The sequence below is a fragment of the Chanos chanos genome, chromosome 15, assembly GCF_902362185.1.
Source record: "Chanos chanos chromosome 15, fChaCha1.1, whole genome shotgun sequence".
NCBI lineage: Eukaryota > Metazoa > Chordata > Actinopteri > Gonorynchiformes > Chanidae > Chanos > Chanos chanos.
Window position 1 is genome coordinate 14,190,297 of NC_044509.1, and position 144,179 is coordinate 14,334,475.

The 144,179-nt window shown below is 37.5% G+C and overlaps 2 protein-coding genes across 5 annotated transcripts in view; one reads left to right on the plus strand and one right to left on the minus strand.

Moving 5' to 3' along the window:
• Positions 1 to 39,499: 39,499 nt before the first annotated feature.
• Positions 39,500 to 95,477, plus strand: opcml (opioid binding protein/cell adhesion molecule-like). Its single transcript, XM_030792239.1, has 7 exons — positions 39,500 to 39,657; positions 65,422 to 65,657; positions 73,595 to 73,720; positions 92,466 to 92,600; positions 92,731 to 92,851; positions 93,824 to 93,975; positions 95,377 to 95,477. Exons 1-7 carry the CDS (start codon positions 39,500 to 39,502, stop codon positions 95,475 to 95,477), a joined length of 1,029 nt encoding a protein of 342 aa, XP_030648099.1.
• A 17,772-nt stretch (positions 95,478 to 113,249) lies between these two features.
• The window catches only part of ntm (neurotrimin), a 59,058-nt gene continuing 28,128 nt past the window's right edge, over positions 113,250 to 144,179 (minus strand). For 2 of the 4 annotated variants that reach the window (XM_030792705.1, XM_030792704.1), the window contains 8 exons: positions 137,376 to 137,608; positions 124,821 to 124,946; positions 118,416 to 118,547; positions 117,573 to 117,693; positions 116,617 to 116,768; positions 116,219 to 116,254; positions 113,710 to 113,787; positions 113,250 to 113,350 (listed from right to left, as the gene is read on the minus strand). In XM_030792705.1, the coding sequence (XP_030648565.1) occupies positions 113,250 to 113,350; positions 113,710 to 113,787; positions 116,219 to 116,254; positions 116,617 to 116,768; positions 117,573 to 117,693; positions 118,416 to 118,547; positions 124,821 to 124,946; positions 137,376 to 137,608 (979 nt within the window). The remainder of the gene's footprint in view (positions 113,351 to 113,709; positions 113,788 to 116,218; positions 116,255 to 116,616; positions 116,769 to 117,572; positions 117,694 to 118,415; positions 118,548 to 124,820; positions 124,947 to 137,375; positions 137,609 to 144,179) is intronic. The other 2 variants (XM_030792707.1, XM_030792706.1) reach the window with 2 other exon arrangements.

Consider the following 144,179-nt stretch of genomic DNA (forward strand, 5'->3'; position numbering starts at 1 on the left):
TCTGCTGTATTCTTAGGCACTAGTGCCTTCTCGATTGCCTCAGTTTTTTCCTTAAGAGGATGTCACCTGTCTGCATCAATCATGTGACCCAAGTAACACTCTTCATTCTGAAAAAAATGCACATTTTTCTTTGCTTACTCTTATTCCATAGTCTTTCAACCTTTGAAACACTTTTTCCATATTTCGTAAGTGTTCAGTCATGTCTGTTCCTGTTATGAGTATATCAAGACAGCATGCAATGCCCTCTAATCCCTGTAGAATTTGACCTGTTGTGCACTGAAAAATGGCAGGCGCGTTGGTTACTCCATATGGCAAATGGTTTGTTTTATACACCCCCGTAGGCGTGTTAATTGTCAGATACGACTTGCTATGTTCATCGAGCTGCTGATAGACTTAACGCAAGCGTAACATGTTTACCACCTGCTAGTTTTGAAAACAAGTCTTGCGTTTTGGGTTGTGGATACCGACCCACATCGAACCACGGATTGACATTTACTTTATAATCACTGCAAATGCGCACTGATCCATCCTGCTTTGGTATACACACTATAGGTGCGGCCCACTCACTATGCTGAACTGGCGAAATTACCCCTTGCTGCTGTAGTTCCTTCAATTCCCTATCTACGGCTTCTTACAACGCATAAGGTATGGGAGGAGCCTTACAAAATTTTGGTGTTGCTTCCGGAGATACATACAATTTAGCTTTCACTCCCTTAATGTACCCCAAATCTGTGCTGAACACTTCCTGGTACTCAAAACATAATTTCTCGACAGGATAGTCTATCCTGTTTACCTTTGACGAATCTAGTTTGATCCTTTGGATCCAGTTATGACCCATTAGAGCCTGGCCTTTACCTCAGGAAATGTTAGCTGTGGCTGTTGCTTTCCACATTCAACACTGACATCCATTTTGTCCATGAACTCTATTGGCTGGTCTGTGTACATCTTCAACAATGTTACATGGTTTTAGTTTTAGCTTGCTAAACTTTGAATGATACAGACTCTCAGAAATCACTGACATAGCAGCACCAGTATCCACCTCCATGCAAATTTTAACCCCATTACACCTAACCATCACACGATAGGGTTTTACATACTCACTGTCCACTTTTACTGAATAAAGTCCCCCATCAGTCTTATCCTCCACTGCACTTTTCAGCGAGGACATGGTTCCTTCAAATGACTGTCCATTAAGTTAAATTCTTTGCTGCTTCTTGAGTGCACACCCCGCTGCTGCCCTGCTGTTGACTCTCCAGTTGCACACTGGAACTCTTTAAATTGACAATCGCTTGCCAAATGTCTTTTTCCTTTGCATCGATGACATTCCGCTGAGCTGGGGTTTCTGTTCTCGGATCCTCTGGCATCAGTGCGTTGAGGTTGCCGTCTTTGGGCCCCCGGCTGTGTTGCTCTCTGCAGACCCACTTGGTCGGCTCGTAACTGCAGCGGTTGCTGGAACCTCTGCATGCTGGCCACAGTGCACTTGTTGGTGACTTCAAGCATTTTCGCCCAAATCAAAATTCCCTCACAGGCTTTGCTAGTAACATGAACTGGTCCCGTAATTGTTCTTCTAGTGTCACGCCAAAGCTGCACGTAGCGGCTTACCCTTTCAATGCAGCAATGTACCCTGCAAGCATTTCACCTGGTAGCTGCTTACGGTTTCGAAATGTGTATCTTTTGGCCAGCGCATTCTTTCTGGGGGAGTAAGTCTCTCAGAGCTTTTAACAAGTCTCCAAAGCCTGCCTTGCCTGGCTTAACAGGCGCTATCAAGTCTTTTAATAAAGCAAAGGTCTTTGGTCTAACCACGTACAAAAAAAACGGATTGTTTTTCCTTTTCAGTGCCATTTGCCTCTAAAAATTGTTGAAGCCGCTCCTCATAGGTTTCGAAATCTTCCACCATTTCGTTGAAAACTAGGCCTCTTTCACTGCTATACAACGCCATTTTAGCTTTTGGTCGTTAGCGTGCTAGCTAGTGACTTGCTTTTGTTAACAATGGGAGCTACCAACAGGTGCAAAGAAAAAAAAAAAAAGAGATCCCATCCTTGTCGCCAGTTGTGTATTCTTTTTATATAAGAAACCCACAAAAAATAAAAGTTCTTCTCCTTTTATTTAGCATTTTTAACAAGCATGTATAGCCAACTTTGCCAACAGTGGCACTTACCTCTCTGGCTGTTCGCCTTCAATGGCACACTGTACACACACATCCTTGGTCTTTATAAACTTCCCATTAACCAATAAGGTGTTGCAAGAGAAAAAAGAAAAATGTCAGTCAGTTTAATTCCAATGACAATGCATCATAGTGCTAAACTGTGCAACTATACACAAACATTAAAGCAGCTAAAATCATGGAAGTGTAGATGCAGAGACACATTGTGTGAGTCTTTTAAGGAGACGCCAAATTCTAATATTTATAGCGAGTGCTCTGCTGTGATCTAGCCAAAAAGCAAAATGGCTTCAGTCCCCAGGGTCCTGACAGGGTAATACGTTATTATGTAATAAGACAGCACTGATGGATCAGTAGAGGCAAATGATTCTTGAGCAAAAATTCTTATTGCAGAACAGATGGCTGTGTTGTGAGAGCGATGCAACAGGGGAGCATTGTTGTTCACTCGACAGCCTGCAGACAGCAGGATGGATCTGGCTCTGAAACTAAGGGAGCAATTCTTATTCTCCTTCTTTGACTCCTGAATGCCTTCCTCAAGCCTCAGAGAAGGTGTTGATACTAAATTTTTTATTATTTATTTATTTTTTTTACCATCAGTGGTAGCAGGGGAACAGATTGAGGTGTGCCAAACCACCGACCAAAATCTGTGTTCAGTTGCATTATAATGGAAGAATCGTTGGACTGTGACATCTCAGATTTAATAAGTAAATCAAAACGTTCCTAACATTGTCTAATAGATACTCATGTGTTTGAAGTATCAATTGTAGCACACAGTTTGATATCGCCACTTGACAGGTACCAACAAAGGAAGACTTTGTCTCTCACCCCCCTCCCCCTTTTTTTCATTTATAGGTGATTTATACAGCAAAGATTTTTTTGTAGGCCACATTCTTTGAAACCGTTTTTTCTTTTTAAAATCTCCGACAAGTTCTTGTCCTTGGGAACTAATTATATTTGATGTGTGTTCATGTGTGGATATGTCTTTGCAATCCAATTATCAGAGAGAGGACATGCTTGAAGAGGAAAATTTCAGATACAACTGATGATTTATAATGAATGATGTCATAAATAACATTTCGATTTGATTTTCTTGTGGTATCATCGCATCGATATCGGAGTCATGGTCAGGAAGCCGACACAAATTAGAACGAAAAAAAAGTCTCTCTTGCAAAAACAGTTAACACTAAAATATTTAGAGGGATATGCCAAGCCAATCAAAGTATGACCTTCAACAAAATTATTAAAACCTTGCACTTCTGTGAATAATTTTGTGATTGTATAGCACCGACTGTATATTTCATGTTTGCTGTAAGGGGAGTTTTTTTTTTTTTTTTTTTTACTGTTGACATTCATATTTTTGGTGTTCTTGTTTGTTTACTCCCCCCCCCCCCTTCAGTTCATGGTCATGTTTAAAAGGGGAAATGGACACATTCCAGAGGGAAGCAAAGAGCTTGAGAAGAACGTTAATGGTGTCTTCACTCCCAGTGCTGACCTATGTAGAATGTCTCCCAGACGTTAGAGAGGCTAAAATATGATAGGCACTGCATTTTCAACAGGAGGTCAAAGCATTCACACAGGCTTGTCATTATTATAATCTCTATGCTGGTATCAGACTTTTAGTCATCACTCTAGCTGTTATTGAGACCTGAAGCTGCACATAGAGTAAATGTAAGGGTCAGTGGTGAAAAGAATATAGGTGGAACATTGTCAGAGCTAATCCATAATCACATTGTTCAGCCTGTTTGTGAAAATCTGTCCTTTTACTCCCCCCCCCCCCCCCGCCAACAACCTCAGAAATGCCAGAATGTTGTTTATAAAATGGTAAATACTTCAAAACTTCACAACACACACATTATGTATTGAATAAGACAAAACAAAGAAAAAACAAAAAAGAAAACAAAAAACCAACAAAAAAAATGGCATAATGTCATCAAAATATCCTGGCTTTTGAGAGCCAGAAAATGTCAGATTTTAGTTGAAGAACCCCTGGCTGCATTCCCATGATGGAAACTGGGATCACAGGTGGTGTGGCGCAGTCAGCTTAAGTGACTGGAACAACCACACAGACATAGCTGAAGCCGCCGTCACGAACAAATTCCTCTCTGAACTGACATTCCATTTCTTTGAGGGATGTTAAAAGCCACTCTAAGCAGGACTGTTGAACTGTTAAGGAATATAAATGAATGTACAGCTGAGCAGCACGGTGCAGTGCAGTAAGGCACAGCTCATGTATCACCAACACTCTAAGGATGCACAAGCTGAGCAAACTTTTAATTTAAGACGTTCTTCAAGATCAAATAACGGGAACGGGCCAGATTCAGTACACAGATAACAGACTTATGTAGGAGAGGCTAAAATCAGAAACGAGTAAACGGTCTAGGGTCGAATGTAAGAGAGCCACCCGATAAATTTAAACAAACAAGGCTCGGTGACTGGAGGAGCTGAGACACTTTGCAAAAACTGACAGAATATAAGCAGTATAAATACTAAAGGCTAAATGAGTCAATGAACAAGGAACAGATTGCATCTGTTCCTTGTTCAATGCTAACACTTTTTCTTGGGTTTCATGGGTGATCTTGGGGTGTAAATTATAAATGTGATAGATTAAACATTGCTAGATTATTTGAGAGTATCTGCTAAACTGGCCTCAGTGATGTACGGTATTCGTTTGTTCTTTACTCTGGCCTGCCTGCCTCTAGTACCAATAGTCTTCAGCTGGTCCCGAATGTTGCTGCTAGAATTCTGACCAGAACGAAGAAGTTTGATCACATTAGCCCTGTCCTGGCTTCCCTTCATTGGTTCCCAATTCATGCAAGGGCAGATTTTATGGTCCTCCTATTAACATATAAAATTTTACATGGGCTTGCGCCTTCCTACCTGTCTGACTTAATTACACCCTATAACCCACCTCGCACCCTGCACTCTCAAGATTCTGGATTATTAGTCATTCCAAGAGTTAAAAAGAAGCCCGCTGGCAACCGAGCCTTTTCCTACCGCTCTCCCTTCCTCTGGAATGGTTTACCTAAAGAGGTTAGAGAGGCAAAGTCTCTCAATACCTTTAAAACAAAACTAAAGACTTATCTATTTTCTCGAATTTATGTGTGATATAATTTTGATTTGACTTTGTTATAGACATGTAAAGCCCTTTGAGACTATAAATAGTGATATTGGGCTCTAAATAAATATTATTATTATTATATTATTATATTATTATTATTATTAAAAGACTTTGTTAATTGTAAACTACACTGAAAAGGATGAAAACAGACAACCCCTCACAGTTGCCATCACAAACATATTTGTTGTAACTTCACAAAATAATTTTTTTTAATCACTAGAAGGATATCACCAATACAAAAGAAGATAGAAATTTAAATAATGTTGCCTTCATCAAATCTGCTTTTATCCTCTGCAGATCTGAGCACCAAAATAATAGGAGAATAGCTGAAATTCTCAATATCATATTGGTATAGCAATCAGCTGCAGCATGAAATCAATGGCCACCCAGAACATTACATCTTACCTGTCCATCTGATTTCCAGACTTACAGAGCACAGTGTACATTCAATACATCAATGCGCTGTAAGCACTGTAATCATACCACATGGAGTGCAAGAGAAGGACCACGTAGAAACACTGATGTCATAAGAGGCTTGTTTGACATTAGAATCTCATGCCTGATTCCTATGTTTAAACAAAACCAGCAGGTTCTATCTGCCCTCCCTTCTCTGTGATACTTGTCCAGACATAGTGTTACTGTGGAGACAGGATATCCTGCAGGTCAATTCATGAAAGGCTAATTTTCTGGCAATTGCTTCAACGGTGATTTTAGACAGAAATCAGCTGATCATTGAATGCACACTGAGATGTCTCTATTAAACCTACAGAGCAGACATACTTGCTGCTCTCTGTGATGTGCATGGGTAAATAAATATAGCAACAAGTCTTTACAGCTCATGTTACTTACACATGGCCTACTTCATTTGAAAAGCTTTTGGGATCTCTGGTGATTAACCTTACTTTCCTTCTAAAACTATGCCAGACAACAGGGAAGGTGCGACGTTTTTTTTTTACGTCACTCCTAATCAGTTCTTTTTTCTTAAGCCTATTATTTGAAATGAAAACCATTTAGCGAGTCCAGCTATCTCTCTTTATTAGGAAAGTTAAAAGCATGTAATCAGCCAATCTTAAGACCTCCAGCCATACAGTACTTTATTGTAGATTATAGCCAAAAAAAAGGTAAAGCATAATTGCTAACACACTCACACGTTTATATAAGCATCATTAAAAGAATACAATACAGGGGAGATTATGAACAGATAAGTCAAAGACAATTAAACATGTAGCTCTGACTGAAGCCAGATAAAATAACTAGACTTAAGTCTTTCGACAATGCGCAGAGGAATGTTAACAAAGTCTGACAAGCATCTAGAATACTTGTGTAAAGGCTGAAATGCACACATTGACCTAGCGCCTCCTGACTGTCCGGCACTCAATAAAATAAGCCATGAATTGCCATTGATTTCAGAACACAAGAACTGTCTGTAAATGTGTACCCATTCAACCAGCCCACACTTAGCAAGTTCCATCTCTCTTGTAGACTGCAAAACCTTAACGTTTTGTTGTTTTTGATATCCTGGTTGTTGTTTTTTTCCACTACATTTTACAACGTATGATGGTGATGTAAACTTTTGATTAAAAGTACAAAAGGTAATTTTAGAAATAATGAATAATTGGAGGGGCAGCATGGTGGTGCAGTGGGTAGTGCTGCCGCCTAACAGCAAGAAGGTCTTGGGTTTGATTCCCAGCTGGGAAGCCAGGGTCCTTTCTGTGTGGGGTCTAATTTAAAATGTAGTTTATCAAAGACTGCTGGTAACTTTGACAAATGCAGAATAACCACATCCAAATGGAGGATGAAAAACAAGCTCAAATAAGCATATTGCAAACTAAGTGATGTTACAATGCTCTACTGGAACATGATCATTTTTTTTAAAACAACAACATCATCGTTATTCTATGCCAAGCCAAACGGCCACTGTGGAGCACTGCCGCTAACTCTAGAACCATGCAGAGCTGCGTTTTCCTGTGCAATGTCAAAAGGTCATACATGGAACAAAAACAGTACCATAACGACTCATTGCTTCATCTTTTCTGTCTCCAGGAGAGAGCCAACCCCGAGAACCCGAATCAAGACTTCTATAAGGCATTACAGAAATTTGCAACTCAAACCTTGCAACTACCAAAACTTTTGATTGAACTTGCAATGTGTAAGCTAAGTGACATGGAATTCTGCTTATTGCTCCTGGAGTGGCTGCCTTCACTAGGTATCATTGTAGTTTAATATCATGGCAGTATCAGGTCTGTTTAGATGCTGATTACGATGAAAATTTGGATGAATCTGCAACTGCAGTGAACTTCAAAAAGAATGTGTTGACTGATCTTTAAAAATTTAAGCAACTAATTAGAGACACTAATTCCAAACAGATGTCTTGTAATGTTTTGTTTCAGTGAAAGCTTTTTCATTTTTACCAAGAGAAACTATGTTCAGAAAAATAAACAGTGCCTAATAATATGAGGTTAACTAGGAATAAATAGTAACACTTCATTTGAATGGTGAGACGTGCGGGTGCATGTAATGGCTACGTAAGCATTTCATCTGGCATAGAGCTGTTCTGATTTCACAGGCCCCCTCGGCCACAGTGCAAATCTAACCTAGTCATGAATTAAATTTCTCCATTAATGGGTGTCCTCCATTGAATTTTCTTTGGTCTTGTATTAGGCTTAATTTGTATTCAGAATGCTAGACCACAGATGTTCATTCCAGCTGATGTCAGCGTCATGAACTGCTAATACATTGTGTCAAGTGGCATAGTGGTAAACCTGACAAACTGTCATGCGGCTGAGTCAGGCCGTTCTAGCAGGAAATACCACAGCATTTTGTATTAGCTTCAGTAGTCACATAAAATAGACTAGGAATGGTAAATACTGAAAATTGTGAACGTTTTCCATGTGGTGAAAGTTAGAATATTGTAGTTGTATTGTAATCAAAGACATGACACTAGAGTTTACTTTTGGTTGTTGGATAAAGAAAAATCTTTAAATGTTTATGTATCCCTGTCATTGCACAACTATTGACAAAATTACATACACATGGATAAATGTGAATATAAATGCCTAAGGATATTCACATCTAAAAGAAATTAGTGATGTTAAGGAATTATTTACCTGCTTTTGCACAGTGTTCTAAGCTCCAAACTATGTGTGTTACAGTCGCATTTTTTTTCCTTGTAAAAGGCCAAACCATATTGTAAAGATATGGTTTAAGTGCTGTTGACAATTTGGCATTGAAAGTGACATACAGGTATGATCTACCAGAGCAATACAAGCTACCTTGCTTCGGTGTGAACCAATGGGCTGTTAAAAAAATTAGGGGGACATTGCTTTGAATCATTTGATACTTGTACTGCTTATACAATAAGTTTTGAAAAGCTGATATAAATGTTATGAAATTATGGATTAAAATCAAAATAAATATCGAATAAGTGAAGCTAATCATTAACCTTAAGCAAATTATGTAAAGCTTGTTTATGTAGAGCTATAAACAGAATTCTGAATATAATGTGAATATGCAGTACAACAAAATACTTCATTTTCCACCTGCTCAAAGTTGTCTATATGCAATAGATTTTTTCTTTCAGAAATCTCCATGTCTTTGCCATGTGCAGAAGTACAAAGGTATTGGGAAGTCTCCAGAAACATCAAGTAGAACAGCTGCCCTCAGTTTCAATTAAAGTTTACAAGCGTATTTTACAAAGCATTCTGTAAACAAATTGGCCTTTCCCTGAGTAAAATGACAAAATCAAAGTGCGTCTTCAAATAACACTGAACATATTGAAAATGCACCTTTTCAGCCAAGTTCTGGTTGTGTCCATCTGTACATTATAAAGGAAGACTAGTCCATTCTTCAGAATTCCTTGAGCTCCATGGTGTCTAGAAGAATGTGTGCAAAGGGCACTCCATGTTATAAAAGAACACGAGAATCACGATGTGGGCAGTGTGCAAAATCTCCTCAAGCCAGTGGCCCTTGTTCTGGCCTGTAATGCATCAAGAAATTCCTCTCACTGGATGACACGCATTTGCAGTCCTACTGTTCCTATCTCTCAACTGAAAGAAAACCTCAGAATCCTTGCTGAGGCCAATTCCAAGCAAAAATACATGAAAAGCAGAAAAATATCTACCTAGTCATTACTTTAGAATAAAATAGAGCAGATGATCAGTTGATTGCTTGTTAGCTTACACTAGATTGATAATAAAATCCACAGCATGATACATGTGGGCAGCTATATGCGCTACAAGTACAGATGACACTGTATGATTACATTATGTTTAAATTTGTGAGGTCAGGATGAAAAACCTTCAGAATACGTTTTCACAAACTTTGATATAAATGAACAGATGTATATCAGTTATAGATTGGGACCTGATGAAAGGACTGCAATTTCACATATAACGACTGCAAGCCAGCACATGTCAAATTCATCCATGAAATTCTGGTACCCTCTAACAGTCAAAACAATGGGCTTATTAAGTTAGCCTCTGTTTTAGGCTAACTTAAAGAAATCAGTACAACACAACAACATTTCATAACTGTTTAAAACTTATTTAACCGATCAAATAAAATGAAATTATAAGCCAGATTTGATTGATAACTTGAGCTTCTTTGTTCCCTTCTCACTCATGAGACAGAACATCCTCATGTCTAGAGTTAGAGAAATATCTTCAGCCCTCGGCATGGGAGTTGTTCTTGTTTGGCTTCTACAGAGGTCCCAACTAAATTGCTATTTCTTTCTGAATGTTGGAATGGTCTCAATCTTGCTCTGAAACTATGCTGTCAAATGAGAACATTATTAAATTCTTAGTGTCACACTGTTTCACCAAAGGGAACCAATACTATTTTCAGATAAAAGAATATTCTTACAAACTTAAATCATCCACTGCTTGCCTAATCAAACTACAGTAAGATTTGAAAAGATTTTATTTGAATTCTTTATAGTAAAAGGCGTACATGGGTGTGCATAAGGCTATTAAAGATATCCACCAGGATGTTTTGCCAGTAGAATGTTTTAAAACTGGGTGCTGAAATTGGTCTCGGTTGCAGCTTAAGAGAAAAAAGTTTAAAGGAATTTATTAATGCTGTTAGCTTTGTTCCTAACAAAGGAAAACAATGTGGTCAGCTCTTTGAGCAGAACTTACTGCAGCTGTTGGCAACAGACAATGATTAGCGTGTGGATCTGAATGCAGAGAGCAATCAGCTGTAATTGGCAAACCGAAACATACACTAAGCACTGTCTTGTGGCGAGGAAGTAATTTTACACACTTGAGGGTGAATAAATTGTAACCCCTGGTAATTTCATTTTCAATGAAACTAAACATTCAATCAGTCCAAAATAATGTGTGACGAACAGCTGTGCTTCCAGTGGCTGGAACTAAATCATAGAACTAAATTTTATGTTTGTTACCCACAAATTGAGATAATAAAAACATGGCTTGCAGCTGAGTTTTCGCTAACATTTTAGCAATCAAAGATTCAGTCTCTTTGACATGACGATCAACATGTGTTGCAAACAACTCTAGGCTAATTAGTCTGTCAAACTATTACTGATTTTAAAGATTACACTGTCACACTTGATGGATTACCTCATAGAACCTACATATCCTCCAGTTTGTGTTGCTGCTGATCATAGTTAAGCATTTTTACCACATGTTGGAGTGATCTTCTCATTGTATATAATTTAGAGAGCCCCTCCTTCCCAGTTTCTTTTATTGTCTTATGTTCAGTGGGTTTTGATGTAAATTGTGTTATATCTTCCACATGTCGTTGTGAAAAGATAGTTGATATAACTGGCCACAATAAAGGCCACAGTTTGAAAGATTCTTTCTAAGTTTAAAATGTGTCCAAGTCCTTGAAGAGGACCACAATACTTCAACAAGATATTCTGCCAATAATGGCCTGCAATCCTTGTCTGCAAAGTTTAGCCATGACTTTGCAGTTTTCGCATACGTGTCTCGTACTAAACTTTTCCTCATCTTCTCATTTAATCAGCATTCTGTCCCATTTCCCACGAGCTTATTTTCAGTTGCACTCAAATGTATCAAGTAAATATATTCAAGAGGTATTGAATGGTAACACACTTTCATGCTTATCTGATTTCATACAGCTCCTCGCTGCCATATGGCTTTGACATTAGTTGCACTGGATTGGTACATGTTTGTGCATATATTACGTTGATGCATCAAGCACCTAAGATGAAACTCAATACTCTTCTGTCAAACTAATGCGTGCATTTAGTGAAGGCAATGCACATTCTCTGTGAGCTATGGAAATGGTCCTGCATTAGGAAGTGGTGCTGAATTTATCTTCAAGGGCCGATGAACCACAGGTGCAGACTGTTGGGTGACTCGTCATCGTAAGATTTTGAGGAGTAGGAGTAGCAAAGAAAATAGGCTCCCAGGTCAGAGTTGGTCCCTTTGAACAGCTGAAGGTGTGTGATTTAGGCCCATTGAGTCTCTGAATTTTGGTTTTTATGGTCAAATGAATCTTCCTTTCATCTGTTTTTGCTCTCAGGTATTTCTTTAGCTGTTACCACTCACCTGTACCATACACTATCTGATATTTTCTGTGAATCACACAACTTGTTAGGATGAATCATCAGATGTTCTGAATTAATCATTTGTCCCATGTTATTTAATGTCCTACACTGAATAAGATGAATGCTTAAATTTTACATAAGTGCATTAACATTTCATTTAGAATTTAGAACAATATAAATATAATTTAGAATATCTGAATATTTTTGCCCATATGGTGTAAAACACTTCATAGTTCCTCAGTTGTTGACAATCATCTGGCTGCCCCATTCTATTAACCTAATGCACTGTTGGTCTCAGATCTTCATTAAGTATCACTCAGGATCTCAGACACTCCATCCTCTAATGAATTTCACGTATGTTGTTTTTGTGCTTACGCAGCGGTTACTTTAATTTGTTCCCATAAATTAATTACAGTCTCTTAAATTGGCTACTTAGTAGTTAGGCTAATACTCTGGACTTTGTTGTAATGGTTCCATTTAAGTACTAATGGTGTCTATAAACTAATGTCATTTTGTCATACTAAATCAAGTTGCTGAAAGCTTTGTTTCTCTTAGCTTGGCTTAAACTCTCTTCCACTTTTTATCAGATTAATCCAGCAGGAGATGTTGGAAATGATCTCTTATTGGTTGAAGTGTTGTCGTGACCTGGCTGTTTTTAATGTGTTCATCTTCCATATTCTAAAATATCACCTCATTGTCTGAATTGCTTTGTTTTCATTGAATTATCACAGCACATAAATCTCATATTAGTGTCAAATTCAGAGTCATTGGAAAACAATACACAAACTGGTTGTATGCTAAACCCCTGTAAGCAGTTATGAGTGTGTGAGAATTTAATTGGATAGGTTGAGTCATTCTGAAAGGCAAATGTAAAGTCAACTCTACCAGGGCAAGTTGCCAAGTAGCCCAACTGCAAGCCAAGAGCTTGTTCACAGCTATTTAGACTGACAAATACTTCTATTAAATATTTCTATTTCTGATGAGCCAGTCTCATTTATGGTGCTCATACACTCAAGCACTGCATATAGAGAGGTTAAAGCAGTGTCATGAACATAGAATATGAACTACGTGATGAACATTTTTAAATTGTTTCAGATTTGGAAAAATCTATGGAATTATTTTGGCCATTTGAAGACGAAACTCCAGGCAAAATACATTTGAAATCACTGTTAGGAGGACACTTATTGTTGAGCATGTATATTTTAACATCAGTCTTATACAAAATTGGATTAAGTGTAAGTGGTGACAGTGACTGGGGGGGTGGGGTTGGGAGGGGGGTGCTTTGGCCCTTCCAGTTTGATTATCGATCTGTCATTGCAGAGCGACCTCTGCTTTATTGCAAGGCATATGGAACAGTTAATCATATCTGCATTCATTTAAAGCAGACAGAAAATCAATTATAAGCTCTTTGAGAGAAACCTTGTCATTCGATTTGAATCCTCTGAGGAGGATGAGTGACTAAATGGTAAGGCTATGTGGTACTGGGCTTTGATATTTTGGTGGATGGTACAAAATATGTTTTCATCTCAAAAGTGTATTTGTGGTATGACGGTCTAGATATGTAGACAATCTTCCTTGTCCAATACTGACACCTTCTGGCACATGATGACTGCCAGATTGATTGCAGAAGTACAGATGTGTTGTACAAATCTGACCCATAATGCAAACTCCCCCAGTACCTTTCAGTCTTTTTTTAATCTTGATTGTTCTACTTCCTCCTGGAAACGAAAGATAACTTATTCTGGTCAATATTTGTCTTCTTCTTCAGGATTAACTTCTGCCACACAGATATGCCAGCATCACACTGTTTACTTTGGTTCAACAACCTATCTTTATCAATATGTCTATTTTTATCTTTTTCTATTTGATGTTCAATTTGGCATATCGGTAAAGATGTGGTCAGTGCATCTTCTATCAATAATCAGAACTACACATTTGCAATTGCTGAGAGGCTCATGCTTCTTTGACCTTGCTCTAAAGGCAGTGATTGAATAATTTTATCAGGTGCTTTAGTTTCCTTAAAAGATATGCAAATCAGATGCTGTTAAGACCTTATTATAACCTGATTGTTTTTCATCTATTAGTTAGTGTTTTAGAATACTGAAGCACTCTTAGTAATGTCCAGCGATAAGCCTACCACTACAATTCAGCTTTGTTTACAATAGCTTGATTCAATATCAGCAGAAGCCGGTCAGCAATGAATGCACTGTTTTGACCTTAACATGTACACACACACACACACACACACACACACACACTACTCACTCTCACAAAAACATATTTACCTGTTCCTTCCAGCCTAAGCCTAGACATTTGTCACTGTAAAAGCATTTAATGTGTTAGTGCTTTTCTCCCTCAGAGATACAGATAAGGAGAGGAACAACAAGGTGGAATGATGGAGGCTCTGCAATGATTCACTGTTTTCATTACATCCACTGAATCAAATTATGTTTGGAACATTATAAATTACAGGTATATCTCAAGTTATTTAAAATAGTATTTCAGGATGCGGGATGAATTGGGGAATTTGAACATCAAGCTGTCAACAGAGAAAAGATATTACCCACGCCTCAAGGCAGGTAGACCGTCATAAATTTGTCTGTGATGTGCCCTCAGCTCTGGTCAACCCTTTATTTACACATAAGAGATATGAAATCTGGTTAAACATTTGTTAGATGTAATTTAATATTCATTCATTGTTTGTAAACTGCTGTGAAGTGTTATGGAATTCCACAAGTGGAATTCATATATTAAATATTGATGAAATATATATTGCAGATCATTACATTTTTAATTTCTTGTTTTGCAAAGGCCAAATGACATTGCATATCTTACACAGTGACTTTTATGTTTATTTCTTATTTTTTCTATCTGGGAGTGTCTGGAAGTGCTTTTAGGGAATGTGGATGTTGACGTTTGTTATATCGCAAAATAGTATTGCTCAAAGTATTGGTTGGGAGGTGTTTTATTTACTGGTTTTCAACAGAGCAATTCATTCTTTCCTAGCCCCAAAAGTGCACCAGCTGAGGTTGCCTGTCTGTGTTGGTATTTTGATTTCTGTTTCCCATTTCCAGTTTATCACGGTTTGATAAGGTCACCTCACGCTGTCACCCACAGTAACAAACTCCATTTACTTTCTGCTGCAATGCTATTATCAATATGAGGTGTTGTCCAACAGACAGTACACCTACAGAGAGAAGCACATCATTTACGGCACAGTAATCAAAATCTCCCTGTTATGTGTCACCAACTTATTTCCTCTTTCTCTAGAGATGGTCCATTTTGGGCATCCTCCCTTGAGATCTTTAATCCTCGTATCTTCTTATTTTTGCCTGCAGATGGATTTAAAGAAAAAAAAAAGGAAGAAAATATAGGCTTAGATCCTCGACTGAAATAAGACAGAAAACGCACAACGTGCTGTGAAATCCACAGAACTGATATGCCACTTCTCAACAGTTCAACGATGATTTCAGTAATTCATAAAAAATAAGAAAAAAAAATACATTTGTTTGATTTCCCCCCCCCCCCCCAGTATTGTTCGAATGACACGCATGTTTAAAAGAAAGCGGCTCAGAAATGTAACGTCAAACCATCACAGAGAAATATAATGTCAAACCACCATCTATATGCAGCAACACACGAGTCATGGAGTTTTTTGTGTGTGAAGGGATACTGTGCATTGAAGTGTGCATGCGAGCTAAGTAAATATTGCTCGCTCAGCTGCACACAGTAATATCGTTAAACTGATCTGTGATCATTCCGAGTACTCGTTATAGATTTCAGAGCAGTCCCCCTTCCTTGGTATTTGGACGTATTCAAGCATAACTAGCATTTAGTAGAGCACTAAAGAACCAGAGCCTACTGGGAGCCATTAAACTCGTGGGTGTCTGACCCGATTAAGGTAGCAACTGGGAAATTCTGTGGAGACCACAAACTGCAAGAGAAACACATCCTCTTTCTCTGATTGGAATAGTGGGCTGTTTAAATTTCACACACATCACTCTCAGCCTCTTTCATCTCCCTACGATGACAGTGTGGAAAGTAAACTGAGCCGCGGCTGGAGCCCATGGCTAATTTGATGCACAAAACGCGTCTTATAGGTCACGTCATCTAGGTTTCCATTAAACGTTTCTCTAAGCTGTCAGATGATCGAGAAATACTTGCTGGCTTCATTGTACACTTGCGTAGAGAAGGGGAATTTGGAAGTGTTGCCAAAAATGTTACTGCCAGTATCTAGGCAGTGGCCGCAGTCATGAAACTGACACTTCAGAATGAATCGTCGACCATAAAATGAAAGAAAAGGAAAAAAGAAAAAAAGAAAATGATTGCTAGTTGGAAAGAACGATCTTCATCACATGGCACACTGTGTTTTTATTATGGTACTACTATTGTTGTAAGCTTGTTGCTCTGAATTATAGCCTTAGTCACTGTTCTGGATGGTGACATCTGTTATTGATTTAGGTTTTGTCTGGTTGTCTGGTTTCAGTACATTTGCAAGAGACCTTGGGAGCAGGTGTACGCACGCATAATACTCAGGTATTTGTGACTGACACCAGTAGATTCAAAGGGTGCACAGATGTGTAACTGTATCCACGTTACCCTGCTGGTCGATTCGTACACGCTAGTCAGGAACCCACAGAGTGACATCGCAGCCTAATGCAGTTTGTGCATGATCCACTGGGGGGCAAAGATGCACTGTCAGCTCAGATTTCAAGAAATGACAATGACCTATTTTCACAGCCATGTACAATGACACATGGATTGGTTTCTTTGAAAATACATAGTGCATCGCTTGGTATACCGTACACATACACATATATTTCTCTGTATCCTGCATTTGTACCTGTGTAGCTGTGTAATAACCTGAAACCTCAGGATATTTTAAGGGGAGTCATAAGCCAAGGGAAGAAGCAGATTTCATTATGACTCCCATCAGACCACACAGTGCCGGGAGGTAACACAGGAGTTGGCTCCAGTGGCTTTGAGAGCATTGTTCACTTGGCTGCTGACCTCATGCAAACTGCTGTGTCAAGACACTCTCGCCTCACCCTAAAAATGGAGGGCATTACTTGCTAAGTGCTAATACCCTCAGCCAACACTCATAACCCATTTGCGTGCACTTAACTGGATTTAAACTGAGACGATATTAGGCCATAAATAATCTACCTCAACTACCCTCTCCAACTTCAAAGAGATGCGCCCCTCAGATTAGCATTCGCTCTCACTTGAGGGAAATCTATTAATAGAAGCAGCATAGAAGCTAACTGTTCCTTTTTTTTTTTTTTTTTTGTGAAAGAGATTATTTATTTTTTAAAGTCTGTTTATTCCCAAGGGCAGAAAGGACAGTTTCTCTATGGTTTTACAGGTCATTATTCTCCCTGCTAATTGTTTGTATCTCCTTTCAAATCTTGATGGATTTCGTTTACCTCGAAGTGGGGAATATTGCAACGTGCTCCCGCACTGTCCAGGGAATAGAGAGTGTGGACTCTGCAGAGGCAGACTGCAGTCGGGGAGAGGAAAGGATGTTAGCATTAACTGGGGCAAGTGGAGACCACCCGGAGGCTGTCTGGATTAGAACGAAGGAAATTGAAGTCACCCGGGGCGTGGTGGAAATTAGCTAGGGGTTGGTAGAAGAGATGGCGCAAAGGTTACAATGGGACAGGGATTGCTCAGACTGAACCTGATAAAAACCTATGGGCCAACTATTGAATAGATCCTGTTTGACATGGCCTCTTCTATTTTACATAGTACTCTACCCAACAAGGCTACTTCACTGTCCTCTGACAAAGCTTACTTGTCATTTGTGATCAAACTAGCACAAAACCAGGCTACCTAAATACAATAAACATAGATACAAAAATACAGTGAGCATGTACTTAAAGAAAATGGAATCAACTAAAGAAAACAAGGAAAATGAACACATTCAGGAAGTCTTTAAATAAACACCGCACAGAATGTCTGATATTTAATACGCCTCATTGTAGGTCATATCCTAACGTAAACAGCTATGTCATTTTGTTGACTGTATCAGTAAACATGCTCCTCTAACACTAAAAGCACATATTAAAGTCACAATACTTTGGCATATCTTATAATGTATACCAAGGGTTCTGTCTACTTTTTAAGGGTAGATGTAAATGAGACCGGTACAGACGGTTTAAGATGTGTGGTTTCATAATTTCTGTAAATCCAAAAAAACAAAAAAAAAAACTTTTTTCCCTCTATGACAACTATCAGCAGTTGGCCTTCTGAATGTAAAAGATTTTAGAGCATGTAAAATACTTTTTGTGTAAAATATTTATTACAAAATCCGTGATATGAACAGCAATGTTAAAATATACAAATCCTTTACTTTAAAGCTACGATATTCCAGTGAATGCAGTAGGATTGGGAGACTACTGCTGAGAAGAGAGAAGTTTGGAATCTTTTTTTTTTTCTGTCTTTATCTGCTCTGCATACAGTAGTTTGAACTCTGAGGGCTTCCTGAAGTGTTTGGAGCAAATTAAGAGAGAAGTGAAGATCACACATGCCTCATGGTACTGCACTGGCTGTGTAGAAAATTCTGGAACTGAGACATTCTCTCTGAAGTGAAGGCAGCCTGGTCTAGCAGCCAACAGAGCTGGATGTTAGCAAAACAGTAAAGCTTAGGCATCTGTTGTGTTTCGAACACTGCGGGTTCACTTTTCTTTCACCCTATGTTCTTCTTCTGTATGGCATTTTAACATATAAATGAACTGAATGTGTTTCAAATTCATTTTTCATTATGTCACTCAATTTGCTTTTGTATTCTCTTTCAAGTTTTGAAAGCGCTCCATCTTGAATTCAGCCTCTGGCAACGCAAGACTAGAAAATTATTTCCTCCAATTATAGCCACACGAATCTGTCTAGAGTCTACATTTTGAAAACTCACCTGCATTGTCAATCATACCATAAGTATGGATATACAGAAAATTGAGGGTTTTCATGGCTACCGTTGTCAGGGGGGAATACTGGCAGTAGCGAGTTAATACTTTAGCTTCCAAATGTGGTACGTTGTCTAGCAGTGACATTATACTGAAATCACATGACTATATGACCTTAAGACACTGAGGGCAGAATTCAATACTAATTTTAATGTTAAGTCGCTATTCAATATCAATGCCAATTACTTGATAAGTCCCTGTGTCTTAATGTCAGTGTGACATGAAAGGGGGGGTAGGGAGGGACTGAAGAGGTATCTTGATTTATCCTAGGCCTGTCTCTTGCATACTTCATGTGGAAGGTATTAGCGCTTTCTCCCAAGAGTGACATGTTTATTTAGTCTTCTGAACAGATGTAAATAATAACTCCCTCCTGTGCTGTGCCTTGCAGGTGTGCTGTGCTCTGCTGTACATGAGGGAGCATACCAAATGAAGATATGTATTTGTGTTTGTGTGTCTGTATCCAGTAAATAATGTTATTCAGCAAAACTCCTTGTTTCAAGAGCACTGGAAACAAAGAAAATTAAAATGAAAAACAAACAAACTAACTAACAAACAAAAAATATATAATGCATAAAACGCTGTCCATGCATACAAGCACTTATTTTTTCTAGCTAGCATTGTGCAGTTCTCCAGCTCTAAGTTATACTGTTCTAAATCGTTATCCCCCACAAAACTGAACTGAATTTGAGATATTGCTTTACGTGGAGAAACAAACAAACAGCCATTAGGTTACATATGTTGAAACTTGAGCATCTATATCTGCATGCATTGTGGCTATATGGATATTGGGTATATTAACAGGGTACAATGGAAGGGCCTGTGTGTTGCTTGGACTTCTCCTACATTTTTGCTGTATGTGTTCACATAATCACCATCATTTCTGTGTGCACTGGACTGTGGATTTACACTGTCAGTGGGCTCCTTCTCATACAGTATAAATAGCATCTGTTGTTATAATGAGACCATTCCCCATGATATAACATCATTTATTTTCATTTTATTTTCATAAATGTAGTCATTAGCATTATATATAATGTCCTTTATGGTAAATTTGGATGAGGAAATGCCTAATTTACTGACGCCTAATTAATAACCCTTGGAATGATTTACTGTCTAAACCTACAGTAGAGTACAACGGTTGCTTGATAAGCTCTTTTTAGCAGCCGCTGCAGGCAAGAACAGACACGAAGAAAACATTTCTCACATAATCCTCTAATGCATTATCAAATATTCAGTCATTTATAGATATGTGAAGTCATAGTATGTATTTCTTGCTTCAGCGCAAAACACGCACAATGTCAACAAAGACATCTAAGACACGTCTGTTTTATCCACAATGCAGGTAAACTCTTGGTAATGTAAGTAACATCAGTGGCAGACTCTACAAAGTTTAATATCTTATGCATTATCACAGTATCATTCCTCTACATAGCTTCTACACAAATTGAAAGCTAAAATATTTTTCATTGCAGTAGTCTCCCTCAACTGTTCCTCTTTAAGCTCAGACTCCTTGAAATGACTTGAGCAGAGGCATATTCGCCTGAGAAGTCATGGAACATGACAAGCTGTTTATAATCCCCTGAGGGATCAAAAAGGTAAGGTTCTGGAATGATCTCACGTAATGAAAGTGAGCAGGTGACATGAAACACCTACATGCTCTCAGCCGCACACCTGATTAATATTCAGATTTCTGACACCAACGATTCAGATGTCAATCACTCCCTGCCGGGCAATTAGGAGGCGGTAGGCAGATCCTGCTGCAGTGAAAATCTAATGGGAGGGGACAAGCCATAGAGGAGCTGAATTGTCAGACACAGTAGCTGCTACAGCGCATATGGACAATGCATAGCCTGTGTCGTCACACCTGTGGGACGAGAGTGCCATTGTTGTAGATCAAAGCCACTGGGAAATCTAGCTCTGAAATTATTTTCTATGTGAATAAGCACAAAGCTTGTTCTGATTGGATTTGGAAGAGTTTACGTTTTTTTTTTTGTTTTTTGTTTTTTGGTGTGTTTTACTGCTGCTGTGGAGGACAGGTTTGTTTGTTTGTTTGCTTGCTTGCTTGTTTGTTTTGTTGGCTTTGTTTTTGGAGTGCCAAATGGAATTCGTCACTGCTAAGTCTTAGAAATCACAGTCATCGAATGCCTGCATGTAATGCAGTAATATGACACAAAGGCATGAAGATGCCTTAAGTATTAAGCCTATCAAGCTCAACAAACTGTATGTTTTCATCTCTTTCAAATTTGCCAACAAAAAGGTCCCTTGACTATCTGGAAAGTAGTTTCAAAGGATAGTTAAAATTGTCAATATTAATAAGTTGAAAAAGCATATTCTTAAAGAGTGAGAAATTATGTTAAAAACACTCTTACCAATATTGGTGAAGTGGTTTTTATTTGTTCATTTATAATCATCAGCACGCTGCTGATTTCATTTAATACGCTGTTGGAGGAATGGCTGAAAATACACAGTGGGTTTCCAGGGCCAGTGTTGAAGACACACAGTTTTGCTTGCATGAACACAGCATGCTAATCAGTGGAACAGACCACCATCCAAATTCTTATGTTTTCAAATTGAGTATTCTTGGGTTTAAAAACTGCTGAAGCAGAACACACAAGCACACACCATACTTAAACAATACTGGATTCAAACAAAATTGGACCTTCATTTCGACCTGCAAGCAGAGTTTCCCTACCAGCAATTTGAAAACACATAAACAGCCGGGAAGACTGTGTCTCGTGGGCGGTGTAGAGTTTGTTCTGTATCAATTCATGTTCTTTACAGATTGCAGCTGTTCCAGAAATAACTAAGTTTCTTTTCAGCATGCAATGGTAAAAATAGCAACAACAAAGACAACTCCGCACCAAAGATTTGTTTTGCAATAATGCTCTTACACAAGCTCCAAGTGATGATGAAAAGCTCATTTTCAGAGATTACTCAGTGAATTTGTGCTCTAAGTTGATAAAAGGTGAAAGTACTAGGTGTCTAGTCTGGATGAGTAATGTGCATGCTATCTTTGTGAATAAATATAAGGTTCAAGGGCATCTGACTAGTCCAACCTCTGCGTGCGGTGGATACTTCCAAGAGGGAGAGTTGGAATGTATCTGACCTGACATTAACAACAAAAAAAACAAAAAACGTTACAGCTCTGATGAGAAACACATACATTTGTACGTTTTATAAAGTAAACAGACCGGTTAAGAAAATGGTTTTCAAAGTGATGGTTGCCCCAACTGAAATGCTTAATGTCATTAAATGCATCATAAAGCGGTCGGTGCGAAATGATGGCATTTTAAATGGCGGGAGCATGTCTGGCTATTTGGTTCATAAATCACTGTAAAACTCAGCCCTTGGTCTAAACCATTTATGCCATTTATGAGGGACTTACTTCTCCTCAGGCCCTCTATGCAGCGACGTGCACTCAGAGAAGCTGTTTCAACTGTCTCTTTGCCCTTTTTTATTGTCAAGCAATTAAGTCTCTTAAAAAAAAAAAAAAAAGAAAAAAGAAAAGACGAGAGAAAAAAGCCATGGAGGTCTGTACTTGAGAGAGGAGAGTCTATGGCTTTCAGTGGCGGTGGGGAAAAGGGAAACAGACAGTGTTTGTGACATAATCGCCGAAGAGCATGACTTATCTCACGCACACGGTCGTGTTCTTGATGAGGCTTCTGCTGCGATCTGCCAGGGAGCCTGAAAGAGGCTTACGCCACATACTGAGCCCAGGATGTGTCATTTCAGCACATGGATACCTTCACCCTACACCCCCCCCCCCCCCCCCCCCAAAGCTTCGTGAAAAAACCAAAATACCAATAAACTGCTTCTTGCTGCTGTCAGAATCTTAATAAACTGATGAGTCATCTTTTGGGTGAAGCATTCTGTTATGCAAATGAAGGACAGCTGAGCATTGTTAAAGCTCTATGCCATGTGCAGAGATCACATGGATGAACAAATGTGACCGCCGTTCGTGTGCTGAAACTCCCTTCAGAGTGCCGTAAGGACGCTTAGGCGATGTGTCTCTCTCAATAGGAGTGTGATACAAATATGATCTCGCTACAGAGGCAAGTCAATGTGGTATCTAATGTGATTTCTGAGGTCAGCTGATACGGTTTCATTTCCTTCTATTTCACTAGACCTTTCTGTATTACCTCAACATCTACTTTAAATTTCAGTAGATTTCAGGAGTCCTCAACATACTGGACATATTATCATAATTAGTGACTTCTTTGTCTGTTTTAATATTTGCCTATAGTATGTGTTAGTCTGGACTTGCATTTGCATCTGTTAATATGCTTGAGAGGACACAGCCTCTTGTCTGCAGTACTGCAGCGTTTGTCTGCAGCTCTTTCACACGAACAAGTCGTTTGAATGTACCAATATGTAGTCCTTAAGGTCAAGTTCTGTTTGAAAAAAAGGTTCCTGTATTTTCTGTAATTCTAGTCCTGAGCTCTGCTTTCACACTTACCTTGGAATGTAATATCTAGTTTGTGCATTGAGAGAGCTACCACCTCAAAACAAAGACCTGGAATACTTTGAGCTGCCTATCTGTTTGTTTGGGGTTTTTTTTTAATGATGTTATTGGGCAGTTTTATGCAGTAAGTGCTGTGTATTAAATATAGTGTGTTTACTAGGCATGAATCTGTACAACCCCGACAAAGAGATTATTTACAGTTCGCTAAACAGAAACTAATGCTTGGCATGTCCAACCTGGTCAACTAGCGACGAGCTGTTCCAACTAAGCATTTGAAGCCATGACTGTAGTCAGGATCTGCAAAGACTGGTTTAAGTTTTTAAACACAATTTTACATGCTACGTGATGCAGCGGCCTATTTGAAAACTTTTGCATTTTAAATTGTGTGAGCTAGTTAAGTTGTTGACACGGCCAAGTCTCAGAAAAGGTGACTCCCGTTTGCCTGAATGTTATTCCACATTCAGTCCAGACGGACTACCTTTTCCAACCATCCGAGCCGTTGTGGTGTTTTAGCATCTAGTCGCATATCGGTTATATGCTCATATTACTGGAAGCAGAATGTTCCTTTAAATCCTATAAATGGCTTTTAACATGATGGCACGTGGACAGTCATTTCCCTGGTAAAACATAATTCAAAGCCCTTTGATACAGATGCAGTAATTGAAGATTAATCATGAGCTGTCATTAAGAATTGAACACAGGTGGGGAGAGAAGAGCCGGTAATTAGCTCTATTCTGGTTTACTTTATCGCATGCGAGCTGCACTTTTCCGTTGTTATCTTTGATTTCTCATGTCTCTTGGCATTACTTATCAAAACATGATTCACATTATAAGATGAACAGTTTTGTCATAAGAGAATTTTCGCCAGAGTCTCTGTGATACATATGTCACAATGGTAGCCGTCACAATTTAATCCATGACTGACAGGATATATTATCAAAATCCCTAATATTATCTTGATTCAAAACATGTCATCCATCTGACTGCTGATGTCAAAATCACCAAGAGCTCTGTCTTGACAGTGAATAGTCTTTACCCTCCCACAATAATACAAATGAACTATTGTGTCTATTAACTGCTTAATATGAAATGGTAAAAATACAGCAGTTCCAACAAACAAGTTTCCAAAGACTTAATTGTAACATTCTTAAATTTGAGAGAAAAAAAGGAAGAAAAGGAGAAAAAAAAAACCCATACGTGCACCACTCATCCATTATAAAACTGCCTTGTGCTCAGCATAAATGTCAATAACAGCAGATGCCCCGCAATTCCTCTGTGGAAATAAATGAGAGAATAAAACGGCATGAAACAGGGTTAAATGACAGTATTCATCCATTGAATATATATATGTGTATGTATATGTATATGTATATGTATATGTATGTATGTACACATGTATGTATGCTTGGTGGGGGTGTTTTGTTTTGCAGTGTGGGACACAGTAAAAATAGCTTTAGAAATTTTGTGATGATCAGTTCCATACTAAGAATAATATGTTTCCAAGTATTGTTGGTAAACAGCCCATGTTAAGGGCTTTGGAAGTCACTGACTTATTTTACCAATATGCCTGCATACCTGCAGTGATAGTGTAAGCATTCTGAATTGGTTTGACAAATGATGACTGAAACAGCAGTGTTCATTTTGGCAGGTCATTTTGATTTAGTCTTACATTAAATCCTTTAAGTAAAATACATATTCGTTTTTGTCATATTTTAGTCATTTGATCATTAGTAGTTTTGGTCTAGTTTTGGTCAGTGAAAACCATCCATGTTTTATTCAAATTTTGATGGTATTGTGATGGAGGTCTGTGGTATTTTTCCCACTGATTTTGCACCCGCATTATTTTCAGTGCGTTTTTATTTTCAGGTGTTTTATAGCTAAAATGAGTCTGCAAATCCATTCTTTCTTCTTGTTTTTTTGTTCCGAGAGTAGCCATGATTTGAGTTGCCAAGTTCAATTTCCAGAGGAGGGGGGATATTGGCTGGGCAACACTACCTGTATGTATCAACCAATGAGAAGCATGCAATGCATGGCTGTGCATATCGTGCAAACTGAGTGCATGCACGTAATTGGATGAAAAGTATAGGCCTATGGTAGCGAAAAAGGTCATATATTTCATCGTAGTTTTTTATTCTCAAAGGTGCATTTTTATTTAGCTATCATCCCGTTTTCATCAGGGAAAAAAGTTCGTTGATGAACATTTTTCGTCATAGTTTTCGTCGACGAAATTAACACTGTGAAACAGATTCCACTGGGAACAGATGTTATTGTGTGTATGTGTGAGTGTGTGTGTGTTTGGACCAATTTCTTGCAAAAAAAAGAAAACAGAATGTCAGACTCATCAAATATAGAGGACATTTCAAAGAGCAACCCACTACTTCCACCGTTATCATAATCACTATACTACAGCATATCAATGCTCCAAACCATTTTGGAAAATGGGCTTACAACTGATGCTTGCATCAGCTCCCTTATCAGTTTAGTATCTTTTCCATCCTGGGCATTCAAACAACCAAGAATGTCTTTCATTTCCCTTGATAAATGACTTAAAAACACCTTAGAAGTTAAAAAACTGAGTTTCGCTTTATTCTGTCAGTGCGACCAGTTTGACAATCGCATTTTCTTTTTATTCAGGAAAACTTCATTTCCACAGTTACCTTAACAAGTAATTGCGTGAGTCTAGGTCACAGACTGAAAAAATGTAAGTTTTCAGCGCTTTTAAACTAAGTAAATATCAAAGAAATCATCGAAGTAAAAAACAAATAAACAAACAAACAGAAAAAAAAACACAAGGGTAATATTATTTAAACTCCAAAACTTAATTCAGACGATGCAACGTGGGCCGGTAAGTCATAAATCTGAGTCTCTAAGCAATGAGATGAATGGAACAGACTGAGATACAAAGGAAACAATTTTAAACATTGAACTTTCTGAGGTGCCACAACGAATTCAGCGGGCGGATTTGTTAAGATGGGTTTTGGAGAGATATTTTCTCTTTGTGACAACGCAGTAGGTTTACAGTGGGTTAGATCTGTACTGTCAGTGAATAGAAAGCACAAAAACAACAACCCCGCAGTCCATTTGAAGTTCATGTCAATGGTTAGTAAAGTAGCACTTAGTCATCACGACACATCTTCGAAAGGAATAAAATGCGTCTTGGATGGTTTAATCAGATGTATATTCAATACATTTTTAAATGAAGACGCTTAATCTTAACTGAGCCAGCAACATCCTATTATTTTCCAAACAAACAAAAAAAAATGCCTTGAGTTATCACCACATAACCTTGTAAAAAAACAAGTATGTATATGTTAAACAATGAGCACCCAAATAAGCCAATTAGGAGAGCTACTCTAAATTACAAACACTTGTTATGCATTGATTCTCTTACAAAAAAAGGCACACCTCTTTAAAAAGCCGGGCATCTGTTTATTTGAAGGCTCTCAACTTCTCCCACTAATTATTGACATGATTTAATTAGACCCATTAATTACTTAACCTGCAGCAATAATAAGGAGTGTCGTTATACCGGTGGACTGTAGATGGGACTAAGTGTGTGTGTTTTAAGAGACTTTGCTGGATATTGTGTGCATTTTAATGATCAGTGAAACACGCTGTCATATGGTTATCATATCGCATTGGTACCTTTGACATGCTCCGTTCAGTTTGGACTCTACAGCCTTCACTCATACGCAGAATAGAAAATCTTCTTCTATGCCCCAATTTGGGTTTTAGTGAAAGACTTAGTGAAGGATGTGAGTCCTTTTGAAGGCTCTGAGTGTGATTTATTGACTGCATTGTGCTCGTTAATACAATATCTCTCCAATAGCCAACTTAAGCACCACTGGAAGTCAGAGTGATTACTGTCCAGCATGAGCAGTGAGAAAAATGATGGCAAATACTGTGGAGATGTATAATCAATATTGTATTTTTTGCTCAAAGTGAAAACAACATCGCTCACGCTGGAGCAAAAGAGTGATTTTTATCAATAAACGTCTTGCAAAAAAAAAAAATTCTCATAGGGAGAGCATAACGAGCATTTCATTATTGCATGTATCAAATCTCACCGATACAGAAACTTTTGATGTAGTCTGGACCCCCCCCCCCCCCCCCCAAAAAAAAAACAAGAAAAAAAAAACCTACAACATTTTCTCAGTCTGATTGTCTGACTGGATGCAAAATGTTTGACCCATTTACAAATATCAAACGTTCTGAAGTATGTTACCACAACTCAAAATCTCAGCAAACGCAGAGGGACGTGTCATGTCGAAGAACACTATGTGGGGGGGGGGGGCTTTTGTCTGCTTTCTAGTCATACAGTGTTTCTTCTTGACTCAGATGTTTCTGGATAGATTTTTTTTTTTTTTTACACATGCACTACTTGCAACGCCATCTTGGTCACACTTATAATACAGTGTGTGGATGCACTTTATTGTCTCATAGTGCTTTTCAGATCTTATGGATGCCCAAGTGAGTGAACCTTAAAATGGGTGAGAGAATCTTTGCCTTCTAAGCCATGACTAATTTAACACCAAAGCCTACAAACACTCTGAAGTAATCCCCCAATCTTCCCTTGCAGTCCACAAGCTTTGATGAAAGTCAATGAAGATCAAGGGAATCTGTCAAGTGCTTTCCAATTTGTCAGACCTAATATAAATGAAAGTCCTCCCCCCACCCCACCCCCCTTCAAAGGACTATTGCATTGTTACTCTCCTTTCAACAGGTCAGTCTCTGTTACTAATTTCTTCAGCACAACATCTGCACCAGGGGTCTCCAAAATCATCATTTTGATTGGATGATCAGGAGACAACTATTAATCCATTAAGACCAACGCTGTAGTTCCTCCACCACCCCTCTAAGACTTCACGTTTTATTCTGTAATGACTTCCAAAAAATGTCTGGGAGCATGTAGCATATGCCTTGTGTAACAGGTTTGTCATGAATTGGTTACAGATTCAGAATCTGACAAGATCTTTTCACTGTACCGGATCCATCTAAAGCTAACACTTAAATGACCTAATGGAGGTGGGGGGGGTGCTAATCTTCGCATTCAACCTGATTATCTGTCATCTTTTTCATGTCCAAGGTGTCTGGACCCCTTTCAAAGCGATATGTAATTTCACCACCATCCCACCTCAGGTTTTAATCATAGCTTAAACGTCCATGATTAGCCTTAATACCTTTGCAGAGTATACCTCTATCCACCATGTGATCTAAAATAGAGAAGAGGAACAGAACCACTGCTACTCCTGTTATTATTTGCTTGTCAGGACACTTGTGCACTGTTCTAAAAAAAAAAAAAGGAGTGTTCACATATTTGCCCATATGTGTCTTATTTTATTGGTATATGGGTGGAAATGCAACATAGTGTTGTATTTTGCTTACTGTGCAGTACTGACTCCATTAGAAAGCCTGTGCTTTGTCGGGAATAAAGTCCCTCCAGACTGAGGTGTGGAGAGACAATGGAGGTGCTCAAATATCGCAGGTACAAGCCAGTCCTTTTTTAAAAGGCAAAGGCACAGGGGAGAAAAAAAAAAGTTCATTAAACACCATTTCTTCTTGCGTATTAAACAGGTAACCAAAATGAACAGAATTTTTATCTTGTGAAACTAAAAGCGGAAAATCAATTGATGCAGATGACGATGGAAATGCAGCAAATGATGGAAAATGCAGCACTGAAACATCCTATTTCACTGTGCATGTGTTATTAACGGTGTTAACCTGTTCATTTGTGTACATTTTGAATATTTTTTTTTTTACTTCAAGTGTTTAAATGCACTGCATTTATACTAATAAGCCAAGGTCAAACGGTATGAAGTTATTAACCACCATGGCATCTTCATGTATTAATGTTCACTGAAAATGGTCTTTTGAGGCCATTAAAATGAATGGCAGATATTGTGGGGAGAAATTAAACACACATACGCATGCACACGCGCACACACACACACACACACACACACACACACACACACACACACGCAGAGTATTTTACTGAAGTTTTTTAAAATAATTGCCACTGAGTGCTATGTCTATGATAGAATTCAAGCTGAAAAGTAGTCATGACAGGGCTTTTTCCTGTCAATTTTCACTCAGAAAAGCCATTGAAATTGAATTAAAACCCAATTATCATAGAATTTAACGCCTGTCTTTTTAAAAACGTTTGCCGTCTGTTGACTAGTCTAAGCAAAAAAAAAAACAAAAAACGCACAGGGTTATAAGATGTGCACGAGAAGTCTCAGAGAGATTTTTTCTTTCTTTTTTTTCATTCCGTGGTTGCACTGCTGACAGGGTTCTTAAACACACTTAAAATGACCTCCACAGATGGCACAACACCTGCCGATGAATAAATAACATAATGATGCAAGTGGCAAACGCTGCTGTAATATCTCCCCACAGCACAGTCTTTAGAGGCCTCTGCTATTCCAATGATACACAGTGACAGTAAAGGATTAGGGTGGTCTGAGTCCTTCCCTATCTGACATTTGTCATCATCCTCCAGTCGAATTGTTTCAGGGTTAGGGCACAAATTATTTCTTGGACGACTGAGGGAGGCGATGTGAATGACAGAAGATACTGCTATTTATGAACAATAGGAGCCTCTGTCCCCACTGAGAGGAAAGATGCTGGAGTCACACCAGGTCATTGTAGCTCTGTAATTTACTGCCCCCTCTCTCTAATACAGATCACTGACTTACAGAGCTGTACAACTGTTTCACGGGTCACTATATCAACAGCTGTTAACGCCTGGAGCTGTATAAGCTCCTCTTTTAAATCCTATAGGTATGATTTGATCATGTTTGGGATGAAAATTAAAAAAAAAAAAAAAAAAAAAGGAAGCAAGAAGTCAAAACATATCTGCAAGCATCAGTGAAGGGTGTTTTTTTGTTTGTTTGTTTGTTCTTGTTTTTTTTTAATGTTGTTCCTATGTTGTTGTTTTTTTGGCCTGATGGTGATCCTAAACTGGACAAGCAGTCAAACTTTTGTTCTCTCAGCAGCTAATGCCAAATTTGTCTGGCAGGCTATAGGCTTATTTCAAGGTGATAAAATCTGGCCTCATGGTGTGACGACAGCACGGTTCCATTTTGATTCCAAAACCGCTCTGTAGAAAAAATGGTCCTCTCACCACCATGCCAACATTCACTCAGTAATGAGCAGTGGACAGGGTTTGTATTAAATAAATAAATAATAATTAAAAAGAAAAAAAAAAGAACTGATGGATCAGTTCAACAAAGTTTCAGGTCATTATGCAATTGTTGAGAATGTAACGACAGTTTAAATATTTATCCAATATTTAATGTTTAATGAGCTCTGATGACACTCCTCCATTTGTCAGTTTGGCTGTAAAAGATTTTTTTTAGGTGAAGAACAGTCCACACACTAAGTTAATCTTTATTGAAAATATGCAATTGGTGCAATCAGCATGATAAGTTTCACTTATTTTTCAAAAGAATGACTAATTAGAAAGTTGGTACATTGCCATCAGAACTTTTCATTGGGGCTGAGTCAATAAAAACATAATAGTTTAAAATTTTGAACCACTGGTGCTACTGGAGACAAGGTCTCGCGGATCATGGGGGATGTTAGAATTTTTTTTTTTTTTTCTGTGAGCATGACAATTTTGATTAAAAAAATAAAGAGGAGAAGGATATAAGAAAGAAGGACCGAAAATGAACAAAATGATGCCTGTGTACCTTCAGTGCCAGGCTATGTAATTAGTCTTTTTCATAAAGGTTAATTAAAGAAAAGCAATTTCAATCGCACAAGTTAGCTTGTTTAAAAGTTTTTCAGAAGGGGATTTTTTTCATATTTAATTCAACATTTGAACATTTTGAAACAATCAATGTGATTAGCTATTTACTGATTTGTAACGCTGTGAAAATTGCCAGAGAACTTACGTAGGACAGCCAACTGTGTGACCTTGAAAAAGGAGAAATATTTGCATATACTTAAATAATGTCCCATTGTAGACATACTTATCCTTTAGAAAATTTACATAACCGTGACTGATTGCACACAAAGAGTCGAAAAGTCTGGAGGCTTTGAAGAGCCAGTTTATTCACTGCACCTGGAGTCACAAAGCACAGACCGAAGAAACACAGCAAAATTCAAAACTCTGCATAATTCATAGCGTGCGTGAATCATTTCAGATCCTCTTCATTTATCTTTTCGTACTGTTCTTAAGCAAATTCATAGACATATAGCAAATTCAAAGTTACATAGAGTACATAAGGTTCTCCTCAACCCCCTATTTTCTGATGGAAATCAAATTGAATGAAATGAGTTCAAGTTTAATAGGTGGATTCCTCTTGTGCTCCATGACCCCTTTACATTCAGGGCAGACAATTCAGTAAGAATAATAGATCATAGACAGGCCATTTCAAAGCATACAATGCAATTGCTGAATCTAACAAAACAGACAATACAAAATACATAATGCCGGTGAATAGAAAGTTCATGTAAAATGAACTAGTTATTTTGGTCGAATGAAAAATTTATATTTCAGCTTGGCTGAGCTGTCAGTACACCTTTTTGGCAAACAGCGAATGCAGTAGGACAAAAGGGCCATGCTCTCTTTTTTCTTCCTCAAGCAGAAAAGAGGGAAAGAATGTCTTCACCCGATGTTAAAAGGCATATGAACGTGTGAAGGTCCTGTCTTATCTCCCCACCCTTTCTGGACTTGGTCCTGAGGAATAATAATCCCTGATTCAGGCGACAGACATGGGAATAATCATAAAAAAAAAAAAGAGCTAAAACCCCAAGTCATTGCTCCAACGGTGCCACTACAGCTCCAACTACTTACTCTAGCAGTGAGTAATTCCCAGAGCACCCTCTTTCATTTAGCCCTATATAAATCTCCCAGGTCATTACTGTGAGGGAGAAACCCCCCCTTGGCAGCTTGACATTTGTGAAAGAGTCTAGAGTTCAACAAACCTTCTGCCATATGTCCTGCAAATCTGGACTAATCCACCGCTGTGTCATTAGAATGTGGCATCTTGGATCTTTTGCTTTGTATTTCAGTGTTTAGAATTGTAATTTTTTTTCAGGACATGGGTTCCAAAGACTTTCTATCAAGTCTTTTAGACTAAATAGGAAATTTTGGCCATTTACTTAAGAGGTGCTTTAATGAAGTTTAATTCATATTATATTCAGAATAGTTTGGAAGAGCAAATATATTATTCTAGATAAAAATCACACACTGTTTATAAATATAACTGGAGCATGACTCACATCAGCCTACTTTTTCAGGTTGTATTTGATCCAGGGAAGAGCTTGGAGCTTCCCCTTTGGTTTGCTTACTCATTGCCTCACATATCCATAGAACTGCTCCTCTTTCCCATGATGCTTTGCACTGTAAAAAGTATCATACTGTGCCCAGAAAAGCGAATAGCCTAATTTTATGGTCCAGAGGAGGAAAATCTTGAATGCAACTTCATACCAGTGATCCAATTAAGACTCCTCGTTCTAACGCTGAAGAAGTTCTTATAATATGAAGTACATTATTCCGGAGAATGAAAATTGTACATCTCAGATGGTCTGGCCCCTCAACTCATTGTTAAATTCATTTGCATGGTACAATGGAAAATTGCTTGTAATGTAGCTAAATCTCAAGCACACTACTCTCCCTCGGTATCAGTTTAGTAGCTATTGCTCGCAAAAGGATGATTCTCAGTTCACAGCAAGGTTAGCTGTTCTCCTTTGGGAGAACTGTGCTTTACTTTCATAAAATGGGACCTTAAGTCTGAGTAAGAGTGATTTGAGAGCTGATACTTGATTTTCACTGGAGGCCTACTCGCTCTCTGTGGCTCTAAACAAATTAACAGTCTGCAGATGAGACACTTAAGATTCGGGAGGGTGCCTTATTGAACAGGCAATGCATTAGCTCTTAGGTGCACAGTAAAAAGAGAGAAAAAAAAAAAACTTGGTTATAAACAACCACATTTCAGTTGTTTCAACAACCTGGTATCCTGTCGATATGGGACCAACCTATTCTCGAACATCCTCTTTTACCTTATGGTCTTTGGTTCTGGTTTCAGTCCAGTGCAATGGTTGGAGCTGAATGTTATTGTCGGGTTCAGTTTTGACACTGGTTAAGGTAATCCATTATGTAAGTTCAGGGCATGGGGTTAGGGAGGAGGGGGCTTGTTTTAAAACCCTGTTTACTTTTGGTCCTTGTTTTTACTGTGCGTGATCCTATGGTATATCCGTTAATCATAATGTTTAATTGTGCGCAGTTCTGAATGATGTATCTGAAATCATTTTGAATTAGCGAATCAAAATAAGAATATTCTGTTTTGCGTGAGTTTGTACAACAATGCTGCAGCTGCAGCTTACAAAATTCACATAAAATAAATAAACACATGAAGGAATTAAGACAGACATACTTATGATAGAGGGCCTTCCTCGCTGATGTTTCACAGCAGATTTTGAGTTGTGAGCAATTGTCAGACAAATCACCCATGAAAATACCTCCTGTTCAAACCACTTCCTCTCTGCTACCTTATCATGAACTGTGATGAGTTTTGGAGCTACTTCAAAGCAGCACAATGGGTTTTTTTTTTTGTTTGGTTGGTTTTTTTTAGCCAATCAACTAAAAGTGTTTGAAAGACATCATTAATTAATAGCTGCTAGGAAAATATTTTCATGTATCAGTACTTAATGTACCCATAACTTGTGGGAAAAAAAAAATCATTTGAACTTCAAAGCCGCTCTCATAGAACACTACTGTCTCACTATATCTGACAGTTCGAAGGTCAGTGTGGGAACATAAATGAATACTGGCATAACGTGATAGCTTGGAGACATGACCATGAGGAGAAAAGTGCGATGAGTACTCAAAGCTAAACTACTGCAATGAAATACAGAATACATTGTGTTGAGGAAAAGCCCATCATGTTAATGAAGGAGAATGGAGAGCTCTACCAATACTGTGGAACAGAACAGTTAGCAGTACAGTGTACAAAACATTTTTGCTTCATACGTTTCCTTTACAATTCAGTTTTTATTTTGAGTTTAAGGCGAGTAGCCTGTTTTGTTCGAGGTATATGTTTTTTGCATAATACCAGTGTCACACTGTAATTCAGATGAGGCCATTATCTAGCACGACATTTGCATATACATCTGCAAAATAAAATATGTATAAATTTCACGCATATGGTGAGCTCCCATGAATGGACGACTTGAATTCTTGAAGTCTTGTTTATTAAAAGGCATGCATTAAATATGCATGCTGAAAACTGAAATTTTATGAAATCAGAGTCCGTAGTGCTGACATGCTAACAATATAGATCTTACATTTTGAGATTCTGCAGAATGTCTTCAAAAATGTGTGGAAGGCTGAGGCTATTGTGACAAGGAGTAGGATACTTCTAGAGGAATGTATTCATTTAAAGGTCTAAGGCATACATCCAAGACAGCCTTGCTTTGTGACATATTGGGTTGGTGGCTGAAATGAGGGATGTTTTCTACAAAGTATACGCTCAGATCCGAATCACGGAGACCAAAACATCATCCGGAGCTTCATTATTGAACATGTCATGCAACCAGCTGCTCTCAGCACTCTGACGTTTCCTTCAAAATTACGTGCATAACCACCTGAAATAAAAATGGACACCTCTGCTTCTCTCCTCCAAAATGTCAACAGTAATCTGACATTGAATGAATGTGGATGATTCTTTTTTTTCTCTCTATGTAATGTTTCTATTTAAGTGAAATTTTGAGAGAAGTGTAATATTAAAGTGCATTTACCTTGAAGTGAGTGCCACCCACTCCCAGAAAATGACAAACTCCACAAGGTTGGTGAGCCTCCATTACCGCTGGCTTGGGCATTGGAATTGCAAGCTGATGTTCTACTGCTCTGTTCCAAATTGCTTTTGACCTTTAGGTTAAATATGGATTTTCAGCACACACATACAAAATATCATACCATTAAATATGAAATTAACAGATTACGAGAAGAGGATTTGACATTCCAGATTACAGTTTTCACTTTCAGATGTTATGCAGAAGTTATGTATTTGTGCTTGTGGCAAACTGTCACAATCTTGCCGGGGTTATTTGCGAGTTACACCGGAGGTAAGGTCGAGCAATTACTAGTGGGTTGTTTCATTTGTTCTTGAGAAACGAAACATATTTGACTCATGAATGATTCTGCGTTAAAAAACAAAAATCAATCAGCCAATCAAACAATCAAGCAAACAAAAAAATCCACAATCTCATCAGGAAAAAGAAGTTGTGTGACTTAACAGAAGGGAGATTCATTATTTTAGGTTTTTGTGACACCGCCACCCTGCTGCTGGCAACAACAAGAGAAACTCAGAAAATTACACCGCTCAGCAAGATCTCGCAGTTAGTAGAGTAATGTTATGCTAAAGTGCTATTTCCAATAGAAATATTCCATGATATGTTGCAGTTCTCCTTGTGGACACGTTGAAATTTTGGCCTAATATTAATCGACTAACTGAGAAAATGTGCTTTGAAGTGTGACTGTCACAGAAGCTGTTTTCATGCTGTACTTACAGGTTAAGAAAGCTAAAGCTCTAACAATCAGCTAAACCTGTCTGAAAAAAAAACCTGTCTGTCTCTTAGAAAAGGTATAAATATGTTATTGGTGTACTTACAGTTATAATGGTAAACATCATATTGCTTGACACAACATGATTGGAGAGACAGTTTCCTAAGGATATTCAAGTTACCACTTCAGATATAACAACTGTATTCGAGATACACCCCAGGGTTGCCAGGGATTCACAAAGCAGTTGCGGAAAAACCCCCCACAAAGAGTCGTCTACTTTAGCCACTGTCATCGTGCTAACACCAAGTGAGGGACTGTAACAAGCCTGACAATGTGAGAGATGCTCAGAAACCTGAAAAGAATCACTAGTTTTGTTCTGTACCAATGACATGCTAGAGAGCCCTGAAAACAAACAAACAAACAAGATGCAAAAGAAAAGAAAGTAATCTGTGCAAAACTGACCATCACAATCTCACATGACTGAGACAGCATAGGCACTAAAAACTTTGGAACACATCATTTTATCAGACTTTGCAAATAATGTACAATTTTCTTACGATCCATCACACAAACTTCTTGATGACTTAGTCTGAACTTGATCAACCAATCCACAATAAAACTCAATAATGCACCAAAAGATGTGAAGAGCGTGTGAGAGAAATATTTTGAATGGATTAACCATGGATGATTGTTATTTTAATTAACTGTCAACTGTCATTTTAGTTATACTAATTACTCTCTAAACGTTAATGTTGTGTTCTGTGTGTCATAGAATTTTGTAGCTGACACCCTAAGTGTCATTAAAAGGTCATAGTTGAAAATAACAGACAAAGGAAGTAGTGCAGACAAACTAAGTAGTGCAAGAGGTAACTGGGGAAAGTGCCAAACTGCTTTGACCCCTCACCCAGACACCCCACTCGCTAGAGAGAGAGAGAGAGAGAGAAGCATCAAGCATGCTTGTGGTAAAGTCAAGATAGAAGTTCTTGGAACAGGTATAGCATAACTGGGAAAGTGAGAATAAGTGGGAAGAGACCGCCTCGTCCTGTGTGATATGTAATGTTGTTTATTCCACTGTATAAATACTCTGAGTTTCTTTGTTTTCGGAGAGACTGTGTCTGCCCACGAGGAAGCGCACTCTCCCGTGCAGCGTGCAATAAAGAGTATGGTTGATCACGCGTGAAGTGTGTTATCTCTTAGACTTAGCACACCTCTTATAGGAGACCTCAAGTTTCTCTTACACGGGCAGCACATCCGTATAAATCTATACATTCAGCAGTGCGGTGATTAGCAATATCACTACTGGAGTGATATAAGCGATATCATCGTTTCCAATAAAACCAACAGTAAACATGTAACATGATAGATAATGGTATTTTTCTGCAAATTAGGTGAGTGTCCTCTGAAACATTTTTCTTTTGCTCAGAACCTGTTTTGCTTGATCACAAACTTGGCATGGCTTTCATAATTAATTTGTTTATGGTTAAAAACAAAATGACCATTATTGAACGCATGGGAGTGCTCTGGAATCTCGTTGTCCTGAACAATGACAATAAAGCTCTCCTACGTCGTACGTCTTATGCTTGTTGGCTTAACGGCATCTTGAGCTATTTTTAAACTCAGGTTTGACTGGAGACTCTTCTCACACATCTAATTAGCGCAGTGCATCTAAGATTTGCTTAGGTCAGCTGAAGAGCTTAATTAAAAAGCCATTGAATTAGCCCCGCATCTCAGAGCTCAGGTTCCACCACTGAAAGATATATATTTTTTAATTAAGTCTTATCACATTCCATTTTCCCCCCATGACATAGTTCATCATTATAATTTCGGGGGGTAATGACCTTAGAGAAAAAAAGAAAAAAAAAATCAAGAGACTCCTTGACCATTTTGGTGGACATCTTTTTTTCTTTTTTTTTTTTTAAAGCCTTTAAGAACTAACAGATGTTGTCTTATAGTTTTTTATAATCATTGTTTCTAGAGAAAGACAACAAAGCTTTCAGTATGAACAAAGGATGTTTCTCATATCATCCTATGGGAAGCTTTGAGACAGCATGCAACATTGTTAATTCAGTGAATTAGTAATAATAATAATAATAATAATAATAATAAAAATAATCAATTTTAAACAATCAAATTGAAAACAGTCCATCAGCAGGCTGTTGTGCAGGTCTGTGCGCTGTTCATTAAGCCACATATTCATTCTGTCATCTTTCAGATGTAGCAATAGAAGACTGATGGTCTCCCGAGGCTGCTTAAGTCTTTTTCTGCTGACGTACACCATCTTTGAGGTTTAGCCTCTCATATACTGCATCATTAAAAACAACCTAATCTGAGTTGATATGGGACATGGATAGAGCAATGGATAAATTCTACTCAGAAGGTTTATATTATGCCTCTAATTGAACATCTTTGTTAATGGGCTTTGCCCTACTGTTGACTCTACATTTTTGCCTCTTGCCTGAAATTAACCCCTAGTCCCCCATGTATGAACTGTACGTCAAAGTAAATAGTGTCCGTTTGAAACGATGCAGTAAGAGGACAATAGACCAAAAAGAAAATGGCTATAAAAACTACATTTGCCTAATGCCAGAATGATGTTTGTTGATCATCAGCAACAATATATGTGGCAAATAACCTAAAACTTCTGATTTGACATATGTAACACAGTACTTGGATTGGCTGGAAAGACACACAATGTAATGAGTAATCTGCGGTTAAAAAGTCATATTTTTGAGAGTTTCACCATTAAGATAAAATTGGATGTTTTTACCATCTATAATTTGGTTGTCCTAAATGTACAGTGTCTAAATCCATCTCTAAATCCGTTTTGTTGTTGTTGTTGTTGTTGTTGTTGTTGTTTGTTTGTTACATAGCCACCAGAACGAACGAAGTTCGTTTAGTCAGCCAAGCATGTATGTACGAAAATGTGAACTCTTTCCTAAAATGTCATCTGTGAATAAGCGAATAGCCTCTGAATTAGTGCCAGCTCACCCAGACAGGGCTTTAGTACACGAGGATAGAAAAAAAATAATAATACAGAATCATATACAGTCTCTCAATCTGGATCATGCTTACCACAAAGGAAAAAAAAGTGTAAACTCATGGGACCGTCATGGCCTTGGTAACTAGCTACGTTGAGTTCCATCACCGCATGCATTTCAGTTGAGTTCAGAGAGATGCTAAGTCTGATGGCCAGTCAGTTTTTCTAACCTACAGGGGGGAGGGAGAGCGCTGCTGTCTGAGCGCATACAGTATCCACTTCGAAGCTAATACCTTGCGTGTGTTTCAAGAACAGGCATCAGAAGAAAATTCTTTGGAGTGAAAGCAGATTAATAATTTGACTGAATTACTGGTGTCGATTCCCTTGTAACTGTTTCGTTTATCCCCCCAAAAAACTGAACTGTCTGAGTACACCGCGCGTGCGAGGCTGATGCATCTTTGAGCGAGCATCTACGCATCTCTTGGAGATTGCACATAGCGTCTGTAAAGCAGAGAAGACAGCAACGTTTTACCAAATCCGCACCTCCTCGTCGCATTTTCTACGTTAACTAGTCGGAAGTTTTCAAAGGCAACTGAAAAACATTGTACTTGGAGGTTTTTGATTGCACCTTGTGTAAATCTGAGATTCGAGACATAGACGGACTCATTGCCACAGCGATATTTTGTCGGAATTGATTTTTGAGCACATTTTTAATCCTCGTTCACGGAGTACTGAACCTTTTTTAGTTGGACGTTTCGGGGCAACGACGGAAAATGGGCATCGCTGGTTATCTTGCACTGCCTTGGAAATGCCTGGTTGTGGTTGCACTAAGACTTCTACTTCTTGTACCTGCAGGAGTGCCAGCTCGAAGTGGGGAATCTTATTTGAAGGACAACATCACCGTCAGACAAGGCGACAGTGCCGTCTTAAAGTAAGTGCAATGCGTTTTTATCTCGCTGCATGTCAAGTTCTGCTGTCATGTGTTAAACTGAACAGGAACGCGTAAATTTCATATACATATGACAGATGAAAGGAATGAGAACGATACATTCAAACGGTCAAGAAGCCCTTCGTTTTTCCACGTCTCTATTTGATCTTACCTAAACCTCAACTAGAAAATAGAAAGTGTGCATGCACTCGAGCTTTATTTGTGAAATAAGATTTCTGATGAAAGGTAAAAGAAAAAAAAAAGTTTGAATTCCGTATAGATCTCTCTCTCTCTCTCTCTCTCTCTCTCTCTCTCTCTCTCTCTCTCCTTCGCACACACAGAGACACACAGACAAACACACACACGCGCACACACACACACACACACACACACACATGCGGGCACGCACAGATATACTGGCAAATCCCCTTCTCTGACTCTACAGACATAAGCCGAGAGTGCACAGGAAGTGGACAATGTGTGTATTCATGGCTTTAGGGACTGAAAGAAAGTGTTTTTGCCAAGAGCACGGCACCAGAAACAGCAAGGTCCTTTTTTGCAGAATAATAGAGTGGGCTGTAGTGGCTACTGTGGATGCTTTTGAGAGCAACTTTTAATGGACATTTTATTTAGTCTAGAACGTGTGTGTATAATGGTGCTATTTGAGGCAGTGGATCTCAATGTTCTTCTTATGTGCTTTCAGAGACTCGTGTACATGTAGGTAATTAAACAATTTGAGTTCCACATACATACATGCATGCACACACCACATACACATACACACACACACACACACACACACACACACACCCCTATAATTTGGAGTGTACATGAAAGTCTAGTCACACAAACACCCCCCCCCCACCCCCCAGTTTTCACCCTATATGGTATCTTTTTTTTTTTTTTTTGGATTTGTCTTTGTGATGTCCCATGCTGTTTCAATAAGATAGGCTACGTGTCTGTGGGAAACAATGTGTTACAGAGCACAGGGGACAAGTCTACCGCTGATTTCACCTCCATGTGACTCAGAGCTTAAACCGAAATGAAAAAGTAAAAGGGATTGAAGAGTCCAGGCCAATGCAAACCCCTGGTCAAGCTTCCCTCGGCTGTCGCCGCTCAGTGCCGCAAAGTAGACCGTGATTATGACAGGACGCCGTTTGCATAGAAATGTAACCATGGCCTTTTCTTCTAATCGCTAGATCATGATCCCGATCTATAGGCACAGGAGTGAATTGAAATAGGATCGTGTTTGCCTTCTGTACGATCTGAGGCCTAAACTCAAGAAGCCTTTTCACGAAGCCTGCCGTCTGAGGAAGAAGAACTGAGCTGGAACCACCAACCAGTCATTTGTGCAAGCTAACGATCGTTATTAAAGGGGGGGGGGGGGGGGGGGATCAGCCTCGGTTGACTTTTGGGGTGGATAATTCAAGATGGGAAACCCATGCATCACTCCAGAGTCACTAACACAACGTGCCGAATCCTTATATATCAGGCTTTTACAGTTGTTTGATTCTGAAGCTGAGGGGTGGAAATATGCAGAGGAAATACTGAAATATAAATACTGTATGCTATGCCCATAAACAAAAGTAGAACTAACCTCTCAGCTTTGTTGTTTAAAACATGTTTTTTTTTTTGATGGATGGACATGATCTTTGTGAGGATGCAGCATCTGTAATGTGGAGCATGCATGGTTCTGTATTTCTCTCCGAGGAGAAGTGGGTGATGAGTGTCCTTGCGTGTTATGAATTGAGATAGGACACACGGCTCGCAGCTCAAAAGTTATGGCTGAAAAATGTTGAATTCTTTTATTGCTTTTGTCATGTTGTGCAGCAGTGGCTTTCGTTCATGACCTGCACGCTCTGATTATTTGATGAGTGTTTCATACCTTAAATATAGCTTACAGAATTCTCAACCATCACCTGTAACTTCTTTTTGTAAAGCATTCTTGCACTGTTTCCTGAGAGACAGTCATGAAAGAAGTTCTGAGCCTTTCAGGGTGCATCATTAATATGTATGAATACGACTGTGGACTAGACCTTACCAGACAAATCATGCATTGCTGTCAATCAGTAAAATGAGCTGATTATCTTCTTGTTTTCTGTGTGGCTGCTATTGAAAAATCACCATGCTGTATTGTAAAAAAAAAAAAAATAATAATATCCTGACATGTTCTTCAGTCTACTCAGCATTTCTGCAAATGTCTGTCGAAATTCTAGCCCTGTTGTATAAACAGGGGGTATTCTTGCTATTTTTTCCCTTCCGTTGATGACTAGCTCTCAGAATCCATCTAGTTAGCCCAAAGTGGTACGATGGTTTTTATTTATTTTATTTATAACCAAAAAAAAAAAAAAAGAAAAGAAAAAAAAAATACTGTGAGTGTGCGATAACAGTTTGGAAGAGTGCACGCCACATGAAATGACTCACATTTTCTGTTGCACATTAACGTCACAAATCAAAATAAGAACGCCTAACACGGCAGACTATAGGCTGTTTGGATCTAAATGGGAATTGTTGTTTTGTGTTTTATGCAGTATTTGCACACCTGGAGATGTGAGATGTTGATTTATATATCCCCCGAAGAAAAGCCATTCCAATAGTGCCAGAGCAAATGGAGTGTGGCAGATTTTAGCCAAGCCAAAAGCCACTTGTTCTGCTCGAAAAAGCAAAGCATTATCAAGTCTGAATGTTTCCCCAGTTTTCCTGAAAAACACACAAAATCATGTCAGTCGCTTGTGTGACTCTTATGGCGTATGTTAGCATGTAAAATAGAACCATGTTTTTGTTGTTGTTGTTGTTGTTGTTGTTTGTTTTCCGTTTTAAAATAATTTTGTCCTTGTCAGTCCACAAACCCTTCTCATTAACTTGGCAGTCGGGATGACGTATGTTAAATTCATGTTTGGCATCTGAGAATCGTTGTGGAATATAGATATATATATTCCCATCTATATATATATATATATATATATATATATATATATATATATTTTCTTATTTGTACAGAATATCCTCTAGTCAGCCTTTGTAAACTGCAGAGATAACTCTAGGCCTTTCCAGCTGACTTTGTCAATTTTATTGAATTTTTTTTTGGATGACTCAATGTTGAGAACAAGGCACAATGCTAAAGAAAACTGTGGCTCCATTGATGAAACCCTGGCTTAATTCATGGAAATTGCTGCAAAAAAAAAATCCTCATAACAACTTCAGATAATTTGGAGACTGATGTCTGTCCTCCTCTGTCCCCATTGTGAGAGAAGAAGCAAAATCCATTCTGCGAAACTGCAGCACGCGGAGAAAGACGGATGCAAAGTAGAATACGTTTATTGGCAAACCAGCATTTTGGTTAGGATGTTATCCATTATGTCCACAACATGCAGTAAATCAAGTACGATTTGTTCTAAGGAATCAGAGAAACTAATCAAATGCCTTAAGCTGGACTCCTCTCATGACCTATAACATTTATCTCATGAAATCTGGTCTTTGAAAACTGAAAACCTCAGATGACCAACACATTTACACGTCCTAGGGGGTCTTGTTATATTAGTGATTGTTGATCACTTACGAATAATATCCCCTGTCATTACAGATCACAGGGACTTTTACAGGGATGACTGCACTGAACCCTTTTAAGTGAAATTAATTGCACGCCGCTGTTTATTTTTTCACAGCTGTTTTTCACGCGTCTCAGATGCAGCTGTATGATAACAAAAATAACAGTGAAGTTCATGTCACCGTTTTTCAGTTTCGTTTGAACATGCAGTTTATAAGTCTCTCTGTACATTTACAACAAAACTATCACCGAACAAGATGTCTGTCAGCGGCTGTTTGGAGTGGATTGTTCTAGGTTTGCGTATTTCTTTGTTTTTCAAAAAGATGAGGCTAGGTTCATGTAACACTCTCACTGAATTTCTGTTTTATGATCATCACTCACTCGACACTGATCTTTGTCATTGAAAACAGAAAACAACATGCTATATATGATATGAATACGAATCCACACATTTATGACAAACACATAATGTGACTTTGGTATATTATTTTAAAATGTACTTTTTTCAAATAAGTGCAAGAAATTCTTGTTTCATAGTAGATATTTCTTAAATCTGCATTTTTACTACAGGATAACTGGGTGAGAAACCGTTATAACCTCCCACTCAGCTCACATTATGATATTCTTACTGACATCCACATTTATTTAAATAAATATATGCCAAGGATCTCATACATTTGACCACATGTGTTTCACAGTAGACCATACAATTATTACAATAGAAGAAGAAATGGTGAGGCATGGGGGAGGTGTCCTGAATGGATTTGTAAGCATCGTGGGAGAAGGTGATTGAAATTTGTGGGCCTAACTTTGGTGAGATCACCTCAGTGCATGTGGAATCCAATTTCCTTTTCTTGGCATTGGAAATAATGAGTGCAATAAACACAGGTTGTTTGCAGCGACCCCTGTGACTCCTTATTAAATTTACAGCTCTCACGCAAAAGCAAGACATGACCTTCCAAGCAGGTCAACGGTACATGTCCATCACATTTTAATTACGCATAGATTTCGCTTTGGTTTGGGAAATAACGTTGAACTAAACGCCGAGAATAAAAGAACAGCCTAAAGAAAAGCTTTGTCAGTATAATTTATCCTACTGAGAGGAGCATAAATACAAGCAGAACAGATATGCAAATTGGCCATGTTTAGAGACAGAGGAGGACCTTATAGTAGGCGCCCCTAATAACATGAATTCATTCACTAGCATATGGAAGCACAGCATTTTGGTGTATGTATTTTTTTTTCCTCTAGACATGCACTGTAAAACAATATTATGCATAAAATCCAGCTGGTTATTAAACATTGACTTGGTACGTAGGTGCAGTATGCTAGTTAGTACTTAAATAGCAGTGTACTTTTGAGATTGTGGGGGGCTCGCGGGGGAGTTTTATATTTCTTGTTCTTGTGTAATTGTGAGGTGAGGTTTTGTATATTCACATTGGTAAGAATAAGAAGTGGATCAAGTGTAAATGTCAGGATGTCAAAATGATAATGCATATTAAAACTAATTGTGAGTCAAAAACAATGTCTTTTAATCTGTTTTTAAGCCTAGCTCTGTATTGTACGGAATGACTCAGATGCAGTTAATTAAAATTAATGTCTTGGACTGACAAAATATTAGAATGAAAGACAATCCTTCAGACACAGCTAGAGCGTTATAATTGATGATGCGGATGTTGAATGTAGCAGTTCCATATGGTATACTGATGTACCAGAATGAAATAAAATGAATACAGCCCAAAATGATGGCATTTTGCCAACCAAACTGGTCTGAAATAAATACATACATACAAACATACCTACATAAATGAACGTTGTAAATTGAATCTGAATAAGAGAAAATGGAACTCTAGTACATTTAGAGAAAATTAGAGAAGGTTGGAACATTTTAACAGTACCTTACGAGATATCTCAATGATTTGCAAAGTGAAAGGTATTCAAGTCCAGCCTCAGTCAGACCTGTTCCATTTGTATCTTCACATGTCATATATCAAGACACACTTGTATTAAACATATCTCAGGCTCTCAGATTAATTACAGCTCCCATGATGGTAACAGTTTTAATAGAATCAGTAACTTGCCAGAAAAAAAAGGTCCTTTTAACATTTCAGATATAACTACAGTTATTAAGAACCCAAATACAAAAAGGAATTTAAATTTTTAAAAAAAAGAGAGAGAGAGAATGAAATGAAAGACTGAGTAAAAAAAAAAAAAAAAACAGCAAGCAAAGGAAGAAACGTGACCATGTTATTGATTGAATTCAAGGTCCCTTTTCTGGCAGCCAAGATGATGAAGTCTTAAGTGGCCACCTCTTTGACCTGTATGTCAGCGTGAAGAATTGCCAAAGCCTCCTCAGAAGTGTGATCTTTCCACATCACCTGCGCGGAAGGCGCAGTTTTTACTTTCCCCGCTGAAAGCACCACACACACCATTGGTCTTATGCTCAAATCTTTGCTTCGAGTGGCACATTAATGCTCCGTATGCTGTCTTCAGAGCAGAATCTAAGCAGAATAAAACGTATGCTAACCTATACCTCATAAAAAAAAAAAATAATAATAAACTACCGGAATATAAAATAAAAATTCCAGTCTTCTCACTTTCCAATGTTCATGATGTTTGTTCGTTGTGCTTCATCGAAAAAGAGGTGGTCTCATTTTGCTAAGAAATCTTTGAAGATTGTACTATATATATTCTTTGACAGAAAATATAGCCGCAGAGCTGGGGAGGTCAACAATGTTGTTCTCCATGGAGTGCATTGCACTCATTTGTCTGCCTAAGGGGTGGCACATTTGTCCTGCAAATAATGGAATGCTTCTAGACCGTGTCGGAACATCTGATAAAATTAGCTCAGAAGCAAGGGCGGGCGTATCCACCTTCATAAGCCTCCAAAAGACACCGTCTTCCAGACTTCAGTGTCAGGCCTTCCTCTTTTCTCTTAATGTAGCACTACACTTTTGTGTCGAATTCCAGACCGCCAAGCATTACTGCACGTGAGTGACGTAAAGTTCTCTTCTTAGCGTAGGCCTGACTGGAAAAGATGAATTTCAAATAGTTCAAGAGAAACATGAAAACTTGGCAGGGCTAAACACTCCAACACTATCATTATTGCTCACGTAATACCATTAAGAAGGTTTCAGTGGGACTTCTGAATTGGATCATAATAGGATCTGAGTCTACTGACTTCTCATAGGACACCATTTGGGGTTTCGGTGACTAAATGTTTGCTGCTGTTTAGACAGCCAGGAAGCTCTACCTCAATCAGTCATGAAATTGGTGTTCCAGAGGAAACTCATTCTCATGGGTCCAGGGCGCATGCAGTTGTATATTCACTGATAGCTGCTTGTAGATTTCTGAAATTGCTCCTTTTTTTATCTCCAGACAGCACTGGGAGAAAAAAAAGCGTGAGTATGTTCAGAGGAAATAAACCATTACAGTGTATGTGTGTGTGTGAGAGAGAGAGAGAGAGAGAGAGAGAGAGAGAGAGAGAGTGTGTGTATGTGTGTGTGTGTGTGTGTGCATGTGTATGAAAGAGACAGAGAAACAGAGAGACAGAGAGAGAGAGAGAGAGAGAGAAAGAGAGAGAAGGGAAAATATGTTAAGAGAGGTGCATTACCTTGTGTATTATTGCCTTTAGCTTCAGACTGTAGCTTTGAGAGGTCACCAGCCTGCTTGGCTCTCTGAGGCTTCCTCAAGAGCGATGTGTATCAAAACCTTGAAGATAGCATCAGTGATGTGTGAAGATAAGCTTGCAGTCAGCAGTAGGCTTCACTGCCTGTTTGGCAGCTCTCAAAATGTCTTGGCTGTGCGATTTTTGCAGGTTTAGCACAGCTCATAAAATTAAATATTCATGCTTAACAGTTAAAAGAAGGCACAAATTGCGTTAGTTTCACCTCACAATAACACATTGTCTCCCAAAGCTGAATTTAGGTGAGGTTTTTTTTGGGTGTTTTTTTTTAATGCATGTGATTGTGTGATGTGCTGAGGTGGTATCCAAGATCTGAATCATTTTATCATCACTCATATGACCTCAGGATCATGTTATATCATGATCTTCCTTTTAGTCGCAAACAGAAGTCACTGTTAACTCCTGGCTTGTTCATGTCTAGATATTTATTGTGAGGTAATCTGCCGTCACATAACCCGAGCTGCCGAGTCATGAGTCTCATGAAAAGACAGCTTGTATACGTCTTTGAAATATGCACACTGGATTCATTTTTTATTCATTTTTATTTGATTTATTTACACAGAAGAGTAGGCATAGAAAAAAAAATACTCATATGCAAAAAGGGGTGGGGAGGTGTGAATAGAAATAGAAACATTATCTAATGACAAGCAAAATGAGCATGAACATTTTTTTGTAAGCTTTTAGAAAATGCCTGCATTGTCATTTGAAAAGAAGAATATGACATAGGTTTGTGGCTTTAATATGCTCATCTGGATATTATATAACGATCTCGTAAGTGGGAAGCAGAGGATGAATACAGAGGAGGAGGAGGCACTGCGTGAATCTACATAACTTGTCAAAGCCATCAGCATCCGAGAGGAGGCTGGAAAAGCCAGCCTGCCTGTTCCGTAGCTAGACGTGCGTTCTGTCCATTTTTAAGCAGCGGTTTTCATCACCAGTTGGTTCTTTCTTTGTCTTATTTGCAGGACATCTCAAGGCTTCCCGCTATTCATTGTCTATTGCATTAGTTTTCAGTATGTGTACATTTGTGACAGAGACTAATGAGTGTGTCTATTTCTATTTAACCCACTATTTGACTGTTTGTGTTCCTTCTTACATATCCAAATGTTTTCTGTGAATGGGTTTTTTTGTTTTTGTTTCCGTGCAGCAGTGGTGAAAATACTTTGGAACATAATTGAATAGAGTACTTCCTAATTTAAGTGAGCCAGATTTTTTATAAGCTCTGGCTCCGTAGCAAGTACAAATCTGATGAGATTTGCAATGGGAAAATGTCTCAATCAATCTGATAGGAGGATATTTGACAAGGAGCATTTGTGCGTGAGCTAGTTTATATGGGCATTGTATAGGGAGTGTTATAAAGCATGGAACACTCGTAATGTGACAGTTTTTGTTACTGACCCTTTTTCAAAGTCACTGCACATGGAAGCAGATAGATCTTTCTACTAGACATGGTTGACTTATTTTCTGCATTAGTGAAGTTATGGTCCAAATTTGGCCTCCATTGTTTTTGTCTTTTTTCGACTGTCTTTGAAGACTCTTAATTTAAACGAGATGCTGGCTGGAAATAGGATAAAATACATCATTTTATTCTCACGAGAGGCAGGAACTTAGTCGAGGCCTCGTCTAAAAATGCCAAATGTGTGTCCAGAATGTACAGTTTGGGTAGAGTTTTCACTTTACTGAATTTAGTGCTTTATTTGGAATTTGGATCCCCCAAAATATGAATTGATGTTCAAGTAATAAAAGAAACACTCTATTAAGTGAGACATATGGGATATTGATATGGAATGCTTCTATGCAGGTTCTGTTCATGAAATATTTAACAGGAAAGTTCACCCTTGTTGATTCATTCTGACAGTTTTCTACTTGTAATTAAATCATCAATATCATTTTTCTTATACATTATTTATGAAAACCAGCATTTGCCAATATCTCTTTTGTTTGTATTATTATATCGGGTACGTCTATCAGTTTGCACTTTACATTCTGTCTAATAAAGATAAACAGTTAAAAATGACATATTGCCCCAACTTCTGTGAAAACAAATTAAAACCATGTACTGCAGAAACACAGAAATGTTTTACTGCCATGTAAAACCTGTACATTTTTAATGACCTGTTGATGACATGGTAAATGCTTCTTTTTTTTTCTTTTTTTTTTTTTAAATTACAGAAAATTTGCGTTTTTGTTAAAAAAAAATCCTAAAAATTGTCAACGGCTCAGACAGAACCAGATGGGTTATAATGAGTCCATATGTCAAAGGGAGTGAATTTATTTTACAGAACATCCCATCATGTTTAGAGCCATGTAAGGGAATGCTGAGTATGCCTAGTCACTTAGTATTTGGGCTCCCAAGGCTAGAGGAAAATATTTTAGTGACTTTGAAATAAAAGTAATATTTACTGCTCATTTGGCAGGAGCTTCAGTGATGAACATAGCTCAACATGCAGAAGAGACTTTGGTCATGTTTCCATGGAAGTTTGAGGAAAAAATATCTTCAGCTAGCATCAGCTGTGGGCGCAAGCACATATTCTTCAACCGTGGCGCCTGTGTAATGGTAAGAAGCAAGGCAAAACACACAGGCTATTCAGAATCAGACCAGCCGATGGACATTTTCAATCCAAAGCATTTGCAAACAGATTCAGAAAGAACAGTCCACTGAAAACACCACAGCAAGGAATGTGATGTTCAGGGTATAATGCATAAAACACTTATTTCACCTGAAAATGCACAGCTATGAGTGACATGGTGTGAAGAACACAGTCAGTGGTTTACTGAGCAGTGGAAGAAATCTTACAGTTATCCACTTCTAGACAAGTGGATGAGTAGATGTGTGGAGCAGGTCTTGTTTCCTATAGTGAAGAGCCCTGGAAGGTTTGATCTGTGGTGCATTTTTCTTGGCATGGATTAGGTCCATTGAAACCCACAGAGGGTGAATGCCTGGTAATGGAAGGCATATTTTCATCTCACTGTGAAGCATTCCTCTATTGATAGGAGTGGTCTCTTCCAGGATGACAATACCCTTGCTCACAGGTCATGAGTTAGCACAGAAAGGAAGCAATGTAAGCCATAATTCCTTGGATGTTTGAGTCACCAGATCTCAGCCAGATCAAATATTTATAAGAGATATGGGAGCACCTTCCACCACCAGCACAAAAAAAAAAAACACAGAATGATCAATTTCCTTGTTGAAGAGTGCCTTCATGTTCTTGCAGGTTCCAGGAGCTTGTAGAATTCGAAATGAGAGTGCATCAAATATGTTATGGTAGGTGGTTGCCCAATCCCCTATTAAGATATTTTATATTTGTGTAATTTTTAGAGAAATTTCGAGAATAATTTGGTTCTTACAGATGTGCTGAGCAATAACCTTGCCGCAAGAACATGGGGAAAAAGCGGCACAGTAAAAATGGCATGATAATTGTACCATCTATGTTCACTCCGAGCATTAGGTTTGTATTTATAAAAGGTGTGAAAATGCCCATCAGGTTCTACTGATGTATCTAATCTGATTTACATAAATATTGACTCAAATATGGAGGCTATTTTCAGAGCAAACGTTCTAAAACAGTTGTGTTTGGTGCTGGACTTTCACAGAATACAAAGCAACTTGTCATGATAGTTCCTCCCAGACTCTGAAATCTAACGCATAACTGCTAATGAAATGCAAGCCAAATCAAAAGTGTGTCTGTGGATTACTCAGACAAATGACTCAGGATTTAAATTGTTAATTAAGAAGGTAAAGGAACTGTTCCATCTGGAAAAGCTCATTCCCTCAACAAGATCATCTCAAATTGGCTCTAAAAGTAAGGCAACCGAGCAATATTTAATGCAGACGCACTTCACTAGCGATTGCAGAGCATCAAAGTTAATTGATGAGGCAGTACATTAGAGACGCTCCTGGCTGCAGTTCCCCTTTACCTCAAACTAGAGCTAGAGCTCATGTAAGTCCTTCAGGAAGAACAGAGGAGCTTTGGCCTTTAAATAAAAGATCTGTTTGTCTGCCTTTAAATTCATCTAATCGATTAGATCTCAGAGTTACTCTCCCTAATCGTCTCACAATGCCAACGCTTAACAGTATTCCGAGCCAAAGGAATTTAGATGGCGCTGATGCCGTGACACTCATTAACGTAACTCATAAATTCCTCCTCGGTCTCAATAATTCCAGTTATTGACAACCGTTGTTGTTTCTGTAGTTTACGCATTCCAGGCCTGTGATTTCAAGAGACGTTGTGAAAAGAAAGTTAACAATGTAGAAAAAAAAAGTACAGATGGAGCAGTTACAGTAGTATCTTTCTATAGTGTTTGTGCAATAGGATAAAGGAGAGCAGGTTCATGTAAGGGTTTGAAATATAGTTGAGAAAGTTTACACAAGAGGAGGTTAATAAATAAAAAAAAAAAACAAAATGTAAGGAATTTGGTTTAGCGCTGTGTCTCCTGATAACTTGTCTTGTATTGTGTTGTAACCTCGCTTCGTCATTTTTTTAAAAAACTTTTTTCTTTTGATGTCTAATGACCAGTAAAAAAAAAAAAAAACAACTTTTTTCATCGTCTGAAGTTGATTTCTTTTTTCCCTCTTGTATCGAATAATTTCCGACAGTGGACAGTAATGTTGTAGTTGGTCAAAATATGTTTGATATGCTTCTTTAATTTGAGCAAATTGCAGAAATCTCCCACATGCAAAACCGTTTAGAAAAGAGATCACAGCATCGTCACATTAGTCATGCTTGTGAGCTACTGCTAATTGAGAAAATAGGGCATGAATGATGCAGTCTAGTCTAATTTTGTGTCGTAAACGCGGACGCCTGAAGTCCATCCATATTAATCAAGGTGAAATTTTGGAAATTGAAAATTTTTAAAAGATGGCTGAACATAACGTAACTGATGGGCTTCATAAACACAGGATGGCATAAGTATGTGAAAAAATTCATCCCACAGAAATATTCTTTGCAAACAAAAAGCGTAATCTGTTAAATCATAGAGCAGTGTAGGCTGGATGTTGCGCATCGTTGAATTATTAGTGTGAGTCTTAATTTGTTGGTATAGCATTTGTTGGTATGTTTTTGGGATTATTTTAAGTTCCAATCAGCTTGGAATTTGTCCCTTCTTTATGTCTGAGAAAGGGCAACATACACATCTTTTAAGCATGAGGCTATAATGCATCAGAAATTTGATGGGCAAAGGAGCCAATATATTGGCATCGACACTGAATTTAAGCAACATAATAACGTTTTGGTGTTATTTTTTTTTCTTTCTTTCTTTCTTTCTTTCTTTCGCTCTTTCTTTCTTTCTCTTTTTTGTTGAAAATTATTTGGATGCAAATGCTGGCTGAACATCAGCTGACAAATGGACTCACCCACTCATCTGTCACCTAAAATTTGACACAGCTGGTCATCACCACCCATACTGCTGTACCTTAAAAATAGCGTCTCTTACAGCAGTACAAAAGGGTGAGTTCTTTTGAATATAATGAAAGTTTACTTTACTATAACGAAAGTTTGTCACACTTCTGTTATCTTATTTTCAGATTATTTGCATTTTTTCATCATTTTCATCATAATTTTCAGCTTAGTTTATCATCTTCATTACTGATTTGGCTTCCAAAAATGAGATAAGTCTTACTTAGGTATCTTTGTGGGTATATGTACACTGTGATATTTGTAATAATCAAAGACAGTGAAGCAATGTTTGAAATGCAATAATAAGCACTAACTGTTATTCAGAAGATCAAAATTAATACAGCTGACAGACTATCACAACTATCAGAAGTAATACAGCTTGACAGAGTTCAGGAAATGCAGTTCGGTAATTACAGATTAAAATGATCCTCCACTAATCTTCTGGTGATTTTACTCTAGTTTAATGCAGAGAGCTTTGTCATTTAATCAAAGTTGTTGGGACAGCCACTGAGGAAAACACACACACACACGCACGCATACACATACACACATACACACATACATATAAACACACACAGACATGTGCATGTAAACTTAAACAAAATTCATTCACAATTTTAGCTCTCAAAACTCATGTGTCATTTGACATTTATACAGCCTCTCTTTATGTCTTTCCATACATTTTTTTTTCTTCCATGGACACTGACGGCTCATAGTCATTCGAGAGAAAATGTTTATAATACACCGTTTCAGTGAAGGGATCTTAACCCCTGTCAACTCTACCTACAACCTGGCTTCTCTTTATTTTCACTTCAAGGTTCAGTGAATCTCTGATAGACCACCGAGAAAGCCCCTGTGTAGGCCAAACACAGTCTGTCAATCTTAAAATAAGAATAAGGTGAAAATTGCATGAGTGTCAGCAAAGAAATTGTCTTTAGCATCTTCTGTGTTTTGACACCTGCCATTAAAGTGTTTGCATCTGAGGAACATTTTGATAATGTCTCGCAGGTTTGCACACAGTTTTGGACATCTCTGGTGTGAGAAAATAGTAATAAAAAAACACTCTTGTATGAAAGGCCAGATTGATATTTATTCACACATTTGTGACAGTCTGGTGACATTAATCATTTTTCTGGTGGTGTCTAGATTGACCACCAGAACAAAGGCTTAGAAAACCAGTGTTCATTTGTAACTATTATACAATGATCATTGTAGTTAATGTGGCTTTAGTGTTGCATTTTTTCAGTTTCAGATTTGATAAATGATATCCACACATACCTTCCATATCCACTAACCTGTATGGGAATACATAGTGGTAAGGTGTACTGTTGGAATTTTCAAGTTACAGAGATGAAGTGTTTTAACTATATATATACACACACACACACACACACACACACACACACATATACATACACATACATATACATACATACATACATATATATATATATATATGTGTGTGTGTGTGCGTGTGTGTGTGTGTGTAAATGCACTGTATATGCACTGTATATATATGCACTGTGCGTATGACTGCAAGTTTATATTTCACCCTTTACCTGTGGGTGTTATCTTTCCTCCGAACTATCAGAGGCCTAGGTTTGCACTCTTTTGGACTGAGATTGACGTTGTCATTCCTGGATCTGTTAAGGGCCACCCTTCCAGTGTAGGGGTCATGACCTTGAGTGTTCCTAGCACCAACGGAACTACCTAGGTTTTCACATTCCATACTCTCTCTTGTTCCTCTTTCTTATTCCTCCTTCAATCCTTGGTATTTCTCCAGCCTCTTGTTTTCCCTCCTTTTGTTAGTTACTGTCACTTGGGATTGTAACAGCTATTACTACTCCTGTTCTCTGCTGCTTATCTATTATCGCTGTATCTTGTTGGTTAGCCATTTCTTATTTATCTGTCTGGATCTGGAAGTCCCACAGTGCCTTATTTCTGTTGTTTTCCACCGTTCTCTGTGGTGCCTCCCATTTGAACGTGGTGGTTTTCAACACATATCCTTTGCAGACAGTCCTGTATATGATGCCTGCCACTTGGTTGTGGCTGTCAGTGTATTTTGTTCCCATTTGAATCTTGCAGTCCTCTACAAGAGGCCAGTTGTCTCAGAAGCTTCTTTGCACAGTTTCCATAATTACTGACCCTCGAGGATGAGCTGTATGTATATATATATATATATATATATATATATATATATATATATATATATACATATATATATATATATATATATATAGTTAAATGTGCCTTGCTCAAGGACTCAGCAGCAGTGGCCAAAGGAAGTGCATAGACATTAGAATCAACAGCCAAAAAACCTCCAGTACCAAGTTATCAGCTAGTACCTCAAGTGGGATTCAAAACCAGTAACCCTCTGGTTCCTGGTGTGGAGCCCCAGACCGCTGAGCCATTACTGCCCAGCTTAATTATGAAGTTCACTTGAGATGAATCACTTTCTTATCCAGGGCTTCCCAAACCTCGTCCTAGAGTGCTGAAGTCCTGCGGTTTTTCACCCTTGCTTCGCAATTTGAGGCCGATTTTTATTCAGGACGCAGGTGTGTGCACTCTTCAGCCAATAAGAGACCACAGTGGTTGGCTGATACGAAAACCAGCAGGATTTTCGGCCCTTCAGGACTGGATTACGGGGAACGTATTCGTAATGCATCGTGGTATATCCTTATATTCTATAATCACTTTGCTAAAGTTCTCGTATGGTGTTGTTTTATTTTGTACAAGTTCATTCCCTTTGGAAATTCTTTACATCCTGTTCAGATCCTTCTGAGGGAAAACTGAGAGGAGACATTATTCAGTAAACACTTTAATGAGGTTAAAAGTGTGATAATAAGTTTCGCAAATTTCACCTCCGTTTCAGCACTTTTGTCCCAACCTGCAATTCCAAGGTTAGAAAACTGATTCTTAGGAGAAATACCTTTATTTCATTTTGACTTCTTAGGCAGATTAGAAGACAATAAACTCTTTAACTCTTTTGTAGTCATATGCAGCATTACCTGAGGCATTAATACAGAATGATAGACTATTAATGTCGTCAGTGTATTTGACTGCTCAAGGGTAAGGCTTGGAGAAGAAACTTATCCTCACTTTAAATGTCCCCTGTAATTAAAATTAACCCGACTCTTTTTGGAGCTTGTCGCCTTTGATTTTTAAATGAGGAATTGCAGGGGCAGATAGAGATTTTTGTTGTGTTTGTGTATGTGTGTGTGTGTGTGAATATGTCTTTATTTGTGACAATACTCAGAATTTGATAGATGTTTCGTACTACGTATGAATGACAGCCATAAAGGTCTTTCAGTACTGGTGGAAAGAGAAGAAAGAAAGGTATGTAGCCATCCAGTTTGTTCATTTTCAATAGCTGACGGATGGCATTTCTCATGGTTACGTTCTTTGTCTCAAAAGCTCCAAGACATCTTTTCACGGGAGGGTCCATATAACACTTGCAAACGCAGACATGTTCTCAAATACAAAGACACTTCTCCCACTCCCTTGCCACAGAGCCTGTGTAACAGTTTGCTACACTCCAATATAAAATTAATTGAAGTCAGAATTTGGGTAATAGTGTGACAGTATGTCAGCAGTCTGCCAGACCATCGCTAATGAGTTAGCATCTAATGCCTGATGAAGGTAAACTTGCTAATTCTACAACCTCATCTGGGTGTCTCAGTAGACTTAAAAATCTTTCCTCCAGTTACCTTGGAAAGGAACAAAAAAAAAACTGATTTAATTCTGGTGTTCTGTGCTCTAATATTGAACAGTCTGTGGCCATGTCATTGAAAACCTTTTTTGACAGCAGTACTTCTCACTCCAATGTCTATGTGTTTGAGCCAAGTTAATCCAACCTGCCTCTGAGAAAATTACAGTCAGAGAGATGTGCATTAGTGGCCAAGTGCCCAGCAACAGCCTCTGCGACAGTGTCTCCAATACAAATTTGACAGAATATGCATAACTAGCCTTGAATGGCCAAAAGATATGCTTCTTTCTCTTCTTTTGCCCATACCTGCAGAGGTTAACAAATTATGTTCAATAAACTGGATGAAAACATGAAGAAATGTAGTTAAAGATACTGAAATTAATTAAAAGACAATAACGCTCTGGATGATCATTATTCTCTTTATTTCTATCTGCAGATGTCATTAATGGTGTGTTTTTCACCTCAACTGTTGCTCCATGTTTACATTTGTAGTCCTTGCATTTTACTGAAGCTGACATATATGTAAGTTGGAATGAGACCCCTTCACCACCTCATTTAGAAGCAATTAGCAACAGGTTTGGCTTTGAAAATTGTGAATGTTACTGCAAAGAAAACCGCAGTGTCATGGTAGAAATTCCCTCTAGGATACAACTTAATCCTGTTTCCTCTGGATGTTCCCAAACAAAGCTGATTTTTTCCCCCCACTACCCCTTACAGAACATTATCGTTTTGCCAAGTATATTCTGTCCTGCACGCCGCTGTTACAGTAAAGGCTCTCACATTAATATGAGGTACACTTAGGGCAAATCTATTCTTGAAATTGATTAATGCTTTATTGTTTTCAGTGACTTGAACTGTGGTTGGCTTTTGATTGCTGAAAAACCCTGAAACACTCCATTGTCCACATCAAGAATCTGTCTGACAGAAAACAAGGCCGCTCTCTGAAAGCTTTCAAAAATCGCTGTTGTCTGAATTCAAAAGAACAACAAAAAAGCCAGATACTCCCTCCCCTTCACTTCCTTCATTTCCTCCTCTCTCTCTCTCTCTCTCTCTCTTTCTCTGTGTTTGTCTTTCTGTTAGTTACAGTTGAGTTCTGGGATGGGTATTTGATGTTTGTCTGAATTATCATAATTTTTATGTAATGCTCTCAGCTGGTTCACTACAATTGACTCTAAGTACATAAACATAAATTAATGTGAAGCTGAAAAAAATGCCTAGACCTTCTTGCTAGTCAGTCTTTAAAGCCAGTCAGATAGGCATTAAATATTTCTTTGAGCGCTCTAAAATAAAATACCTGTGTTTCAAGGATTCTGCTCGGATTACAGATGCGGCAGTATCCAAGGTTTCCTTTTATTGTTAAAACACATACATTTCTATTTAACACTGACCTTTATTTTAGAATCACATTTATATTAAAATTCCTTTAAAAGAGTCTCTTTTGTCCTACTCGCTGCAAAACTGTTAATAATCCATTATCACTATTTAGACTTCATTATCGCTGTTTCTTATCATTAGACTGGATATGTTGCCTTCTTGTATACATATAAAATGATATGATATATTTCATAGTATTATAAACAATCAGTAAATATTTCAGCATTGCCACTGTGGTCTGCAATAGTAATTAAATAGTAATAGTGTCTATTTAGGGTAGTATGGCTTACATTTGTTCCTCTTGGATGACACAACAGTGTGCAAGAGTTATGTGGATTTTTTTTTTTTTCCTAACAGTATTTTTAGACATAATTAAAATTCACTTGTCTGAACTGCTTTCTTTGTTCTTGTTCACCAAACTGCTTGAACCCTGTAGTTGTATGTTGCGATCAATTGCGGTCCTTTTTGACAGAGTGTGGGCAGTCTCATCAAGTCTGTCCAGAAACTGAAATTGTCGAGTCTATCCAGTTACTGAGATTGGCTTTCATTTTGGAAGAACCTCTGTGGGTTTCCAAACAAAACAAACAAACAACAACAACAACCAAAAAACCCATTGTTTTTCTTTTGTTTTGTCAGTTAGTTGTTTGCCACACGGACCTCCTGGTTGGAATCAGACATTTGATATCCCGCCTGTCATTCACCATTTCACCATCGATATCATCTTTCAACACAAACAAGCAACTTGCATGCAACAATATGGCCCATCGCTGCTAGTCTGAGACTCTATTGTCGGTAGATATTCCAGTTCCTGTGGTCTTAATCAGAGCATACAGACACTGTAATACACAGAGACAAAACATCTCTGTACATACAATATGTACCAACACAAGTTCCTCAAACTGAAGAGAAAGCATTTGTCAGCACAGAAAGTGTTTATTGCAGCAGCTGGCTGAGAAGATGAGAGGTGGAAATGACAAAACACAGGGATGAAGATTAATCAAGAGTGCGGGCAAGCGCTTTTACAGCTGAGACAAGGCTGTCACATGTCTCGACATATTCTTCATTCATGACTTCACTCGCAGAGCGTTTTTTAAATTTTTTTTAGCCCTATTTGACAGTATATACAGGTGCTTACTGACTTTGCAGTTTCGTTCTACATTAGCATAATTTTTTCGATGCAGTCTACTTTGAAGATATGTTTTTGAACTTTCGTAAGAATCTGTAGCCGATATTCAACTCTTTTGTCTTTATTTCCACTGCATGTTGCTACTGTTCAACCTTTGGCCACAACCAAGCATTAGTAGGCTATAATTTCAGAACTGATGGTTGTGCTTCTACTGTTTGTCAGCATAATTTGATATGAAGAAGTTAGTTTCGAATCAAACTGTTAGACTGTGGTGAGTTGAAATACTGCAGGATTCCCACTGATTTCTCTGGCAGTTAGGTCAGGAGCCGCAAAGTACTAATACCTTTGATCTCGTTTAGCTCTGAGGTTTAATACGGTGTTAACAATCATCTCTCACACATTAATTTAATTGCTATGCGTATTCTTCTAGCGCAATGATATAATAGCGTGTTTGAAGAAGATTATCATAAATTGCCCCAACTGCACAACATCTATCCACAAACGATGTGACGGTGATGACTCACAAGTTAAACTTAACTTTCCTGCCGAAGTTATGTATGTATTTTTAGTTGTTAATCCGGGGGAGAACTCTATCTAGCTTGTTATCATGTATCACAATCCTATCAGTGCCCATAGATAAAGAAGAATTGAATCCTGTTGATGATGGGCAGGTGTATCAGAGCTCCATCAGTTTATCTCCGGTCCTCCACTCTCACCATGGGAACCTGTTTCTATTCATTGCAGATGCTGGCTGTAATTCTGCCTCTGTCATGCGTATCAGGGACATTTTCAGCCTTTCGATTGGAAAAACAGAATAGACCACGCTGAAGGGGAATGCGCGTGAAATAATGCAAATTTCTAAAGGTAGACAATATCAACAATGTCATTCCTGAATGAGAGAGCAGACCTTGACAGCCATCAAATTCATTCGCAAAAACTAATTAACAACAAATTTGAATTAGGCTAGTATGTTTTTGTTCCCTTTACAAAGGTTTCTCAATTTTAATCTGAAAGAAAATGACAGATGTTAAAGGTACATTTGCTTTTGGCATCAGCAACCTTTGTAACTTGTATGTTAATTGTTTTTTTGATTTTGAAAAGGAGTCTTCTTTCCAGACACAGACTTCAAAAAGTGTTCATCATTTTGTGAAACTTGAAGTGTACACATTTGATACATGATTTTCTAGATGATTAATTATTAATTTCTTTATTACAAAAAATACATTTTCAGAGAATAAGAATATACATTTAAAGCACTTCCTGAAAACTTCAAACAGTTTTCAGATTCTGACAAAACTTTAAAGCGTGCATACATTGGTACAAGTATGCTCTGATAAGATATCACTGATTATAGCAGTTTGAAATGCCACAAAAATTCACCGTCACAGTAAAATTCAAGCAACACGTCCAAAAAATCATTCTGAAAACTGTGACCTAATATCTGACTGGTTTCATTTCCATGGGTAGAAAGTGCATCTGCTTTGAAAAATCACTGCAACTTAGCACTCAAACGAAATTCCCCGAACATCAGGTTTTTCTGGAAAGATAAAAAGAAATGTATTGAAACTGTGAAAACTCTTTACTGGGAATGTAGAAAACTGATAGTGCTTTACAATTGCTAATACGTAGCACAACATCAACAACAACAAAAAAAATCATCAAAAAAGCCTCTGCATTGGCATTAGCATCAACATGCACCCTGAGCTCTCAGAATTTATGGAAATGTTCCCTTGATTACTAAGGCTCACAAAGCCTGTAAAACAACAAAATACTTTAAAAACACACCAGTTTTCCTTTTTAATTTAAAGAAAAGATAATGATGGATTTGATTTCTCACTGAAGTTGTTATTAGTTGGTCCGCTGATAAGTTGGAGATTATCTGGGATACACTCCTCAGAGATGCGAGTCCTTATCCACAAGAAATAGCTCTTTATTATAATATTTTGCTCACCCCATGGGAAATATTTGCTTTCTTTCTGTCTGGCACGACCCAATTTGTGTCCTAGAGACAAAAACTCATAGCTGTATATATTTCTTTTTTTTGTCATATTTCTTCCAGATAGCACAGATCTGTTTAGCCTCTTACCCTTATTCTAATCTGGGAGGTTTGTGTAATTATAGAGATGTTGCTTCCCATATCAAACTACCACCTCTTTCTTAAACAAAGAAATGGTTATGCAATACAGTAAGGAGTGTGCTTGTTCAGAGGCTGGCTAGACATCGGTAATCCGGGACTACTTATGGTGATAGGCCCAAGAAGGACTTTTTCACAGAAAGCTCTCTACAGGTGATATCTACTGCGCGCTTGAGTCTCCAGTGAAAACTTGCTCTAGGTCTGTCATGTCATTTTGGTTGAAGGACCACTGAAATACATTCACTTTTTTTTTTTCTTTCCCTCATGTCAGTCTTGTTCCATGGGTCACTGTTCACTACAAAACTGAACCTTCTCCGGTAGTAAGTTGGCACATTGTGTCACCTGTTTTTATGTCTATTCCTAAAAAGAAAAAAAAAACCCTCTCCAGCATGTATGGTTTTTCATAATTTACCACTCAGGCTCCTTGTCTTGGTCTTCTCTCCTCACTGTCAGATCCCCAGCTTAAAATTGACTACCCGACAGAGGTATCATACAGAGGCAGGTGTACTGCTTTTCACAGGTGAATATAAACCATTTCAACCACCAGTATCGGGCACAGATGGTGACCATTCAGTGTGCACCTGAGCTCAATGAAGCTTTTTGTAGCAAATTGCTTGCATAGAAGTGTTAGGTCCTTATTTACAGCCTTTGATCTTGAAAGATCATCACATACTCTGTAGAAATGTGAGGAGAAAGAAATACTTTTCCCCCTAATATCTTTAAAGTGATGGTGAATCTTTTTTTATTATTATTATTTTATTTTAGCCAAAAGATTTTAAAACTATTTGTTTTCTGTTCAGTTTTTAGTTGCGATACTCTGCAAGAATGCGCACAGCCCGCCCGCCCCCCCCCCCCCCCCCCGGCCTTTTTTTCTTTTTTTCCCGTCATAGGGATATTGTTGTGTGGATACATACAGATTCATTGACAGACTGGCTGTCTCCTTTCCATCTTATTGACTGACTGGCTGAAAAGATGGGACTATTGCCACATTCTTCTGCAGACCAATCATCCACATGACTAGTTAGCCATCTTGGTGGGGTGGAACCTTCAAAAAAAAAAAGCTCCTTTGTGGATTGACACAAATGGAATTTTAGTGCATTCAGCTTGAGCACTGTGACAAAAGCAGCAGCTGAAAATAATGTTTTGTACAAATGTGTTGTTATTTCAAATAAAGAAAAAAAAAAATAACAAGAAAAAAAAAGGAAAAAAAAGAAAAGAAAAGAAACAACTCGGAGGATTCTGACGACAATGGCTTTGACTGAGAAACCACTCAAAGGGGTCTCAGAGGTTGTAGCATTTGAAAATATTAAAAGCAAAGATGACTGCTCAAAGAAAAGATGATGTATAGATTTTTTTTTTTTCACTTCACATGTAGTGTAGTTCTGATGATTTAAAAGATAATATGTCAAGTTAACCCCCAGGTAAGCAATGGGGTAACATAAAAAGTGGATAGAATTGTTCTGGAAGGCAGACATAGCGATAACTGTGTAGATTAACAAAACTATTTGATAGGGGACGCTGATGAACATTGATTATGACAGGTGTATGTACTTTAACAAGGAGACCTAAGATAGGGGTGATACATAATCAAGCGTATGAAAGTATACTGAGAACTGATTGTATTTGAATGATTCTTTTTAATCGACCTAGTAAACAGATCAATTGTGGTGAATAAGAGCAAACGTAGTCGTTCATCTTAACAAAATCATACAACAATAGATTTGCAGATTTTCTTGCCTAAAGTGTAATCAGCCGTTCTTGTTGTAATACAACAATGTGGGTCTGATCACTCTAATCGGATGTGATAATGAAGCAGCAGGTGATATTCTGCATTTTCTCACATGTTCCAGTCTGACAGATCACATGTTGCAAAGATGCCAGTCACACGTGTTTGTTTACTACGGGAAATCATTTCCTATTCTCTTTTATCTCAGTGGCCAAATAAAGTCCCTGCCATCCTTTGCGCCCTAAGTAATGGCCTTCATCAGTCTGGTCTCAAGTAGAACCCAGCCGTCATTAATCTCACGCAGGGACTTGGCCAGCCATCTGCTGACAATGATCTGGAATCACTAAACAGCCTCTGCTCTGACTTACTGACCTCTCCACAGCTTACAACCCTGCCCCAGAGATAAATAAGATGACAACACGCATCAGTTTAGCATATGCCCACACATATCCTCCCTCCGTCAACATATAGCAAGCTAGTACAGCTTTATTACTTTTAATTTCATTTTATGTGAGTTTGGGCGATGGTATGTGAGTGACAGAGAGGCCGAGAGAGTGAGAGAGAGAGAGAGAGAGAGAGAGAGAGAGAGAAAGTGAGAGAAAGAGAGGGAGAGAGATGTAATGATACAGCTCTGAGTTTATATGTAGCACGGTGTGTGATTAGATATGATTATGAGATACTATATACCTTTTTGACATACAGAACATTTTAACTGACACTCTGACATTTTTACCTGGGCTTTTGGTACACAACATTCAGACACTCATCTATGTCCCCTCTCTTATGTTAGTCTGAGAAGATATGAAATAATGTATGGTTCTACACAGAAATGCAGACATTTTTGAATCATCTCTTACTCATAGCATTTTCCAATAAATGATGCGAAATAGCTGAATTCTTTTTTCTTTTTTTTTTTTTTGCTTGTGTTTGTTTGTTTGTTTATTGTTTTTTTTTTTTTTAAGAAATCATCTTAATGCAATGTAACTATTTTTTATGTTCATGGTGAGTAAAGACATCTAACTGATATATTGTCAAACTATTTATGTTATATTGGAATCTTGTGAGCAGAGAAGATATTTCTTGAAACTAATGCTCTTCTACCTAGGAGGTTGACAATCCATTAAACCAGAGTAGAGAGTGGCAGTGTGACAGTGCCATTAGTTGACTAAATGAGAGCAGATCCCATCTTGTCAATGCTCAGTAATGGAAGTCTTGCCTTAGAGGAAAGGACCTACACTCTGAGTACAGATGGGAGAGGACAGTTTAGTGTAGTGCTTTATACAGTATTTGTTTTGTATTCTCGTTTTCTGAGCAGATATAAATACCTTTTGACTGTGATGTTTTTGTATGTCCATGTGCTGATTTCCTGGAATAAGATTGGAAAGTGAAAAGACTAAATGAATTGATGAGATCTGTTTACAATGATGATATCTTCACATTGAACTGATGGGCCCTAACCTTCTCCTGGTGATGACCTTTCTGCTTGCAGTGATTCAATATGGAACAAAATTAAATAGCCAAAATGCAAACTCCTCATTATTTTCCTTTTCCCTTTCTCTGACTTCTCAGTACTTCACACACAATTTCTCAATTTCCTTTTTCCTTTTTTTTTTTGCTATACCATGTGTTTGCACATGTACATTCTCCAATTCCCAAACAATATTGCATAGCATGCGTGATTATATTGGGCGACGCTTAATCTTATAGCTTGCCATAGCTCAAATCCTTTAGCAAGCTCTCCTGTGGTATAGTGCTCAACGCAGATTACTGGTTTCTGAATGAGCTTCTCCTTTGAAGAATATCCTGAGAAAGCATTGACTTCACAGTCTGTATTGTTGCTCTCCAATTTCGCATATCTTGAGAAGTGCTCTCTTGTAGGCAGCTTTTGGGGGGCGGGTAAATGCTTTTAAAAGAGGAAAGGTAATCCCTTTTATTTAGTGTAAACATTTTAGTAATTTTGACCTTCAGAGCAAAGGAAGATAATTAAAACCAAATTATTAAGTGTCAATCCAGATGTGTTATATCAGTACCTTTCATATCAATATAAACAGCAAACAATAAGTAAAAACCTAGAATACGTGTTTTGAGATAAGATATATGTCTGAAGTCTTTGGCACTACAAAATGTACCAAGCTGACACAATGCAATGGTTCAGTCTCTGGAAAAGATTCATATTTTAATATGATTTTTTTATTTTTTACCTACTAATGTATAAATAACCTGCTATTATTGTTTCTTATGCTGACAAACAACTCTAAATGACTGCAAAACATCTATTGCTTAAATGTATCTGATGAATATAAACTTAGGATTTGTTACAGACTATTTTATTGTAGTAGTGACTTTTGTGTGTTTTGTTTTACTAAAATTGTCCGTAAATGTTAATGTGTCGGATTAGTGCTCAGATACTAATGTGTAAACTAAAATCAGTGGAAAGATAGAGTAGCTCAAGTTCCTTGATATAGCCTGCCATAGCTAACTTTAAAGTACATCAAATTCAACAAAACCCATCAGTCAATTAAACTAAATCCTGATTTTGTCATAGACCAACTAGTATGCCTTAACTAAAATCACGTTTTTGGATGACTCACAACCCAGATGCACCTCAGTTTATTCTACATGGCTTCACAAAATGAGATTTAATGCTGAGCTCTCAACAGTAAAGCTATTATGTATAACCCTGGTCTGCAAACATTGCTAACCTCTTTCCTGAGAAATTGGAAAGGTTGAACCAAGTGACCTCTGTGTGTGTGTGTGTGTGTGTATGTGTATGTGTGTGTTTGAGAGAGAGAGAGTGTGTGGTTGGGGGGGCGGGTGTGTCTTTGTCTGTGTGTGTGTGTGTGTGTGTGTGTGTGTGTGTGTGTGTGTGTGTGTGTGTGTGTGTGTGTGTGTGAGTGTGGTTGGGTGGGCGGGTGTGTCTTTGCCTGTGTGTGTGAGAGAGTGCTCCTGTGGGAACTGCAGTCACTATACTTCATGCTCTAAAAACCATCTATGATCTTGTTAAACTTTTTCCTATTGTCTTCTGTTTTTTTGTTTTTTTGTTTTTTTGTTGTTGTTTTTTTTTTTTTGACAGATGCAATGTGGACAGCAAGGTATCAAGGGTAGCATGGCTGAATCGAACGACCATTCTTTTCACAGGAAGTGAAAAATGGTCCTTGGATCCCCGCGTGATTCTTCTGAACAACACAGCCGTCACTGAATACAGCATAAAGATCCAGAACGTGAACTTACATGATGAGGGACCGTATGTTTGCTCCATCCTGACCAACAAAAAACCTGAATCCACCAAAGTTCATCTCATTGTACAAGGTATTTCATTTTTTCTTTTTCTTTTTTTTTTTTGTAAATCTCTTATCAAAGTACCTTTTGTGCTCTGTATTTGTCCCCTGACTGCACTTTGAAAGATTTAAACTGTTCTCTTTTGCCCATCTGGCAGCTTTATTATCTTTGTCTGTGTCAGTTTTTATGGCTCAGTGCAGAGTTTACTGAACAGGTATCAAAACTGGTCTGTGATTGTTTTTGGCTTGGGTGACATTTCTGTACGACAGATAAGTATAAAGAACAACTTCAATTCTCCTTTGCCAGGCTGATGTAATTAAATGGAGCTCTCCAGACGTGACTGGCTGTGATGAAATTGGGATTTAATCTAGGTGTAATTTCAAATCGTTGATGGATATTGATTTAGGACACATTGCAGCCCAAAAAAAAAAAAAAAAAAGAAAAAAATGGAAAGGGGAAAAAAAAAACGTTGGCCACTTTCACTGGTAGCCAACTGAGCCAACTGTCAACTGTCAAAAAAAATAGATTTTCCTTACAATCAAATACCAGAAAAAAAAAGTTGAACGCAGAGAAACATCACAAACTTTTTCATCCCTGCAGTATAAAGTCTCCAAAAGCACTGGTTTGATGAACAGCCAGACCACTGACCGTTGTGCCCCCTGCTTGTAAGGTTGGTCAGCTCACTTGCACACAAACGTAGGAAAAAAAAAAAAAAATCTAATTACAAATAAAAGTGCGTTTTAGCCAATAAAATACCTTCTTATCTGCTGCTCATTAACCTTTAATACTTAGTACTGACACTAATTACCGAGTGTGTAAATAAATAAATAAACAAACAAACAAATAAGTGGCTTATTATTAAGCGATTAGATATATCGCGTACAGTATTAATTAGCCGTGGGTTTTAGATTAAAATTCCTGTGTTAAATCTAGACAGAATTTGTGGAGCGTAATCTCGATTTAGGCTTTAATTATAGACAAAGTTTTCTGTCACAGAGCTTAATTATTACATCAATAATAACAGTTCTAATTATGCTAATTGCAAATTACACAAACAAACTTTCTATCTCTAAGGCAATATAGCAAGTAAAAAAAAAAAAAAAAAAAAAAAAACTGTAGGTGCTCTCTCTTAAAAGAGATGAGAATTCTGATAGGCTCGGCGCACGCTGTAAACTTTCATGTTGGGCTGGGTATGTAGATTAATTGCACTCAGCAAAAAAAAACGTTGTATCTCCCACTCCAGCTGATGTAGGGTACATAACGTCAGAATTCAGTCTCTGACAGTATATCGAGGTGCTTTTTGAGCAGTGCAGTGGCATTCAGGCCTCTCTTTATAGCAGTGCTTCATCCAAACTTTCCTATAGCATGCTGTGCTGAGTCATAGGCTGCCCCCACACTGGACTCTTGCTGCACAGAAGCGCTGGTGCCTCTTCTATCCTCTTGCAATACACAGCACCAGGGAAAAAGGAGAGCTTCAGTGTCCTTAGAAGTCATGTAATTACATATTTGTATGTCTAGACACTTTTTTTTTTTGTGTGTGTGTAAAGCAAATTTTTCCATTAGCCTTGCTTCACCATAGAGACTATTGTTACCCTTACAGAACAGAACAGTGTTTCCATTTTCTTTTGCCCTATCCTGGACAACTGTCGTTTATGTAGCGTATCGTTGCTGTGTCTATTTTGGCTATGAATGACGCCGGCTAGAATACCATGTCTTTGCAAAAGCTCTTATCCTCTGCCATGCTATCGATCAGCTCTATTGATCAGCGGTAATATGAGCAGAGACATGGAACGTGTTAGCGCCCTGTGGAATTTGAGAGCCTGAGGTTTTTCCACCAACCCCGGTGCACTTCTGCTGCAATCCACAAAGCATTATTCTAATGAGACCAGCTCACGCATAAGACAAATGAAGGTTATTTTGAAAATAGCTTAAGCTCTCTTTCAGGTAAGGGAAAAATAAACCGCTTTTTTAGTCTGCTCTCAAATGACACAAACCATTTCCTCACCACATTTGTAAATGGTAAGTGATGAACTGATGAACTAGTTTTATTTTTTCCACAGAATGGTTCTTGGATGTTAAGAAAAGGAGATTTTTACTGGGTATTGATTTAGGAAAGAGACCACTTGGTCTAATGTCCACACTGAAAAGCTTATCATTCAATCACCCACTGCAGATATAGCCAGTCAGATAATTGACAAACTAACTAGCCTGGACATCTCTGTGAGATAAGGTTTTCATAAAATCACTCATGATCATCTTTGCTTCTAATGCACTTGTAATGTAATTTCTTTATTTGCCATTAGGTTGCTGGCCTTGGTGCTGCAACTCAAATGAAACTGAACTAACCTCAGCTGCTTTTCTTGAACAATTATGAAACTTCAGGCAGGCATTTGCTCATGGAAAATCTATTTTAATCCAATAGGTAGGTGACTGTTTGGGCCAGCGCAAGAAAAACACATGACGTTGATAATAGAGCAAGAATTTCTCTATAATGTGTAATATCTTTTCTTACCAGTCGCTAACTGTAAGCTGTACGTAGAGTGCAGACCAGCATAAATTGGCAGCTAGATTTGAAAGGCACTTTAAAGTAGCACATTTTTCCATTTTCCAGGTGTCCATTGTTAGGGTGGCCTATATACCATAAAGAGGTGATATAAGGGGACTTCACTTGAGTGTCTCTGAGGAAAACATGCTTGACTTCAGGCTGAGCATTTGTAAGGTTAGAGTGCACCTAAGTTACATGTTATGTAGTGGTAAAGGATCCCAAAAAAGTGTTTGTTGCTGTTCCCTTGTGCTAGGGTGGTGAGAACAAGTTGAAAAAAAAAAAATTGAAATAAACTCCACCACAGTTCAAATCTGAAAAACTTGTTGGAGATGACTGCTTGAATACTCTCTTTCACAGAAAAGCACAGTATCACTCTTATTACAGTGTAAGTGGAGTTCTGTCATCATTTTCATCCTTTTTTCATCTTTTAGGGCAAATTGAATATTAGTTGTATGTTTCTCAAGGGAAAGATAGATACATCAACAATTCAACGATAACAGTCACTAGAGCTCTGCCTTAATAAACCACCTTGTAACTGGAGCAGCATTTCCTTTCAATATTGCCTTTGCACAAAAAGAGATGAGAGAAACTAATTTTGACGTCTTTTGATTTTTTTTTCCTTTTTCTTCCTATGATCATTTGTTTGCATAATAATGTTCAATCAAAGTGCTGGATAAGAAGTATAGCAAGCATTGTGACAGGTTGTTTGAGTCTGAAAATAAAGACTTAGAGGGGGGAAAGTCAAGTTATTCACAGTCATATTTGTGTGACAGTGAATGTCTATTTTATGAAGAGAGGTGATTTATAATTCAGACAAAGACTTGTGTTTCTGGAATGATATCTCTGGCAACAGAACGTCTTTTCGCTGTATGTAGGCAGTGAGTCAGAGGTGAGAACACAGAGTGGGTGTAATACACAGAACAGGAGTAGAGATGGAAGTGAGCATCACATGCCATATGTTGAATTAGTACTAGCCCTTGGTGTGATGCCGTCAGATGTTGTATGAGGTGAAATTTTGGCTAAAGTGATGTCTCATCAACAACAAAGTGGATTTGAACCTTCGCAAAAGACGGTGTCCTTAAATAATAGAAATCCTGTTTTATAGCACTTGCTGTGTTTGTAACACTTTAAACTCACTGAATGATTTTTTTTTTTTTTTCAATACAGATCACGCTAATGATGTAATACTGATGAAACATAGACCTGTCGCGTCTCTATGTGTATAAAGCATAGTGCAGTCCATCATGTCTTTAAAACATTCACCAGACACACAGGACAGATGACAAGAGAACATCAGAGAAACCATCACAGTTCATGCTGTTCTTTCGTGCCGTGGCGTGAGGTTACCCTTGATTCCTTGGGCAGTTTCAGAACTCTGACGTTTTGAGTCTCAGAGAAAATGTCACGTTCTATGTTAGGTATCGCAGGACATAAATAATTCAGTTAGGTTCAAAGACAAAATAAACAGACTCCTGGATTATTCTCAAGTTTCCTCAAGTTCAATGATGTGTCATAGATTAGTCCCGGACATTCTAAGCCACGGTGAGAAAAAAGAAAAGGAGGGCCTCCCAATTTCACTGCACATTTTGGTATTAAGCTTCATTGCTCATTATTGGATTGAGAATCAGCTCTTTTCCTCATTTGAAACAGTGGTAATGAGCCATTGAAAAGATTCAGAGGTAATGTAAGAATATTAATGGGTGGAAAAGGGCCCTCTACAGTGAGGTTGTATAACACATTAGTGAATGATTCTTCACTGGAGGCAGTACCGTTTTTCACCCACTGAGTTCTAGAAGTGGTATATCTTTTCCCCCCTTTTTTTCCCTGTACCCCCCACATGTTCGCATAATACAGTTGAAGTGCCGAGTTCTGTGTAAGTTTTGTGTAGGTGTGTAACGCGCCACACTGTCCCGCTGCTCTACCACTGATTAGTAAAACTGAGATCTAACACTATGTTTTGTGTTTTTTGGGGTTTTTGGGTTTTTTTTATAAGAAAGGTATTAGAAACTCTTACCTTTTACCCTTCATGGTTGCTATATTTTATGATTCATAGAATCGGTTTATTTATTTAAGTAATGTTTTGCCAAATTAATTATAAATAAACAATAAATTGTTATGGATGAATGGATCTTTTGAACATTTTTGTAAGCAACGGGTCAGTTATTATCTCTAAAATTTCAGACTCTGACCTGTCACGATGGTGTCTTTTTTTTTCTTTCTTTTTTTAACTGAACAATTGAAAAGACATCATCTGAAGCGTGTGGACTGCCTCAATGTTATAGACTTGGAGACAGTGAATAACTTGCCAAGTTAATATAATTAGCTAGTTAGTATGTCATATGTTGTCTTTAGATGCTTGTGTATGGTTGATGAACTGAGTAATGACAAAATGGCTTCCTAGTTAGAATCCTGAGTCCTTGAAATTCTTTTTAAAACTCTTTCTTAAATCAATTTCCAAACTCTTTGATGCTCAGATTTTCATTATATATCAAGTTGCACATCAGTTGTTAAAGTAGCGGATTGTTTTGAGTCTGTTCTCATCTGCTTTTTCAAAAAGTTTTGAAAGATTACACTCGAAACCTGCAGACATCTGCCGACTCATTGTATGAGCGCCCACTCCGGGTTCAGGACAACGTAAGGGTTAGACTGACGTTGTATGTGCTCAGCCCCAGCCGAGGAACTCAGTTGTGTCAGACACAACAATGCAGTCACGTCCTATATGGAAACTGTTTTCTCCAAAAAAAAAAAAACTGGAGCGAGATGAAATCAGCTAAACCAGTTCTTTAAAGTCAACGATGCGGCAGCTAGCGCCATTGGCTCAAATGCAGCCCATTAGTATTTTTGTTAAAGAAGATAGAAATGGCAGTTGTCCAAAATCTGTGTCGGGTTAACTCAGCATATTTCACATAAAGAGTATGTTGTATTACCTTCCCTTAGGCTAATGGTAAAGCAATTATGTTAAATGCAACAAATAAATCTATATTGCCATGCAGGGCTTTAATAATTTACAAATGTTGAAGTCCTATTAGTTTCTCCCTCAGGGTTTCTTAGGGCATTTACATAGTAGGGGAAACCTGACATTTTTTGATACTATGGTAGATACTCAAGTTGTCTGGCTTCTCTTACATTTGCCATGTTTTCACTCTTGAGGGATAAATGAAGGGGTGCCCTTATACAGTATGTTAATAATTTATCAAAACACAAAACAAAACAACTCATGTTATGTTACACAGCATCATAGCACTTTGCATATGGCATTTAAATTGTGTTTGACTTCAAGCCCACTATGCCCAGCAGTGGGAATGAGCAGCTACCAATTTATGGTTATGTACAAACTGCACTCAAGCATGACAGTGTTTGTACTGCAAGATTTTTTGTTGTTGTTGTTGTTGTTGTTGTTGTTGTTTTTTCCGTAACTTTACAGACTAAAGTACATTGGCACTGACGGTGCGTACAGCAATCTGAAAAAAAGGAGAAAAAACCCCAAAAAACTATCTAACGTTACCTTGGAAATGTTTTACTCCCAAGCCGGTACATACGCAAAATTTGAAAGCAACGTTTTTTTTCCGGAAGCATAGAGGATACAGCGTAGAGTTGTTTTAGTCTGAGCTTTGATGTGTTAGAAAGCAAAAGTCAGACCTGACCCGTTCAGAGCAACAAAGCACACGATAGACTTCTTCTGCATGTTGCCTTTCTGCTCATGTATAAAGTAAATTTCCTTGAGGCTTCATCAAAGTGGTTCCGATGTGGAAATGTTAGTGCACTGAGACTGAAAGCTGAGCAAAGAAGAAGCGTGTGGAAGTATACTGCAAGCTAATGCATTTCCTCCACGCCGCTAAGATCAGTAAGCAGACGATCAAAAGCTTTGTGGCTGAAAGAGTAAATGAGGTCAACGTCATTTGTGTGCCTGTGAGCTGTAGGGTTTTCTCCCTAGCTGCCTTGTCGATGGCCCCAACGTTTCCCTAAATATGTGATCAGCAGTGCATAGCTTTTGATTATAAACCACTTTGCCAAAATTCAAACCACATGACACAACCCATGTTTCATTATTGACATATTTTGCAATGATTTTATGTCTGCCTCAAAAGTAACAAATTTCGGTGAGTGTTTCGTCAGGTTTGTTTGACTGTGTTTTAACTCTGTTAGCCTCATCCTCTGACCACTTTCTGATCTCTGTGATGTCCTCACATGACCGTTAAAGGTTCTCGTGTGTGCTGTGCATGTTTTTGAAAAACCTGAATCACTCTGTTAAAAGACTGAGATGGTTAGGATTTATTATGGTGCTGTTGAACACATTAATTATATATTTTGATACAAGGATAAAACTGTATCTGTGATGTGATTGAATGAAAATGATGGGAACACAGGGAATATGAAATTGTGTGAAATGAAAGTACGCCTTGAAGATTCCATTCATCTCTGGATGAAATATTAACCAGGTAGAATAGGGAGGCTCACTCCTATATATTGTATGTTAAAATTGTTTCTTTAAAAAAAAAAAAATGAAAGAAAAATATATGAAAAAAGACAAGCATCTACCTACACCACACACGTGCACGCACAAGCACACAGACACACACACACACACACTGAGATAGAGAGATGGAGAAAGAGAGAGAGAGAGAGAGAGAGAGAGAGTGGGGGAGAAATCTCAGACGGAATCATGTCAGGACAGCATCAACTTGAATAAAGTTTTCCTGCATTATCAAAAAGCATTTAAATTGGTATAAAGGATCACTTTAAATCCAATTTGACAAATGAAATCATATCAGTTTTTGTTAGTATCCTATGTGTCTTTTTTATTTAAAAAACATTTCAAAAGGCATATGTTGGATATGATTTTAAACACAGTTTAAATACCATGAATTATCAAGCATAGCATTTAGTCCACCTGCAACATTGTAATTCTGAATGCATATTCTATTTTACCGTTGCATACAGGAGAGGCACCGCTGGTTGTGATTTGACATTAACTTTTTGCAGGAGCTTAGAGCAAGGATCATCATTTCACACCATATGGCTGTTTTTAACAGGGTTTTTTTTTGTAATTTCACAGACATAAGGACCATGGCACTTGTCCTGTTCTGTTGGCTCTGATCTCTCTGATTTCCTTTCACACTTGACAAGGCTCACGTGATATTTTCAGGCTCTTTTTAAGTTAACAAGTTTAAATTATATCTCAACTACATTTTAGACGAGTGTGTATGTGTTTGCTTGTGTATGCGTGCGCATGTGTGTCTTAATTTGTGTCCACTGTTGACACTGGATATGACACACTTTCTAAAAGCATTCATCAGAACACCTTTTTAATCAAAAAGCTACAAAATTAATGTTTAACGTATAGTAAAATGTATAATGAAACACAAACTCTATCCTCTGCATCATCTCTTGTTGTTTATTGTTTTTTTTTTTTTTTTTACAGTCCCTGCAAGAATTGTGAACATATCCACTGATGTGACAGTCAATGAGGGCAGCAATGTTAGTCTAATGTGTTTGGCCATTGGACGACCGGAACCGAATGTCGTATGGAAACATCGTTCTGCAAGTGGTAAGATCAAAGAAGAGTTATGAGAAGAAGAAAAACTCAACCATTAGCACTTTTTTTTTCAACAGAAGAGTTTATATATACATTCTTCATAGTGTGGTTAATTGTTGGAAGTCTGAAATTGCGAGAAGAAAACTATGAAGTGTGCCACTTACTGACTTTAGAAGTCTGCTCCATGGTCATGAAATAAATAATTGATAATGAGTCCTTGGCTGCCTCCCAAACTTCTGAGGCGTGACCTAATTCTCCAGTAGAGAAGAGAGTGCTCTCCTTTTGTCAGTCACTAACACCTACTTTTCTTATGGGTGTATGGGTCATGGCCATTTCTAAAATACATTTTCACGGTATTGAAATTAAACAGGTTAATAATCAAGGAGAACTGGCTTTTACTTACGTCATGGCCGACCGTATGAAAAGATTGCTTAAACAAAAAAGGGGGAAAGTGTTAATTATGTGCCTGTTTTAATTTAATATTCATCCAAAGTGTATGGGTATTTTTAAATTGGTCGGATTAAAATGACATCAGTTTCAGTGTTTCAGAGCAGGAAATTGGTAGTCCTGACAGTATAGCAATATTAATGCTTAGTGGAAAACACTATTCCAGTGTGCCTGGACCTCACTGACAAAACCTATTTATGTCTTGGACATGTGTGATTGATTTCTACTGCTTGGGTGTGTACACACTTTTTTTTTTTCATTAGTTGTTAAATACAATAAATGATGCATTTTAAAAATAAATAAATAAACCAGTGAACAAATAATTGAATAATAACATCATCTACATAGTAGCTAGTACAGCTGAATTGGGGTCACGTAGCATGGCACTGAATTGCATGAGCTTAATAAAACTTACTTAGCATGCTTACTGTATGTTCATATACATCTTCTCTATTGGTTTTACAGGGGGAAAAAAAGGAGTCAATTTTAATTTGACACCCTTTCCCTGGGTGTGCACCAGCAACAATATCAGCCAATATCCAGACTTGCAATCATTTCCCAGAAAACCAATATGCAGGCTTGTGCTGGGGGTGTCAGTTAATGTCATTGGTTGCGTACAGCTGCAGCGTTATCTTAGTTGACATTTATGTGAGAGCCCTAATGAAAGAAATACGATGTGAGGGATGTTCTGAGTCTTGCAAAGGCATTCTTTCCTGGCATAAGAAGTTGAATGTTTTTAGGGATGACATTTCTCAACTGATTTTTCAATATGGCTTAACATTTTTCACTTCAAATCATGAAAACGTTGAAGCAAAAAAAAAAAAAAAAGTGAGACGAAACCTCACATCTTGAAAAAGAAAATGTTTTGGCAGTCTAGTTGGAGTTTCTCTTAGTCTGACATTGTACAAGTGGACAAAATGATGTTGATTTAGTTACTACAAGAACAAGATTATAAATATTGGGATCGGGGGTTAAGGAACAGGTGTGCATACTTTATATTTGTGATTTCAAGGGTAAATGAGTTTATCCTTGAGCACTGGAATACAGGAGTGTTAAGTGGCATTTCTCATACTGTATGTCACACACAGCACAGACCTATTTGTTTTTGATAATCTGTGGCTTCTACTAGGGATGTCCTGATCCGATACTGATATCGGTCTGATACTGACTGAAGTAGCTGAATTGGGTATCGGTGACAAGGAGGCTGAACTATGGGGCTGATCTATTCAATTCAATTCTATGTTACTCTGTTTACGTCTACATGCACGTACCATGTCATGTGTCAACAGTGCGCCGGTAGACCCATGCATTTTACTAGAAAGAAAGCTAACATAGTATGGAGGGAGCTAACAACAAAGAGTTAGCAGTTTGGAGGTATTTCACGCTTGCTATGTCCACAAGTTCTACAGCTACTTGCAGTATCTGCAAAACCAATGTTTCACAGGGTGGCGGTAGCACTGCAAAGTATAACGCAATGCAACTTAATTAAGCACCTCTAGAAACATCGTGCCAAAGAACATGACGTGAGAAACTTCCCAGTGATAGTGTGAAAGCGACAAAAATAACAGGAAAGGTTCTCGAAATCATTGTTCTGGAAGAGCAATGCCTGAGAGTTGTTGAAAACGAGGGCTTCCACTGCCTGATTGAACACTTGGAACCATGGTACGGTTTGTTTGTAGCAAATAAATACATACATGTATATAAAACCATTTAAAATAAATATTTAATTAAAATATATTTGGGTACTAAGCTCTGAAACCCCTGTGTGAACATTAGGTGTAGTGAAAATGGATTTCAGTATGAATTACAGTACTCTGTGGCTCCAGTATGGACAAGGCTTACCCAGGCTAAAAGGGTGGTGCTGTGATTTGTTTTACAGTGTTCTAGGTTTGCAGAAAGCTAAATAGTCATAAAAACTAAAATATGCTCAGGCAGCGACATTAATGAGCCAGCCACTAAATACGCTACTGTCCAAAAGGCATTTATTCTTTACAAGTAGTTTGCTTACATTTAGACCTCACAGTTTTAAAGCGTTGCACAAAACACACCGATTTAGAATAGACCACATTTTATATACAGTGTATCAGGGCTCCAAAAATGATAGGAAATGAAATTATATTGAATGACAGCATCCCTGAGCAGGATTTTACATGATCAGGCTTATGTATCGATATTAACTAAGCCACATTAGCAACTTAAATCATTTTCGCTGAGGCCATTTTGCAATTATTGTGTTTCAAAGCAGTGGACATCCAGAATGCTGAGATGTGGCCTTTTCAGGAGTGAATCTTTAGCTCTTAAAGTTGTCACCTTAAGTCATTTTTTTATTTTTTGATCTGACCTTTTAAAGCGCTGTCACTGTGAATTGTAAAGTTCCTGTTCTTGATGTCAGCAGTTCATAATTGCTAATTTGATAAGGTAAAGATATGAGTGACAGGCCTGTGGCATTGTGAAGTGAAGTAAAATGGTGGCAGCAAATGAGTGGCAATCAGAGTATTATTCTCAGGAAGTTTATTTCATTCCATTGGCTGTGATGTATCTGTCAATGAGAACAATGCACACACTTAGCTCTCTCTGTGACTGGAATAATTGTGAGATCAATCATCACTTAGAAAACAACTACTGGAGGGAAAAATAGAACACATTACCTATCTATCTTTTTATTACCAAAAATATAACACAATTACCATATCACAAATATTACAATATTACTATCTATTTATCTATCTATCTATCTATCTATCTATCTATCTTCTTATGCATGTGTGTATGTGTGCATGCTTGGGAGAGACAAACAGAGAGAAATTCTGAGTGTGTCTATACAGAATATTTTACACCCATAATGGTTATTCAATTAGTCGGAGCAGCAATAATTCAAACCCACTATGAAAATGATGTTTTCGAGTGGCCAGCTGTTACAGTTTGTTTGCTGGGGCCCTCATTTGGAACATATGGTACAAGACTGAATTTGTCCCCAGTATTTGACATTCAACCATTTGGCACTTTAGAAAATAGATCTCCACTCATCATGCGGCTTTTCTATGAGCCCAGAGGACACTTCACTCGGCAGGAATATCTGTTCCTAATTGTTTTAATCCTGAGGTCTTCAGTAAAACCACCATAGGCTTCATACTGTAAAACACTTACTAGAGTAAGAGCATTCTCATTCTCTCTTTTTCAGTGCTTAGGCTTTAGATCCTCCGACCACAAGGGGTTGCTACCAGAGGTGTCTAAGGTTCTATTAAAAATGTCTTTGTTTTTGTTGCTATTTTATTTCTTTGATCATTTTTAATTTATTTGAATTATAAACATCACATTTCACACAGTAAAAAACATGTTATCGCACTGGTGTACACAATGGATGCTTATATGTACGAAGTACCGCTATCATTGCCGTAGATGCCATCTGAAATAGTCTTTATGACATTGGCATTATTGTGTCAGCAACTCAGCATCACATTTCATAAAATGTCATACTTTGTTACAATTACTGGTGTGAAATGACATTTAATGGTTATGACACAATTGACATCATAGCCCAATTATAGCTTAGGGCTCATAACACTGTATTCATCAGGATGTGGAAACATTAGCGTGTTTATTATTAGCCTGAAGTTACATATAGTATTTTGTCAAACACACAAGATCAGGTCAAATATCATCTGTTAGCTGTGGTTATGAACGGTGAAAATGATATAACTGTAATGATATTAATAGAGTGAATTTCATTTGTTGCTTACACACATAATTAACTTTAAATTTTGCATGCCTTTGGCTCTATTAAAACCATTTTACTAGCAGTGGCATAAACCTGAGCAACCTGAGCTCTACTGAGCTAACATTCAAACCAGTGAGAGAGCATGAATTAACCCTTACAAATTTTCCAGGAGGGTATACATCAATGAATAGTTTAACTAATGCCTTGGAAAAAAAAAAAAAAAAAAAACACACCATAACTATGGTAGGCTGAAAAACTCCTGGTCTGGTAAGATTTGTTTGCCACTAAGCATAGTGCAGCAGGTGTGAATGGTTTTGCACATTCTTAAAATTGTATGGTTTTCTTAAGTGAGATTGCTAACAATCTTACATCAAGAGATTTCTAACACGAACTAGTGAAGTGCTTATCGCAGGTAGAGACAACACTTGATTAGAATAAATCTGCATTGAAATGAACAGCAAAGATGCATCCTCATTGAATCTTAATGTGATGGTCATGAAGCTTTAATGTGGGCTAAAACGAATTTTGGGCCAGCTGCTCTCTTCATCAAATTGTAACAAGTATAGCAAGCCTGTTGTGTAAGTGACAACAAAAATGGTACCAGCTAAAAAGCAGAGCCACTTCTTCTTAGAGAAATATTATGGCTTTCTTCATGTTGGAGTAGATGATGTACATACAGAATATATTCAGCGTTTAATCACGCCACAGTGGCATCCCAGCTTTCGAAGCAGGCAAGATTTGGAATTTGTTTGTTTATTTATTTATGCATTTTTCCTGTCTCTGGTGCTACTTAAAGTCTTTTCATGGTTAATAAGTGGAATAACCATATCTTGCTAAAAGCATTGTTTAAAGAGCATATTAGAGAGGCTTATTTTAGTATACAGTACGTCAATGGCCTGCGAAGGTATTATAGCTAGAGTGTTTTAATAGGATTAAGATACTGGATAGCGCTTTATGGAGATTCTGAGAACGCTGACTTTTTTTTTCGAACGTCTGTTTTCTACATCTTGGGCTGGGCCTGAAGCATGTGATGAGTTTGTTTGTACTCTGGAATAGATTTGCACCATCATTGCTGCGGGTTACCTTAAATGTCAGGGCAAAGCCCATTAGGAGTATTGACAAATATTGCCCAATACCGCAGTTCTTACAAAGGGGATTGCAGCTCTGCAGTCATTTTCTTGGTAGTTGGCTTCTTCATCAATGTTTAAACATTTTGTAGCGTTAGGCCGTTTCTTATTTATTTCTGATGGGACTCGTGTCTTTTAAATGAAAATATTTTTTGAGAGCAACACATCTGCTCACTTGAACGTGTCATGTAATAAACTGAGTTAACCATGTTCAGTAGAGGGGATGGCTAGGTGGCTAAGCAGTAGTCGCAGCATTGTTTCCTGCTATCCACACAATGGTTTAGAAAAGTGGAAAAAAAAAAAGAAAGAACTTGAGGCAACGAGAGGAAATGGGGGTCAAAAGGAGAGATTAGCTTACATGAGGTGCCAGTGTTTCTCAAAGCCGTGTCAGAAACCCAGTCTCTCCCTGCAAGGTGGAGACAGGTGGGAATGTTCTATTGGATGGGTTTTTGTGCTAAGCTATCATAAATCACCAACAGCTCTGCTAATTCTGCCTGAACTTTGATCATTAATAATGCAGAAGTGGAGAAGGCACAGTTACTTGCATCTGTTTGCGTTCTTTTGTGAGGGAGGTGGGAGAGAGATATGGGAGCAGAGCCTCATTTTGCCTGACATGATTAGCTCACTCGGGGTTTCTCCATGGCAGCCCCCCGTGACGCTGGAGGAAGAGGGCCCCCAGCCTGGAGCTTGCGTCTCTGCGCTTCAAGAGCCTCTTCATTACAGCTTAATAATGTGTCATCCAACGCTATCCCTCAGAGTAGGGCTCTGACTAATCTTTAAACGCGGCTAATTCATCATTGCGTGTCCTTTGTAAACTACGCTTATATCCTCTCTGCAGTCCGCCGCCCTTTGATTTAAAAAGAGCTACTAAAGCACATTTAAAGAGTTTCAGGGTAAAGATGAGTCATCTTCCTTTTCTCTCTCTCTTTTTTTTTTGGAAAACCTAACGTGTTTGACCAGAGAGAGATTACCGTATGGTCTTGCAGTACACTTGCACTACTGCATTTGAAATCATGGAATCAGAGAACATGTACATTCATTCAGCTTTGCGCAGCAGTAACAAGATATTATACAATGATATTGAATAATTTATCAGGAAAGTGATGCTTGTGGAATAACCATCGGTCAGATTTGAAAACGTAGTAGTAGAGAATATGGATTGCGCGGCACAAAATATTTATGGTCTGACTAATGATAATGAAATTGCATTATGACAATTTTAGTAATGATACAATGACATGATAATGATAATGATGATATGACGATGATTATCATCTTTATATTGGATCCGTGCAAAATGAATCAGGTACGATTCCAGTACAAAAATCTATGCATTATTTAGTCGTACAGATTCTGTTTATAAACATGATAGCTCATAATTTGTTGAAGTAACGCTGATTTGAAAACAGCGTTTCACGTAAGGGCGTTTGTGGCTTATTGTAATGTTCCTCTTTCAAACTGTCAGCACCGCATATCTGGTTCCAATACGTCCTTGCTCAAATTGCTCCCGTTGTTTAGTTGGAGTCTTATAAAATAACTTATCGAGGAGAGATTGCACTGGAACACAAATAATATCTTTTCCAAAAGCCCAGGCAATTGTGCCAGCACATTTCACAATAAAGGTTTTTTTGTTGCTGTTGTTGTCGTAGTTTTTTTTTTTTTTTTTTTTTTTTTTTTTTTTTTCACTTTCAATACACAGTGGGAAGGGTTGCGGTCATGATTCAACTAAAACAGTCTTTTGGGATTCTTCCACTGGTATTTTCAGAGACCAAAAAAAAAAAAAAATTGCAGAACTAAAAACTGAAAATAAATATATATATATTTTTTTAAAAAAAGTGGCACATTATATTTTTTGCCTCTCTGCATCTATTCAGCATTCTCTATATTATTGAAATTCTACTGTATTTTGCTGACAGCTCTACCCAGTTTTTTTTTTTTTTTTTTTTTTAATCAGTTCTTCATTACTTCCATCACTAACAACATTAAGGCATTATCTCCCTAAGCAATCAGATAATAACAGAGCTATGAAAGATGTTACCATAACGAAACATACCATAGTAAACCATTCATGAAAACCATCCAAAATATCGATAACTAGCAGTAGCATTTGTGTCTCATTTGCTAACCAATGAGTCACTCTTTTTTTTCCCCATTCTTCCTATGATGTCTGGAAGGTGAATTGAAGGGAAAATGAATGTGTGTTGGAAACAGAAGGTAAGATGCAACCGCTAGCCGATCTTCAGATGCTGACACAGCTGTGTTTATCACCAGCCCAGTTAATCATGCAAATATTCTTTGAGGAGCCCAACTCAGGCCTCAAGGATCGTTTGTGATTGTTGATACAGAGGCTTCCCTCGATGCTTCTGTCTAGAGGACAGAAAATAGTTGCTCCAGCATCTATCTATCTATCTATCTATCTATCTATCTATCTATCTATCTATCTATCTATCTATCTAGTTCGTTCATTCAGTCTTTTATTTAGTTTGTTTGTTGTTTTTTAAATCATAGAGCAAAGCATGGGTGATTGCTCTAAATGTATTAAATGCTCTTTTGCTTCCATCCTGCATTTCTTAACTCATGCTGCCCATTGCATTGCATAGTGCTAGTTTTAATTAGACTTTGCAATGGCAAACCATTTATTGATTGACCATTGTTTTTTTTTTTGAGATAGTTCATGCATCTAAGTAAATGGGGCCAAGAACCTGTTGGCGAATCTCCAAATAAACTATGACATTAACAGGCCAAGTGAGTCATATGATCTCAAAGTAGAACAAAACACTGTGATCCACGTGCTGGGAATGAACCCAATCGCTGATGATCTGTGATGCTAGAAATAAAGTATTGTGTAGTTTGAGGCGTCATCTGCTCAGTGTAGGCAGGACACTGTGTGACTGGGGACAGTATGACTTCAGATACAATTTGTCACGACTGGCCACAATGTTTCATTTGGATAGCCTTTAAATATCCACTCATAGACACTTAGTGAGATGGGAGGTGGGAGGAAAAACGCTAAACAGAAGTTTTTAGATGAGGCAGAATTAGGCCTAATTCTGCTGTAATGTCCCTAATATTTCATTACAAAACATTTTGGGTACAGTGTGACCAACAGCAAATTGTTCCCGGATAATAACGTGGGTATTTTGTGGTAATTAGGACGTTGTGAAATAAAGAGATGCGATTTTTCCATGTAACCTTTTTTTTTTTTTTCTGCTGTGCTGAGAAAGCATGATTTTATCACCATTGAATTGTCCCCATTCTGTCAATGTCTAGAAAGCCAAGCCAAGAAAGTGGAGGTACTTTCTTGGCTGTGAATGTATTTTTCTTCCCTTCTTGTACTCAGGAAGGATATGGGTCAAATGCAAGTATAAAACCAAGCAGATGTACTCTTTTAAGTAGAGACACAATGAGAGTCATGTTTACTCTTCTATAGCAAGGTGTATCTGTGTGCAGAGTGTGTATGAGAGAGAGGGAGAGAGAATGCGAATGAGCGCTTTGTTTTGTTCTATGTTCATTCATTCATTCATTCATTCATTCATTCATCCGCTCATTCATTCATTCATTCATTCATCCACTCATTCATTCATTCATTCATTTATTCATTCATCCATTCATTCATTCATGTTTTTTCCTTTGTTGGGTCTCTCCCTCTCTCTCTCTCTCTCTCTCTCTCTCTCCCTCCTTCCATCTCTCTCTAAAGCTAATTAACAAATATACAGCCTTAGGGTTGGTATGCGCAGAGCTTTCATTTAAGCTCTTTAGCAGAACATATCTGCCCACCAGGTAAAAGTACTGTGGTAAATTGGTTTAAAGAAAAATCATTTGGATTACTTTTTCTATATACATAATGCTCATCATTTTTTTTACTCTCTTTTGTTCCTTGTTAAGGAATTTTTGCATAATACTGTCTTAGAAATGCTCATTTTGAGCAACAATGCTTAAATGAGCTACATCTGAAGAAAACTGTGCTTCTAAACAAAAACAGGAATATGTGATCTTACAGTACACATAACAGTGTAATGAACTATTCATTTGTTCTGTATAAAAATGTGTAATGGACAAAATGTCTGCTACTACAAAAACAAGCGCTAACCTTACTAGCTCTGCTCAGCTGTATTTCTAATGTTAGTTTTGGAAGCACAAAGCTTGATAGTTCATAACTGTCAGGATTAAATCTCCGATGATGGACAGCGGTGACCCTATTGGTGTAAAGGAAAGACCCTTTGAAGCGAGGGAGGTCTCGATATTAGGATCCTGTCGAATGTGCGGTGAAGATCAATGGACTGCTTTAAGCAGAGGCTACATAATCCTCTACAGTATGACAAGGACATGTGCACATCTGACAGTGTGTCATACTGCCTTAAATGGTTCTTAAAAATAAAGAAATAAAAAGATCTTGTATCAGATATCTAGGTGTACAGTTAAACAATATTGTTTATTTACAGATAAATAATAAGTTTACAGTTTAAAATGCCTTTATGACAGTGTGAGAATTCAAGACGTCTTGCTTCAAAGTATAACAAGACCTAACAGTTAAAAATTCCTTGCCGTGTGAATTGCAGACATAAGGGAGATCTCTGTAATATATGAGTTATTTATGTGTTAAAAAGAAAAATTAATATCTCGGTGATAATTTAAAATCGTCATCATTGTGATCTTCTCAAACATATTGGAATGCAAAACAGGATGAATTTTCAAATATCACCCTTCTGGATTTTGAAATATTGTCTTACTAGACCTTGACATACAGTTTATTATTAAATTCCAAAGTCACAGAAAGGTATGGAGCAGAGGTTCTGCATTAGTGAAAAGAACATGTACGTGGTGCCTCAAAGGCTGGGCATATTTTAACAGTTAATTCAATAAATTAACATAATATGTTTCGACCACTCATGAAACTCTAAATGAAAATTCAACTGGTGAAATTGTAAGCTGTCCTTAGGCCTCCTGCCTGGCGGATCCTTACCCAGCATTCCACAGAACATTACCTCACTTCAGATTACCAAAAGAGTCCTTAAGATTCCACTGGCAAGTTCCCCGTCCTTAGGCCTCTGTCTTTATCTCAACAAATCCGCCTCTTCACCTCCACTGTCTGTAACCAAATGTAAAATATTCTTGCTTAGCGATTCACCTCACCATCCAAAATACCCAAAATATTGATTTTCCATGTTCAAATTGGGGTTTCACTTGGGCTTTGTCTTTTCTCATGCCCCAGAAATACGGTTAAGAGCCTTTAAAAGGTGTTGGAGTCCCCAGTGGTCCATATGTTTACTGGCGCTGTTTAACAGTACAGAGGTGAATCATGCATCTGAGATTCGTGTTTCCAACACATGCCAGCTGTGGCATGTTCCTTGGGTGGATGAATCAGCCAGAGCTCCACTCCCCTCTCAATCAGGAGAGATCTGCTCTGGTCAGCACCTATGTAATTGTAAGCGGAGCTGGGCTAATAGACACACTCCTCTCCATTATGTTACTTGACAGTTCTATGCAATTCTGTGTGTAGAAAAAAATTAGTGATTTGGTTAATACATGACAGAGATTGTGCATCAGCCTCACTCACTTTTCACAAAATGACTGCCACGCAAAAGGAGACTTGAGATAGAGGCTAATTAAATGCTTCAAATTGGGTGGAATGGAACAAATATAAAAATAACTGAATAAAAGGGAAATTTTGATTAACCAAATTAAATGATGAACCAAGAAGATATTTCCCTTACACTGCTTGGAAACTTGGAAAATAGCACTTGCACTTAACCGAATTAGGTGATTATTTTTAAAGTGGTTGAAAGATTTTTGTCTTCAAATTATTTAGATTGTCAATCAGAATGTACAAGTTTATTAATATGCAGTTTTACCAAAATTGTCATATACAGTTATTTGTAGGGGTTATCATTCATTCATTTTCTAAGACGCTTATCCTAATTCAGGGCCACGGGGGTTGCTGGAGCCTATCCCAGCGCTCATTAGGCGAAAGGCAGGGAAACACCCTGGACAGGTTGCCAGTCCATCGCAGAGGGCTATCATGCTTGTGGTATATTACTGCCCTTACTACTGTTTGCTCTTTTTTTAGTGCTTTAAATGTCCAGAGCAAAAACAATAGACATGTTTTTCCCATTTTGTCATCATCTAATCAACAGGATTCAAACTACAATTTTTAAACTACCCTAACAACAGTTTTTTATGGGCTATATCAGGTTTTTAGCCCCGTTAAAACAGGAGTGAGGTGATTTTGGCTGAGGTCCATGGCATTTCCATTTTGCTGTAGTCCTGTGAAGTGAAGCCTTGCTTTTTCACTGGCAGTGTGACACGTCCCCCTGGCTTCCGCACTCATGACAGGGTTTTCTAGGGCTAAAAGAGGACAAGTGAAAGGAAATTCAATGTATTACATTTTGAACTTATCCTATATTCAGGGGGGGAGAATGTGATATACCCGAAATGTTTTGATCTGTGTCTTTTGATCTGTTTATACTTTTATGCATAAATAATCAGACAGTTATTTTTCAGGTGTAGACAGTTAAGCCATAGTAGGTAACTTCATTATTTTCAACTGAGAAGCAGTTGTATACTTTACTTTTGATACCTCATGTGTTAAAAGCATTTATTCAACTGGGCACCTGTTCAATAATCTTTTTTTTTTTTTTTTTTTTTTTGTAACTGCTGTCTCCCAACCTTAGTGTGCCACCAAAAGTGACACCTTTTTTTGACAAGGTTGTTATGACAGGTGAATGGCAGTTTTATTAAGTTATTACTGTGTCAGTGCCATCACAACATGACCCCTCTAAATTACTTTGCTAAACAGTTTGGTCATACCCATTAGTCCTATATTGGGGTTTTGAAAGGAATGGAAAACGTGAGCACCAACAGGGGCTCTGTGTATGTTTGCATCTTTCACAGTCTTCTGACTGATTGCTTTGTTTGTATTGTTAGTTTTATTTCAGTAATTCAGTTTACAAATTCACATAAAAAAAACAAACAAAAAAAAACAACAACAGACAAATGAGATTTTGGTGAGAGATGATTAATAGATGGCGTCTTAACCAAATTTGCGCTCTCTTTGCAGTCTCAGTTGTTTAAGATATCACAAGTTTTTGCATAAATAAGCATGTAAATACAATATAACTGTATAAACCATTGTCTCAATTCCAGTGACAATGTACAATATTTAATAGCTTATTTTATGCCTTCACATGTAGTACAATATAGCTTTAAAACATCAGTTTGGTCATACTTTTCTATTTTCCTCTTACTTATAATGTAAGTGACTTTGTGTGTCTCAAGAGGTCCATCACTATCTTGTGAGCATACCCCCTCCTGTGGCTCCCAAGTTATCCAGCTATGTACATGTGTTTCATGCACAATCAGACTCTTCTCCATCTTATTAAACCAGTCGTATGCCTGATGAAGCCTGAACACAACACGTATTCCCAGTTTGAGTCACCGCCCTCTTATCTTTCCATTACCAGCTCACATGTGTGACTTTTAGGACCACAGGGGCTTTGTCATACCTCCAAATGGTGCCACAGTGAAGGGGGTGGGGCGCGTGGATGCTTCAGCCATGAAGCATTACTTATTTCCATCCTTCAGAATTAACACACTAATGAACCTGCGAGGACTTTCTTTTCCGAATGTATGTCTACTGATGTGGAGAGAGCTGAAGTTTATTTTAGCATTATTTTAGCAATTTGCCTTCAAGCACTCATAAAACGTTTCTAAAAACAGTAAACAATGCCTAACACCATGTTGAATTTGCATAAAACAAAGGTTTTGTCTGTGGCATCCCAGATTAAAGGAAATATAGTGGTATTACTTGTGATGCACAGAATGTGGAATAACAGAGAATCACTTCTGTTCCAGTGTACATTTGGGTAATTCTTTGTTGCCCCAAAAGCTACTCAGTTGTTTGAGTGGGCGGAGTACACCTCAAAATAGACCCTGGAAAACAGAAACACCGATAAATAGCTTGGTATACCTGAATATATAAGACATATCTTATACTTGTTTCTTCAGCCAGGAGGACAAACCACCTTGACAATCAGCACTAGAGAGACATTCAATGAAGCAGTAATCAACCGTCTGCTCTCTCAGGAGTGAGGGATTGCATTACAGTAATTGATTGGCAGTCAGAAATCAAAATTCTCTTTTAATTAGAGTCTGTCTTGAGTCTGACTGGCCTAATGAAGATATATTCGAGGGCAGCATGTGGAGTTATTTATTTTCAAAGCACTGTGTGAATTCAGCTGGATAGACAAGGGGTCTGGAGTGCTTGTGAAGATCAGTCTTTCTGAACTATGTAACCATGGTGACCTGCTACTTACCAGAGTGTTATTGTGGGATTTAGCCAATCCAGTTTGTGATGTCAGCAACAGAAAGGAATATTTTTTCTCAGCTCTGGGAGTGCAGCGGTTTGGGGTTTTTTTTCTTTTCTTTTTGGTCAATTTCTTTTCTTATTTGTCCCAAAATAGTTTGTCATGTACTATTATTTACAAAAAAATGAATATTTGTATCTCAAAATGTTCATGTTATATAATAAATTACCTCCACTGTATTTTTCAGACATAATAGCTGAAATTGCTGTACCTTGAATGTGAGTCAAATGTAACCTGTATCTGTGCCTTCAAATAGGCTTTATATTGCAAATGAGTATCTATGTAATGCTTGAAAATTGCTTGACTCCAGATCTCAATGAGAGTACTATATCGCCTCACACAGCTCTCTGTGCAGTAGAGAGAATTAATGAGTAGACCTCCACACAGAAAACGTCTGTGAAGAAATCACAAAGCCTGCTGTGTGGTAGGGAGAATAACGAGACCTTGGTGCAGTATTTACTTATGAGGACACCATTGCACTTCTTGTACAGAGCACAATTAAGTGTAAACAGATGATAACGATGCAAATTTAGAGTAATTGCCAGCTTCAAGCCACCTTTTTATTACCACAGTTACAGTGGGTAGTCCTTCTGACTTCAGGTCTAAATACCAAATATTATGTCTTTTAATTGATTTACTCTGACAAATGATAATTTGAAAACCTATTATAAGGTTCTCTATTCAGTCATGACTGCAAAATTGCAATTAGATGTGTTGACAAACATTAATAATGGTCAGTGGTTGATTAACCAATCATTACCAGGGGGTGAAACTCATTTTATGTGTAATGCCATCCTTTAATGTGTTTATTAGTCTACTGGAAAACACAAAGCCTGCTGAGTGGAAATAAAAGACTCAACCCCAGATAAGAAGAATTTAACAACATGGCGAAAACACAACAGGACAGCCCGTATTTTTTAGAGAAGTGGCCTAGCTTCAGATCATCATCATCAAAAAAAAAAGAAAAGTTAAAATGACCTACATCAATATAGAGAATAATTGACCCACTTTAACATATTTCTTGGGTATGTTTCAAGTAGAAAAAAATATTTTGATCCCATGTGTGAGCCTGTATCTCTCACTTTAAATCACTGAGCATTTTTTTGGTCACCTTATCTATCTGTCAGAGACGTCTTATGATCCTACTGAAACTGAAGCCACACCTTAAAGAGGTATTGCAAAACTACATAAACATAGCCTATATTTTGATTCAGATCAGAATCCAAAATATTGCCAATATCTAATAATTGCACTGAATGCTAAGAACTGACAGATATTAAAATACCTTTTAAATGATTGGACAGTGATGGTATAATGAACTCTCATTTGTTTCACAGCAAACAACCTGTGCTGTTAAAATAAGTGTTGGTCAAGGGGAAAAAAAATAGAAAAAAGAGGAGAAAAAAAAACACCTAAACGTTAGCACTGTTGGAAATATTTAATCATATACACTTAAATAAAACATTTTATGAGACCTATACAATGTGATCTTCCATTCATTTGCGGTGAGTGAAAGATATAAACTATTCATTTGTGTGAGTGCTACAGGGAGAACTGTTTTGTTGATCCTAATCTCAGCAATATAGCTATTGCACCATATCTCATCAGAATTTCGTAGTGGAGAGTGTGTGTGTGTTTTTTTGTTGTTTTTTTTTATCCCTTAGTTGTCTCCAGCCCATCCTTTTTCACCTGAATAATCTTCACTGCATAGACGGACAGTTTTGTAATAATATGTGGATTGCTAGGGGATACTGTATTGGGTTGTTATGAGCCTCATAATGTGTTTTTGTTTGTTTCATAACAGACATTATGCTCTGCAGGTCTGAACTAGAGAGTCAACAACCCAGCCGTTGCTTCTCAAGATCAAACTCTCCAGTCATTACCACAGGTTGAATGAGAACGACGGCCTATGATATGTAGCCGTTTTGTGCTCAGAGAATAACATGGTGTGGTCGACATCAAAAAGTTATCCAAGCAACAAAGGGCAAGTAATCACATAGGTCTGTAGTTCTCAGTACAGAACATTGTGCTATGGATACAGAGGTAAAGGATAGTAATTTCATTTTCTAGAGCAGAAAAATATAAGAGTTTGCCTGACCAAAGCATTATTGATATGGTAAAACAGGTAAAAATACAAACACACACACACACACAAGTCTGAATGACTTTCATACTCTTAGAAGAAAAAGAAAAGCTGCGAATGAATGAACAAACCCATCTCACATTAAACGCCCACTGGGTGGGGGGGCGGGGGGGGGGATGATACTGTGTCAGTGCTGTGAAAATCTAATCTCGCGTTTTGTTTTGTTGTTTTATTCCTTTTCTTGAAGCACATTTATATTTACACAACACATGTTTGCATTAGCATTTTATCTAAAACCACACAAGGGTAACTTCTATCTGCTTTAAAAATATTCCGTTTAAATAGAGGTATCAAACAAGCTTTCCTGTAGATTTGGGCTTCCTCCAATTTACAAACACACCTCATTCACTTTTTTGTGTGATCAACGTTTTATTAACGGAGAAAAAGAAGTCGGTCCACACATACACATAAACAACACTGCAAAACAATACAACAGAAGAAGAGAAAAAAACTGCCTAAAAAGCCCAATCTATGTACAAATTGCTGAGGCCTTGCACAGTATCATGCTACATATGATTAAACCAAAAAGTTACACATGTAAATGAATAAATGAACAGATTTAGCAATACAGCTTCTTGACACAGGATCAGAAGGTTGTGGATGTGTGGCTATAGGAAAGGCAGGATTAATGGGAGGAACTATGAGGTAATCCCAAGCATCTACACCAGAGACACATGCTTCATTCATTATAGCTAATGGTCGTTCCATGGTAGCTATGCTTCTATAGCGAACCAACCACTCTCGCATTGAAAGAGAGTGAGCCATGAATGTATCATGGTCTTCTTAGCAGCAGATAATCCAAATTTAATCTTTTGATTAGATAATCTGAGATTAAGGGAAGAATCATGAGATAAAAATGATGTGGAGGAGGCCTCAGACCAGAGCTGGGACACCAATAGGCTGTCCCAGAATACCGTATGTGAACATATGTACCAATGGAGTTTTCATTTCATTCTGTACATTCTGAGCTATCAGTGAGTTTTGTTTTGAATTGTCTGAATTGGGAGGTATAAATTTTAAGAATTAATATATAGTAAATGAACTTATGTGCTGGCCTTTTTTGAGGACATTAGTCTAAATGGTAATACATGAATCCAAATGGTAACCCAATAATGTTCCTGGCCCAGTGCTTTAACATCTGGATTCCAGGTCTCAGTCACTCCCAGGTGTCTTACATAGTGCTGAGTTTGTTATATGGTAGAGACAAGCTCACCAGTAGATGTTAAAGGTTTAAGCTATGCACTCAAAGGATGAGAAAGTAAAGGATCATCCCATTGGGACACCATAGGCACGGAGAGATGATCTCAGTTGCACATACAAAAACCATGAAAAGCCACAGAGGCGGAATCATTCTTTAAGATCTGGAAATGAAAGTAAACCATTCTGGCTATATATATCCCGAGAAATGTAAACAACCACAGAAACTCACGAGGTATCAGTATGCAGCCTACAATTCTGTAGCAGGTTTTAATTACACCATAGCGGAGAACTGTCACAAAACATAAGCTTGCAACCCTTTTGCTTTTGAACAGCAGACGAGATGTACAGGGAATTAGCAAACGATGGGTCTGAAATTTTTAATTGCTAATTTCGGTTTAACACCAGAAAACAATATATCCTCAAGTCTATGTGGGGCTACTCACATCTGCTCAATCTGACACCGGGGACTAAAAGAGGATCGGTCACGCTAGGTTCTTAGTGCTTTCATTTGGAAAGGCCAGTGGTATAACTTATAATGGGGTACAGCCAAACCACCGGAGGATGTGCAACGTTGAAATGCACATAATTTATGAAATATAAATGGTAGGTGTAGAACGTTTAATAAAGGGGATTATTTTTTGTCATACCAGCTCACACTAGGCACGAGACGTGAATTAACCATCTTCGTTGTGGTTTGGACTGACTACACCTCAGTACAGAAATGAGTTTTTTGCAAAGCTTTTGCATTTCTTTGGGATAACAATGATAGTAATTCAAAAAGAATTCCAAAATGACATCAATTTATTATCTCCATATCACTTTTCCTGTCTTTATATTTCCCAATGTCGTGGTACAAGAAAAAAAAGAAAGAAAGAAAGAAAAGAAAAAGAAAAAGAAAAGGAAAAGAGTGAATACGAGTGAAAAGTTGAGTGTATCTGTCCCACAGCCTTCTCAGTGAATGTCTGCCCAGCCTTACAATGAGAGTGCAGAGTGTTAATGAGATCATTTTAACGTTGCCTTATTACCGTGTGTGACATTTGCACTGATTGGGAATGGTTTATCTGTAACTGAAGGTGAAAACACATTTCAGCCCCCACGGGGAATTAACTGGAACTGACATGTTGCATGAGGTTATCATAGGACTGATGATTTTTTTTTTTTTTTTTTTAACTGCTTTTTAACTGTGCCTGACTTGCTCCAGTGTAAATGTATATTTACTGTAAAGCGGGTAATGATCAATATGTGGTTTGTGCAAATATGTGATCAGCGCACACTCATTTAGAGTAGAGGGATCGCTACATTTACATGTTGTAATTATTATACATAGATTTTTTTTTCTCTGCTTAGGGCAGTGTCTCTAAATATGGATATGGGCAGTAACACAGAAATACCATCCAAATTGCAAGCTTCTATATTTAAATCGTAACATGCCTATTTTTGTGGTATTCCATGCTTTTGAAGACATCATAATGACTTTTGTCTTGCTCAAAGGCAAAATAAAATCAATCAAAATCAGGATATAATGGAGGAAGTCATTATATATGTTGCCAACAGTATTTCTTTAAACAGAGTACGCGGAGCAGCGTTAGAGAAACTCCGACTCCAAACGTGTTGAAGCTCAGCCAGATATTCAGTTCATATTTGTGTTCAGTCGTGAATGTGCAGTCGCACACTGGACGTTACAAGAGTAATCAAACAAATAAAGAATTAATATGTCTCATAATTGATCCTGTGTCTTGCTTTTTTTTTTCCCCCCCAGGGCATAAATTCATTACCGAGGGAGAATTTGTTGAGATGACAGCGATTACCAAAGAGCAGTCAGGAGTGTACGAGTGCATCTCCTCAAATGATATTTCAGCCCCTGATGTGAGGACGTTGCAAGTTACAGTCAATTGTAAGACAGAGAAATGTAACACAAACAAACCCACACAAAACACTGCATTCTTTTGAACAAGTGATGTAATATGTATTAAAAAATCAAGCTCTGATCCTCGTGTGTTCATTTAATATGATTTATCTGACAGATCCTCCAATCATCTCCAAAGCCAGGAGCACAGGCACTCCGGTGGGTCAGAGAGGTGTCCTGCAGTGTGAAGCTTCAGCGGTTCCCCTGGCAGATTTTGAATGGTACAAAGAAGACCGCAGGTAGGTTTTATCCTTAAAACAACACGTTTAAAGGGGAAATTAGTGTTCTTTATATTTGAGACCATTATTATCCACTTTTGTTGAAATCATTGCTTGGATTTTTTATGAAACATTATTTCAGTGGGACAGTATTTACCAGTGTTTGTTTGTATGGTTGGAAAGCAGAATAACTGAGTGCAAACAGATTTATATTCTGAGTTAAATGACATTAGTGAAAAATGCAGTTCTGTCTTGTTTCCTGTGAGAACAAATGAGAAAAAGGTTGCATCAATAAGGTCACATATCACATAGATGACCTTGCATATTCAAGGAAACCAATTTGACATTTTAAAAATCGTTTATCTGGAAATGTACCGTTGAATCTACCGTCATTAATGGCATATTAAACTAATGTAGATTTATATCGGGGTTATTGCAGAGAATTAGCATTTTTGATGAAAAATTCAAAGGCTTGATCAATAAGCCATTAGAAGAAGTGATGTGAACAACAAACAACAACAGCAATAAAAACAACAAAAAATGTTCTTTGGTTTTTTTTTGTTGTTGTTGTTGTTTTTGTTTTCCATCCTGCTCCTTGAAAAAACAAAACTCATACTGTTTATTACTACATCTCCTGAGCTGAAAAGCTAGGTCATGACAGGATACCTGCAGAAGTTGTCTTTTTGTCTTTAGAATTAGATCAGTGTTTTGGAGGCAGAATTTGTGGATGCGCCCTCTGAAGTTGTGGATCAGTGGTGGATAACCTTTGTTATTGAGGTCTACAAAAACAGCCAGGAGCAAAGGTTCAAAACTCAGAGGAGGACAACATCACAGAGGCTTCACATTTCAGAGAACTGTCATTAAAATTCGACGTGGAGAATTTACTGAACTTATTTGCACTGTCAACAATGGGGGCTTATTAAAACATATGCAAGTATGAAAATGATGTCATTTCAAACCCTGTTTTTGTTGTTAATTTTTTTTTTTTTGTAGACTCTTCAATGGACTTAATGGTGTTAAAATTGAAAACAGAGGTAAACAATCCAGGCTTATCTTTTTCAACGTCTCTGAGGAGGACTACGGAAACTACACCTGTGTAGCCACGAACATATTGGGAATTACGAATGCAAGCATCATTTTGTACGGTAAGAGCGTTTTAATGATTTTAAAAACACATAACGATCACCCACGAGTGTACAGTTTGAATCCCCAAAGTGGGCTATTCCTAACTCTCTGCACTTGCACATTTGAAAACCAGCACGATGCTACATTAAGGAAGTTAATAGCTGTTTTGGGCTTTTGACTGGGCTTTTGAGTCCCCTGCTTCTGTTCTTTCTTAAATGTTCATGCCAATCACCTGTGAAAAAATTTAGCCACTGTGTGATTTTAAGAATTGTCTATGCAATAGGTGTTATTTCTCTGGTTGCACAAGAGAGTCCCTTGGGGCTGTAATTTTAAGTTCTCTTGAAATTGAAGAAGTTGCAGTCTGACTCACCATTTTTTTTTTTTTTTTGCTTTGATTTTTTTTTCTGTTTTTTTCTTGCTTGTCTGTTTTTGGTTGGCAGGGGTGGGGTTGATTAAGCTGATTATATCCTTGAGTTTTCATGGGTAGTTTAAATAAATATGATAAAAGTTAGAGGACAGTTGGGAGAGTTTAGAGGAATGCTGTTCATGAAAAATAACATGAATAGAATATGTTTTATAAGAGTCTTATTTGCATAATAGTCAATCAGGATGGCATAACTATTTTTGCCTTTCCCTCCTGAATTCAATTAAAAACATCACCCTATCAAATTATTTCTCTCTCAACTCTGCAGGATTCAGCAATTAGAAGATTCATTTCAAGTGCTTCCCAATGCTTGAGGAAAAAAAAAACAGGTTTAGCGACATTTTGTGTAAATATTCTGAAAACCCTGTCTGGGTTTTTAGAAGTTCATGCAACTGCATTCACAGAATGTTCAAAGTATGTAGTTTAAAAAAGTGGCCAAGCATTGTTATAAACAGAAAGTCGAGGCATGTAACTGAATTGTTCCAGTCACAGCAGTTGGCACCAATTTTATTCGTGATTTTTCCGCAACTAGGAAGTTGTGAGGATTTGACTGATGTAATTAAAGAGTACTCTTTGCTTTCAGGTCTTATTTACATTGCTATACATAATAGGTATTTGGGCCCTGAGTCTAATGAAAAGTAGCTATGAGTGTTTGAATATGTCTGGGGGTACCTCTTGTGGCCCCCTCACATCTCTAGTTGACATGGAAATTACCCAATGGGCCTTGTCAAGTAAATAGCATGGTTTCTTCTGTGTAGATCCCCATGTGTTTTATTGAAATGACTGTTTCTGTCTCTCTGTGTAAGGGCACATATGCCTTAGTTTTATGCGTGTTGCAGTTATGCTACTTCCTTAGCACATGAGTGGGGATCTGACAGTCTCATATATGTATGTGTCACATTCTATTATTGCTCTTGGTGTTTTGAAATATTTTAATGTGGCTTCTGTGACCTGTTATGATACAGTCAATTCAGCCTGATCTGTCTTGATCCTACAGGCCCAGGAGCGATACATGATGTGAGCCGTGCAGCCCTGTCCATACCTACTTCACTCTCTTTCCTTGTGACATTAATTGCGTTGTCCCTGCACAAGTTTTGATGAAAAAGAGACCACAGCCCTTCAGCTTCTCTCACAAAGACAGACTTTAATTCCCGTAAAATAGGAGGAGATTTTTTAATGATTATTATGATTGTTGATGTTTATTGTTAATTTGACCTTTTTGGCCTTACATTATACTTTGCCGATGCTTTGATTACATTTTAAATTCTTTATTTGTTTATTTATTTTGAAGGGGAGGTAAGGGGGAATGAATTGGATCTGGAGGTGGGACCTGTCATGAGGTATATTTATGGAACATACAGGGGGGGGTGTATTTGGTGGTTAACTGAGTAGATATAAAGATAGAATTACAGTTTGTGTCTCTTCAGCATTTTGTATGTGAAAAGAGAAGCAAAAAAGTAATGTGATCGTGAATTGTCAAATGGGTTTGTTTTTTTTGGATTGTTTTTGCTCAGTATTGAAATGTGCATTGAGATTACTTTTGTGTCATGTCCTGTTTAATACACTGTACAGTAACATATGCTTCTGTTCATGTCACGAGAAAAAAAAAAGAGAGAAAGAAAGAACAAGAAGAAAAAAAAGAGAGGAAGATTGCAATGTGTTATCTGATCCACTGTACTTCTACAGTTGTATGCAATGAAGTAACTGTTGTTAAATCGAGTACGAATATTGTGAGATTAAGCATAATCTTATACAGCACCTCACTTCTCATAACACAGAGTAATTGTGATATTGTTATCAATAATGCTCACATTTCTGAGGAACCTTACCGGTTGGTTGATGATCTGAATAAAAACTCCAACAGTATAACTGGTTGAGAACAAATAGGAGGTTAAAACTGCAGTTGCTCTCCTTGCCTAAATATTGCATAACTTTGCATAAAATTTCAGCTTTTATTGTTACCGTGGACATTCTGTGTGCATTTTAGTGCATGTATGGAAGTACAACATTGGAAGATCTCTATCAGTGGAGATACTCGTGCCTGAGATTAGCTAATCACAGAAATTAGCACAATAATTACACAACAAAAGATAAAAACATAATTGTCTCAGTAAAGCTATGAATGCATTGACAAAGGATTGTGAGCCAGACTGAAACAAAAGGAATTATAAACTTTTCCCCCCTTTTTTTACCACATAATTTCTCTTTCTGAGTGCAGACATGTTTCCTAGCACATTGATCCACGCAGAGTCACCAGTTTAAGAGGTTCTTCAGCTACTCAGCAAGAAACCAATTCTTTCAACAAAAAAAAAGTTACACAAAAATAATCTTGTTAGACCACAAAAAAACAATGCATTTGGGTGAAGAGTAAATGAGAGTGTTTGTTTAAGTGATCCCTTCGTGACTTACCACACATATATAACAAATATATAACAGAATATAACAAAAGAATTTGATATTAATGAGAACCAACACAGACTGATGCTGGAGACACCTCCAGTGCCAAGCGAGTGAGCGCTCATGGAATTATGCATATCCTTACAGCAGAAAAAAAAATCTATTTGATTAATGGTTCAGCTCAGTTTGTTAAACAGAAAGCAAGGTGTGTTTAAAATACGTAACTAACCGGTCCTTTAAAAGGTTTAAAGGATAGCCATTACATGTAAAAGTTTTTTTAACTTTTCTTCTTTTAGAACAGCTTTTAAGAAGAACTGCAGCATTAATGTACTTCATTCAGCCTCTTTGTATTGTTTTTTGTTTGTTTGTTTTTTGTTTTGTTTTGGTGTGTGTGTGTGTGTGTGTGTGTGTGCGCGCATGCTTTCCATGATGGGCTTGATTCAACTTTTGTTTTTTGTTTGTTAAACCAGTTTCCTCTTTAGCTGCACATCCCCCTCAGTTGTGATGTGTTCTCTATGTAATATGCAACATTTATAAAGGACTGCACTATGTAGTTGTCACAACTGATCAATCACCTAAAAGGTGAGTTGAAAAGCTATCTACCACATAATGTTGAAGTTTGGATGTTAAAAGAGGACCTGTTATCAGGTGATGGAGTCTCACACACACACACACACACACACACACAGTGTTCCACAGAGTGAAATGAAGAGGTGGAAATCGGGTCTTGTACATCAAGGGACTACATTCACCTTGATGAATACAGACAGTAGTGGCAGAAACATGTAGTGAAGAATGATGACCAGATTGGGTGAGCTGAGGTCTACATATATAAACAAACAAACAAACAAATAGCAAACTGGGTGGCATCTCCTTTGTCAAGTCAAACCCAAAACAGAAATTAGGTATAGGAAATGGAGGGATGGCTGTTAAGTTCATTTTGTGGTGGCCATTAAAAAAAAAAAATCCAGGTAATAACCATACAGGCTGCAAGTTCTTTTGAGATGGTTTGTTGTCAAGCTCACACAGCAACAAGTCACAGAAAAAGAAAAGCTGTGATATATTGTAAACAGTATATTTATGTATTATTTAAATGTTTTAAACAGAGCCATGAGGAATTTCAGCTATCTTCATGTCCGTATTTTATAATTTGTCTCTACACTGCAAGTACTCACACACACTCAGCTTGTAATTGTTGAATGAGGACAGGTGTTTCACAAAGAAGGTTTCCATTTCAAAAGCCTCAACATACTGAAGACAGAATATATTATAGATGGTTGTCTGAGAGAGAATATTAGGACATAATAATTGTTTAACATGGTCACAGATACATAATCTTTGGAAACTGTGCAGTTTGTAACAAGGATACTCTTGGAAATAGCCACCTGATAAAGAATACAAACACCAGTTAAAAGTATACTGTTCTCTCATGGTCTCTTGTAAATATCACATAATGGGGACAGCATTATTAAAAACAGAGTAAATTTGGAACTGACAGCGGTTGGAATTTGAGCTGTAATCTGACTAAAATGAAGCGTGCATAAAAAGGGGGGGGGGGCTGACGAAACAAATGAAATCTTATGAAAGTGATTGATAGATTTCTACCAGGACAACTGAAATGTGGATTAAAAAAACCATGGATTAAATGTGGATTTTAAAAAAGAAGAGGTCGACAAATATGAATAAATGATTTTAGTCCGGGCTTGTGAGCAGTCCCAGCACTCATGGAATTTAGCCAAAAGACATAAGTGACAGCCAGAGCAGTCAGAGGCTGCCAGGGACCACATAGCCCCAGGCCAAGGGTCGGGCCCAAAGGTAGTGGCCAAAGTTTGGAAGATGGAACAAACCATATTTATACAGTAAAAAGAGAAATTTAAACACATATAAAGAATGACTGAGCTTAATGACTGATACACTATAGATATATACCTGGTAGAACTTGCACTACACCATCATGTATGTGTATATGTGTATATATATATACACACACACACACACACACACACACACACACACACATTCATACGTACATACATATACATACTATACCTATATAGGTGTGTGTTTGTGTGTGTGTGTTGGTCACTTCAGGCTTCATTTTCATCTCTTTTATATTTCAGATAGAGGCTGTATAAAATTCTACACAGAATAATAGAACTTACTATTATTGTTGTTGTTTTACTTTTTTGTGGTAGACAGTTATAGAACTTAGACTTGTTGTTTGGTCATGTAAATCCAGATGTTTCTTGCAGTGCAATACAATGCAATCCACCAACAGCTCAGTTTTATCAGCTTATACAAACGCATGTCTCAGCAGTAGGTAAAGTAGGTAAAATCATTGCATCAGCACATGAATGCATTTAAGACAAGTAACATGCAAAAATACAGACTCACTATCAAATTAGTCAACTAATTTGTTAACAATACATTGTCAGATATCAAAAGTGTTTGTAGGGAGTTTTGAAACAGTACCTAACCAGCTTTGGTTGACAAGCATAGCAGACAGCTTATGATTTCAACTAGAGCTGCTTGACAAGTTTACTCCCCATCCTTCTGATATTCTCAGCATTTTCATTTTGATGTCACTTTTAAGTAGAGTCAAGTTTCTGTGAGTAAAGCATAACAGTTCTGTCAACTTTCACTGCAAAAGGGAGAGAAGTACTTTCACAGACTCCCTGCACTGACCATAGTAAGGAATCTTTCAAAAATCGTTCTGGATGTATAAAGGTAAAATTATGACTTGAGGAATTTGGAACTGGGGATGTGTAATCACATCAGTTAAAGTCAGAACCATATGGTTGTACTAGGAATGTATCTCACCTCATTGATATTATAATGTAGTCCGGTAAATTACGATAGTACACGACATCTCTGATAACAAGGTAGAAACAAAAATGATGTGAAAAGGAGTATGAACAGTAAAATGTACAGGCTGTGTTACAAACAGAAGCATTTTCACATATATAAACTTGGAATGGTATCCTGAAAAGGCCAAAAGACCGGGTCATGATGTAAAACAAGATCATCAAGTTATTTTTTTATTTTGTTTTGTTTTGTTTTTGTTTTTTGTTTTTTTCTTTCAATGAGTGTTTACAATGTAACGTACAGTACGTGAAGCTGTGTGCGCTCTGATATGCAGTGACTTGTCTGTCTAGACTAATCGTATCATATTCAAAGAACATTCAAAGAATATATTTAATTTGATAGGGGACAGGATAAAAGGACATTTTATATTCTGTGGTCTGCACTATTTCAATGACTATTAATCATCACAATGTAGAACGCTTTGATGCTTCACCAAGGACTGTACATCACATTTTTGAGTTGTAAGTGTGTGTGTGTGATTTATCCATGTGGAAAAAAAAAAACAATAAAATAAATGGAACCTCTTGTTTTATTTAGTCATATACAGTACATGCTCCATATAAGAACTCAATAACACTCAAGTACAGTAACCACACATATGCAAAAACAAAACTGAACCTCAGACAATATTGTTTGCACATTTGTTTATTCTCCACTCTTAAAATGAATCCTAGCAGACATTGTGCAAATTAAACTAAACATTTCAATTGGACCAGTGATGTCCTTCTATGTCTTAAAGGGCAGGATCCTTTTTTGGAAAAAAAAAAAAAAAAAAGAAAAGTTTATTTTTTATTTGACCAATATGCAATGAGGCAAAAATTTCAAATGTGTCTTTCACTAGTGGTTTCTGGTTGACTGTAAAAATCTGAGGAATAGCGCTATCTTAAGTAGAGAGTAGTATTGAATTTTCGTTGTTTCTTTGTTTTTTGTTAGCATTGTGCCTTTCGTGCAGAATGGAACAGGAAGTATAGAAGTATTACAGTAACAACGCAAACTGTTTCGCTGACAACTTGTTAATGAAAGCAAATGTAATTCTACCCGTGAGGTGTAATTTAAGCTATACTTTCTAGATTTTTATTTACATTGTTAAATATTCTTTTAATGAGGGGTATCATAGGGCCTGTACTGCATAATGCTAATGTATAAATTTGTTAAGTCATGTGTTATTCAATGAACCCTTGAAAATGTATTATATTGTGTTCTCAATATTTGAGTGTAAGTAACTTTGTGGACAGCGACTGATATTATTTCAGTCTCTGGGAATTATAGTTTTATGAATGATATGTAACTATTGTATTCACCAGCGTCCTAAAACATTATGTAATATATTGTGTATACTTGGCCATCATTATACCTACCATGTGCTGGTGTTTACATCTTAGCAGTGCAAACTATGTATTCAGCCTGAACACACAGCATAATACGGAAGAAACGTTGTCATGGTACACCTTCCACCATATTTCTTTCAGTCTCTGCTGTAACAAGATTTGTTGACCTCTCCAATCTCATGTGATAAGCATTACAGAAACATAAATCATACTGTTAACTTTGCAGCTTTAATTTTATTTTATTTTTTTTTGTACAGTTTGACCTGTTACTAGATGATCCTTAGGTTAATTAAAACAATATCACTGTATAAATTCCTGTTTAGAATTTACAACCTGTATTTGTTTTTCCAGGGTATTTTCTTGACAAATAGTATTTTGCTCTATGTAATTGAAATTGTACTGTAGATATGTATTTATTTTTCATATTTGTTTCTATATGGTTAGAACTATGTCAGCATTGATAAGAACACAGTGTTTCTTTCGTACATTGGAAGAGAAAAAAAAAAGAGCTTACAGCAACACAGTTAACTATTTGTGCATGTTAAGGCGTAGTTGTATCTTTTCTATTGGCGAATGAGCAAGAGACAGTTGTATCTGTTTAGTGTAATAAAGTTAAAAAATATTTTCTTCTAAAAAATTGTGGCTTTGTTAGACCATTTTGTTTTAACATTGTCAATACCACAGCAGTCTTTCTGTTCCATTGTAGCTAGCGGTGGTCTAAAGAGGACATTTCTAAGAAAAAGTAACTACATGACATAAAAACCTCGCAAATCCAAGTGCATGGTTCTTCTTTCGTACATCAGTTCTCGATATATGGCCGTAATTCAATATCACAGTTGACCTTACCAGAAACATTGTGGTTCCCTCATAATCAGTTTGCAGTATCCTTCAATGGAAGAATTCCTCTTTAGGCCACATCCAAACTGGACAAATTCAGTATGGATGTGTGACTTGCAGAAATCCAGGTCAGACTTCTTTGACCTTTGATATTTCAATATGATACATCATTTAAACCATATATTGATTATTTCAATTGAATTTCAAACTGAATGATGGAATAACCTGTATGTGAAAGTGGGAAGCAAGAACTAATGAAGTTAGCTCTTGCTCATTTTTAATCCATATTTGGGCTTTTCCGTTTATATCACCTGTAAAATAAAAAACATACAGCCACATTTGAAATTACTGTTAACCTTAATAAAGTTGAACTAAAAAGATGCTATGAAATGAATAATTGCAGTGGGCAGACTGATTGTAGTTTTCGCAATATGTGAATATGTTCCACTATGCTACCCTATTACTGATTCAGTGGAATCAAGAAAAATTAAACAAATTTTACACAACCATGCTATGAACACTTTTTGCAGCCTATCCCTCTAAGGATAATAGCATTGACCCTTTGTCCATTATGTTTTGTGAGACAGAAGAATACGGGAATCTTAGATCATGTCTTCAAATAGAATCAATGAAGATCCTGTAAAAATATTTGCTTTTTTTTTTATTTGCAAAATGTTGGTTTTATGTCATTTCACTGTGGACTCTGAAGTGCAATTGGATTGAACAGACCTTCTTGGAAGATTCATATACAGCCAAGTCTCAGTCCACTGTAGAGACAACCAGGCTAAAATTTGGCTACAATTTCTTGGTTCATGGTTCATATGTCCACAATGCTCCTGACCTTACCATAACCTCTAAGATCAGTGGAAGTAAATCTGCTTATTAAGGTCATACAGCCATTTCTCATTTCTGTTTTAAGGTGGTATGAAGTTCTTTGTATTTGCTTCTGTTGGCCAAATTTGATATCATCTGAGCAGAGATGTTCCAATCCAAAAAGCCGCTACAATTATATTTATTTAGAGGTAGCCTCCAGTGGTAGATTTGGAGATGTGGTGATCTAGCCACACAACCTCTCTGTGATCCTCACTTTTCCTTTGAATTGCTTTTTCTCCTGAACAGCTCAATTATATTTTATAACTTTTTACAGTACATATTTGTCACAAAGCAGCTTTACACTGAGCAATTCAAACGTGATAATTACAAGGAAACAACTCAGCTTTAGAAGGAAGAAACCTTGAAAGAACGTAGACTCCAAAGGGAGAATATAACCTTTTATGATTGACACTTGGTTGGTACGGTTAGAATAGTTAAACTATTTTCAGGAATAAAGGAACATAAAGATCTAGAAGATTATACATCCAGCTTCAAACATTGGTTTTCCAAGCACTTACACAGTGAAAGTTCAACTATATCAAGTTATATTTCACCCACAGTAAAACAGGCAGTCATCTCAAGAGGGGGTTCTCTGGTAGGTAGGTGAAAAGGTGGGCAAGCAAGCAGGTTGGCACGTAGGCAGGCTGACACGTAGGGTTCAAGCAACATTTTCAACACTGTAGAGACTGCTGATCATGCTGAGGCTGACAGGTTTCTCACTCTTGGTTGGACACTCTAACTCCGGCCAACAGATATGTCTCACTGTTAAGGGGTCGGGGTTGGGGGAATGGGGGTGGGGGGGTGGTCGACAACATATCCATTTGCTGCTATAATACTTATTACTGTTCCGTTGGTTCTGAACCTTTTAGCATGTCCCTAATATTAAGTGGCGTATTTCATGTTTTAACTAATTTTGTACTGACTGAATGATTTATGAAGGTCAACAATAATTGGTCTCTTTTTTCGTTTGTGAATTCTCTGCCTCTCCACATTAAGATGGATGACAAATGGATTTTGCATGCATGTTACTTCATTTTCATAACCAAGCGAAATAGGAGGCCTTGACAGGCCACAGCAGAGCTGCGTATGACTGAAAAGAACTTCAAATAAACTTTGTTTTTTCTCAATTAATTTGACAGAATTAGCGAAAACAAAATGGTGAAACATTGAAACTCTCCACAATGTTTTTTTTTTTTGTCTAAAATCAAAGTTTTCTCAGAGTTTGTAGCTTTTGCAGTCACCTCAGTCAAGGTGAGAGAGGCTAGCACATTTCAATGGTTACATGAAGACTGATTTTTCCTATGCTATATGTCTGACTGAGGGACCCTGCCCAACTCACATGCCTAAGGAAAAGCCCATTCATGTTCCCATAAACTCCCAGTCAAAGTTAGCACGAGTGAAACAGCTGGGACCCAAAATACAGTCATTCAAAGCTTGTTTTCAATTACCTGTACACATTGTACAAAAAAAATATATTTGTATATCCCCTGACCAAATATTCTCTATCAAGTTCAAATTTATTCCTTTGAAAATAATGCCACACTAACAGCACGACTGTCATTTCAAAACGCTACAAGAGTTTTCTCATTCAAAAGGTAATAAATACACAACTTGTGGCACCATGGAACATGTTGTGACCTTTACTTTTGTAGTCCTTTTCAACTACTCATAAATACAACAGTTAAGAAACACATGATGCTGTCTTTTAAAGGACAAAATACCAGTTATTACGCAAAACTACTCTTATCCATGGCGACATGTTTTTTTTTCATCCCAGCTGGATCCTCCTCTCCACATGGATAAATGTAAATGGGCTTGTACATTACACCATAATGTAAACACAAATGTGGAGTAGGATACTCCATAATTATATTTTTTTTCACTCTAGTGCCACTGTGTACATTTTTATGTTTGTGGTAGTTTTATCTCAAAGTGAATCTTGTTTTTTGTGATAACATTACTTAGTCTTTTTCTCTATTATTTGTTCTACGTGGATGAAACTGCTATTTAAATGGTCAACACAAGATAACACAAAATCCAACAGGGAAAAAAAATATTAAATGATGAACTCTTATAGAAAGCATTCTCAATGCCAAGTGCATTTCTGTAAGCACAAGTATCCTTGGAAGTACATAGAGACCTGAGTTCAGCCCTGAAGAGATTCATTACATGGAACACCTGTCAGTCCATAATCATATATACACTAGCACATATACTCAGAGGTCACTAATGAGGAAAGAAACTACATAGTTCTAGTCACTATATGGATTATCTACAGTCATTTCTAGTTGGACAGAAACACATCTCTTTGCAAAATCAAAGAACCGTTTTAACCAACAAATGATTTCTTTTCTCTTTGGTACTTTGATGATGTCTTCCAGTGTTTCACATATATTCTGTATACCACATTTTGAAGGATTTACTGAGCCATTGGGATGAGCTGCTGAAAGACCTGTCATTCAATAAGACCAGGTACAAATAAGTAAATTCTTCTTAATAAATTCCAGTGACTAGTTTACACGTGTCAGTTTTTCTTATTTAGTTAATTAAAGTGTTTTCCAAATGAGATCTAGTTGCATGTTGCATGAAGTATAACTGTTTTCAAGAGTAATTTTAGTTTTGTAATATTCGTTTATTTACAAGATTTATTACAAGATTCATTTGTTTCTTGACTAACTGGTACGTGCCTCAACTCAATTATTTAAATACAGCATATTTTATTGCATTATGTTAAAATATAATGCATTCAGTGGTTACAATCTTTCCCTTGTTTAGAGATAGCTGATGGCTCGTGTCTGTAAACAAGCCCATTGTCTTTCTTCTCCTCCGCTGTGTTGTCCACGCAACATTAGTCTGGCCAGCGCTCTAAAGATACTACTGCCAAGGAATGTCATGTTCAGTTAATTCGGTCTATTTATATGCTTATTTATGCATTGATTTAGCTCTGTAAAGAAATCACCTCTTTGCATGGGTTCCAAAGGGGGATTCCTGTGTACTTAGATAAAGAGGTCCACCTGGACCACACAAAGGGAGAAAAAAAATGTTTAAGCATTTGTTTTATGTGTGCTGTTTTTAAAATTCAGGATGGATGTTTAGAACAAAAGGCAATTATTCCCCTTATTTTACTCTTTTGTGCTAAAACTGCCGAATCAGGGGTCTCAAACAAAAGAGAGTGGTCTGTGTCTCAAGGTGACTGACTGTTATATTATTGATTATATTTTTCATTCCTCACAATATTTTGGAATATTTGAGACTGTCGATGGGCAATTTGGATATTTTGAAATTCTCTTATGTGTCAGGCGTGATCTATTTAGTGGTGCTGCTACAGGTGCTATCTGGCCTGTAGTAACTCTCAGTTTAAGTTCTGAAAGATGAACGTTTTTTTTTTTTCTTGTCTAGAAGACTATTATGTCATTATGGGAAAGTTTTTGACCGATCTTAATGTAAGCTTTCAGGTTTCCTTTACATTTTGAAATTTATTTTCATGAATACTCATCGTTTTTGTCCAGCACTGACTCTAATTCACTAGAGAGGTCAAAGTCAATCAATAAATGGAAATGAGTGAAGTTCATTATTTATCATTTTAATTCAAATCGATCAACTGATGCTGTATTAATTATAATTGATTTGTAATAAAATATTAACTTATATTTCTATGCCAATCAGTTTGTGGATGCATTTCATTTGGTTTAATGTGCCTTAGTTTCAATTGGCTGGCAGCTGAAGAGCCCCAAAGAGGATAGCCAAAATCTAACATATGGTGGCTATAAACACAGTTACCTTCTTCCAAGTCTAGTTGCACACTTGCAATGTGTCAACACTGTTTTGGTGAATATAAAATGACACCCAGACTATTTTGCCTCATCTACATGTTGTATACGGTATGGATACGGAAACTTTTATCGACAGGTAACTGCAAAAAATAAGGGAGACATGAATTTAATCGGTGTTGGGATATCATAAACCACCAGAACAGCTTTGATCAGGGATGCAGGATGTATGGGCAGGACAAGCTGTAATCCAAAACATAATCCAAATCCAAATGACAAAGACAGACTGAGCACAGTACACAGGTATTAAAGCACTGTGTGGTTGACAAGGAATCAGAAACTCAAAAACCGACAAAGGTGAAAAAGCTGAGGGAATGCCCATAGGCTGGAGTCACATGACTTAGTACATTCAAAACGAATGAGAAACTTAGCAAGGAAGGAAGACAGACTAAGGAGTATATATACTAAGGACTAACTGAGAGCATAAACAAGAAACAGGTGTCAGTGCCAATAAGTCAACACGCTGGCTAGGCCAGTGGTTTGTGAGCCGGCAAAGCCGAGGGCTGATCAGAGAGTGGGAGCCAAATTATAAAAGTGATTAAATGATCATTTAAATGATGGTATTAAAGCTTTAACAGAAGCAAGAAATATTGTTTTGTTGATTGAAGTGTAATATGGAGAGGACAATAGCTTGTATATTGCCTGAGGAATATGGCATTAATTTAAGAAATATATCGTCACCCTTTGATGGCGTCATTAACATTGCCGGTGTAGACACGGACACATTACCTGAGAATGCCAAGAATTTAAATAGTTTTTCAAAAGTTTCTGTCTTAAGGTTTATGTATTTATACTGTTTTCCCTGAGAGTTCCATTTAGTTTGAGGAAAAGTTTAAGTTGACTTTTAAATTTGACTCTCTTGGCTTCTGGGTATATCATATATTTACACTGGCTATGCTTTTCCTATTCGCTGGTAAATAGGCTATAGCCTAGCTTAGCATAGCATACATACAAAGTTGCACAGCATGCACAGTCATTCATCTTCAATCAAGACCATCACAACACAGAAGAAGAAGAAGAAACAACGACAACGGCCGTAACCAAAACACCTGACACTAAATGAACTGAAGTGGAACTTGAATCAGAAACTCGTTATAACTCAAGATGTGTAAGATGGAAAACTGACTTTGTATAGATATTTAAAAGGAAGCTATAACACAGAGGGAAACGGAAACAGAGGCATGGCAGATCTATAGATTCCACAAATGTTTAAACCATTTACAAGGTCACCTATTCCCCTTTTTTTGTGAGTATACAAACATTGGTTCTGATAAGTGAGTTTGCTGAGACCGAAATGTTGGGTACACTCAAAAGTGCTCTGAATGAACTGAAGGAATCTTTTACTTTTAAGCAAATGTAACTTTTTTTGTTTCTTTTTTTTTTTTTTTTGAAATGGTAAACAAACATACGCTCAGCCTACAGAATATACCATAAACAGTTTGACATATGGTGACTGAGATGGCCGTTATGTATAGTTTAGATAGCATTCATGCTTATCAAACCATTTACAGATCACTCCTGCCCTGTGGATAGATACCTTGTCATTCTTGAAGAAACCACTCTGATAAAGACATAAATGCCTGATCATAGGACAATGATGATTACTCAGAACGGCTTGATCCTGTACCACCAAAAACCACAGGAAACAAGCACTTGGGATTTTAGGTTTGTCTCTCTCACTTGTCTGTTCACTGAGAAGAGAGTGAAGGATGACTAATTTGACCAAATGACTTTTCTGTCCACTGACCGTGTCCTGTGTGCTGTTCTCTTTCCAAGCATCGTTTTTGGCATAATAAAAGATTTATGCACCGCAACTGAACCATGGTGTCCCTCTCTGAAGGTTTTGATTGACCGCTCCTGATGAAAATGCCTGCTCACACCTGAGATTGATATTTGTAGTCAACTGATTCAGAGTTGTTTATCTGTTCTGCCTTGCGTGTCTAACCGAGTCATAGACATCAAGGTCAAGATGTGAGCCTTTTTGAGCACAGCTGATGTTATAGTTGATGTCTTTCCCTCATGTGTCAATGCCAACATAACTATACCTTATGGCCTTCATGCACTTAAATGTTTTCTTATTTTTGCAGTTACTTGCGCCTACAAAAGCTGACCATCTCTGTCAACACAGAGATGGATCTGAGATTTGACAAAGTAACTGTTACTCGTTCATGGTGTTATGAATACTTACTGTATAGTTTACCATGGTCTAAATGACTGATTGGAAATCGTTTCACTGAATGCTATCACTGAACTTGTTCAATTATGCAACATACTGGTTATAAAGGTTACAGGTTACAGGTTGTCCTCGACTTATGACGTATACAACTTATGAACAGTCAGAATTGTGAGAGCCAACCCATGTAACTTTTGAGTGTCGATGGTTGGTTGTAACATCTGATGAAGACTGCTCCACCTGCCGTATGAGAACATCGGTTGGCAGCACTGCCACAAGGCAGTAGTATTTGTTATTGTTTAGGTCTCAGTGTGTTTGGGCGTCTGCTTGATTCAGGATTCATATACAAAGGGACTTCTGACCTACTGTGACAGGGTCATTGAAACAGCACCCTGTCCTAAGTCAAGGACAACCTATCTCTAACAGGAATAAACAGTAAAATGTGTAAGAGTGTCACAGAACATCTTGACATTCTGCTAGTGGTTTAAAGTTATAATGCACAAAGCAATCACTGACAGCTAATTAAATATTCAAGTTTCAGTGAAGATGGTTATCAGGCACAGTATACTGAACATTGTGGCCTGTTAATGGTCTCAGGTAGCATGTACCTCATTTTCTTACAGTTTCCCTTAACTAAGAAAGTGCCATTTTAGGATCTGAGAATTTTGTCTTGTCAGCATGTCACAATGCTGGTAGCTATTAGTTTCCCTCACCAAGGCCATTCATGTAGCCAGACAGATGAAATGGTTTCGAGGTTATGGCAGCATCATGAAGCGGGTGAAGCACGGAATTGACAAACTGCATTGAATTGAAGTGCCAGGTGATACAAAACAAATTTGATGTCTTTTGTTGATATTGCTTTGATCAGTTTACACTGATATTAAATCTGGGTGAAAAATAAATATGAACAGTAAGACAAAAATCTGATCTGAACAACACAGAGCGCAAAGGCCTGCAGTGTCAACAAAATGTGCCTGCGCAGTGGGGGTCAAACTGCCTTGTAGCTTTATAATCACATCCTGCCTGCTGACTTTTTTAATCAGAGGAACGATGGTACCATATATGAAAACAGAGGTTTGAAAATTTGTCATTTTAACTGAATCATTATAATTTCAGATACAGTGTTGTTTTGAATCAGCCTTCAAAACAGAGGATTTCTTAATGTTCACTATACCCTGTACTGTAGCGATAAAATAAATAAATAAATAAAAAAGCAATATATCAAATCAAAAGCAAATCGAAGGGCATTGACTTGATATACTGCTTTTTGGGGGGGGGTTTTTTGGCGAAGTGAAAATTTCATCTGTCTACACAACACAACACAGTCTATCTAACACAGCATCATCGTATGTCTGCATCCATAATAACTGCTGAATATATTGTATAAACTAGAGAAAAATGCTATTAAGTACAATTAATATCCCATATTCAAGAGTGTGTCTCAGCAGTTAATATGGCTAAATAATCAGGAAAATCTGTGCTTGATAACCCTTTTTCATCTTTGGTTGATTTTGGTCTTCAAATCTGAGGATAGAACTGGTCCCATCACTTCTCCCTGCACACATGGCACTTACTTTGTTTTTGATTAAGAATCACAGCTTGGCTGTGATCCTCAGCTCTGAGCGCTCACAAGCAATGCTGATCAAGTCATTCTGAAATATTTACACAGCGTCTGGATCTTCAGATCCTTGATGAAGAGAGAAAATCTACTCTCTCGTACAGTCTTTTACACTCATATCATATTAACCAAACAAATATCTATGATGAAAATAAGGCTGTGAGACAATTCTGTTTAGATACAATATTTTATTATTGTCAGTCTTAAATATGAACACACAATCTCATAACAAAAAAGAAAAGAAAAAAAAAAAATTAAAACCAAAAAACCAAAAAAACCCAAAATGAAGCAACCAGTCCTTACATTACAGGTAGTAAGACGGAATTTCATCTTGTTCTCATGTGGAAATCAGTTGAGAGGAGAAATGCTCTGTGCATTTCTCCTTGTTAGGATCGTGGGAGGGCTTAGTGAAGAAAATCTCAAAATTTCACATCACGTTGATCGGGAGATAATTTAGAAAAAATAAATAAATAAATTGGTCATGCACATACAAGCACAACCATCCCACTTAAGTCACCACAGTGCATTTGCTTTTAACCGACATTATCTTCCTCCAAATTATTAATTCAATTTGACAATGCTCACTTCCCAAACACATAACAAATCACAAACAGTACTACAGGGTAGGTGCAATAAAATGTTGAAAAAAATACCAGTAAAAATTATTAAGATTGGCTAGAGCCTCTTTTTCAAATCGAAAAGAGCCTCCTCCTCTTTTTCTCTCTTCCTCTGAACAGGTAAATGTATGTCTTCATGTATATTGTATCTACCTGTAGCGTGGTTGTGAGCCTACTGCACTCAAGAGCGAGTTAAAAGAAAAAGGATAAAAAAAAGACAATATGCTGTACAGTACATCATCTTGGCTGACCACATGTGTATAATATACACCACTTTCTTTTATATACTCACAAACTTACACCATAATCCCTTTCCATTAATTACAGGTTGTGCTTAAAATTGTTAATGTAATGAGATAACAGTTCTGTTTCATAGGCATGACTACATCAATTCCAAGAGAAATGTACAAATGTATAGGGTTTTTTTTCCAGAATGAATACATCATCGTAGTGTTTGTTTAGTCTGAATATATATATATATATATATATATATATATATCTTATATATTATATGTGTAGATAGAGAGAGAGAGAGAGAGAGAGAGAGAGAGAGAGAGAGAGAGAACCTCAGACAATATACACTTCCCTGGGAATTTAATTTTTTTCTGATTTCAGACAATAAAACCAAACACAAAATGTACAAATTGAGAACATTCAGTGTGGATGTCTATTGTAAGCTATGAGGTACTCAATGAAGAGGGTAATATCAGATGGCATACATTCTGTTGAAACAAAATAACATGTGAATTTGTCTTTTTTTTAGTCACTCATACAGTTACATTGTTAACAAATATTTTCAAAGCTATTGAAATCAAATGTTTTTGACGTATGAATTGAATGGTGGATGATATTCAGTTATGACAGGCAAGTATCTTTATTCTACTTGCACAACAAAACATGCTTGAACAAGCACACTATTTAGATGTCATTTTTTACACTGAGCAATTCATGACAACATTTTAGATGATCAGGCTAATCAATGCATAAACCAGAACATGTTCGCAGAAAATAAATTACATGACTCCAAAATAGAGGAGTAACCAAATATAATAACCAAAAAGGTTTGCTGACTTGTATTGAATTGGTTCAAATTTTAGTATAAAAAACAACAGGTGTGCATATTTCCTTTTTTATACAAATTGTATGCATATAGATACAGATAATCATAGTATGGACAATGCAATGAACTTTGTTGGTCTAGTGAGATGCTGGATCACTGGAAATATTTAAAAAGAGTAATGTTTGTTCCTGGTGTAAATACTAAATGGATGCAAATTTACATTTACATTAAATTAAAGTACCATTACTGCCAAGTATCAGTTATAGTTCAAAGTTAATCTGTACTGTTTCAGAAAAAAAGAACAAAAACTGAAATGGTAACAGCAGAAAACAGTCAAAGTGAAACAGTGTCAGCTGATAGTTCTTTGGGCTCATTCTGAGGGATCCTTCTGTCCAGTTGGGGAGATGAGTTGCTCTTGGAATGAGTCAGATCCCAAAGCCCTGAGATGTCAGCCCGGGTAGAGTAAAATGGAAAAACCTTGCAGTTTTGATGTACTGAATGTTCCACAAAAACTAAGTACAGTATTTAAGCTCAAGAAATACCAAATACCGAATCTCATGTTAGGTTCACACTTTTCCACAAAAATAACTTTTTATTTATACTGACTTTGCCATTAAAAGTGAGTTTCTTGAAAAGAAAAGAAAAGATCCATCACTTATCTTTTTCAGCTGAACATAAAGTTTTAAAAATGCTGTCATTTTTTGATAATTATCACAAAATATTGAATTTCTCAATATAACAGAAAAAAAACCTCAAAACACCAAGAGTAGTAATGAAAGGCAAAGAAAATTTGCCATTGGCTGCATTTGGAACACTGCAGGGCTTAATTCAGGGTAGCTATTCCAAAAATGTTTCTAACATCTTGAGGTTACGTTAAAATAGTCAAACAGTTATCAGCCCCATTCACTGGATACCCTCACTTTCAAATAAACATGGTTACCACCCACCGCGTATGAGAAAATTACTTTTATTTCAGAAGCAAGTCACACTGGAACTTCTTGTGAATGCATAAATTAAGATTTCATTGGGGTAAGAAAACCCCAAAGAAACACACAGACACACAAAAAAAGCATAATACATTTAAGGTGAGAGTAGTTATACCATTAAACCCTAATATCAACCAAAAAAATTACATCATTACCATAATTAAAAACGGAGGTTAGTTTGAACCCATGCACTTTCTGTGCACCCATTTGTGACTCTGGATGAACAAATGATCTAGGGACAAAAAAAAAAAAATCTGAAACTGCCTCATAGAACATCCACTTGCAATCAAAATTTGAGCAGAAGCTGAAGAGTAATGATAAGGAGTAGGCAGGTCGGTGCGTATGTCGCTGTTGAGCCGCTGTTGCCATCTTGCACTGCTCCAGGTCCTGTTAAAGCAGTGAAATGTGTGGAAGGGTTCAGTCACTCAAAACGACCATGGTCCTTTCCTATCAAATCCAGCCTATGCACACCAGTCATCTCCTATGACTGCCAGTCTTGCAGATAAATAGCCTGTGTTCTCTTCATCCTAAATCCCACTAACTGTCCTATCAAAAACAGCTGTGTCAGAGAAAAGTAGTTACGTGTCATAACACGAATTCAGTATTTGCTACATTATGTAAGATGAGTAATGTTAAACATCTATAGGTTAGTTCTTTTATGCTATTTTATATTTGTTGATCAGTCTTTTTTTTTTTAATTATTAGTCTTGAGTATTATTAGATTTAATAGTTTGTTTGTTACAAACCTTCCAGTATAGCAATGTTTTCTGAGGCTGTCTTTGCTAAAACAGATGAAGTCATTTGTAAAACAGATGTTGTCTCCACTAAAAGAGAGATTGTATGAAAGAAGGCACTTAATAAAGACAGCAGAGACAATAAAACTCGAAAACGAACTGGCGCCTCATAAGCAAATGATGTGAGAAATTGACTCAGCACACAAAGCTCCCCTGGTGAATGCCTTCTGGAGCTATTATGTGGCCCATTCAAACTAGATTATTTGTTGTCTTTGCTGTTCTATTTACCTGTTAAAGTCAATTGAGACACCAAAAGTATTTCTGGCAAAGCTATGTTGTGTAATCAGGTCATTCTGCGGCTCTAAAATAGTCCAATCCCGTTGATGAATGTTTAACTAGAGCCACTTCAGTGGTCACATTTGCATCATCAGAGCAGCTGCTACCCTCGTTTTTCTATGACTGCACTCTGCCGACCCTGCCCGTTATCATTATCTTACTGTACAAAGAATCCTTGACCAGTCAACCACTGAGGTCGGACTTAATTGCAGTTTGCTATAAACAACCTAATCAACCGCCGCAGCGAAAGTGCCCAGGAACCTGATTAGTGATATGAGGTGAGTTATAACAGGTATGGGTGCTGGATACTACTTTGAATTCAAAATCGATGCACCGCACTAAAAGGAGCCATTAACGTGGTATAAAAGAGCTGAGCTTGATACATATAAAAAAAACATGGGACCAGAATGAGCAGGAGAATTATTTTATCCTCAATTTTAATCTAGCTCATCTTGGGTGTCATTTAGAGCTCCTGACGAGAACCTGCAGTCAAAAGAATGCAACTGTACTAAACAATACTGATGAAACTAATTAGGGGGCATCGCACCGTTATTTTTCCTTTACCTTAAACAAGATGCAATCAGTGCCATGTATCATTGACTGTGCTGTTATGAAACAGTTTATTTTATGGTGGGAGTAATCAAAGTTATTGTAACTTGACAGCACATTTAAAACTGTATAGTAGTACAATTAAAAATTATTTTTATAAATAAGATCTATTTCATTAAAAAGGCAAGTTCTATCAGGTCAGTATTTTGAAATTTAGTCTAAAAGATCAGTAAAAGACAGAAGAATTTGTCAACATTTCAATATTGTTGCGGAATAAAGGTCTTGGTTATAAATATATTTCACATGTAGATTAGTCCAGACATACACATAAATTAAGCTACACTAACAAACAAGTTTAATAAAATAGTATTCAAATGAGTTTTATTTTCAAGCCCACAGCTGTATGAAAGAGTTTAGAGTTGAAATTCCTAAACTCCCACCTAAACAAATATTATGCCAAGGTATTGTGAAGAGTGTCTGTTAAACTTTTTACTTTGATGGTTCTTGCACAATGACTTCTAATTTCCTCTGGATTTTCTTGAGTTTTGGATCCTTTCTTTTGGGACAGCTATCCAATTAAACCGCCACAGTAGATTATGCTAAACCCTGCACAAGGATAATTATAATAATAGTGGATGCTCACAATCAAATTCAAAGCAATTAATGATTCTCAAGAGAGGACACAGCTAATGCACCCCGTTTCCTTTACATTCTAGTTTTCAATTTAGGTCATTCATTCAGTTATGATGTTTCCATATACAGTCTGTGGGAAAGCGTTTCACAACCTCCTAATACCATCAATTGTGTTAAACTGGACAACAGCATTGCCTATGGCACAAGAGTTCAGAGAAGGCTGAAGGACACAAAATGCATGCTATTTACTGAGTCTATAGAGAGGACAGACAACATAAAAATGCTTTGTTAAAAGTTGACCCAGTAAAGCATTTTGCTGCATTTCAATGCCGTGACTTGACTTTCAAGCATTCTCAGTGTATAATTACTTTGCAGAAAGACAAAGTAAGGTAATGCAGGTTGTGCTGAAGACAAGTACTTACACACAAGAGGATGAACGCATGCATAGGCAGAGTGAAGCCATGCCGTGTTGTGTGCATGTTGCGTGAAGGTTAGGTTCAGAGACAGAAAGACAGAGAGAGGAAGAGGAAGAGAGAGAGAAAGAGAAATGGGAAAAATGGAAAAAAGAAGCATGTTTAGCAAACACGTAATGGAGTAGTTATCATCACCCTCACAAGGATGCGGTGAAGCCTGAGTAAAGCTTGTCCATGCCAGATGGTCTTCTCACCAACTACTGTAGGTGTCACTCATACTGCTGAATTTTTTATTGACATTATGAAATAATTTTTTGAGCTAATAACCTCCCTAATAGGGCCGGCTAGTGGCCAATTTGCAATCTGACAATCATATTTTGGTCGGATGCCACTAGAAGATTATATTGCCAATTCATGTCGAGGGAAATTTTGTACTGCGATCTCACCAATATCTGTGAGCGTCATGACCGTGATATTCACACTGTCACTTAGGGGATGATGTGAAAAGAGCGAATGTTTATCATGCAAGCATGAGTTTCCGCAGCAAGGTGAGCAGCGATCCATACACCACTGTCATGCATGATACTAACCTTGCAATAGTGTAGAACTAGTAGGCTGAATTACTTCTACACCAGCAGAATAGAGAAGAACAGAACAAATACAAATAGACACAAAAAAAGGTAAGATCTGTAGATTATGCTACATCATAAACAATGAATATTCACTGGTGCATGCTCGCAAGTAGCATTTCAGCCACAAGTCATTCACTGACAAAATCATATTTAAGATAAACTATTTTTTTGTTTTGTTCTAAATCATAAATAGTGTGCTATATATAATGATTGCATAAATACAGTGAGAGGGTCTTAACATACATTCATGGTGTGCTACATAATTCTACATCATATATCATAATCATAATTTTGATGTTGTCATATGAAATTAAAAAAAAAAAAGAAGAAAAATCAATGATGTGTGCTACACTCACCATACAGGAGGATACTGGTGTTTGCACTGCCAAGTTTGTTGATGGCGACACACGTGTAATTTCCGTAGTCTGCCTCAGTCACATTGAAGAACGTCAGCTTTGAAAGTCCTCCAGCATCCTCAATCTCAATGCCATCAAAGCCGTTGAAGATCCTGCAAGAGAGCAAGCAAATGGAAAGCCTTGAATCACTTCAGCATGTTTGGACAACATCACAGCCACTTTGAAGATGGAGGTTGCATTCTGACAGCTTCAAAGTTTTGACGACACAAGTTTTACACTGGCTAAAACAAACACAAGCATAGAAAACAGCTGGGAACCATGCTGCATCCGTTAGGAACAGCAATTTAATCAAGTCTTATGAAAACTTTGGCTTTAATGGCTTTATGAAAACTTTTTTTTTATTTTGTTTATTAATTGACTTTGGTTCAGTCAACATATTAAAGGGGAACCAGAAGGCTGTTCCTGTTAGCACAGGAATTTAAAAGCAATCAGTCATTTCGTACCTCCCAACCACTTTCGTGCTTGTTCAAAGTGCCTTGGCTTCTTAGCTGAGAAACTAATTGCATATTCAAAGCTCACTTTAATGCAACATTTTTGTTCACAGTAGCTTTGTAAGCAAAGGCTCTCGGGAACGTGAGTTTGACTCATCCTCATTATGCTGACAGATCATATCTTTTGAATGAAGACACTACCTATAAGAGCAAGTACACAGGTGAAAACTGGTTCAGACCACAAAAGAAATTCAAAAGGTAGGTAACGCAATTGTGTTCATGCATAAATCAAGGAACAGACCTACACTTGACTGTCCATTAATTTCTAATGTAAGAACTTAACTCTTCTTCCCTCTCATCCGGGACGGACAAGGATTACCTAACAATATTCCACTGAGAAAATGCTTTGGGAACTGTATTATCGGCACGTGTATTTGTCTGTTTTTCAGTTGGAAAATTCCTTACCTTCTGTCATCTCTGTACCATTCAAAATCTGCCTCTGGTATAGCATCAGCCTCACACTCCAGTGTCCCTCTTTGGCCCAAAGTTACACCAACATCTCTACCCTCCAGTACTGTGGGAGGGTCTACTCACAACACCGAGAAACAACACATTGATGAGGACAGTAAGAGAAAATATATAGTGAAAAACATAAATGTTCAGGAAGCACATTGACATAAGAAATGAATAACTTCCGTTTTGCAAAGTGATTTTCTGTAAGCTGCGGCATTTACTTGTACAGACATGATCTTAATTAAAGCGTCCCAAATGTTAAGTTCACATGCTGTTTTATTTTCCCCTACCATGCAGATGTCAGCGCCTTTTTGATTAAAACTATCTGACATCTGGCAAAGTGTTTTAACAACTCTCAGAGAATAACACACGGCAAAGCCCAACAAAGAAGTATATAGAACAAAAAGTCATTACACTACAACTACAACTTCCTTTAACTGTGTCTCAGCCTTTTTGTCAATTAAAAAAAAAAAAAAAAAAAAAAAAGCCAGGAGGGGATCCGTTGAAGAAAATGGAGTTTTTTTTTCTTTTTTTACAAAAATCCAACATGTCTAGTCTTTCTGAATGAGGCACATTTTAAAATAATTTTCAAAAATCATTTCCACATTTCAAATGTGTGGTTTTCCTTAATTTTCCACCATACTGGTGGTAAATATGACCTAACCCCCCCCCCCTTCCAAACACTGGGTTTTAGTCAATAAATGTTGCTAGGAGATAACTACATGAGTTATGAGCATGTACTGAGAAAGGTAAAAGCCCACTATCTCACATGGGAGCCAATCGTTCAGAACTTACAATTGACCATTAATTCCACCGTCTGGGCAACTGTGTCCACCTCGTTCACTGCTGTGCACTCATACGTGCCAGCCCTTTGTCGCGAGACAGAGGGTATCTCCAAGTACTCATCATCTGATCCAATATTCTCATCTGGTAAAAACAAGAGCATAAAGACAGGGTTTTACATCAGAGTATAATAACTACTTATGCGCAGAACTATTCTCAAATTTATACTGAATTTTGCAGGCTTTTTTTTTTTTTAATGACCTTTGTCATTTCAACCATTCACCTTTTAAATTATGTAATATTTTAATTTTACACCAAATAAATTGCTCCTTTTTTGTTCTCTAGAACATTCTACCACTACTGAAGTACATCAATTTTTGAATGAGAGACTGACATTAATGAATAACTGAGCCACTGAATACAATGGTGGATGCCCTAGTGTGGGAAAAAGAGAGCCATACCAGGTTTTTTACTCTAAAGCTCTTTTTATAGTAAAAATTCACATAGACAGATATGGAGTTAAACAGATAAAAAAAAAACACACATATTTTTCATATTTGACATATTGGTGATGGAGGAGCAGATGTAAGTAAAGGGAGTTACTGTGAGGGGGTGTTCACTGTCAAGAACAAAAGTACCTGGTTGACTCAATGAAAAGCAAAAAAGTAAAGAGAAATCTCCAGATGTAGCTGGATCAATTTTACTTGTATTCACTTTGTTAACTTTGGAGAGACAATAGCTTGCACCTGGAAGGAGCTTGCTAATGAGAAGTATCTCTGGCTTACCTGATGCAGGATTGTCAACAGAACAATCAAAAGAAAGCTCAGCTTATTACAAACAAATACAATACTACCTTCCTCCCAGCTGTCAACACCTTTGTGCTGTGTTTCTGCTTGAAATTTCCCCCATATTATCTAGCACATGCAACTGATTGAAAAATTCCAGAGCATAATTGTACAACTTAAATATTTATCAAATTTTAAAAATTGCACCACAGGAAAGTCTAAGTTCACATCGCATGCTATAATCATTAAATTCACTCAACTAAACTACTAAACTACTCATAGAAACAATCTTTTTTCTCCCTTTTAACAATAAAACATGATGTGTTCAGTCTGGTAAGTGGAGCTCACTCACTCTATATTTAGAGTAAACCATTTTAAGGTCCTTATTAAACCAAACCAATGAAAAGTGGCTAGTGATGAACTAACTAGGGATAACCATGCTGCCAATAGGGAAGTATCTCACAAAGCAGGTTAAAGGTGCTGGTCAACTACAGTAAGTGAAATCCGACTAACAAAGAGAGCTTTACTTAAATCCAGTTATGCTAATAAGACGGTCTATCTGGATTCACTTACCTTTTTGACCTCTCTCTTTTCCAACCTAGTTTTGTTTATATGACTGCTACATAAGGCACTTTAACGCTTGCAACATATAGGAAAAATACTAAACCTTAGCTATTTGCAACAAGTCCTCACATAATTATATACAATTTGCATGCTTCCTGCTCCCCCCCCTCCCCCCAACCCCCGTTGCGTAAATATGAAGTCCACTACATGTGAAAGCAAAGCACTGATTACCTATTGTTAACTGCAACATTAAAAAGGTACTTTTTTTTTTTTTTTTTGCAAATGATTAACTCTCCCTACATGAAGTTCAGACCCAGTCATATAAGCATTAAGAATCAGGTCACGCTGAACATTAATGTTATTATGAAACTTTTTGGCACAAACATTTCAATTATGTGACGGATCAATCCCAGACATAGTTCACATTAGACAATTTCCAGAAAGCCAGACTTGATTAGGCTTGCTTCGTAACATACCATCTACATTTATGACAAACACCTTTCAGATAAAGAGAAATCCATGTCCATGTAAGCATATTTATATCACACCAGAGTCTCCCAGAGTTCTATAGCTCCCATTAAAGGTTGTATAAAAAAGACCAGCTCTGTGCTCTGATACTGGCCTGTGCTAAACATCACAAGTGTTAGGTTTTGCAAGGTTGCTCCCTGCTGTGCTCTACAGCCAGCTAAAAAAAAAAAAAAAGTGCATAGTACATGTTTCAAATTCAAGAAAATAAAGAGAACGTTGGCACTCTGGGTGTCGCAAAGGAACAAGGGTCATTACAAGTGGTAGCTCCATTAGTGACAACCCCACGTAGACGATGAAATCTAAATGAGAGAGTTCTCCAGAGAGTTTAAAACCCAGAGTGAGCATGAGTGGGAGTGGATATTCTCCTGTGTTGGATCCACAGAGCACTGACTCTCAGTCCCTCCAAGACAGAGAGAGAGAGTGAGAGAGAGAGAGCGAGAGACAGAGAAAGAGGGAGCAAAGCAGGACTGCCGCAGGTCTGTTCCTGGCATACATACAGACAGACAGGCAAAAAAAACCCCAGGGAGGGGAGGAGGGGAACTGTTTGGTGCTGAATCCAGGTGCAGCTGCAAGTGTCATCATGCGGGGGACACACACACACACACACTCATAGTCAAAGTCCTCAGAGGAGACAGAGAGCAGATTAGGACAGACGAAAAAGAAAGAGTGGACAAGCTCTCTAGAAACACCAAATCTGACAGGAAAAAGAACCCCTATGAACTCAGTAGGGAAGATTCTAATGGACAGATGTTATGTGATACTTCTAGCTAGAACAGAAAGTAGAACCAGTTGTAACCATGCTTTTGTATTATGGTTATATGCATGGTCACAGGGAACAACAGTATTTTTGTAGATTGCTGAAATTCACTGATATACTTTGCTGGATTGTAAATTATAGGACTGAGAGTTATGTGATTGTTAACAATTGCCTGTAATTAAAAACTGCCAGAGTGAACCACGGTTTCACACAGAAGTAAAAAAAAAACAAAACAAAAAACACTAGCTATTTTTGCTGGCACAGGTAAGACTTACCTGTTGTTATCCTCTTCAAAACAGCACAACAAAAACAGTCTAATTTCTGTCAGATTAACGCCTAAATAATATCATTTTAAGATTGGACTAAAAAGCAGGCGATGGAGATACTGCACGCTATATAGACGTGAAAACGGCATCTGGTACAGATGCAGCGGAAGACCACTGGGACTGGTGACAGGTGGTGGGTGTAAGATAGTACTTAACACCACCCTCTTTTGCATTCTGGGCAAAAATATTTCTCTTAACCAATCTGGTTCTCCATTGTTTTTACAGGACACAGGGCATCTGCATTTGACATTTCCGCTCACAGTGCATCAGCCTACTTAACTTGTGATTTTTAGCCAATTCATCCCTGGACCTGTGTAATGTAAGCTGTCGCTGCAGAGTGTATACATTAACATGTGATATGAACTCGAAACCTACTCGAGTGAGTGAAAACAACATTATATAAAGAAGTTTCGAAAAAACGATCATATAAATATGCATTTACAAAGACAAAGGTTTCCTCTTTGCCTCAGTGCAATAACACAGAGCATCTGGATCTAGCTGCAGGGCCCTTAAGCCAACCATCTATCAAGAGACTGTGTGTACCAGGCAGTCCACTGTGCAGGGTCATGACAACTACACAACCCAGACAAGGCTAGAATACCATCAATCCCCAGCCCCTCTGGATAGATATTTATTTCCCACTTTATTTTAGTCATCCAAGAAGCACTTGAAATAACTGAACTCCGAACGAAGACCCCAGGGTTGAGAGAGAGAGCGCGGTGAACTAGAACTGCGCTACAAGATAGTGCTTATGCTGCAGGCGTCGCTTGGCCTCCGCAATGAGTTCCACGATAATAGCGGCATACTATCTCATTAGAGAAAACACCTAATAAACTGGACAGATACAATCATGATCCAATAAAACCTTCAGCATTGTGTGTAGCACTAAATGAACTGACAAATGCATCCCTAACTCGCGGAATCCAAAACATAAAAGCAGCATCGTAATGAACAAAGTTTATGCGAGTTCCATCCACAGATCTGATAATTAGTGTCATTATTTACCTTATTCTGCACATAACAGCGAGGGAGCTTGTATAACAAAGACAAAAAAAAACAAAACAAACATGTTTACTCCTTTCTTGTACAAAAATCAAATACCCAAACGTTACACTTGTTGGTTTGCATTAGAGAAAGTGCAGAATCGTTCCATGAATACAAATAGATTCTCACAGTTGGGGATTTTTTTTAGGAGGAGTACTAAATCTGTCAAAGCTTTGATTTAGATCACAGAAAACACTTAACAGAATAAAACAGATATGTGTGAAGAAGAGGATCTCTGCATGTGAATGAGCTGAGGATGAAGCTCCCCGGGAATGATGTCTCTATTATGTTCTTTCTAAGGCTAACAACATCACATACCGACGTACATTAACATACAGCCAAGAGATTAGCGAAGTGGCCAAAACCCTAAACAAGAATATTAAGGAAAACAACTCTAGTTTTTTTGTGAAAAATGTCATGGTGTATTCTAACATCTAATAAAATCTGGCTGTCTGCCAAAGGATAGCATTCTTTACAGCACTGCGTCCTTAAATAGATATAGGAGCGTAAGAGTCACCACTGGCCGCGCACCCCAAAAATCCTCTCTCCCCAGAGGGTTTTCCTAGCAAGCAGGCCTATAAAAGGAGCCCAACCTTAATTGGTTTCAGTCCGCTTCCATGAGTGAATGTCAGGTTGGAATGGCAACTGACTAATTACCGAGCGTCTCATTCAACCCTACCAATTAATAATATTTAAAATGCAAATAATCTACACAAACTGGTTAGCATTGACTTAAAGTTGCCCTAAAAACACAGCAAAGTGAACTTTATCTAACAGTAGTACTTTGTCACTTGGTCTTAAAACCCCTGTGGATATAACCTCATTAGAAATATTATATAAATATTTAGTACAACGCTCAAAGTCATACTTCTGTTCCATGACATTAGCCACTTGAGATTTATCCTTCCTAGAGCTGCATCTCTGTTATGCAGAATTTATGTTATATAAATTTTATAGTTTAACCAAACTGACCTGCGCATTAACTTTAATGAGGCTGTCTGACATAGACGGTGGCTTTCATTACACTAGTGTAAATTGACAGATGCACTATTGCATGAAGATTCTCTGTCTATGATCTAAAAGTAAATAAATTACAGTTATCCAAACAACACAGAAATAGGCTGCCATGATTTTTCTGAGATGTGATGCAATTCACCAGTGACTTCTAACTGGATGAGCGACACTATTGAAGGTTCATTTGCTCAGATAGTCAAAGCAAGAGTAATTCACAGACAGGATCACAGAGAAAAACAGCCTCTATCGAATAACAAAGCATGCTTCTGAAGTCACCGTTGATCCACCATTTGAAACGTACTTAACCACCTTTTACATCAAACTAACTGTAGTCCGTGGAAAAACAGAAGGACAACAGGTGCCTTTAGACTGTTTTTAGTTTGCGTACTTTAGATTTGGATAAGTGGGAAGCATAAAACACGATCAGAATCTGACATCTAAAAAAAAACCAAACTATGTCGAGCTGAAAATGTGTGGGAGCGATATCTAACGTGTGATTATTTGGAAAAGTGTCTGTCACTTACATAATCTGCATGATTCACAGACAGCAAAGGTGTTCATACAGTATTAAGCGCCGTCTCAGAAAATTTACATAAACTCATACATTTCAACAAGAGATGAAAACTGTTTACTCAAAAAAGCAAGGGAAAAGACACGCTGTGGAGAAAAAGAAAAAAAAAAAGTTCAATGAGCATACTAGTGATACTATATGCCACATATGCTCACGTAGGCCTACGTGTACTACATACATTCATATTCAGTCTGCCTGCAGTACTGAAGTATGAGGACCTGTGTGATAGTTGATCTTCCTTCAAAAAAAAAAAGATGATGAAATAATGGAGTTCAAACAAGACATGCTCTGTCAAAGCTGTCCCCACTTATCTTCTAAAACGCAGGGCAGTCACATCCTTGTCATATTAACATTTCAATTCCAAAATCCTTGTAAAGCCACAAGGGGATAAAAAAAAGGGGGACACGCTTCACAATAGAGTTGCATGCATCACAACACATTAGAATGCATGGTTTTTCCTGCCGATTAAGAGTAACAGAACGGAAGACAATAGAGGGACAGACAGGCCTAAAAACAGATGATTCATTTACGTAGCACTGGAGAGCCACAAAATACCATCAAGCTTGTACTACAAAAGAAATCTTCTCAGTGACCATAACTCGTTCTGACACGTCAACTTTGTCTGATACATGACTGGGCTGGAATATTCATCAATTCAATCAAAAAGCAAATAAAAACAAAATGAGACAGAATGAGAGAGGGCGAGAGAGAGGGCGAGAGAGAGGGCGAGAGAGAGAGAGAGAGAGAGAGAGAGAGAGAGAGAGAGAGAGAGAGAGAGAGACGGAGAGACAAAGGGGATGAGATGAATACAGGAACTTTGTGCCTTACCTGAGGGAGACAGCAACCTCCAGCTGACTGAGGGCTCTGGTTTACCACTTGCCAGGCATTTCAGGGTGACGTTTGCACCTTCATTGACAACTAAGTCCTTTGAGAGTTCTGTGATTTTTGGAGGCACTGCGAAGAACAAAGAGAAAGTACAGTTATTTTATGTAATTGTATTTCCTGTAACTACAATTAAGTGTCACAGCCAGTGCTTTAATAGAAATTACTGCATATTGAGAGACATGTTGGGTAAGGTATCACTTGTTGTGTTGTTAATGACATTGTTGCACATTCAGGCAACCTCATTACAGAGCAATACTCACACCAGATTACAAAAATGGTAAAACCAAAGTCAATTACTTGTCACAGTTAGCAGAATATTGTTCATCATATCCTCAATGTGTTTTTGGCACAAGCTCTCATCAGGCTGTTTAAATCCAGTCTTCGTCAACAACATTTCACCCTTATCGACTTTATTTCACTCTTCCCACACCATCTAGAGAGACGCGTGACATGACCACAGTGTCAAAACACAACTTTAATCTGACTACAGCTAGGCAGGGAGTACCGCCAGTACTGCCCAGTTTGTTAGACTGGTGATTTGCAAACAATTTCTTACTGCCAGGATGGGTGTGGTGACTTGGAAGCGATGGAATTGGCCATGACAAGAAAATACCGTTGAGGTGAAACTGAAGGTAAAAAAAAAAATTTGATTCTGTTTCCATCCGTAGAAACTTTAAAGTAAACAGTATTGGGAATGACACTATTGACACACGTGGGAACGCACATTGGGTACATTTAACAATACAAACTTGGCTGACATCCACTTCATAGTGTGAAACTTCACAAAATATCATTAGATTTATGGAAATTTGCTATTGTCCCAGCAGTCCACAACATTTTTTTCCCCTTTTGATTGGCAGAGAGTGGTCATGCATTTTTTTGAAAATCCCAAACTGTCTTGCTTTTAACATGAAACGCTTATTAAATTTTACTTAAAAATTCAAAAGAAAAAAAGAAACATGGTTTTGCGATTTAATGAATGTTTATAACTGTATAGTGTGGAGGTAGCTCTTTTTTATTTCTTATTTGATTTTATTTTTTTTATTTTTATTTTTTTTTTACCACAGTCAGTACATTTTATGTTGTCAGAACTTGACATTTACATGCAGGAAGTATTTTCTAATGAAATATTTTCTGAAGATTCCACCGGTTACTTAACAATAACTTCTAGGCCATCTGAGGTTTGCTTATGAATATGGCCCAGATACACAAGGTGGATTCATAATCTCTGGTTGTGCATAAACATCTTTGGATACCAAGAACATACGCAACCGAAGGAGGACTATTCCAGCAGAGACAACAACATATTCAGCAAGCCTTCTTTATTTGTTGCAGCACTCAGGCTGAAAGCCTTAAATGACTGGTATGCATTAGTAGCTGAAACAGTCCTCCCTAAGAGAGGTACCTAGTCCTTGACCCAAATATAAAGGAAATAAGGAACTGGAAAGAACTTTAAGTAGCACTTTGAAAATGACATATGTCTCCCCGTGTCTGCCACTTCATACTCTACCTCACTGACACAGTGACCATGCCTCTAGCTGCCAATTATAAATTAAACATGACTAAACTTTTAAGAAAATGTCTATTTTTCTGCCTCTATTATAGAAGCCTGACGGATACAAAGAGGTTTGTTTCCCCCTCTCCTCAAAGCAGTAAAGTGGAAAACATGAAAAACTTATTACAGGTTAGTGGGTTGCTAAAGGCAGAAGGCACCAGGTGGTATAGAGCGAGCCAAGGACAGCTCTGCTGAGTGACAAGACTCATCCAGACCAAAAGACAAACATGGACTGTTGGCTTGTCATCGCCCCAGCATTGACAGCTAGGGCCTTTGAAAATTATAGGAGACGGTGCTTTTTGGAAACAATTGCAACATAGACACTCAAGTATTTTTGGCTTTTTCAGGTTGCAAGGATTTTAGGATTTTAGCTAAGGAAAGGGAAAAAAAACAAGTGGGAAATTTAGCCTTGTATAATTGGTTTTTATTTAGCGTTGGAAAAATGCAAACCAGACACATTTCACCTCTGGCTGATTTATTGATTGCCTTTGCACTTTGAACACAATTTACAAAAGACTGCAGTGCAAGGTATAATTACTGTGTTTGTAGAAGCCTTGCAGCACAAACACACACACACACACACAAAGGGAAAACTCAGCAAAAACAAAGTTGTTACAAATATCTTATTTAGGCATCCATTGGGGAATAGCAGCATAAAACATATGTTTTCTCTCCTCCTCTATACATAGGAGAAATACAGCCCTACTTAATAAAGAATGCTAGCTATTTCCAACAAAAACATATATGTGCATATATGTATATATTATATTTGAGAAGCGTTATGAATGGTTGCTGTACATCTGGGGCTGGACTGACTAATGTTTTGCCTGTGTTTTAATATGTGTAGAGATATGAGGAAAAAAAAAATCACCAGATCTGACTTACTGATCTGGTACAAAAAGTTTATTGGTCTTAAATTGTCAATTTGTGTGATTTCTGGACTTTTGCATGAGTAATTTGAATTAAAACATAGTTGTAGCTGTGCCTGAGATAAATTAGTGAATTTTTTGAGAGTGGGACATCCACAATAAGGCTGAAGGACACAAAAACAGGCTTAATGTAATTTTTTAAACTTTCAACGCATAGAAACTGCAGGTGCAAATTCCTTACAATGTTGCAATATGGCTATTATTATATTAGCAAGAAGTCAACAGAGAGTGTCTGCCTCTCCATGCATGCAATTTGGAGTTTTGTGGACAAAAGAAGAGGCGATCTAGAGTGACATCCCCAAAGGAGTCAAATACTTAGCCAAAACGTTCACTCAGAACATCCATATTTGTGCAACACTGGTGTTTAAATGCCACAATGCAAAAGCTGGTTTGTCGCCTCAATCAGAACTTGAAGTTCTTTTGGTTTTAATTTTAATTTCCTCTCTCATAGATTCTCTTCACTTGAACTAGCTCTGCACAAAGCTAACATACCGAAATACTTTAAAAGATGTGTTGATTACTGAGGTTAATGTAGAGCTGTAACTAATTATCACGTCCTCCTCTCGAACACCCAGAAATACGAAAGAGTTTGCTTCTGCGTTCTGCTAAGATCTTAGGGTGAAATTTAGGATGTCAATAAGCTAATGCTAATTCGCTCATGACCAAAAATAAAATGCAGAAGCAAACTCTTTCATATTTTTTTGGGGGTGATCTACGTGATAATTAGTACCAGCTCTACATTAACTTTAATAATCAATGATCTAGAGTTCTTTCCATGTGCTGAAACGCATGCTTTCTGTAGGAGGTTTGACTGCCACTTGATTACATGCTTTTGTAAAACATGAAATGGAGTGCACAAAGATGTAATTACAAAAAAAGAACTCTTAACCATAATTGGCAAGTGATAATCATTCTACAGTTATTGTAGCTTGGTTACAAACACCATAGACATGGCTCTTCTGTTGTTCTGTTGTGTTTTATACATACAAACATACTTACATACACACACACACACACACACACACACACACACACACACACACACACACACATATATATATATAGTATTTTGTAAGTTTGTTTGCATAAACACTTATTGTCCATCAAGGAAAAAGGGAAGAATTTTATTAATGAGGTTGTAGTTTTGAACAAAATACTCTGTCAATTTGCATTATCTTTGTGAAATTACAGCACACTTTACCCCTTTCATTAATTCAATAAGAAACTCTCAAAGGAAGAATGTAGCACAGTAGCTTGATAGAGGGATCCCGACGCCTGGGACTGAATGAGTTAAGACATAATCTCCCTTGCTATATAATACACATATCCCACTGCAGGGTTTGCAATTACATTTCAAAGCTACAGATATTCCAACAAATAAAGGTCTGTCTATGTGGATATCAAGATAGTGGAACATTACCAGTATTTTATCCTACTTTAGAAGCACAAGACCTGTTTCTCTTGAGATGTGCGCCTATAAATAATTCAGTTAGTGTCAGATTAATTCCACTTCCCTTTTGTGAGTGACAACAGTACAGAAAGAGAACATGTCAACAGCGTTTTGTTTGTGTCTTTTTTTCCCCCCAGTAGTTTAAAAAGCTAAACACTTGAGACATTTTTAGTCATCCAGTGCCAGTAAGTCTGATTCTCCAGCAAATATGACTTTCCTATGTTTTGGTTATTTATTGAAAACATGGCAAAGTTTCATAGTGTGCCTAAAGATAGCTCAATCTCAGACAAGTCTGTGAAGTCTTTCAGAATCCTCAATTCTTTTAGATCTACTCAAAGAGTGCAATGCTTCCTTAGCATTCCTTACATTTTTCATGTAGATAGAGAATAGTATAGGTGTCAGTACTTCTGCCAGGACTGGTAAGTTTGGCCGCCCTGCTGGCCATTCTGTGTAATTTCATGCCTTGTGCTTTTGCTTGTGTTTTGGTATTGCCACATGCTTCTGTTTGTTCCTGTGTACTCCTGTCCCCGCCCCCCACCTGATCCCTATTATTACCTGGTTTGTTTCCTCCAACAGTGTGTCTCTGTTGTTAATTGTTCTGTGCATTTAAGTCATGTGTTTGTACCTGTTCTTTGTCAGATTGTGACTGTTAGTGCTCCTTGAATGGCTGTGTGTGGGTTTTGCCTTCTGTGATTTGAAATCTTGACTGTGTTTACCTAGACCTGTTTTTTGCCTAACGATTTTTGATTTGTTTGCCCTGTGCATCACTGGCTTTGATCTTGTTTGTACTTGTTTTTGACCCATCTTTTGCCAAGCGATTTGGATTTGTTTGCTCTCTGGATTTCTGGTTTTGACCTTGGACTGGACATTGTTTTTGAGATTGCTCTCTGATTTTTTGAATAAACCTAATTTTACCTAGTGGGTCTGTTATTGAATCTTGATCTGTCAGTCCTCACAATGGAACCTAGTGCTGAGCCTTGGTGGAGACCTTTTCTGGGCAGTCAGAGCAGAAGAAGTAAACCCATCCAGTGCCAGGCATTTAGTTCTGGCAAAAAAGGTACTTGGCATACCATCCTGAAGCTTCACTACACAAACCAATACTGAGAAACCTGTTTGACAAGATCCTGTGATCAAACATATCAAACACCTTAGATAAATCAATATAGAGAGCTAAACAACTTCTCCAGTGCCTCATTAAATCATCCAGCACTTCTAGGGCTAGGGTAACGGTGCTACATTGTTTTTTGAAGCCTGAGGAATATTTAGATAAAATACTGTTTGAGCAAAGAAAATCGGCCATTCGCTCACTACGTTTCTCAGACGTTTTACCAATGCACGTAATTTGGAAACTGGTCTGTAATTGTTAACAAAAGTAGATTCCCGAGGAGAAGGTCTCGGTGAACAAATCCACAGTTAACTTCAGAAAACACTGCTCAAGTTTGCCAGGCTTTTTAGGATCCAAGAGTTTTCAGGCTTTATGGACTTGAGACACATAGAAAGGTGCAAAGTAAAATAGTTAATTACAGCTCATGGAGCTGCAGCTTCATAATCCAAGTGAACACACAGCTAGATGACATGATAGAGAGTCCAATAATGATCCTGAAGAAAGAATATGCTCATTAAAACAATTAAGCATAGCTGATTTGTCAATCAGAATACATGAGCCTTGAACAATAAGCAAGGGGAGCTCAACACTGCTTCTATTTCCAGATGAAAAACGTAATTACTTAATTAATTACAGAATTTCTTTGAATTATTCAGGTTGTTAGAGGTTTCAGACAGATTATACTCAGATTTGGCCGTTTTAATGAGAGAAGTACTACAATTATGTAGCTTTCTAAGAAAGAACCAATCAGCCTCGGTCTTGGTTTTCCTAGCTGCTGCCTGGGTAACAATATTTGCTTTGCTATGGCATTTGATTGCATACAACAGCTGCTTCTGAATACTTTGTTCTTGGCATTTGTCTTTGGGTAAGCGTGTCTCCAGTCATCAACAGTGAAACAGTAATCCAAATCAATCGTGTTAAAGTAGCAATCAAGTATTCGTCTGCAGAAATAGTATGCTTCTAAAAAAATAGCATTTGGAATAACTGACAAACAGATTGTTTGTTTGTTTAAAACTGTTCCTTGCAAAAGTTCTCTGAAATTTTGAATCATTCTTGAGATGTGAAGGACTAGGGCACCACCACAAAGCCATTTTCAAAGGGCCCTCCCCCCCCCCACCCCCTCCAAAAAAGCTTACTGTGTAAAGCTTTCCTTTTGTATCGTGCACTCTGTCACACAGTCAATAAAGAGATGAGGCTGGCTGTGTGCGTCTCTGCCAGATTGGAGTGTTGCAACCTCCATATGAGGTAAACCATGTTAAATTGCAATTTAATAGAGTTGTACCATCCCCTCACTTTTGATGCAGGATTTTCAAAGCTTCAAAGGGATCGTAAGTCAACAAAATAAGCTATTGAACTGAAATAATTTCCCAGAAAGCTGTGCATTCCTGGTTTTAACCTAGAGTCTCAGAAGCAGGGAAAAGAGTAATCTATCATCAGTCGTGAGGGATGAAGAGAATTGCAAATGGAGGTTCCCCACCAAATATTTATGTAAGCATTCCAGGGTTCTGATCTGTTGTGTAATCAGATGCCTAATTATATTAAACCTGAGCAAAATTTGGCTCTGAATATACCTGGCAAAAAGTAAGATGTTAGTGATGCTAAGACAACCATACGAATTACAATAGACAATGCATATAGGCCTACCTCATAATTTATCAATCAAAAACATTTAAGATTGCATCAGTTTATTTTTACAGAGTAAACTCTGAAATTTGTTAGGCTTGTAAATGGTAGGACTGGTTTGATAGAGTAATTAAGCTACCAATTTCACCCTTGGGTTATTCATAACTGATAGGACCAAAAGTTATCAAAGCCATCTTAAGAAGTGTGGCTGTATAATGAACTGGCTCCAGCTCAGTGCATCCCCTGGAATTCAGCTATGAAGACCAACAACCTGTGAATGCAGGGCCTTTCGCTGATAATGCTTCTACCTGTCCAGACAGCCAATATTATCTTCTGCAGATACACCCCCCCACACACACACATACATCCTGCTTCAGCCCTTCTGCACAGTGCCATAGAGGATCCAAGTACAGTAACACCCTAAATAAGTCACCATATCATGTGTTCACAGGAAAGTACATTGGACACATATCAAGTTAGGTTTGATATAGAAATAGAAATGTATTGTCACGCTGTGGTAGGAAAATAAACATCCGCCAGATACAGTAAATATACAAGGCGCTAGCGTTTGATTCACACAGCTGTGGCAACATTGTTTGCATCTTTCGAAAATGTCAGATGATTTGACATGCAAATGATGACCTCTTTCAGGCATTGATTAACATGCAAAGTCTTTAATCAAGGCAAGGAATATTCACTGGGATCATTTCCACAGAAGCATTTCCACAGAAATATTTCTAGTATTCATTTGTGTGTGTGTGTGTGTGTGTGTGTGTCTCTGCATGTGAGTGTGTGTGTGTGTGTGTGTGTGTGTGTGTGTATATGCGTGAATTTGTTTGTTTGTTTTCTTTCAAACACTTTTGATACTTTCCCCAAAACCCCATATCAAAGCTGCGTCCCTTGCTATGCTTGAAGGACATCCCATAATTCCACTTAATTTTACAGGTAGGCAAATCATGATGTAAGAACAAAACAAACCATTAAACCTTGAAACTATGAAACTATGCCATCTGCGTTCCCCAAAACAAACAAACAAACAAACAAACAAACAAACAAAAAAAAGATTGTGTAACAATGGATCAGTATAAAGTGAAAGTCTCTGACATTTTTCTTGTACTTCAAACTATTTTACATGTTTACCAGCCTGACTCACCATCTCACGATATGTCACTGCACCCAGCATCTATAAACTGCATATATTGTCAACGGTACAAGATATGTCTGAATGTTCCCATTATGAAAAGGCGGTGATAGAACTGTACTGAACTCTTCACTGCATTCACTGCGTGTCAGCACTCACATCAGGAAACCAGACCTTGATAATATGGATAATATGTGGATATGTTCACAGCGCACGTTTCAGTTTCAGGAAAAATGATGTTTGGATACACCAGAGTTCACAGTTAAATGTAGGGAATATGACAAAGTCTGTGCCCTTAAGCAGTGTATCCTTAGAGTTGTTATACAATAAAGAGCTTCAAGAATCTAGCTGTCCTCAGACTCTTTGAGTGCATCAGTAATTCCACAAAATCAATAAATCAGTCAGGTAGTCAGACAATCTGTCGATTAAATCCATCAGTCAGTCAGTCTATCTGTCTGTCTCTGTGTCCATCCAATCACCTATCTATCTATCTATCTATCTATCTATCTATCTATCTATCTATCTATCTATCTATCTATCTATCTATCTATCTATCTATCTATCTATCTATCTATCTATCTATCATTTTAAAAGAAAATTGTTTAAGCTGCATAATCAATGAAGTGAGCTTTCACTCTCTATAATAGCCTGTACACATAAATGTTAACCATGTACAAGCCTCTAGGAAAAGCTAAGAACACAAATAAAAAGGAATAAAGCTGCTTGTAAATAATTGGTCTTAATGACTAGAATGATTACAAGGCTGTGTTTACGTGAACATAAATACAGAACACACTGACAAACGCAGGCAGTCTGCACTCAATAAGTGGAAATTAAATGTGGCGACTGCAGCAAGATGAAAAAACGTCATTCAACGATCCAACCCCCCTTAGGCACCACTACTCTTCCCTCATAAATGCAGCTGACAGCACCAGCTCAGAGAAGCTTCATGAAGATTAGTATAAGTTGGCTTCATTTCTCCTTGACCTTAATGTATGTGAGTAACTGTATGGTGTAAGCGTAGCTATTTAACTCTTGGGTATACAAAACCTTTAGAATCTGGATGTTTTGATTAGAGGGAATTAGTTTTGGCACAAACATGTTCCGCCTCTGCAAACATGATCACGGAACTGTTCACTCCCACACTGACAGAATGTGCCGGAGCTCAGAAATTAACACAATAATAGATACATGGAGGCATTTGCCAGTGCTTGAATTTGCCACCTTTAGCTAGAATACAGTTTTATAAAATAATTATGTCTGATGACTGTACATCTGTCATATTCAAATAAATAAACTAATTAAAAAAACAAAAAACAAAACTGTGGTCTGTCCTCCAACACAACTGTCCTACCTGTTTTATTAAGAGTTTAGAAAGCAATTGTTTGAAAGAAGGAAAACAAAAGCAAACAAAAATCTCTTGTTTACAGTTGATTAATATGACTAGGTCTCCTATGACTTTGTTTTTTTGAAGCAAATTCTTTGATATGATACTCTTCTCCTTCAAAACTGCGACAAGACTATTCTTCAGTATAATGTAATATTAACTGCATGATAACGTATTCTTAGTACTCAGATCTAGTCATAAGAACGAGTGAGTACTTTGGTCCACCTCTCATTTTATGACTAGGAATCAGGTTAAATGTCCCCCTGTGCAGCCTCTCTAGCAGCATATCAACTAGAGTTGTTTTCTCTTTCATTTTTCATCTCTTTAGATCATGAGCTATTTCCTGGATATCCTGTGATGTATAGAACTCCCAGGAATACAGTGGAGTTGTTAAGTCCTGTTTTTTTTGGGGGGGGGGGTTGCCCATCTTAATCCAACATGATTGTGTGATCAGTGAGCGTGACTGTGCAGTATTCTTGCATGAAAACTACTTTTCATCCCTTGTTTTGCTCCTTCCACACATCATAACTCACCTACAGATCTAAACAAAGAAAAAAAAGTGTGTGTGTGTGTGTGTGTGTGTGTGTGTGTGTGTGTGTGTGTGTGTGTGTTTCACACAAACTCGGCGCATGGCAGCTCATTGCCCCTTATGGTTTCTTCAAGTTCATTAACTACTACCTGTGGCCGATGTACCTTATCTATGTCTTAATGATGGCAGCCTCACTGTCTCAGCATTTTTAAGGCATGTTCTGCCAAACCAAACTTTTCAAAGCCATCTGAATAATTCACATCTCCTCCTCTGACATTTGTGCTGAGCACAATGCATTTAACAGCCAGAAGTTACAAGAACAAAAAGAAAAAAAAAAAAAAGAGAGAGAAAAACCCTGAATCACTCAACATGTCAAAAACTTAAAATTGTAGTTCAGAGCTGTAAGTAGAACCCAGATATAGCAGGAACAGATGATGAAAATTCAGTTGATGAAGAGAACATTTGTGAGTACTTCCCTTTATTTGTTCAGATCTTTGTGTATAGGGTAAAAAAAAAAAACCTGCTGGTCTCCTATAACAAAATTATTTCAATAAATAATAAGGTTACCATTTAAGTCACGAATGTAGAGAGTTTACTTATCAGTGGAAAAATTTGCTTGCAGAGCAGTGTTCCTAAGACAAGTGCTACGTGTGTCGCCAACCAATATCAAGCACAATAAAAACACATTACGCTGTCAATCCTGAACAGGCATTCGCAATAATAACTGTGGTATTTACACTTGAGCCATTACAAATTCATCTCTCCCATATGAGCTTGAAATGCGTTTATATCTATGCCTTATTGTGAGAGAGGGCAAAAAACACAACAAATTCGATTTCTATTCAAATGAGTGTTTACACAGTAAACACTGGAACAACCTGAGAGGTTTGGCCCCTCTCTGAGCCACCAGCTGTAGCGCAGGTTCTAGCATTCAATGAGATGGCAAATGATTCCATTCAATACATCCTGTTTAGCGGGAAGCGTGCTGTAGTATTTTACGAGAGCATTTGTGTCCAAGCATTGTGTGGTTTCTGACCTTTCTGTTAAAGCGTCCCAGAGCTCTCTCAATCAAGCCACTTTTCTGGTTCACTGTTGCCAAGGCAACCGTGGGATCGTTTTAGCCTGCTAAGTGCCTGTACTCTAACTGAGAAATTTAGCCATCAGTAAAAAAATGTTAGCATAGTGCTAATGTAGAATAAACAAACAATGATTTAAAAAAAAAAAAGATTTGGTCTTTTGTTGTTTCGGTTTGAAGATGTGGAAATAACAGAGTTCTTCAATAAATGCCAATGATTCCCCATAAAGATTTTTCATCTAATGTTATACTCACCTCACTCTGAATAAGATTCATCTGATACAGTTTAATATAATCTACAGTACTCTAAATGCTTTTAAAACAGTGCTAAACCAGCAAAATCAGCAAACAGACAAAAGAATAAATGAACTAGCTAGAAACCTACAGAGGAAATTGAAGCAGCTGTTCTTATATATTACCAGAGTGATTTTGTCTGGCTGAGGCAGGGTCAAATCTTTTTTTTTTTTCCTTTCTCTCAGTTTAGATGAATTCAGAAGTATTAGTTGGAAGTGCAGTGTGAATGCACTTAATGAACTGACCTTCCATTCGCGCCTTATTAAGGGTTGAAGTGGAGAGGTACTTCCAATCTACTCTCATACACCACCTTCCTTCATTCTCTTAGATATGTCCTTATAACTTCTTCCATTTGGTATCATCAGCTAAGAGCCTTCAACAGTATTATATGCAAAAGGTAGAGAACAAATGTGGTCTGAACATAATGTTTGCACAGAGAAGAACAACTGAGAGCCATTACTCCTGTATTTATAAAGGCAACATAATATATGCCATCTGGTGTTTGGGACGCCCACCTAAAATTTTATCATCTCACACTGTATTATTTCCACTTAAATGAAAAGTGTGTCTCTATATGGAATACTAGGTGTTGCAGAGGAAGGTCGCATAAAATCGAGCAGACAGCGTTTACATGAAATGTGTCTGTCTTCTTGCCCTACTTTATCACCCCAAAGTTTTTCACATACACGTTTTCAATCATAAATAAAGCTAGAAAAAAAGGAGCCTCTCAGAAGTGGTTTTCTATACCGTGCATGTGCCGGATGCAGACGCCTTTCTAAAAGCATGCTGTTTATAGCAAAAGAAGAAAAAAAAACTTTGAAAAACAAGCCATTCTGAATAAGATTCCTGTATATTTTTTTTTTATTTTATCTTATTTTCTTATTTATTTATTTTGCAACTGTTGGCTTGGCTTCCTGAATTTATATCCACTGTGTGGCTGGCTTCCAGTGCTATTATTACTGAATGCATCAGTGCCCTCAAATGACACAGCCATCAATCAATATAATATAGGGGCCCACCGATTGGAGGAAAATTCTGCATCTCCTGACTGCACCATTATCAGCATTAATTGCACAATTATCCACTTCATTAAAACATGCTATATCAAAAATGAAGTTCAAGGTGTTTGCTGCAGATATTCATAGGTAATACACAGGATGGCCTGTATCAAGAGCTTCAAGAAATGTAAATGTAAATCTTGTATTCAACTTGATGCAGGTGTCAGTTACAGCTAATATACAGTAAAAAGCCAAAATCAAGGATTAAAGGACTTCTTAATTAAATGTGTTTTCTGTCCTTTAAGATGGGGCATGAATTAACCAGCAGGGTCAAAACAAGCATGAAACACGCCAAACCAAAAAACAAAAAAGACGGAGAGAGAGAGAGAGAGAAGGTAAAAGGAAGACTTACCTTGTACAATGACGTGCACAGATGTTGTTCTTGGCTTGCTACTAGTCTGAACTGCACAAATGTACTGGCCCTCATCTGTCATTTCCACATTTTCAATCTTGATGGTGAATTCCTCTTGGTTGAGAGTGACCAAAGTGACCCTTGGATCGACTGACCACTTATCTTCTCCAGCATATAATATACTTGATCGGTTCAACCAAGCCGTGTGTGTCACCACATCACCCTGTGAGCAACTGCATGAGACAGAACACACGTAAATGCGGCGTAAATGTGGACAGTCCAGAAACAATGATTTCAGAAAAGGATTAGTATGCATTCATAACTCAGTGTGTTTCTGAAATGGAGCAAAACATTATAACAGAAAATTGAGGATGCCCTCAGTTACTGGTCAAAACTTCACTTGCTTTTTTTACTAGTCGAAATGGTGTTTGTGAGGGAGACACAAACTTTTTTTTTTTTTTTTTTTTTCCCCCCAGATTCAATATTTCAAAATTATGTTCTACACACATCACTCTAATCTTCAAATAGATATGATCCCTTAATTCAAAATAGGACCGGATCACTTCAAAAGAGTGCGTGTACTGATTAATTGGTTGGTTGGCTGGTTGGTTGGTTGATTTACTTATCACACCTGTGTAAAAGGTTAGAGAATTAGATATGAAGTAAGGTTTACACGGGGTCGAGGTAATATTTCACCCAGAACTGCATTAAAGCTAGTGCTTACATTATAATTTATCAAATGTGAAACTGAACTTTAAATCCTACTATCAGACCCAGCAGTCTATTTAATTATTCTCTTTCTTTCTTTCTTTCTTTCTTTCTTTCTTTCTTTCTTTCTTTCTGTCGTACCTACATACTTACTTTCTGTAGTCATTATGTACACTAAATCAATAGTTAAAAAGTGATGTGCTTTAAGTACCTGTGCAGGTCCATTCATTCTTAAGAACACACAAGTCAAATGTATCTACAACACTGTGTTAGAGAAAAGTATTATACACCTCACCCATAACTGAAACATTCATCCAAAAAAAAAAAAAAAAAACCTTTCTAGTGAAGTCAGGTTAAAAGGTTACAGTTTTCATGTTCAGTCAGGGTAGTCATTAAGTTAAAGCAAGTTGTTCATTCATCCATATACAATTTTACACCATCTCAACCAACCTGCCACAAGAGCCTTGGCTAAGAATTGATCAAACTTCACACCTCTCTGCAAATTGGCTTATTAAATCCACTGACCTAAAGAATATGTTTGAAGCACATCACACCATGCCGCAGACAGAGAGACTGGTTTGTACAACGGAATAATGTTGTATCACATCGTATTGAAATTGCTGATATTTGGAGAAATCAAATGCTAATTAATTACATTACAATTACTGCCTAAATGAGGGTACACTGTAATTACATCTATGACAGAACAAACCCCACAGCTATGTTTCTAAAAGAATCCATCGGTATTCCAAAGAAGTATCATCTCACATTTTATCAGTTAGCTGCCTTAAAAAGAAATGTTTTATTTGATACAATGCTGGCCCACTGCCTTAAAATCTATTGCCTTACGGTGTAATTTCTGTATTAATATACTAAATATTCTGTAATATCTTTCTACGACCACGACAAAGTGCCACTTCTCTCATAATAAAGTGATAAGTTCTCAAAAAAGTTAATTAGGGCTATTTAAGTTTCTGGAGGGCAACTTGCAAAGCACTGCACACTCACTCACTCACTGAGGTACAAGTGGCTCTCTGTGCCTTTGCTTGGCACGCAGAGTTATAGTCAAGGGCATGCGTTATCAAGGGAAAAGAGATTGTACCTCTGGCAGCCTCACACATTTTAGAACAGATGAAATGAGAAGACTCTAGATCATTCTGAAGATCAGGTGTTTTCCCATTGGAATGTCTCATGACACACAAGCAGGGCCTTCTTTATGAACATTATACACTTTTTTTTTTCTCTCTCCCTTTTTCCTTTTTCCCTTCACTTGTGGATCAGACAGCAGTCTATTTTCATTCCTACTTTGAAATGTGTTTGTGAATCAAGCATTCATGTCCTACCCTCCTCCACTTAAACAAATGTGTCCCATGGTAGATGTAACCAGAGAGCCTGCACAAGGAATTGTTACCCATAATAACTAAAGAAGGCACATTGCTTGGTGCAAAATCGCACCAAGGTTGCAAGAGACGGATATAATGCGCTGAAGAGTCCTGAAGGGCATTAAATGTTGACTAAAATAATGAAAAATGCAAATAGAGTCCAACTAACACTTTAATAATTCAACAAAGCTTCTTATAAAATGTACTTGTGAAATCAAAGGGCAAAGACTGCGTTTCCATATGGTCACAGATAATGGGTTAACAGAAAGAATACGTTCATGTTGGTATTCTCTTTAGAAAACTGCATATTAAGTACGCAAAAAATATCCTCAGGCAGGGATATGTATTTATTTTTTTTTTTTAAATCATAAACAGAGGCCTGGATTTGATCAAATTAAGTGTTAAAAAGAAAGTCACTCCTCTTGCTTTAGTGGGTAAAATACATCAAAAAAAGGCACTAAAAGATTCAAACTGATAGACAAGAGTTCGGTCCAGGCAGTTGTGTGTCTTTTGAGGCCATAAGGGATTAACTGAGGAAATAATACACTCTACAGTGTGTGTTATTGCAATTACTTGCACAATGTGGCACAGTCACTTCATCTCAACCATAGGCATCATCAAGTGACAACCATCATAATAATGCACATCCTCAAGAGTATTACTGTGATTATAAAAACCGATATGCAGGTCCATTTAGATTTTTATCAAATAAAGACTTCAGTGAGATATGAGAGACAATCACAAGATGCCATTGTGTAGGGTAATATGTAATACAACATTATGATTGGCTAGGGAACAGCTCTCCTTCTGCGTGGTAGAGAAACAGCCCCGTTATTTATACCCCCATTACAAACCTACACCTATTCATGTCTGGCTTTTTTTTTTTCTTTTCTTCTGAATTTGTTGATGTGTTTGCACAGATTTGTGGATTCTGATTATTTACAGTGACTTGAATTAATGCAAATGTAGGCATGCATGGCTGAAGCTCATATGTCGTTTCATCTCTGTTCACAGATATGATTTTAAACCACAGCACTGCATTGTGGAGCTTGCACTATGCGGACACTCCATAGGTGGCAGTGCATGAGATTTGTGGGACAAGTAGTAAACTTGCTTGAAATGAGTCTTGATACCATTCTTTAACATGTGAGGGTACGAACGAACCTGAAATACCTCTACTAATGCTACTACTACTACTACTACTAAATCAATAGAATAGGACATTGTAGGCAGTGCCTTTAAAACAATGATACTAGTTGGATGTTTACTTGACGAATCTGTTTTCCTCCCATATGCGCTAACTTTTCTGTAAACAGAGCGGAACAAGATGGAAAAAGAAGAAGAATTGTTTCTCAAAAAAGGTTCCACTTCAGTAACATGGAATTGGTTCGGATTTGCCAGATCCGACTTGAATCAATCCACTGTAATTTGTAAGTTTTACAAAGATACTGGTCATACAACGGGTGGCAACACAACTAATCTTTCACCTTAAGAGAAAATGTCCCAAATATCATATCATATCGTGTGGAGAGTCTAATGATGCATAGATCACATCTGAGTGCGTCGGTTCCCAGCCACAGTTTCATCCACACAGTCAGAGGCAACAACAGGACCTAAACAAACACTTCTCCCCATAGCAATGAGAAAATCACTCTTACGATCACTCAAGCAAATGCTGGAAAGACGATGACAGATACAATAACTTTGTACCTAACCCAAGATACGGTCCCAATTAAAACAGTTGAGAATGAGGCCTTCAAAAGACTGAAACAAACTGTTGATCCACTTCATGATATATCCAACCGGAAATGTTTCTCATGCACCGCCATTCCGTATCTGAATGCCAGATGCCGGGAAAAATATTGCAGGTAAAATTCAAATCATAGACGTTTTCTATGACCAGCAATTTACGGTCAAGTTGTACATCAGATCCAAATTTGAGTCTCACTATGTGTTTCATTTATGACTGGAAGCTGTGCAGTGCCCATCTGCATACAGGCAGTCTTTCAGTTTGACTTTTTTTTGTATTTTCAATATCTTAATGCTATGAGCAGTGTTTTGATTGTCTGGGTAGATTTTCTTAAAATGGCTTAAATGGAGTATGACATCATTTCCAGTTTGGTTATACTGTACAGTAAATTGTTTGAAATAAATAAATAAATAAAATAAAGTAACAAATATAGTGGATTGTGATACCTTATAGAAATATGACAATACAATAATTTGGCACTATTGTCCAGCCTGAAGTGACCCCTTCATACATCCCTATAATGTGTTTTGAATATGTATAACATTTCATGAAATCCAGAGCATTACCACACTTATTATTCCTTGCAACCTAAAACGATACCTGGCATACTAACTGTGATTTAACATATTGAAATCTTCACAAGGTAAAAAGTAGGACACTCTTTAAATCTTGCTAAAATGAAGCATACTCTACATTCTTACACAAACTGTAATCACCGTAAATACCGAACATTACTCACAGAGAGTGATTGTTTGCGTGTAGTCTAGTGTGCTTAATTGGCAGTACATAGCATACGGCCTGAATGTTTCATATACACAGTATGTGTTCACACATAGGAAGTATTCTACATTTTCGAAAAGGCTACAGAGAAAACACAGTCTGTATTGAAAGTAAGGCTTATACACTGGTTCAGTTTAACCTTGGATGGTCAATACCTGAAGTGCACTGGTGGAGTATTTCTGAAAGATGAGTGCTTGTGCTGTATGTTCAGCCTCCGCATAAAATCACCACAATGCAATAAATACATAAATTAATAAATAATTCTGCTTTATATTCCCCTTATCACAAGAGCACAGACAGCTAACCAATTTAATGAAAATGTCTACCCTTTCAGCACAGCGAAAAACATCTAACGATGGGATAGGAAAATTAAGCACCAGGAATAAACAACTTCAGCCCCTTCCAACTGGTGTGTGTGTGTGTCTGTGTGTGTATGTTATGAAAAATGTATTGCATTTTTTTCTCATCGTGGTTATATGATCTGCATCTACTTCCATCAGGGCATGGATTTCTGGAGTTAATTTTTAATGCTGTGTCATCCGTGGCTGGTTCAAATGGGATTTAACAATTTATTTTGTTAGGGTTCTGTGAAAAGATGATGATTAATATTCTATGGCTAGAAATGAGGTAAAACAGTCTCTGTGTAAAAGCATGAATACGAACACAAAACAAATAATATTTTAAATATATACAGACACACACGTAACATAACATAAGATAAAATCACATTACTGCATGGGCTTACCAAATGGTAAAATCAGTTAGCACGTTCCATGAAGTGAAATGTATACTTTTTTTAATGAATATTCCTTCTTTCTTTATTTAATTATGTTAACATTTTGTGTGTGTTTATAAATGTGTATTTACATATTTGTGTCTATGCATGTGGGTATGCCTACGTGACATAGAAAACTCTGTATTGCTGCAACATTAAAAAATAGGACACACTGTTTTTATGAGTTATTGTCTGTACTGCAATCCAAACCTACAGTAAGAGAGAACACTACAACAACACGCAAAATCTGCTGACAAATTCCTCATACTTAAAGCTGCGGAATCTTTATTTTAACTGATGATCTGGTTTAAGCTGTTTTTTTCCTCTAGTTATTTAAAAGCAAAAATACAAGAGTTTTCAACTGGTAATTAATGCAGCCATATATAAATTATTAAGATGTGGTTCTTAAAATATCTGGTAATGCTAATGGATAAAAAAGAAAAAAGGGGAAAAAAATCGTATCAACTATCAGGTCAAGTTCTACTTGAAAATAAATCTTCCCACAAGCTCTCCTGATTGCCTCATGAGATGAACAAGAGAGGACATCCATTATTTATTTATTTATTTTTGCTGAGGTGAATTGATTCGGCATCAAAACGCCAAGGAGAAATAAAAACCTGTAACACATAACCCTGGAGTACTTCCAAATACCATCTCAGTCTCCCTACTTACACTGTCTTCATGCATTCACACTCTTGTTTTCAACAGAGAATTAGTTCAAATTTATGTTTTTAATTCTTCTGTCTTCACCCTGCCTTTAGACTAAATTATGCCACAAATAAAAGTAGAGCTTTACCCCAACCTAATATAACATTGTGTGAACAAACCAACCAAGCAGTCAGCCAACTATTAGAAATGTTCTCTCCATAGTTTTATGATACAACAAAGTTCTTTTTAAGCAGTAGAGTTAGCCCTGTTTGAGAAGGCTGGGTGGCATTTGATTTGAGAGACTAACGTCTAGCTATCTTTATGTTCAGAAAGGCTGGCAACAATCAGAGAGCAAGTCTTTTTTTTTTCTGTCCTAAACTGCTTTAGGATATCACATTCATTTTGTCAAACTTGTCAAGCTTGCCAAGCTGTGGGAAAGTTAATTGAAGGAATTTCTCGCATCACCATAATGTTCTCTCGTTATCAGAGAGGATCTGCTTTCGCGTGTCTTGGCTGATTGCGTAGGCCCTTTTCTCAGAGCTAAACAAGGACTGAATAATCACAGACCATAATGAATGTCAGGACATTTATCAGGCATTTCCACTGACAAACACCAAAACAAGGCATAAAGTGGATGCTCTCCTTCGATTTTTTTTCTTTTTCTTTTGTAGGCATGCCAAAACTGATCCAAATATTATGTCTGGAATGATCGTACAGGTGGTGAATGAGTCTGGTATAATTTAAGCCAGTAAAATATAAAC

Coding starts and splice junctions, on each gene's coding strand:
- opcml (XM_030792239.1), top strand. CDS start 39,500: ATGGGCATCGCTGGTTATCTTGCACTGCCTTGGAAATGCCTGGTTGTG. Junction 92,852..93,823: donor TGGTACAAAGAAGACCGCAG/GTAGGTTTTATC, acceptor TTTTTTTTGTAG/ACTCTTCAATGGACTTAATG. Junction 93,976..95,376: donor TGCAAGCATCATTTTGTACG/GTAAGAGCGTTT, acceptor TTGATCCTACAG/GCCCAGGAGCGATACATGAT.